This window comes from Pollachius pollachius, assembly GCF_949987615.1.
Source record: "Pollachius pollachius genome assembly, chromosome: 12".
Lineage (NCBI taxonomy): Eukaryota > Metazoa > Chordata > Actinopteri > Gadiformes > Gadidae > Pollachius > Pollachius pollachius.
Genome location: NC_136945.1, coordinates 2,758,887 through 2,873,605, shown reverse-complemented (window position 1 = coordinate 2,873,605; position 114,719 = coordinate 2,758,887). Strand labels below are relative to the sequence as shown.

The 114,719-nt window shown below is 44.4% G+C and overlaps 3 protein-coding genes across 5 annotated transcripts; 2 read left to right on the top strand and 1 right to left on the bottom strand.

Annotated features, from left to right (window-relative positions):
* Positions 1-1,041: 1,041 nt before the first annotated feature.
* rad54l2 (RAD54 like 2) lies at positions 1,042-21,550 on the bottom strand. Of its 2 annotated transcripts, none has more exons than XM_079748497.1 (22): positions 21,412-21,550; positions 20,662-20,863; positions 19,961-20,321; positions 19,746-19,882; positions 19,457-19,615; positions 19,047-19,282; positions 18,627-18,809; positions 18,368-18,501; positions 17,781-17,977; positions 16,523-16,865; positions 11,766-11,943; positions 10,776-10,970; positions 9,818-9,936; positions 9,484-9,593; positions 8,939-9,038; positions 7,793-7,998; positions 7,220-7,392; positions 6,556-6,752; positions 5,839-6,023; positions 5,587-5,676; positions 5,403-5,495; positions 1,042-1,990 (listed from the first exon to the last, which is right to left on the bottom strand). In XM_079748497.1, exons 2-22 carry the CDS (start codon positions 20,807-20,809, stop codon positions 1,050-1,052), a joined length of 4,485 nt encoding a protein of 1,494 aa, XP_079604623.1. In that variant the 5' UTR covers positions 20,810-20,863; positions 21,412-21,550; the 3' UTR covers positions 1,042-1,049. The 2 variants fall into 2 exon arrangements, with proteins under 2 accessions (XP_079604623.1, XP_079604624.1); XM_079748498.1 differs by having other exon boundaries at positions 19,457-19,612.
* Positions 21,551-22,583: 1,033 nt separating this feature from the next.
* Positions 22,584-29,949, top strand: bap1 (BRCA1 associated deubiquitinase 1). Of its 2 annotated transcripts, none has more exons than XM_079747818.1 (17): positions 22,584-22,730; positions 23,117-23,146; positions 23,262-23,316; positions 23,589-23,721; positions 24,443-24,562; positions 24,941-25,002; positions 25,130-25,272; positions 25,399-25,477; positions 25,560-25,683; positions 26,492-26,615; positions 27,147-27,301; positions 27,382-27,515; positions 27,699-28,162; positions 28,276-28,502; positions 28,649-28,741; positions 28,860-28,932; positions 29,183-29,949. In XM_079747818.1, exons 1-17 carry the CDS (start codon positions 22,694-22,696, stop codon positions 29,314-29,316), a joined length of 2,187 nt encoding a protein of 728 aa, XP_079603944.1. In that variant the 5' UTR covers positions 22,584-22,693; the 3' UTR covers positions 29,317-29,949. The 2 variants fall into 2 exon arrangements, with proteins under 2 accessions (XP_079603944.1, XP_079603943.1); XM_079747817.1 differs by having other exon boundaries at positions 27,382-27,524.
* Positions 29,950-30,446: 497 nt separating this feature from the next.
* On the top strand, positions 30,447-95,744 carry bsnb (bassoon (presynaptic cytomatrix protein) b; the record flags this gene model as incomplete). Its single annotated transcript, XM_079748039.1, has 10 exons — positions 30,447-30,625; positions 39,137-39,524; positions 53,367-54,236; positions 81,098-81,880; positions 82,938-89,129; positions 91,337-93,422; positions 93,838-94,847; positions 95,085-95,187; positions 95,282-95,425; positions 95,704-95,744. The coding sequence occupies 10 exons, from the start codon at positions 30,447-30,449 to the stop codon at positions 95,742-95,744; spliced, it is 11,796 nt and encodes a 3,931-aa protein (XP_079604165.1).
* Between the last annotated feature and the right edge of the window lie 18,975 nt (positions 95,745-114,719).

The following is a 114,719-nucleotide window of genomic DNA, read 5'->3' as shown; positions in this document are numbered from 1 at the left end:
TCAACAATTCCATTTATAGTAGGTTAAACAAAAACATCCAGACCGCATATCCTTTCAGACAAGGGGGTTGGGGGGATCTATAATGAGGCAGAACTAGAAACGAAAGTATCTGACCATGGTTAGAGGCTCAGAGCTATTGATTCAGCTCAGGTGTTCTGCTCCTTTTAGGCCCCTCTCGCTTCTACACAACGGTAGCTTTCCAGCGCACTTAAAAAGACTCCTACACTCAACTTTTATTGACTTTTATTAGACTTATTTTATGGCCTTATATTTCACAACAAATTTCGCAGCTACTCATTGAGAAAGATTAATTTTAAAATCAAATTGCCCCATTGAAAAAAATGAAATTATTCACACTGGAAAACCTGGCTTGAAGATAAAGTCCAAGAAGAGGGTTTGTTTGGGGAAAAATATAATCTGTTAACCGAACAAACAAACACATGATCCGATATAGTGGCGTCCTGCACTAATGATGTCTGAGATATTTGTCATTTTATTTAAGTAAATATGTCTTTGAATTCTGAACTAGTACGTACTAGTATTAGAGTTGACCATAAACCTCCATGAAATAAAGGCAAAGAGGTGCAACAACACAACAAAATGGAATGTGGAACATTTTTAGATCCTGTGAAATCGAATGGATGCATTTCTGCACAACACTACACTGAGCAGTCTCTCTTCCTGGGGTGAAAAGGTGAGCTGGGAAACCTTATTCATGGTGAATTTGTTGATAACCTAGCCTAGAAGAAAAACATGATTGGGAGTAGTTTTACAAGATTTATCAAAAGACTGATGCACATGTTATTCCAATAATAAAAAATAAAAAAACATGTCTGACTCCAATACTACGATCGTATGCCCAAAGACCCATGTGGCAGGCAGAACCATCTAAACTACTAGTGTCTTTCACAACTCCCCCACAACTGTTCATGTAAACTGGTAGTGAAAGGTCTTGTCCCTTACATGGTGATTCACGATTAATGACATGGGGGTGTGGAAGGAAGGGGCTGGGGCTGAGGAGCCAACCACGTGCCAGGTGTTATAATGGTCTATTGGCCCATCACCTCGATGACGTCATCGTCAGAGCTACTGTGGTCGGTATCCCCGGCGAGCGGGCCGTCGGCCTGGCTCAGTGCCATGCCGAGCAGGCTGGAGCGGGGGCCGCTGTAGGAGCCGGGGCCTGACGACGGGATCCCCCCGGGCGGGTTGGAGTACATTCTGGGCTCGGACCCACCGTAGTTGAGGGAGTAGCCCGGGGACAGCAGGCCGGCCATACTGGGGTTCATCAGATAGGGCGGCAGGGAGCCCTGCGCCAGCGAGGAGGAGGATGAGGAGGAGGCGGAGGCTGCCGACACGGCCGGCCCGGTTGACGAGTAGACGGAGGAGAGTGAGGAGCACGACGGAACCGTGGAGGGCAGGTGTCCGTTCCCCTGGCCCAGCAGGTCGGACGCGGCCGACGGGAACATTGCCTGCAGGTCGCCCAGCGCCTGCCCTGCGTTCTGGAGGAAGGAGGAGCCCCCGCCGCTGCCCATGTGGTACGGATTTGTCATGTGACCCATGTTCCCCATCATGGAAGAGGACGAGGTGAGGCCGGCCTGTGGGTAGGAGCCTCCGCTGCCCAGGGACATGCCCTGGTAGCGCCCTGCCGCAGAAGCACGCTTGCTACTGAACTGCTTGTTGCTGCTGTTAGTGCTCAGCTTGCGCTTGTTGCCACGGACGTCGGAGGCGGAGGCAGCGGGGAGGTCGTCTCTGAGGTCACTGGACTGGTAGTGCTGGGAGTCGCTCGCGGCGCCGGACGACATGTCCAGCGGTGAGGGCAGGCCGCCAGGCGCCCCGGCCATGTCCTCGTCGGCGGAGGCTGCGTAGCGCCGGAGTTCTCGCAGGATCTCAGGGCTCTCAGGAGTGGAGGGCCGTGGGGGTCCGTCCGGGCTGCTCTGGGTGGGGGAGGAGCAGCCGTTGCTGATGGCGCGAGCCTGGGAACCCTGCAGGTCTGGATGAACAAGGACGGACATCAGTGCCGTGAGTTGGTGGCAGGAAAAGACATTGCTTTTCTGTCCTCTATGGCAATTCACTTATTTTAAATGCAAACTGAAATATTGCTTTACAGATTTACATATGCTTCTACAGGCAAAAACAACATGTGCAAGAAGATCCTAATGAAACATTTTCTACACGCATGATGAAAACATTTAGTATAGCTAGGATTCATTTTATCACCATAAAACATGGATGTTTATAAAATGTAGCTTAAGTCGAAAATAATCCAGCCTATGGTTTGACCTAGCAGAATACTATTGGGATCTTAATTTCAAACCAAGTTTCCTCTAAAAAGGCCTTTCATGTCAGTCATGGTGATGAGCCCTGTCCAATACACAACTCCACTCAGTTCTGCTAGCCTGCGTAGTGCACAGGGTATTATCAAACACCAGGGGCCTCTACGAATTCTCTTTTTTGCATAGGAAATTTCCTTTCCTATGGAGATGACCCGGAAGTGCTTGGAGGAAAGGTGGTTCGAATTCTCAAAATCCTTGGGAAAGGAGCCTTGATGCTTCCACTGATGAAGTTTACCGACTCTACGCGAATACGCATGAGAGACGCGGTAAAGCAGAAGAATAGAAGGGAAGAAAGTACAATTGATAATAATGGATACCAATTCTAGAAACATAATTATTTGAATATAAATGAAATAATTTATTGCGGGTTAGTAAGCACATAAAATACACCAAGAAAAGAAAATGCCAACTTCACATTTAAGAAAGACTACTGGGGGCAGTTAATTTCAACATCAACATAAGTTTAGCCTCTTTTTTTTCACATGTGAATTGGAATTCAAGTGGCCGAAAATATTCCCGTTGGCCAAGTCCGACCTTAGTGATTCTTACTGTTGGCGATATCCTGATTGAAATCATTACGACAAGAACGCATGGATCAAAGAGCGCTTGTTTTAGTCAATCTTCGGAAAATTGTAGTTTCACACTAGAGACGCTAGAGGTCGGCAATACCCACCGTCGCGCAATGACGTCGGTGGAGTCGAATTCATTTTAAACAGTGCTGTCTTTTCCTATGTTCGAAAGTAAGCACCTTTTCATCTCTCCATGACCCGATGACGTTTTCCACAAAGGTTAAGGAAAGGAGGCATAAAGGCTAGGAGATTTGACTATTCGTAGAGGCCCCAGGTGTTTTGCCCTGTAGATGGCGCTACTGTCTAGCGAATACAGAGGCTGGCTCCTTGAGCTAGGGATGAGGTAGGGGACGTTTCCCAGACAGCACAGTTCAGGGGTTGACACTTAGGCTTCAAAAGCACTTGCCCATCGGGCAAGTACAGGTCATGTTCAACTTGCCCGAATGTGATGTTCACTTGCCCAAATTATAATCAGAATCGTGAACAGGCCTCTTTTTGCCAGGCACCCGGCCTGGTTTTGGGGGGCTCAGAAAACTCATCCTAGCTCAGACTGAAGCTGAATGTTAGCTTCCACACATGTTGTGTTTAAAAAATAAAAAACTTCTCTTTGTTTAATTATTTATCGAACGGTCACATCGTGCCATGAAGTGATTTCAGTCCACCGTTGCAACCTATTAAAGCTATTGCCCAGTTATCTGTAGACCTGCAGGATTTTATGCAAATGTACATAACTAAATGTCAGAGCTAGTAGCAAAGATATGTATTTTTTAACTTTCACCTTTCTTGTAGCTCTAACTAAATAATCACAATCGCGTTTCTAGTAGTGTTGTCAGTCACGATACTGGATTTTCTAACTTCAAAACTATACCTGGAAAAATATCGATATTCTATACCATTTTCGATATCAGTTTTTTTTTCGATAAAGTTTTTTTCAGGAAAGAACGTACCTAAAGTAAATAGAGTATATCTCCACAACTGCAAGGGCGATAATGTCATCTTTGTGCCAAAAGAAAGATTGTTGTGCAAGTGAAATATTCAATGGGGATAATACTTGGTTAAAGTGAATAAAGCCATGGAACACAGCATAAGTGGAAGATAACATTTCCACCGGAAATAATTATCAGTTGGTCGGGAGGTAGATAGCTTTCAATTTGGCACTTGACACCTCTATTTAAAGTTCAGGGCAAATATAATCGAATGCACCAAGCCAAACACTCGCAAATACACATATGGCCACTAGATTGCACTGAAGAACATGTTTTCTGATTGAAGGCAATTTACCTTTTTCCTAAGAAACCTTCTCTTAGTCATTGATTGTAAACACCATGTTTAATTGCAAAATTTGGCCCAGACACTGGATTATCTGTTTATGGTGGTTTTATGCGATCAGAATCAACTTTGTGGACAAAAATCACAAAGGTAAAACTTAATTTGGTTGTTAAAAGAAAAGGGGACGTTTCTTCTTAAGTTGTTATTTGCGAGTTTTAGTCACAGAATGATATGGTTTGGACTGTTGGAATAAGTGGAGGCTTAGCCTTAATATAATATATAGTTTGTGAGGGTCCAATTTCGTGAAAAAGAATGCTATTGCTGTGCATGTGCACAGTTATGAAACCCAAAACCGTGTTCTTACATATGACTTTCCTTGGTAATTTGCCTCAATCCAAAGTACTTCCAAACTGCACTCCTCCATCACTACTCCATTTTCCTTCTACCTAAACCGATGAGATGCTGGCTGTGTTGGCTAACCTTTAGCTAACACCTTCGAATCACTGCCAGAGACCGCACTGCGAGTGAGTGACAGAAGGCGGGGCTATATTGCCGCTGAAGCGATGCATGTCTGTTCACTCGCTGTCCGAGAGAAGAGAAGACAGCGCGCTGATCAATTGCAAATACTTCTATTTTGTGTGATTTTGCGGAACAAAAGGTTGTTCTGCAGTTTCTAAATACACTTGAATCAATAGCCTTTATATTAACATCCACCCAAAATCCACTTGCCCGGCAACCAGAAATCAATCTCAACTTGCTCAAATATTACTTTTAGTTGCCCCGGGCAAGCGGGCAACTGTTAATGTCGAGGCCTGCAGTTGCTATGATATTTAAGCAAACGTTTACCAAAACAAAATAAGGGTTAGGGTTAGAAAGTCTTAGTTTAATCCACAGATAAATAATTAGGTAATTTATTAGTCATTTCCATCAAGACCCCATCAAGGATTGCCTCAAACATAGTTCAGAAAATAAATAAATGGGACAGTTATTGGAAGGACTTGATCACTAGAAGAGGACCTGAATGAGTACACTACTTTTATATGACTTCACTGCTACAAGAGGACTTGACCACTACAAGAGGACTTGACCGCTAATATATACTGAGGACTTCACTACTATGAGTAAGGACCTGAATACTAAATGAGGACTTCAATACTATAAGAGGACTTGACTTCTACAAGATGACCTGACTGCGTTAAGAGGACTTCACTGCTTTAAGTATATACTATACCTCTTGATGATGAGGAGCCTCCTGTTGCTTGCCGGCTGATCTTTCCAGATCGAATGGCAAAGATTCGACCATCATTTGTCCTAATGTAGGTACCTGGGGTAAAAAAAAAAAAACAGAGTTCATGTATTCCATCACATGAGCTATCACAACACGTGAAAGTGCTGTGCAATGGGAGTGTTCCTACCTTTAGAACCCTTGATGACATGGATGCTTTCTCCTGCTCCTATTCTGGCCTGGGCCTCTGAACTACTGTTGGCTCCTGGAATTACAATGTCTGGAAAAATACATACATTTGGTATTAATTACAGAGCAATTTTGGTCATTAAGCGGCCAATAAGTAAATAACATCTTTAGATAGCTACGGATTCGGGAGTGTTTACTGGAGGATGTCACTAGTGATTGGAGAGTGTAACGGAGGATGACACTAGATGATTACCAGTTGTTGTTACGATCCTCTGGACATAAACTCCCGCCTTCTGCAGGAAGTTGACAGGAAAGCCGCCGCCCCCTCCAGAGCTGGACCCGGCCATGCTGGCCTGTCGGGGCATCATGGGGATGGGAGTGGACTGGATGGGCCGGACACTAGCCACGGGCTTGTCCTCTGGCCTGCCACCGGGACACCTGAAACATACAAAAGACCATACAAATTAAAAACACATACAAATGTTATCTGATAAGTCTTTTATTAATTAGTATTTTGAGCTGAAGCAAAGGCATTTAACCTAAGCAACTACCGATACAGCTCATTAACGTCTTCATCCCTAAATGGCCTTTATCCGGGCAAGCCCCTGCCCCCCAATTGTAAGTAGAAATTCTCAGGCATTAAACCCATAAGAAAGCGGTCAAACCCCTAGAAAGATTAGATTCTCAACCTTTAGTGCATCATATACATTGTTAGCTAAACAAGGAAAATCCAACTTCAAACTAAATAAGAGGCTTATAACTAAAGTTGCGTAACTGCACATGCACAGCAATAGTGACCTTCTCCCATCACCGGGGCTTCACAAACTGAACATCAAATAAAAGCTTAGAATCCAGATGGTCAAGGAGCTGGTCAAGGATTATTTATTTCAGTCGAGGATGGCCAGTGGTAGGCTACAGACATGGGGGGTCAGAAAACCGTTGTAATCCCCTTTTCTAAGAAGGAACTGACCAGTTGCGCTGGCTGAACGCTGGTATGTTGGCGAGGGTTTGGTCGCTGGTGGGGTAGTAGTGAGCGTAGGACGGACGCGAGTACGGGACACAGGCTCTCTTCTCGTCCTCGTAGCTCTTCTTGGCGGCTCTCTTCTCTGCCTTGGTCAACTTGGACTCCTTCCGGTCCATAAGCAGGGACTCGTGATGGAAGGGGATCTATGGACAGAAGATAACAGTTGGCACCTGCACAGAAAAGGTAAGGAGCCAGAGGGAAACGGGGAAAACATGCTTGGTTGATTAACTAAGTAAATGTCCAAATCGATTCACATTGACTTACCTAAATAATCAGTGGAAATTTAACAGAAGAAATCAAGTGCATTACACTCCTACACCACACACACACACACACACACACACACTAACAAATAGGTGTTGACCACATAGATATTTCACCAAGCTGATATTGTTATTTGCATGAGGAGCAGTTCCATGTAACATTCAGAAGTGCCCATAAACGGTGTTATTCCTGAGTGGGTCCATGCAGCAGCAGCAGCAGCAGCAGCAGCAGCAGCAGCAGCAGCAGCAGCAGCAGCAGCAGCAGCAGCAGAAACAGCAGCAGCAGCAGCAGCAGCAGCAGCAGAAACAGCAGCAGCAGCAGCAAGCTGGGAGCTGGGAGCCGGTACCTTGGTGATGAGGTGAGGGTAGAGCAGGCAGGCCTGGCTCATGACCGACTCCATGTCCTCGTGGGGCTTCAGGGAGTACTTCCGGTCGGGCTCCTCCTCCACAAAGTGCAGCAGAGACTCCACCTCCTTCCGCGTGAAGTTCAGCACGGGGTTGAGGTCGTCCACCACACGATCTACACATGGTATCGTTAAGTTTGGAGCCCAGTAAAGGTTCAGTAAATTATTCCTAGCAGTATCCATGAGGTTGGGCAAGCTCAAAGTTGTGAAAACAGGGATGTTTTGACTTCATGTCTTAGAAGTATTATAGCCTAATAAACAACATGTATTATATAATAATAATATATTAATATTAAAACAAGTAAAACATCATAATGTTATTTTCAGTCATAATCAATGTAGTTTCTTGCACAATATAGAGTGAGAATTTGGTCTGACGAGCAGATGGACGACCCTATCGGCTGGCCGTAGGGGTTTGCCCTGCTCAGCATACCACATGCGTGGATTTTAGTGCTCATGTTTGAGACGTCTTCATTGCATTTCACCAGCCAACCCTTGAGCCGACCCGTCTCTTACCCGACATGCCCTGCTTGGAGACCTGCCGGTCGTAGATCTTCTTCTCCAGGGTGAAGTCGCACACCAGCCGGTAGATATGGCAGGGCTTCCTCTGGCCGTAGCGGTACACCCGGCACACGGCCTGGGCGTCGTGGCACGGGTTCCAGGAGGCGTCGAACACCACCACGCGGTTGGCCCCGATCAGGTTCACGCCCAGGCAGCCCGCCCTGCAGCAGCACAGCCACATGAAGACCCGAGTGTGTGTCTGTGTGTGAGTGGGTTTAGTGTGTGTGTTTGATTGTGTGTGTGTTTGAGTGTGTGTGTTTGATTGTGTGTGTGTGTTTGAGTGTGTGTGTGTGTGTTTGAGTGTGTGTGTGTTTGAGTGTGTGTGAGTGTTTGAGTGTGTGTGAGTGTTTGAGTGTGTTTGAGTGTGTGCTTTAGTGTGCTTGAGTGTGTGTTTGTTTGTGTGTTTGAGTGTGCGTGTGTGCGTGCGTGTGTGTGTTTGAGTGAGCGTGACTGTTTAAGTGTAAAGGGCTCTTTAAGGTTCCTCGACGCAACGCAAGGCGGTTTCTGACACGTTACATCCTTGCGGACTCTCTTTGCGTCAACCGCAAGGGCCTGACATGCGCCCCCCAAAAATCGTAACCTGGCGTCAAGGCGACGCAGCCACAAGGGCTGTGATTGCACCGCTAACTATATCATTTCCGGCAAAGCGCTTTGTATGTAAAAATTCAAAGGCCAAACATGTAACTCTTTCCTTCATGGCCGAAACCTTTTTTTTTTTACCCACTAGTAATCTATGAAAAAGTGGAGACGTTTTGACCAGCATGGACACAGACGACCGACTAGCAGCCTATCTTCTGTTTTTTGTAAACATAGTTGGGGTCGTATTCAGCTTTCAAGTTGCCAGAATCCATACCATAATAAAAACTTCTAGTAGTAGACCAATTGTAAAGTAATAGCATGCACAGACAAAGACAAACTATTTTTTCTCTCTTTACCACAGACCTGAATAGCGACACGTTAACCCGACGCAGAACCAAAAGGTTCACGACTACGACAAAGCGACTGCTAGGTATCACCATAATCAGCCCTTTAGTGTGTGTCTGAGTGGGTGTGAGTGTGTGTGTGTGTGTGTGTGCGCGTGTGTCCGAGTCTGTGTGTTACCTTGTAGACAGTAGGAACACCCATGCAGCGGTGTTCTGCGGGTCATTGAACTGGTTGATGAGTCTCTCTCTCTCTGAGGAGGATGTACTTCCATCCAGCCCTACGGAGAATAGGGAGGACCATTATTACATCAAATTCATCTCTACCGCATCACTAATAAAACTGATCTGTGATTGACAGACAAGTTGACTAAAAACAGATACTCATTTCACTCACCAATAGCAGATGGTTCGATCTTAAATCGAGCCTAGAGCCACTTTAAGTAAAGGACTCACCCATACTGAAAGCTGTGTTATTCATTGCCATATTTCATGAACGTGTGTATAATGTGGAGACTTATTTATTCAGAATAATCAAAAGATAGATCGGAAAGTTTAATCAATCATCAGTTAAAATGTATTTGTCTGCAGCGTAGGCCAATGAGGTACTTATGAGGTAAATGACAGCTATGATAACTGATCATCTACGACATGGATACTTGGGTAGGTGGTCTAAAAACAGGGAAGTGGTCTCTATGAGAACCGGGCAGAGCATGGAGGACTTACTGTAGTAGTTGATGTTGCGGACCCAGGGCTGGCTGGGCATGTCACCATGTACCGGTATGGGCCGCTTCGCCAAGAAGTCCTCGATCACCGTTAGGGTAGACAAGCTCTGGCTGAACGGTTGAAGAACAATCCACATTACAACATCTGTCTTACACATGGAGAGAGGAGTTCTGCTGTTATTGACCACTGATGATTACAATGCATACAAGGCCAAATCTGCTCCATTATGGAAAGTATAAAATCAATCCATTAGAATGGAGTAAAGTACAAGTCCTAATAAATGAGCAAGTCTCATTTAAAAGGTAGTGTAGTCCAAAGGACAGGAAGGACAGACCTGAACACCAGGATCTTGTCACCGGTCCGCACGCTCTCTTCGATCAGATGGAAGAGCAGAACCATCTTGGCAGAGTTCTCCAGCACCCCGGTCCTGTACCTGGACATGATGTCTTTAGCCTGAAGAAACAAAGGTAATACCTCAACTTGATGACTTCTGTACACTTAAAGTGACCTGGTCTTCAGAACCATTGAAGTTACCTGCATTATAATACCCGAACACAACATGATGTAGAGGCTAACGATAGAGAAATTCCTTTACATATTAATCACGGAAAAGAGAAAATAATGATTACAGGATAACTAATGCTTCACAGGGTTCACACTCTTATCTTATGTAAGATATTGTGAAGGTGACACCAGTGAAAAAAACATCTGGACTATTATTCTCAAAAATCTTGTGAGAGCTGTACTACAATAACTCAGTCGACAACACAACTACAAGTCAAGAACTATGGATTGATCCATCGCGTATTGATCTTGTCAACCTCAGTTTAAGACATTGGATATTCAGTAATAAATGTATCCTAAGGAGGGATCTAACAGGACATTCTGCTCAGGGTGTGTGGATGTTCAATGAAACAATGTCGTGAGCGGGGTGGACAGAGGAGACGATTTCATTACCGCAATGCCATGTAAAACTAGAAAAAGCATTTCTAGTTATTTTTTAAAAACACAAATAGCCAAATAATCGATTGAACCAGAGAATCGTTTTCGTTTTAGAGAAGTATGAGTGGGGTACAGCCCCATTTAAAGAAAGGCAAAATGTCTCTTCCAGGCCAGGAAGACCAAAATAACAATCTGGCAGGCTAGCGATCCAACAGACTGGAACGTTTCCGAATTCTGCTGTCTATTAGTGCCCAAATAAATGAAAAGCACAACTTAATGAAAATGAAACATGAGAAACTTGAATGTGATCCATTTTCTAGGCTGCGAACAGAGTCGTAGTGGTGCCGCACCCATTCGTAGGTGATGACTTGATTGGCTCGTTCCTGACTATGGTTGATGGGAGGCAGAGCGGCATTGGCCTTGCCCTTGAGGCCGGCAGGGGGGCCCCTGGGGTTAGAGGCAAGGTCGTCCAGGTCCAGGTCCTGCTCGTTGGCCAGGTTCTCTTTCTGCAGCGTCTCAAACAGCACGTCGGGGTGGTTCCAGATCTTCACACAAAACACAACCACACTTATTTGTTAAGACCCAAATGGACAGAAAGGGTTAGAAAGTAGGTTTGGGCCGATGTCACATTTTTCAAACCAGTTGCACGGTCGAACTTAAGGAGAAATCCGGTGTAAAATGGATTTGGGATATGTTTGGTATGATAACAAGTTGGAATGTTCGTTTGGGAGCAAAAAAGCGCATAGACGCATTCTTAAGATGGCTGTTTTTAGCAGATTCTATCAAAACGCCATCTTATTTTTAAGACTGGATAGGTAGATTGACGAACACAGAGCTGGTGACATCCGTCAACAACACGCAAGCTCTGTGTTCGCCAATCTACTTATCGAGTCTTAAAACCAAGATGGCGTCGACAGGTAAACTACTGATGGTATTGTGTGTATAAGATGTCCTTTTTAATAAACAATCTGTACACTTACAAAGTTATCAATGCCTCGTTTTATATGTTAAGACCCTTATTATACTACCAAAGAAGTGTCGGGCTACTTCTAGCCTTGTAAGTGGTTTAAAATGGCGATTTAGTTTTTACCATGAGACATGCCCCTATCGCTCCCAGTTTATAGCTTTTTGATAGAATCGGCTAAAAACAGCCAACTTAAGAATGCGTCTATACAAGCTTTTTTGCTCCCAAACGACCATTCCAACTCGTTATCATACTAAACATATCCCAGATCCATTTCACACCGGATTTCTCCTTTAACGAGTGACGCCTGCACGGCACGCACCCAACCATGTTTCTCATTTAGAAAGAGAGCTAAAGCAAATAGAAATAGTCCCACCTTGCAGCACACGCAGAAGGCCTTCAGGGGGTTGAGGCCCAGCCAGCCACTGTTGCCGGCCTCTCGGAAGCGGTTCATGAACTCTGTGTAGAGCGCTCTCTGGATGGGCGACAGGCGCACCAGCATCACATGCTCCTCCTTGGAGGGGAGCTGGTCTCGCAGCACGTCATGGCCTCGCCTGCAACCCAGAAATACAGAAAGAGAGACGGTTACCATGACAGGGAAACAGGGAAAACATGATGATGTACAGACTCAGTAGAGATAGGAATAATGGAAGGATATCTAGATTTTGGCATTAGATTTTTGCAGACAAAATAGCTATGACTATCTATAAAATAACTATGTCACTACTCCCTTCTTACTATCCAGGGAGTTCTTTGAGCTCTAGATGGGGAGCTCTTGGTGAAATGAAGGAACTACTCGGGTGTGTGTTACGTCATTGCATAATTAGACGTGCCAGATCAACTTCGGCTAGCGCTGGGGGAACAACAATTATAACAAGAAAATGCATTTCCTGCAGAAAATGCGGTTAGTGCTGTAGCACAAGAAACGTTAAATGGCTTAAATCAAGTGAAGGGATTTGTAGCAAAGTTCAAAAGTCTAAATGGAGTAAACAATGTAAACATGCACACCATTTAAGAAAATGTAAATGGTTGGAAGCAAATAAAGTGACAGCTGAATGAAAAGCGCAAAGCAATGCTAAAAATGCAGAAATGTAAAATTAATTTAACTGAAGAATCTGAAAGGTCAAATGTATTGCCCTACACTGCTGCAGAGTGTGTGTGTGTGTGTGTGTGTGTGTGTGTGTGTGTGTGTGTGTGTGTGTGTGTGTGTGTGTGTGTGTGTGTCTTTAAGAGAATAGCGAGCCGGTGCGTGATTGAAAGTAGCCCAATAGAGCATGAAAAACAGGCCATTCTGGCAACACTGCCTGAACTTCCTCCAAAATTAGCCCAATCCGATAGGAAAAACCGCCCAATGTGGCAACACTGCTGAACGTCCTCATGCTCCAGCGTCAACGTGAATCAATGAGACCAACTGAAAACGAAGCCTGTATGAAACTAAAACTGTGATTCTGAATAAAGTTTAAATTACATCAAAATTCTGTTTAAATATTATTGAAGATACAAGTGTGTAGATTTGTTAAATGGTTTGAACGAAGGTAAACGGTAGAAAAATTATTGAGTTACGATTTCTTAAAAAGAAGGACTGTCAGAATGGGCAGACGTCTTCAATGAAAACAGCTGAAAACAGTGCCGGTATGAAACTAAAACTGTGATTCTGAAGAAAGTTTAAATGATATCGAAATTCCATTTCGATATTAGTGAAGATACAAGTGTGTAGATTACTTAAATGGTTTGAACGAAGATAAGGGTGGAAAATTGATTTAGTTACGTCTTAAACAGTACAAGGGGTCGGCTCCACTGTCCTCCTATCGACTCCCATGTTAAAAAAAGATGGTATTTTAAAAGTAGAATATCTTGAAAAGTATAAAATATTTAAAAAATCTATTCTGAACATTTTATAATTTGAATTGAGAAAAATTGAGGAAGGAGAGAGGTCCCAAAGTTTGTAGAGAATAAGAAAGAAAGAAAGAAAGAATAAAACTTGCAGCGCTCAACATTAGTTGAGCGCTGCATGCAGCAATCACCTAATAAACACAGTCACGCATTTGTAAGATATATAAATAAGCATATTTCCCAACCCAAAACCTATTTTACTCCATTGAAAATACTTAGTAATAATACTCATTCACAGATTCATTTATTCCCATCTCTGTGATAATGCTTCCCAGAGCTAGAACTACTAGACTGAGAGAACTGATATGTGCTGCGCATGCTAAACTAGCAGAACTTAAGAAAAATGTAAGAGAGAATATGATGATTCTAGACCTTTACATGTGTATTTAAAATGGCTATATAAATACAGCATTTCTAAATGATACTGTGCTCTCCTCTTATCCGTCTTTCAGCACAATGCATGGTGGTAAAAATAAATAAATATATATATGCCTGGTTACTGAGAATTGGTTGTACAATACTTTCTCTATGCATTGTGGGATATGATGTACAGTATAATAATTATATAATAATACATTTGGACCGCACTACAAAAAGGGTTAGATCTCACTATATAGTGGTCTAGTGCGTGATCTCAGACACTGAGCCATTAACGCACATTTTTAACCTATCCATTACTACTGGAGTTGTTCCCGGGCTCTGGAAAGCTGCCCATGTTACCCCTCTGCATAAGGGAGGTGATAAAACTGACCCTAATAATTATCGTCCAATATCTAAACTGTCCTGTCTGTCTAAAATTCTAGAGTCCTTGGTGATCGCTCAATTGAAGACATATCTTAACATTAATTATATTCTAAGCCCTCAGCAATCTGGCTTCAGGCCCAACCATAGCACAGTGTCTGCTACTACACTGGTGGTAAATGATATTGTCAATGGGATCGACAAAAGTAAAAACACTGTGCTGCTATCTTTGTTGACCTCTAAAGCTTTTGACACCGTTGACCATTCCTTGCTCCTGCTTACACTGTCAGTGGGATTGACTCCAGGTGCCTGTGCATGGTTTAAAAGTTATTTAGATGGTAGACACCAATCTGTAAAAATTGGAATGAATCAGTCTGAGTCGATATTAATAACAAAGGGAGGGCTCGGCCTTAGGCCCAGTTCTTTCACAATTTTTATTAATACCATTGTCCCTCTGCTTAATTGTCAGGTGCATCTTTATGCGGATGAAACTATTCTATATTGTATTGCTGACTCTGTAAAGATAGCCATGGAACAGCTTCAGGTTTCGTTTAACATCCTTCAAAATATTTTAACTGATCTTAAACTCGTGATGAATGCTCAGAAAACCAAATTTATGCTGTTCTCCAGAACTAGGAGTAACTTGCATCATGACATGTGCATAACCACCATAGGCTTTTTATTTAGGAACAGATGTAATTTCCCAAATCCCTGTAGGAAAAGGATTATAGAGACAGTTGCACTGGATTATGGAGATGTATGCATCTGCCATGTCTCTCAAGGCCCTGGATGTACTCTACCATTCAGCCCATAGATTCATAACGGAGGAAGCCTACTATACCCACCATTGAAAAAGTTGGATGGATTTCTCCATCCGCAAGGCGCCACCGCGATTTGCATTTATTTTTATTTATTTATAAAGCATTATTAGGGAAACTTCCTGCCTATATCGCATCATTGGTTGAGTGGTATTCAAGCCCCTACCAGACACGGGCTGGCAGGTTGGCATTAAAGACCCCTCAAGTCCGTACTGAGCTAGGGAAAACTGCTTTTAGTCTTTATGCCCTATGAGCCTGGAATACCCTGCAGCATGAGCTAGGTATTAACACTTTGGTTCTGTAGCCCATGCTTTTTCACAGTATCTGGTAATATATGAATGTATATATAATGTGTATATATGAATATATATATTATAATAATATATATAATACAGTGTGTATGGTGTATATCTATAGTGTATATATATCTTTCCCAGTATATATTGCCGACGGCCCCTAACTGAAACGGTTCACTGGAGGCCGTGTTTTGTTGACGCTCCCTAAAAGAACAACATGAAAAACATGCGACAGGTGATCGCATCGCAGCGCGACAGAATCGGCGAACGCGGGAGAAGTGGTTCTCTGCTGAACGTGTAAAAGAGAGACCGAGAGATAAGACATGAGAAAATAGACTTGGAAAAGCGAACAAATAGACTTGAAAGATTGAACATAGACTTGAAGAGCGAACATAGACTTGAAGATTGAACATAGACTGGAAAAGTGAACATAGAGACTTGGAAGATTTGACGATACTTAGAACAAGAGGAATTCGCATTGGAGGTGAACACTGGAAAGAGGACCACTCACTACGTGCATGAGAGAGGAAGAGTCCTTACTGTTTTTTGTACACCCCGTGTTCTGAGAGAGCCCGGATCCACGCTGAAGCAGCCTGTCATCGACTGGCCCTGCTCAAGAACGTTTGGCCGTAGCGGTAGCGGTAGGAACAGAACGCCTCCTTTCATTGAATTGATTGCCCTCAAAGACTTGCTGGGTACCCATTTTATTTAGTTTGTTATTTTTCTTGTGGACCTCTTTTGGGTTCAGCGTTTTGAGTTCAGTGTTTTAGGTTCAGTGTTGTTATTATTATTGTGTGAATAATCTTTGATTGATTCTGATTGATCGGTAGATGAAAGGTCAAACGTACCTCACTGTGTCTGTGTGTTATTCCTTTTATCAGAGTTCTTTAAAGAATACAAGCCAGTCTCCTTACAACCTGGAATTGATGCAACACTGCATTGTGTTATATTACCTTTAACATTACAGTTGGTTACAGTTCCATTTAACCTTTTTAAGACATTGCTCAAAGACCACATGTCTCATTCATGTAATTGTTTTATTTAATTGTGTTTGTTATTATTTATATGTTTAATTGTCTGTTTGTTTTCTTTTTCTGCTCTTAACATTTTTATCCTGCTATTTCTGTTAAATTCCTAAATATATGTATCCTTTGTATTTCACTCAACATCATTGCAAATGAGGGCTTTGCCCTCAATGAATTTTTGGGTTAAATCAAAATAAAATCAAATAGTAATGTGGTCAATATGAAATAGAGGCATTCATTTTACTCCAGCCCAAAACGAGTCAGCTCACGGATAAATAACCTTGTGCACAAGAAACGCATAAGCTCATCCAACACCACATCTACACGTCACATAACGCCTTCCAGAGGCGGGGGGCTCACCTCTGTACGAAGCCCTCCAGCAGGCTGTGCAGCACGTGGCTGCGGTAGCGCATGAGCCGTCCGTCCTGCGGCGTGCTGTCCACACACTGCCCGTTCAGGATGGGCCGCTCGAACATGTTGCTGAACTCCTGCCGCGTGCCCAGGAAGTCGGGCCGGACGAAGTCCACCATGCACCAGTACTCGATGAGGTTGTTCTGCAGCGGGTAGCCGGTCAGCACCACGCGCCGCCGCGAGCGGATGCTCTTCAGGGCCTGCGACGTGTTGGCGTGGCAGTTCTTGATGCGGTGGCCCTCGTCACAGATCACCACGTCGGGGCCGGGCCGGGCGATGGACCGCTCTATACCTGGGGTAAACATGGGAGATACAGTCTCTATGCCCGAGGTAAACACAGGAGATACAGTCTCTACACCTGAAGTAAGCACAGGAGATACAGTCTCTATACCTGAGGTTAGGGCTGCTTGATTATGGAAAAAATCATAATCACGATTATTTTGGTAAATATTGAAATCACGATTATTCAAACGATTATTTTTGAGTTTGAAAACATGATGTATTTATTCAGATTGTCTCTCCCAAACACTTTGAAATTTTGCTCAGCAAGAAAAAAAAAGTACACAAAAAGGTCCAAAGGAAAATGTTCAAATCTAAAATAATGTACACATATGTATCCAGCTGGTCCAGCTGCACTTTCTATCTAAAAATAAAAAATAATTGAAAAATAGATCATATTATTTTTGTGATCTTTTGACGTTAAAATCAAAATCAAGATCGAAATTCGACTAATCGCCCAGCCCTACCTGAGGTGGAAAGTGGAGATACAGTCTCTACACCTGAGGTAAACACAGAAAATACAGTCCCTACACCTGAGATAAACACAGGAGATAGTTTCTTTACCTGAGGTAAACATGGGAGATACAGTCTCTATACCTGAGGTAAACACAGGAGATACAGTCTCTTGACCTGAGGTAAAGAATGGAGATACAGTATCTCTAAACCTGGGGTAAACAAAGGAGATACAGTACCTCTATACCGGAAGTAAACACAGGAGATAAAGTATCTCTATACCTGAAGTAAACAAAGCCTTAACCTGTTGTAAAGAATGGAGATACAATAGTTCTGATACTTAATGCCTGTGAAGTCTTGGGATAGGTAGTGAAGAAATCGAAATTGAAAAATCTGGTGGAACAATTTCAAAGCAAAGCCATTTTAAGATCCCATGCTCATTTCAGCGTCTTTGTGACTGATGACCTTCACTGACCTTTCATGAGTTCCTGCTGTCGGTCCTCCTCGTCAAGGTCGATGATGATGGGCCCGGCAGGCTTTTTAGACTTCCTCTTGCGGCCCATGACGAAGGTCTTCTTCATAGACAGCAGGCGGTACATCTCATAGCCCATGAGGAGCACTCCTCCGTCTCTGGACCAGTCCTCCACCACCTTCGCCCTGGCCACCGTCGTTCTGCAAGGACACACACGTTGAAATCCGACCTCCCGGGACAAAAACCAGGCCTGACACTAGTCAATAGTTATTTTCAAAGTTGATAAATCAACCAATTAATCATTCAATCAATAACTTCTATAAAATCATAAATAGATAAAGGCAGCACAAGTTACCGAGACCCAACTGATATCTTAAATGGGCTGCTTTATCTGACAAACAGCCCAAAAACAACAATAACAATCACAATCATTAACAATTACTTTATAATGATCCACGAACCAAATATTTGTATTAAACTGCAACATTAAGCAGCCATCGTTTTTGGCGATGGACTTGTCCATTCGTTGATTACTGGTGGCAGTTTTAACGCTTTAACTCCTCCACACAGAGGGGCTTAATTCTACATACTTGTGCTCGTCGTTGAGAATGTGAACTCTGAATGTGCGGCCCGTGGCAAAGGCAGGGTCGGTGTCGGGTGGCAGGGCTTCTTGGGGAGGAAGCCAGAGGTTGAACTCGGTTAGCCAGTTCTGAAGGGTGTTCACCTGGGGTGAAGAAATACGAGCGCTTACAATTGATTCGGTTCAATCGCTTCAATTAAAGTGAAGCAGACATACGTTAGTGTACAGAGCAATAGCATGGAAATGATTCATGGGATCAGTATACTCACAGGGACAATGGCCAACACGGTATGGGCCCCAGTGTGCCTTAGCAGGATGTCTACGAAGGAGATGACCTGCAGGGTTTTCCCCAGCCCCATGCTGTGAGCCAGGATGCAGCCAAAACCACTGCTACTCTTGTACCTCTCCAGGGACTCCACAAGGTTATCATACAAAAAGCGGATTCCTCCAACCTTACAGATGAGGGAGACAAGATAAGATGGATTAATCAATAATAAATGCACCCAAAAGCTGCCCTTAAAAGCCCACGTTTAAAGTTAAGTTTAAGAGTGGTTCAAGATAAGTGAGCCATAGAGAGAGAGGGATGGAGGAAGACCAAGAGCGAGAGAGCAAGAGAGCGAGAGAGCGAGAGAGCGAGAGAGCGAGAGAGCGAGAGAGCGAGAGAGAAAGAGCATGGTAAGAGTGCAGACCTGGTGAGGTTTAACAGCCCTGGCTAACTGCGGGGCGAGGTAGAGGTCTTCCTCGTCGGCTGGGTGGTTGATGTTGACCAGCACTCGCCCCTGGGTGTCGGGCTGGTTCAGCGCATCGTTGACATGGGCACCGCTGCTCTCCTGCGTGCCTCCACCCTCCGCCTCCTCGTCGGCGGACTCACTACTGATTTGTAGGGCGTCCTCGTCCCCAGAACTCAGCTCAATTACATCAGAGTCTACATCGGAGCAAATGAGCCGCACTGTTAACACGTGTCGATCGATGAGGAGTGAAAGACTACAAGGTGTGGATGCAGGAAAGATCTCTTCACATATTGTGCAGTCATATTCATTTAACCAATATATCTCAACTAGAATATGTTTTTAAAGCAGTATCATTTTCAACTTCTTACCAGGGAGCTTGGAGGCTTCTTCCTTGTCGTCTTCCTCCTCCTCCTCCTCCTCTTCCTCCTCCTCCTCACCACCACTACTATCCAGACAGATGATTTCCTGCTTGCTGAGCAAAGTGGGAACCAACTGGGCTACTTCCCCTGCCCTTATTGCAGTGTCTGCTAGTGTAGAAGAGGCCATGGGAGAAAGGAACAGAAACAAGACAATTAAGATGAAGAAAATTATTCAAAAACAGAAATTGAGTTAACTGGATAGCCACGGTAAGTTAACAGGTTAGCTAACAGGGGTAACCTGGTTGAGGTTCAGCAACCGGTGGGGCTGTGGTGGGAAAGTCCTTTCTCTGCTGCTCTAGGCGCTTCCGCCGCTCCATCTCCTCCTGCTGGGCCGCTTTGGTCCCTGCCTCCAGCTGATGCTCCTTCAGCAGCTTTCTGTAACAACACAGAGTTACAGAGGGCAAAGAAAACACGAGATGGGATGCAGATATTTAACAACTGAGGGCAGTGTACCTGATGTTCTTCCTCATGTGTGTAGGTTTCGATGTCTTTGATAGTCTGGAACCTTTGGAGGACTTTGAGGACTTTGCGGATTTTGAGGACTTTGCGGATTTGGAGGATTTGGATGATTTAGTCTTTGGGGTTTTAGTTTTGAGCACAGGTGGCTTGCTCTGGCTGGAGTCCTCTGGACAGGCTTGAGGCTGGGAGCAAGAAGCAGGTCTCGACGGAGGTCGAGATGGAGGTCTGGATGGAGTTCGGGAGGGGGGGCGAGATGGGGGCTGGGACGAAGGCTCAGAAGAGGGCTCCCCGGAGTTGACGGACTCCTCGCCATCCCGAGATGTTTCTGCGTTGTCCTGGGGACTGCCAGTTTGCTCTGTCAGGACAAGAGGACATTGGTCATCTAATTGCTAAGAAATCATTCTAGTTGTCTGGGAGGTACACAATGAAGCAAATCGACTCCAAAAACAAAGACAACCATCGATCATAATGTTAACTTAACACATTGTCAACTACAGAACCCAATGTTAAGTCAATATTAATATATCATCCTCCAAATGTTCATGAAGCTATGAACGTAAAATAAATCTGCATATATACCATATTCTCCCTCCTAGATTAAAGTTACACCTCTAACGGTAGTACAGTTGTTTACATGTATATACACTCCTTTCCATGTATCAAATTAATGCAGGGACAAATTTCTCATCACTCACCAACTGCATCATCTTCATCATCTTCATCATCTCCATCCCCATCATCCTCTTCTTCTTCTTCTTCTTCTTCTTCTTCATTTTCCAAATCCTCTTCTTCACTGTTAAGGCTTTGCTCCAGTTCACTTTCTGATACCGCCTCTTCAGACATGGTGTCTTATGGGACTCTTGAGTATTACCTATACAACCTCATTTCATTTCGATCCTAAAAAAAACACAATAACAATATAGTGTTGAACGATTTCATAGCATTTAATACCAAGTTAAACATTTGTTTTCACTTGATCTCTAAAACAAAGTGCTTTCATAAACAAATAGTCCCAGCATATTAAGACAATTTGGTGATTCGGCATGATACCTAATGGCATATCAGCCAACATTTGATCTGTAGTATTGTGAAGTGTTCTTACGGTGTTATGTTAGCAGAAGCATTTCAAGATGTGTGGCTAGTAATAAAAGATGAAGTTTTACTGTAGCGTTACTATGGCCAAAGCAGTAGGTTACACAACAAAGACCGCGTCACCAAACAGGTACAGACAACCTTTACTATTTATTCTTGCCTACAAAGGAGTGTGACTGGTTTGCGAGCTAGAAGGCGAACGTTTGCTCTCGATCTGCTCTGCTGTCTGATGTTCAACGATAGCGTTACTCCGCTAACAGGAGCTAAGTTGAGGCTATCGCGCTCGGCTAGCTAAGATGCAGCAACGAGATATAAATCTCGAAGAACCCGCAATAGCTTTGTTGAAACCTTACCTCTCATACGTTAACGTTACTCTTTCGTGAAGTAGAGCTCTGTGGTTACGATGATGATTAATCAATTTACATTTATATATTTGAATAAATGGACTGTCAAAGGTTGCTAATTTGCCATTTTTTTTGCTGTGTGCCCGTTATGTCCGTCCCCTGACGACGGGAGGCGGTGAGTCTAATCAAAGGTTCCGCTGGGGAATAAACTCCGGTAACACTCTGGTGGTACAACCTTTAATATGTCCATGGGTACAACATACACACTGGTCCATATCATGTGCGTTATTACCACTTGTCTAATACTAATCTTTAATCTATATAGCCATATGAGTGCATAAGTATACACAGTGAATATATATATATATATATATATATATATATATATATATATATAGAGAGAGAGAGAGAGAGAGAGAGAGAGAGAGAGAGAGAGAGAGAGAGAGAGAGAGAGAGAGAGAGAGAGAGATTCACGCTCCACGCTCCGCAATAACGCCCTTAGCCACAATGACTTACATTCAGGAATTAAGTCCTGTGAGCCCGGACTAGGTCCACCGATTCGCAACCACCACCACGATTAAGCACCACCAAATTATAAGGAAACAGCAAACTTGGCATGCTTCTTGTCCCTGAACAGAGAATACGCAGTGCAGAATACCTGACCATCATGACTGACCCAAAACTAAGGAAATCCTTGACCAAGCCTTAGTGGACACAGCCTGGCCATCAAGAGGGCAGGCCACCGACAGACCTTGCTCCCAAGAGAAGACAGACTGCACACAAAACCCATTGGAAACTGCTCTGCACTTCCTAACTTCCTGCCAGTGACACCAAGACATCAGGAACAAACTTACCACAGATTTCACAGACATGCAAAGACTTTGAATATCTACGAGGCTAACAAACTGCCATAGCAACCTGCCCTTTTTCTGTCTTTTCACAATAATTGTACTACTGTACATATCCTGCACACTGTAAATACCACCTGTTTATATGAGATATTATATGCAGGATTTCTTATATGTATTCCATATTTGACTTTTTATATTTTTTGTATTTAATATTACACCGTTTTTTATATTACACTAAGAGAGAGAGAGAGAGAGAGAGAGAGATACTGTTATTACCATGGCACCGTCGTCGGCCTTCCAGTGATGACGTAGAATGTAGTCGCCCACGGTCTCTTTTGTGTTTATTTTTCAGTTCTCACCAGCTTATGATAACATTACCGATTCACATGCATGGCTTTGCATAGATCGTTTTTTTAGCTTTAGTGTGCAAGAATGCAAAGATGAACAAAGGCTGGCTGGAACTCGAGAGCGACCCGGGTAAGACGTGTTACGGGACATTATCAGGGGGATGGCTAAGTACGGCTAGCCTCCAGCTAGCTTCAGAGACCACTCGGGTTTATCAAAAATCATAATCCACCGCTATTACTTAACTTAAACAGAACTCCGAGGAGGCTTATACGTCTGTTTACATGTAGTAATATACAAATAACAGCCATCGCAAAAACAGTTTTATGTGGATGGTTATTGTCTTGCTGGCTATCAATGCACAGCCACTAAAGACAGGTTAAACACAGTGATGCTAGATTGATGTGGAAATGTATGGGGCCCATACGGAGTGATACTAATGAGCACATATTGTTCATTTTATTAAGGAAAGGAAAGATTACAATTAAAATGTTTGTATATTATTTGCTGTACTACAGGACTGTTTACTCTGCTGGTGGAAGACTTTGGTGAGTGTCAGATTTCTAATGTTTAAGCATACATACCGTTGCATATAATGATTAAATATTTATGGATCATTAAGTGGAGAGCAATACGATAATGAACCACTGTAATCTTATGCAGGGGTCAAAGGTGTCCAAGTAGAAGAAATATATGACCTACAAAGCAAGTGTCAAAGGTAACGTTGTGTTGTTTTGCTTGATCAAATGATTATATTATATATATTTTTTACATCTTTATTTGATATTAAAATGTTGTATATGTAAATGTACTGATTTGCTGCTGAAGGAAAAGGCTAAAGTTAGAATACAATTACAAGTAAGGAAAAAGCAGTGCATTGGATAGTAGTTTGACAGCTGCATACTTGCAAATCATAGTTGTTCTACTGCTATTGCTTTATTATATGATTTCATATAAGTCGTCAGCTCAGATTGTCTCCATTTCTTTCAGTCCTGTTTATGGCTTCATCTTCCTGTTTAAATGGATCGAGGAACGTCGATCCCGGAGGAAAGTTTCCACCTTAGTTGACGAAACCTCTGTCATTGATGAGGAAATTGTTAACGACATGTTTTTTGCACATCAGGTAAGAAAGCGCAGATAGATAACAACAAATAGTAGACAATTAACAGAAAAGTATGATTATATTTGAATGGCTGCTATAATACCGTAATACTGTAAGTGTGACTATATAGTACTATTGTATTACTTAGAATATCTTAAATATTGGTGTGATAGCCCTGGTTAATCTGAGAGCAAGGGTTAAACTGTTGGGGTTCTGTCTATAAATTGTCTCCAGGGATGGACCGGCCCTCAAAAAACGCCCTAGGAGGCAGTTTGATTGACTGCTAATGTTTGTGTGCCAAGCGCTCAATACCAAAATAAATTGTCTATTTCCTTCAGTATGAGTTCACTTACAGTTAATTTGTAATGGCTTCAGAACAGGCAGAATCTGGCGGCAGATGGTCCTCCTGGAATTACCTGCCGTTTGATTATTCTCCAGAACTAATAGATGGGCAGTCCGCCCCTGGTTGCATCAATTCATGTATTGCCCCTAAATGGAGCACAGTGCATATAATAATGGCAGACAATCTGTAGACTTTCAGTTGGATTAGCTGTATTTGTTTTGTATTGAAAACTAGGCAGTGTAAGGAGTGGTGGGAATGTTTTCAATGTCTACAAACAGAAGAATGAAAATGCTTGAGTTGTTGGCTCATTGTTTCCTGCCTCAGCCAACATGGCACCATGCTTCAGTTGTTTGTAAAGAATTTGGAACGGCCTGGTGTTTATGTTGTTTATTTGTTCAGCTGATACCAAACTCCTGCGCCACCCATGCATTGCTGAGCGTGCTTCTCAACTGCAGTGGTGTTGAGCTGGGCATCACACTCAGTCGGATGAAGGCTTTCACAAAGGGCTTTGGTCCAGAGGTAAGGCATGATCTCCTCCTAGCACACGTTCTTACTTATGTCGGTGGACAGATTCACATCCATTCTGATGAGATCCTGTTAAAGATAATTTGGCTCTAGGAAGTGGTCCGTTACCCTACAGCACTTGGACATAAAGAAATATATATAATTTCATTCAACATTCTTATCTATCCAAATGCTCTTATAGTTTACAGCTGATTGGGGTGAAAATGGACTTTAAACTGAAATGTAATTTGGACATTGATACAAGTTGTACTGAACATCCAACTGCTAAAGCCTTTCAACATGCTCCCTCGTCTGCTAACGAACAAGGCACATAAAGGATAACTGGTGTAATACAATGAGTTAAATTCATTAATACGATTTTCTTTACTTTAGAGTAAGGGCTATGCCATAGGAAATGCTCCAGAGCTCGCCAAAGCACACAACAGCCATGCAAGGTAGGTAGCAGTTAGTGCCTGCAAAGTTATGTGATAAAGCTGCAAGAAAAAAACGATTATTTAGCCCAGGCCCTAAGCACTGTAGAGGCAGCTCTTTGACAGATCTTGTTATCTTGTGTCTATGGAGACCGGAGCCAAGGCACTTGCCAGAGAAGCAGAATGGAATCAGCGCTGTGAGAACCATGGAGGCCTTCCACTTCGTGAGCTATGTTCCCATCAAGGACCGCCTCTTTGAGCTGGACGGACTCAAAGCCTACCCCATTGACCATGGTGAGACTCTACACCCGTCAATCAATGCAATAACTAAGCTGTCACACAACATAATGTTCAGTCAATTAAAGGAATGTCAGTTTGTACAAAGAGCCTCTGAGACGTTTTGTAAACCATCTAACGCAGGGCCTTGGGGCGAGGAGGAGGAATGGACGGACAAGGCTCGGAGGGTCATCATGGAGAGGATCGGCCTGGCAACTGCTGGGTAAGAACTGTTACTGTCCACTATTATTGTAAAAAATGCGGACTCCCATGTTTACATTGATAACCATTTGGTTCCATTCCAGTGAACCATACCACGACATCCGCTTCAACCTGATGGCTGTGGTACCGGACCGCAGGATCAAGTATGAATCAAAACTGGAAATCCTCAAGAGAAATCGACAGACCGTCCTGGAAGGACTCCAACAGGTTGGAAAACAATCACGACTGCCGCCATGAGTGTTAGCCATAGTAATATATTCAGATACTCAGTGTTTCTGATGCCCTGTGGAGTGTTGTTGCCTTTTAAATAAGGACAAATTAATGCAATCCTCCAGGCTCCAAACAGGCTGTTAAGGCCCTAACACACCAGATATCTAGCCGCCGTGAAGGCCGACTGTTGTGTGATGTTTTGACCAAAGATCTGCACTAAATACAGCGCAACTAGACTGCAGCCAACTAGCACGTACGTTCTGTGTCTGCCTGAGGGGAGTTTACTCACACTACCAGCAGGTGGCAGTAGTCTATTTGTCTTTCAAAAAGGGACACCGGAAGCCCTCGGACTCTGGATGTATTCAAACATGAAACAAAGCAGCGTTTGCCAACCATTTTACACCACACCCACTCAGACGGTTTTGTCATATAGCTATTTCTATCTATACTATTCTTCACAATATTCAACGCAACATTCAACACCTGATTCGAGGTTGGCAGGAAGACATTTCAAGCCTCTCTTCCATTGTATAGTTTCAATATTTCCTTTGGCTGAGATTTGGCATCTCAGCCAAATAACAATAAAAACACTTGGAATGGAAGTAAAGGCAGGAAGCAGCAACTTTATTAATTATACCAGCACGCAAGTGAAGGTGTAGCCCACAGGACATGCTGTTTGATTAAATTAAACAATGATGAGGGGAAGTACAATTCTCCATGTAAACTGATTCAATTGACATATCTTCACACTGGAGATGACTATTGTGTCCCGTGGATCCCTTAACGAGGGCTTCTTCTTCTGCAGTTAATACGGCTTACCCAGCCCGAGCTGGTCCAGGACAAGAAGCAGCAGGAGTCCTCTGCTGATGAAATCAAGAAGGAGGTGGACGCCGAGCCCGGGACCCCCCAGGGAGCCACGCAGACCCCAGGTGCGGCCGTCCTTGAGAGGGAGGAATAAGATCCATTTTAAGAGCAAATTAATTTAAATTTAAAATCTTGTTATGACATGTTGCTATGACCTTGCTATAAAGTTAAATGCACTTAATCTGCATAACCAAAAGTGTGGGACTATTTATTATTGATCAGGTTTATTTTGGTTAATGTCAGTGTAAGGATAATTAAGGTCAGTTTCAGGACAATCAAGGTCAGTGTAAGGATGATCAAGGTCAGGATAGAGATCATTAGGATTGTTAAAGTAAGGGTAATGATTTAGGCAGCCTATCGTTGCTTATTTGAATGCAACTTTAGAGCAACTGATCTAAATGCCTTTGTCCAACAAAACGCTTCTCATGGCATCCTGTTGATGTATTGGACATACGACTTTGTTTATGTCAAATGATAATTTGATCCCAAGCACACACCTTGAAAAGGGCTTGTTTACCAGAGCCCTTATCAATTGACGATGTGGTCACCTGTACATATCTATTTACATACATATCATGTCGTACCTCATGTTGCAGGCGATCAATCCCAGGCTACCTCCAATCCCTTAGGCAGTGCTAAATCTCTGGGTAAACCAGGAGGAGGTACCCGGGTAGTCACCAGTCCCACCCCCATCGTCCAACGCCTGCCTGCATTCCTTGATAACCACAACTACGCCAAGTCCCCCCTACAGGTATGGATATGGAGAATAGTGTCTCTAACGGGTGCACTCTTTGGTTCTTGTTCTAACATGTGAATTCCTGTGGTGGACAGGAAGAGGAGGACCTGGCTGCGGGAGTGGGTCGCACCAGGGTAGCCGCCGCACCACCGAAGCCTACGTACTCTGATGATGAGGACTATGAGGACGAAGAAGAAGAGGTTACTGGTGCTGCGGGAAAACCCAGCAGGTTAGCTGTGTAAGATTTGATTTGGTCAAAGTCTTCTACTGTACTTGGAAATAACTTGTCAATTTGTTTTTATGTATGGAGTACCCCAACAAATCACAGCGCAGCACTGGTTTTGAGTAGTGATTCTATTATAAGGGCTCCTACTGTAATCAGGTTGATTCTAGCGTTTGCTCTCCACTGAAGGTTCAGAAGGAAGGCCAGCCTGCGGACGCGGTCGGGCCGCGTGGGAGGGGGCCTGGAGAGCCAGATCGCGCTCAGCGTCCTGGCAGAGAAGCTGAAGAAGGAGGTCCAGCGGAAGGATGCCCTGAGCACGCCGCTGTCGGTGCGCACCGAGGGCCGCAACGGCGGCGTCAGCATCACGGCGGCGTCACAGCCGTCGCCCACGCCCAGCAATGAGAGCACGGACACGGCCTCGGAGATCGGCAGCGCCTTCAACTCGCCGCTGCGCTCGCCGGCGCGCTCCCAGGCGGCCACGCGGCCGTCCAGCCCGGTGGCGTCTCACCTCTCCCGCGTGCTGTTCGGGGAGGACGACCTGCTGCGGCTGGACCCCCGACACAACCGCGCCGTGCGCGAGCTCGGCCCCTCCATCTGCGTGGCGCTGCTCCACCTTCAGGAGGACGGGGTCATCTGTTCCCTCCCACCGTCGGGTGAGAGCGTAGAGCCCACCAGCTCATTAGCAACATGAGACGGTTTAAGAAGTCATGATGACACATCAATCTGTCCTCTTGTTCAACAGCTGATCTAGTGTGTGTCTTTACAGTGGACTCCTCTGCCAAAGGGCCCAAGCGGCCCTTCACACCCAAGAAGAAGATTAAAGAAGAGGAACAAGGAGAGGAGGCTGAAGGCAGTGCTGAGGGCCCGTCTGTACAGGTGAAGGAGGAGGAGGACTGCAAAGAAGGAATTGTGGGCAAGCCTAGCAAGGAAAAGATGAACCCTGCGGATGTGGTCGGAGTCCAGAAGCCACCTGGAGATAAATATTCTCCCAAGGTACTTTGCAGGGCTTCATGTTCCTCTGGGGGTCTGCCGGTCAACATTGTTTTTTGCACTTTTACACACTATTGGTCTATCATCATTGTTCTGGTATTATTGTTGTTGAGAAATGATGAACACAGGGCTACTGTCCTCTTGTACAGGAGCTGCTGGCTCTACTGAAGTGCGTGGAAGCTGATATTGCTAATTACGAAGTCTTCCTAAAGGAGGAAGTGGAAAAACGGAAGAAATACAAGGCAAGAATCCTTTTTCAGCAGCGGCCTTAAAAGCATTTATTTTGTAGACTTTTCTTCCTGAACGATCAAAATGCCAATCTTCGACGATCTAAACGCTTTACTTAATTTATTAACTTAGATTGATGACCAGAGGAGGACCCACAATTATGACGAGTTCATATGCACCTTCATATCAATGTTGGCACAAGAAGGTAAGTCCTAATAAACCGAGTTGATTCTACATCTCCTGTATCCATGTTCTCTGTGACTTGAGGTAACCCCACATCACTGACAGTAAGAACCCTAGCTGAAGACAGCAGCCGTTTGTGGAAATTATAGATCTCCTTTCGTGCGTGGGTTTCTTTTCCACCCACAAGCCATTACTTAGTATTACACAACGGCTGTACTGTTCAGTGAAGGTGTGAGAATGTATCAAGGTTTTAAAACGGCTGCGTTCCACAGGCATGCTGGCCAGCCTGGTGGAGCAGAACATCTCGGTGCGCCGCCGGCAGGGCGTGAGCATCGGCCGGCTGCACAAACAGAGGAAGCCGGACCGCAGGAAACGCTCACGACCGTACAAGGCTAAGCGGCAGTAATATATATATATAGATAACCACACACACACACACACACACACACACACTGTGGTGATCATCTCCTATAGATCATGAAGCATCAAGCAATCACAGCAGAGAAGAAGGAGGAAAAGAAATGTGTGCACTTCTGTAAAGGCTGTTTGTTGTATTTTAAGATGGCTTCCTATTCGTTACAAAACAGAATCATGCCGCCATTTATTTTATATGTATGTGTACATAATGCGTTACAATTTTAGGCCTCATGTCATACCTTTTGAGATCTGCCACTTCAGTTGAGAGGCCGGTAATTGTACCAGGCGAACATTGAATTGCAGAAATGCCTTCGATATTTCCTTTACAGAGGGAAGAGAGCGAATTCATTTTCCTTAAGGTCATTTGGTATTTTGTAATCATTGTCTCACAGTATAATTTATAAGGTATTGGAACCTCAGATCTGAACCGGCTCTTTTTGACTAGAAGGTGTATATTTCCCACTTGGGTCCTGTAAATGAATGATGAACTATCATCTTATTTTTGTACCTGACAGCGCTCCCCATGAGCGGTGGTTTATTGTGTGCATCTGTGTGTTTTGTACATATGTATCTGTCTGCCAGCTCAGCATCACTTGCACAGTGGGCCAGGTGGCTTTTGTCCTTACCAATTCATACTACAATAAACTGAAAGAAAATTTGCTCATTGTTCCTTTTTAATTATTATTAATATCGTTTTTATTTTTGCGGATTTTTTTATTTTTCTGTAGTTCCAGAACATTAAATTTGGTTAGGTATACTATATGTTCATAGGGTCTTTATTGAACATGTTTAAACTACCTAAATATTCAATATAATGTAGAATCATTAACTCGTTACATGAACAGGCAAAAATCCAATTGAGTGAAATGTGTGCTTGTGAACGCGCGCGTAATCAGGCGTGCTCCCGCCTCTTGCGTCAGCGCTCTCCCCCCCCCCCCCTCCGTTAACGCGCTCATGGCCCGTCAGCGCGCTCCCGCTCCGTCAGCGCGCCTGCTCCGTACGGGGTGCTGAATTGTAGGTGATGATGGCGGAAGGGGAACAGCGTCGAGTTTGATCGAGTTCTCTTCGCGGCTGAAGAACCATCCACACCCGCGCTTCACCGAGACGGACCGCTGAGCGATGGGGAACGAGGGCAGCGTGGAGGGCGAGGGGCCGGCGGTGCAGGGCGGCACGGCGGCCCCTGCACCGGGGGCTCCGGCTTCCGTTTCAGCACCACCGGCCCCTGGACAGCTCACCAAGCCCAGCAATGGTGCGCCAGCCGGAGGGACCGGGGCCGGACCCGGGCCGGGGATTAACAGGTAGTCACCGTGTAGGACGAGCACCGAGAAAAGAGCCGGTGTCACGTTACGGTCATAGTTAACGATTCGCGATGGAGCACATCGGGAAATTCGGTGGACGAGAAGACTTCAATGTGCGCTTAATTATTTATTTCAATATCCTTGTCAACACAATTCACTATCCGGTTGAACACCGATTTCTCGATCAAACGTCAGTGCCGTCGTGCCATGAGCAAGATATTGAATTAACATTTTTCGTAGCCTACGAAATGTAGCCTACAAGTTAGAGTCAACAATGCGTGAATATGGCCTTAAAGCGGTTAAATAGGCCAGGACGGAATCACACGCCCGCTCCTGGGGCTCTGGTGAGGCTGATGCATACATGTTGCCGGGAATAACATGGATATCGGATCACATGTCCAATAACATTTCCGTACGCGAGCTACCGTAGGTCGCTGCTCTACAAAGGGCTGAGCCTATGTAACATTTAGGATGGGACAGCCTAGCGCTTCACCTTGGATGCGTGTGGTGGCGATACTACGTGGTGTCCATTTTACGAGAATGGTGATAGCACCGTCTCATAATCGGCCCGATAATAACACAACCCAACGCAGTGACGAGCATTGTGATTCACCATCGTTCCCATCATGAAGCACTTGTAACCGGATGGGAGTGTTCCTCTTCCAGGATGACACCACGTCCCTGGAAGAGGAACACAGTCGTTACAGCTTTTGATGAACGACCGTACCTGTCGGTCTCATCCGATCAGAGACTAAACGGGCTATCTTTAGCCCCTAAACTTGTAGCAGGTCCCATCGATCCACACACCTTGAGGTGGTGACGCGATGTGGCCCATATCTCCCTCTCATATGTGGCCAGCCTGTTTGTCCACAATGTCTTTCTGCATTGTAAGCATGGATCCTTTGTATAGTAGTGTTGCTTACAATAATGGCCTAATAATAATACTAGTAATTACAATTACTATTAATATTATTATTATAATTACAGTTAGATGATAATAATTATTGTTATGAAGCTATATTTGAGGGGTTTCTAAAGCAAGGTTGCTATGAAAGGACCATTATAGAGTCTAGATGTTGTAGCTGATCTTCATAAATAATGGTGTAGTCTGTATTTGTCTCTGTAAGTTAAACCACAACCCATGGGAGTGGCTGAAATGTGTCACATTAGCGATGCAATTTATTGCAGTATTGGTAAGGGAAGGCTAGCAATTATTAAATTGGGACATTCAATTAAGTCTAGTCTAGGTCCCTAAATATAATTATAACATACATATACCTAATAACATGTTACAACAAGGGTACATTAATGAATACTTCATTAAGATTGGTTAATGCAGTAAAAAGCATTTACTAACAGTTAATTAACAGTAAATTTATGTCCGAGACAACATCTATTACTGTTAATTTAAACTAAGGTATTAATTTCTACATTATGAAAGGGTAAGGGTTAAAGTTGCAGTGTGAAGAATTTGGTTGCATCTTGCGGAACCGCTTTGCAGAAATCTTCATTCTTGCAGAGATTGGTTCCTCTGTACAAGTAAATGATGAAAGTGTCTTCTGCACTGCTGGTTTGTTTATGATAGAGAGCAGGTTGACAGAGCGGACACCGAGCAGGTCCTCATCAGTACCGGACACAACATGTGCACTGGTGCTGTCATTAATAACACTGAACTACACTGAATAACATGAACTAACACTACAAACTTTGGCCCATAATGAACATAGCGGGACACTCCCAAATGATCTACATCCCTTCACTTTAGTTTGCTTCTTGAAGCAACATAGCGATAGTGTTGACAATTTCTTTCTTACTATGTTGTTCTATGATTATTCAGTAAACAACCCTATAATCGTAATCTGAATAATCGTAGACTATGCAACGGCAATCTTAGTGAATAACCCTTTAACATGTAGGCAGATTCACAATACTATCACCCTAAGTGCATAAGTGAGAGTACTTGCAACATGCAAATATCCAGTAGACATTATATCCTGATATTGTGGTAGCTACTTACTCAAACCACGTTCAACACACATTGAAACCCCATTGTCGTTCCCTTTGAGGGTCTGCATTTGGACCACTAGTCCCTCCGGGTGTCAGAGCAGGCCTGGACCTGTCCCAGTCGGCCTACAGAGAGAGACGGTTGTTGAGGAGTTGGAATTGATTTGCTGGGCGTTCTTTGGGTTGGGTTCCAACAGTTTGGTGCTCACAGGAATGGCTGCATGTGTCTACCCTTCCAGAATACCATTAGACTGATAGGAATCAGGAATGCTGGTGACATCCAATTGTTTACAAAGTCCTTGAAACCATGCTATGTAGCATTGTCAGAGATGAGGGTGTGTGGTGTGCATTGGACTGTGAAGTATCTCTTTCATTATGTGATCACAGCAGGTGAAGTCATGTCTCGGAGAAGGTCGATTTCAAACCATCTGGAATATGAGTCCACAAGCACTTGGTAATGTTTGCTGTGCCAGTTGAAAATGTCTGCAGCCACGGTAGGCCATCAGAGGTCTGGAACGGGATGGAGCTGGAGAGGTTACGGTTGCTGATGAGATCTGGTGCTTTTGCACTCTGCACATGAGAGAAACTCCCCTGTGATGTCGTTTGACATTGTTGGCCAAAAGATGATGGTTGCTTGAGCAACTGAATGGCCTTTGTGATGGTGTACTTTCTGTGCAGAGACTGCACAGAAAGTGATGTGATGACTGAATGATGACTGTTTTGTGGCCTTTCATGATGATCCCATCCTCCATTGTCCGTTTGTCTCTGTAGGAAAAGACGAGACCGACCGCATGCTTGAGGAGGCTCTCAGTGATGGGCTTCCCTGGTTTAATAAGTGCACCGGGGGTTTGTAGAGTCTCTGCCTTCTGAGGTCCTCCAGGTGGGCGCTGGAGATTTTACCCTCCGACATGACTTTGAAAGCGTCATTTTCAGCAAGGCTATGGGATGCGTGTGTGTTTGGAGCTTGTGAGAGAGTGTCCACCAGAGACATGTATTTGGCCTTTTGTTAAACGATGTGATGTCACAACTTTGCAGCTGGAGGCGAGGTGTCAATGGGCTTCTTTGAGATTGCAACCAGAGGTTAGTTGTCAGTTTCTACCATTGTGGACTTTCAGAGACGTAGTCCTTCAATTTTGTGCAGGCAGGCACAACAGCCAGTATCTCCTTCTCTATTTGTGCATATCGTGTTTCCGTGTCGGTGAGACGAAAACGCTACTGGTCTGCAGTCTTGCATGCATGCAGCTCAAAGTCCATTACATGATGTATCAAAGGTAAGCGTGACCGGCCTTTTGACATTATAGTATGACCAAACTGGTGGGCTTGTCAAGCATGACTTGAGATGGTTGAATGCCTCCTGGTGCCGCTGGAACCAGCATCATGGAGTCTCCTTGTAGGTCAGTTATTTCAGTGGTGCTGCAATGTTACTGAAGTTCAGGAAGAACTTGCCAAGGTAGTTAAACCATGCCAAGGAAGCGCTGTGGTTAGGGGATGTCTGTGGGGACCCGCATGTCAGTGCTGCAGTTTTATAAGGGTCACTTTTTAGCCCCTGGCTTGTGAAGATGTAGCCTACATAGTTTACTTGGTCCAAGCAAAATCAGCATTTAGCTGGATTTAGTCTGACGTTTACTTCTCTAGCTCGTTCGAGCATTCTCTTCAAGTTGGCATCGTGCTCGGCTACTGCATGGCCCCCGATGATGATGTCACAGACGAAACATGGATAATCTACGTTCAGCTGTTCCACAGAGCGCTGAAACACCTCTCTCGCAGAGTTAATGCCCAATTTGTAGGGTGTTTGAAGCTGTCCATACTGCCACAACACAGGTAGATTTAGTGGCTAGCTTCTTGCAAATTTCCTACATCATTTTATCAATGCGACTTCTCTTGTGATGCCATACACTATCCAGTCACAGATAAGCTTGTCAGTCAAATCTCCAGATCTTCACATTTTAGCTTTGACCCTCAAATCACTGATGAGTGACTTAACACTCTCAATTATTTCAGATTTCTTGAATGTAACTTGTGTCATTCCATCGTTCTGTTGTTTTGGGGATTGCAGATATCTCTAAACTTTCTTTCCAGTCCGGGTCCTCTGTGGACTCTGCTGGGACGATCACTGCTCCGTTGTCACCGGGCGCACGCACATCAGCTGCCTTATACAAATGAATGCTCTTATCCAATGGCTTCTGGTCCAGCGAGATTAAGGAGGATATAAGCCTTTGTCCTAGCAGGCTTGTCGAAGTGTGGTGTGGTGATCAAATTGTTGTAATCCGCCTATCCTCTGAAACATTTCAGTCAAAAACAACAGGGTCGGGCCTGCAAAATCCATCCGCCTTCCTCTGCTAGCGTTAGCAAGCTAGATAGCAGAGTTTGTCGATAATAAATTACTCACAGGCAAAAAGTTTGTACGCTCCTCATTCACCATGCAGAAATTGGTTCCTCTGTACAAGTAAATGCTGAAAGTGTCTTCTGCACTGCTGGTTTGTTTATGACAGAGAGCAGGTTGACAGAGCGGACACAGAGCAGGTCCTCAACAGTGCGGGACACAAAACATATAAGTCATAAGTTTGTCATGTTTCTACAATAACCCAGAACGGTTATCCGATTGTCTATTAATGGTTCATTAATGTACCCTAATTGTAAAGAGTAACCTATTTCATAAAAACATACAACAATAGTGGTTATGGCACTTTTGAAATTCAGACTCTCAAATGAGTGTCACGTCATAGATCATACATCATATTGTAAAGCCCATGGTATGCTGCTGTTTAACTTCAACCAAGACACTATCGCTGTATCACTGTTGATAACCACTTTGTTCAGTGCTTCACTCTACTTGAGGAACTATACGTACACACAATACTTCAATACAGCACGTACACACGCATTGCATACAGATATTCTATCTATACTTTATAAGGGGAAGATTAAATGCTGTTGGGTTAAGTATTTTTTAGGCCACAATCATTATGAGTGGTCTAACCACAATAGGATTTGAATGACTTCACTATTTTCAGCCATTTCATGTTTCCTTGTAATAATGTGAATCACATTAAGGATCACTGTGCCTATCTAGTGACTGCTGCATGACAGATAGTTACATCCACAAAAGACTGCTTGTGTTTAGAGCTTGCTATAGGCCCAAATTAGGAAAAAAAAATTAAAATGTATTTCCATTTTTGTAATCATTCTTTAAAGGGGACATATTATGAACACTTTTCCTGGGATTTGGGGTGTTGTTTTGGGTCTCTGGTGCTCCTAAACGCATACAAACTTTAAAATAAGTCTGTACATGATTTTTTGAGTGAGCATTTCTGAAAGTACCCCACCTACAGTCACCGAATGAGCGAGTCAGTTTCGGCGCCCCCTTCTACGTAGGAAGGGGGCACATTTGAATATCACCACCCACTTCCCCACTCCCTCCAATCAGAGCATAGATACGATTTTTGTGACCAGCGGACGAGCACTGGGCGGAGATATTCGTGCATTTCAGAAGCAGGGAGATTTTTTTTTGCCATGTGACTGCCTGGCAGGGGGTCCGGCGGAGCTGCCGGACTGCCGCCAAAGCTCCGGTGGGGGGGAGCTTGGCGGCACTCCGGCAGCTCAGCTCCAGGAGAACAATCCCTTTCTCCTCAATGTCGGGGTTCAATCTGGACATCAGAGAGTCAAAGCAAGGGCATAGATTTCGGTGGTGACCAGGCGACGTGTCCCCACCAATGTCAAATGATGCCTGAAATGTCCCCACAAATATTCAGGTTGAAACAAAAAAAAGGGCCTCATGCGGTACACAAAGGGTTAAATTTCCACTTCGGTACCGCCTCCCAACATACGTCTTTCTTTTACACTGCCCAGCCGGTTCGGTCGTGGCTTCTCGTAAGGAAAGTTATATCGCTGCGTTGTCTCTGGCAACAATGCAGCAACACCTCTACCCAAACCCCTACCCCCCACCGCAGAGCGTCTAATCGCATTTTCATTCAAATGAAACCGCCAATGTATGTAGGGTCCGGGAGGGTAAATTGGGGTGCTAGCTCAAGTCTGCAATTTACCTCTGGCAGTGTAAACGCGCAGACCATGCCGGGAAAAAGGCGTGCATAAGACGGGCATATTTGGCAGTGTAAAAACGTATTTTGAGACAGATCTGTTTTATAATTTAATAGGTGGATGGAATCTTTGTCTTTGCTTACCAAGCAAATGTGTACAATTGAAATGTTGCTATAGTAAATGGTTTGCTGCATATGCATCAGCAGATAATGCATCAAACAAAGTTAAAGTCAGGCATGCATCATACGTTATTTCATTTAGTGTGTGTGTGTGTGTGTGTGTGTGTGTGGGGGGGGTGGTGTCTGGGTAGTGTCCCCACCAAAGCTCAGATCAAACCTACGCCCTTGAGTCAAAGCCAAAGTTCCTTTCCCCCAATTCTTCTCAACTATGGCCGGGATAACCCCAGCTACGAATCTTTACTTGTTGTGGAAGTACAAGAGACGTCAGACGCAGTCTTTATGATTCATAATATCATCCGAGGCGCACAAAGCTTTTGGCCGTGATATAAGATATTATATTATATAGATACCTATATATTATTATTATTATATAAAATAACATTATATAGATATAGAGCTCCAGGAGTCCGCAAACGGCAACAATCACTTCTCCTCCATGCTTTGCTTAACTCTGACAGCTCATTGGTCAATGGGCAGCAGCTCATTTGCATTAAAGCTACAGACAGCAGAAACAGCACATTCTGAAGGGACTGAAACAGAGAGGAATTTTTTTTCCTATTAGCTATTTCCAGCAAACAGCTTCAAAAACATGTTTTCTGGAACTCATATACTATGTTTACTTGTTGGGAAAACACCATAATATGTCTCATTTAATGTTGTCCTTTCCTTTCTGAATAGCATAGTAACACAAATCTTTTGTTCACAAGGAACAATAGAAAAGTTTTCTTATCAAAAGATGCCAGGGGAATATTATGTAAGCCATGTTTTGAGCAAGTAGATATTTTCAAAGCTCAACTAAAGGTATGTGGTCAGCCTTCATGGGGTGGTACGGAGGCAGGAAGATCAGTTGCATGTTTAGGGTGTTCATCTTCTAACCAAAAGGAAGAGGGTTTGATCCCCAATGTCCTCAAGTCTAGAAGCCTAACTCCTATCTGCTCTCTAGTCAACATATAAACCTCTGTTGCATTACTTAAACAGTAAATTGTAATAGTAAATGGACATTAGAACATCTATTGTACAAATGTAACTTTTGCTAAGGTATACTGGGCTGCAGTGTTTCTAAATCTTCTAGGTTAGGAATACTATTATTATAACAGTAGTTGTAAACTGGATTATTAGCATTGTTTTAAATGGATGTTTTTCTGTATTTTGCTGTGAATGCCAGAGGCAAACCTGACCTAGAATTAATCCAACCTTCTGGATCCCAGACTGTGTAATTTACTGTTGAAATTTAAACAAAATCCTGAGAGAGGAAAGTTCCTTTAAATAATGCTATGTTTAAATATAACTCTACATAGTATTATGAGGATTAGTCATTTAGATTTTAGTTCTTGGATGGCATAGACATATTCTTCTATGGCCATTAGGTGGATGGTATTCTGCTGGTGGAACTGTAGCGTCCAGCCTTCAGGTTTTGTGAAGAGTGTGACCCTGATGGCCTGAAGGAAGAGCCATTCCTGGTGAGAGCAGAAGACTGATTCAGCCTGACCCGTTAGCAGTGACTCAGTGCTGCTAACGCGCTCTACATTTAGTTCTGCTCTCAGCTTGGCTCTTCCTTTAAGGGTTTGCTACGGCTGCCTTTGAGGACAATGGGCACAGTATGGCGCCATCTCATTTGTTGTCATGAGGAATGAACAAAAAATTGCTTTATGTAAATGCCACGCTAAATGCCAAACGCCGTCTGGCCAGAAGTTCACAATGCCGTTTAGTGTCTGGCCCGGTTCTGTAAGCTGTGGAGAAGCTACACACAGGGCACTGCTGCAGGAAATACAAAGAACCGGGAGGACAAAGTATACCAACACAGGTAGTGGGATGTTAGAACATCGACTTCAACAGTAATTATGGAGACCTGACTAAAGAAGGCCTCTGTACAGTGCATGTTGTAGGACCTGGCTCCAGCCTGTAGAAGGGGTTTAATAGTGCAATGTGTGATGAGTGTGTTTATTATCTCTTTCTGGCAGTGAGACTGCAGGAGCATAGAGCAATGGGCCAGATACAAGTAACATATACAGTATATGTTAGTATACTGTATATGCAATATAGAGATTGCATATATACTGTGTGTTCTAGAGTGAGAGATAATGTTTGAGAGAGATTGATAGTGTGAGTATGTGTAGTATTAGTAGTGATAGTAAAGTAGTAGTAGTAGTAGGACACAATCAATGAAAAAGCTCAGCTGGTAGTTACAGTTGATGACATATTGATGTTAAAATAATCATTCCAGAATTCCCCGACCACTCATTGGTCTGTGTTCATTCTCAAGCCTCATCCTTCTCTCCTCTTCCTCCAGACCCCCCCAAGCAGACCCCGGGCCCAAAGCCGGGGTCCAGAGTGGCCCCGGGACGGGGGACCGCTTGGCCTCCCAACAGAGCCACCAGCCCGCAGGCCCCCAGGGAGGGGAGCAGGGCAAAGGCCACGCCTCCAGGATGAGCCTGCAGGTGGAGGCTGGCGGCAGGGGCGGCCGGTCCCCGTCGGCATCTCCGGACCGCAGCGCCCCCTCCTCCCCCTACTCAGTGCCTCAGATAGCACCCATGCCTAGCAGCAAGCTCTGTCCCGTCTGCAACACCGCCGACCTCATGGGCTCCACGGACGGCCAGCCAAACCACAACACCTGCACGCAGTGTCGCTCCATGGTGTGCAACCAGTGTGGCTTCAATCCCAACCCTCACCTCACACAGGTAGGCCTCAGCACCTCCTCCCCGTCTCCCCCCTCTCCCCCTCCCCCTCTCTCTCCTCACCTCACACAGGTAGGCCTCAGCACCTCCTCCCCGTCTCCCCCCTCTCCCCCTCCCCCTCTCTCTCCTCACCTCACACAGGTAGGCCTCAGCACCTCCTCCCGTCTCCCCCCTCTCCCCCTCCCCCTCTCTCTCCTCACCTCACACAGGTAGGGCTCAGCACCTACCTTGTAGCAATGACAGTTGTAGTAATGTCAAAAATTAAAAATGTCCCTTTAAAAAAAGAGAAATTGGTTTCATAAACAACATGTCTCCCGATGATGACAAAGCATTTCCTTATGAATTACTAAACAACGACCAAATGCTTGTTCCAACCTCTAACCTCCCTGTTCTCAAGCCCTTCCTGAGCGGAGGTGAACATTGTGATGTGCCCTCACCATGCACAAGCCCTACATCAGGGGAGGAGATAAAGGGAGGTTTGGGGTCGGGCCAGCCTGGTTCTGTCAGATGTCATGTTGTTGTGTGACATTGTGATCTTTATTGTAACTCTAGGGGACACTTCATGAAAGGCAGCTGTTCTCTGTGAGAATGTGACCTCCAGGTTAATGTGATACAAGTGATGCGTGTAGCAGGAATACCGTTCTGTGCCATTGGCTCTCCATTATGTCAAAGAGGGGGTTTTAAACCATATAAGGGCTATGGATGGTGAGGGCCGTGCGTGTGTGTGTGTTTATGTGTGTGTGTATGTGCGTGCTGCATCTTGATCTGCTCTACTTGAGTGAACCAGGCCCTTTTATGATCATCTACACACAAACATTTTGGGATGAAAGGAGAAATCAGCTCCTGATTGGCCTTCATTGTATAAAAGATTCATGCATTGTGAAATATGAAGGGTGGTGAGTAAACCTTTTGTTTGTGGAGTTGTAGCAAGGACCTCCTGACTCAGTAATATCTGATTGGGTGATAGGTCAGCGGCCTCTTGTAAATCTGCCCCAAAGAGTAAAAGAAAATGGATAATAAATGTGTCTCTCATGTCTGTCCATGTAATTTATATGAAAATATGGCTACTGCTGTTAGCAAGTACCACAGAGTGCCTGCTCCCATTCCCTCTAGCTTGGATCACATTATGCTTTATGGTCCTGAAGACGAAGGCTCGCTGGAGACTCCCACCAGGGCTACTGAGAAGACATGATGCCATTTGCAGCACAACTACGATATGCCTCTATTTATAGGCAATGAGTGCCACCATAGACTAAATAATGTATGGAGGGACCAACTGTGAGTCACTAAGTACCAGTTGATTCTGTATATACCGTATACATCTGTCTTTGTGTGCGTGTTTGTGTGTGTGTGTGGGGGGGGGGGGGATAGGTCTGTGTGTGAGTGTACATGAGTGTCTGATGTATGGCAATCCAAAAGGGTAACAACAACGCGTTATTGTAGATGTTTATAGTTTCAATTTGACGTTTAGGCTTTCATAAAGTTGCATTTGATGCCGTGTTGGAGTTGAGTCAAAAGATGGTAGAATAGGATGTTTTTGTCCACTGAAACAGCACATTTGATGCCGACATAACCTCCTCCAATTCTGCATTTTCGTACAGGGAAATGAGCAGTCGGTAGTTGCCAACTTTCCCCCCCAAACCGATGGTAACTAAAGTCCGACCCACCAGTCATCCTTCAGCAGGGTACCTTCCTTCATCAAACTTTATAGGCTATATCGGCCATTTAATCCATGCTCAATTCAGTAATAAACTGTAAACTAAACATTATTTTCACTTAGATCACAACGTTTTTCTCCCTTCAGTTCTCAGAAGTACCATTTAGATTCATGTTTCAGCCATCGATGACTGTGTTCAGTGTGTATTTAATATTGCACTTCTATTATTCTTAAAGATCACTGTGGCTGCTTTAAGATTAAGATTAATTTACCTCATAAAATCAATACCAATGATTGTTAAAGAAGGTTTTGTTCACATGAATACGGTCTCGGTCTACTACTATAGGACCGCCCGAACGTAAACCTGTCCAATTGGTGACGTCTAAATCTATGGTTTCAATATTGGTCTCATGGTGACGCGCAGGTATTCAGCTTATATGGTTAATGTAACGGCATGTTCCTGTAGCCATATGTAGCCAAAAATGAACAGTAGCCTGCAGTTTTATGATTTATTAATGCTTTATTTCCATTATGACACCATACAGATCCATGGTTAAGCTCACCATTTTTTGCGATGTCGTAAAAATATTAAAGAGTATGCCTAGGCAAGAATGCTTTAATTTTGTTCATTACATTTTGTCGCTGGACTCGACCATCGAATCTGAATCGTATTACTTCTTACTCGCGATATTAACAAAACGACGTAGCACTGTCAGAGTAGGCTTACAGTATAAATGTCATATATAGGGAATACATTGTCAGTTCTCTATAGAGAAAACAAACTACTATATATATATATATATATATATATATATATACAGTTTATCTATAGATTATACTATATATATATATATAAAAAATATATATATATATTTATATAGGCTATATTGGATTTCTGCTGTCACTTCTGTATCAACCTCTTTGATATCAACAAATGTCTGGGGGTTCACACACAAGCCAGGGTGGTAAGGGTCACCCGGTACACTAACCCTCTTGAGCCTGGAGGGTTCAAGAGGGTTACCCCTTACCCTAAGGGTTACCCCCTTAGGGTAAGGGGTGACCCTTACCCTAACCCTAACCCTATGGAGCCTGGAGGGTTAAGGTTAGGGTAAGGGGTGACCCTTACCCTAAGGGGTGACCCTTACCATAACCCTAACCCTAAACCTATGGAGCCTGGAGGGGCGCAGGTGCCTTGTTTTTCAAACGTTGCCTTACCTGTTTGCGGTGAGCTGAAGCGATAACTTTGTTACATATTGAAGCATTAAATATACCGTAACCTAGAATATGGAAGTCTTTTAATTACCTAACAATGACGAGCATAATAAGTAGCATTCCATTGCTCCTATGCTTCCAACATGGCAGTAGTCTCTGCGATGTGCTGTCGCGATGTACATGCCCCATAAGAAAACGCTGAAGCATAAAAAGCATTGTACCAATGGTTCAGAACTCAGCCTTTTATGCCAGCATATAGTTGAGGAAAAATGTTTTTAACCACTAAAATGGGCGCATTTTATGCACTGTTATGAAAGCTTAAACATCACATTGTAGACATTGATCGAGACATGTCTATAGTGAGGCATGGCTGTGACCCTTTTGGCCTTCAATATGTTCATGCTGGTGTGTGTGTGTGTGTGTGTGTATGTGTGTGTGTTTGCCTGCTGGTGTGTGTGTGTGTGTGTTTGTGTGTGTGTGTGTGTGTGTGCATCTGTCTGTGTGTGTGTGTGTTTGTTCGTGCCTGTGAGTGACAACAGTGGAAGTGGATGTTATGGGTATTTAATGTCTGAGCCTTGAGCTTGTCACATACTGGCAGGAAGAGAGAGAGCGACAGAGAGTAAGAGAGACATAGACAGTAGACAGTCCCCAGAGAACATCCATCCAGACCTGGTATCGACTCGGCTCACGCCCTCCGTTCTCCTCCGGCCGTCAGAAGCTGATGGACATAATGAAGATGGGTGCAGTAAAGAGGAAAAAGCTACGGAGGACATAGTGGAAGTTGGTTATTCTGGTTGGGAAACGACCTGCGGTAGCTTGTGAGCGAGTGCTTTTGGTGAGGAGGGCGGCTACCACTTTTGTGGACCTCATTGGCAATTGCCCATATGCCGTTAATAATAAAACACATTGATAAATTCCAAGCCCAGATTTTTTCTCTGTTCAAGTGGTAATGCATTTTGAGCCAAGGGAAGATGGCTTGTTAACTTTATCCCAGTTTAAACATTGTGTAATCCCCCTGTGAGCAGGCAATCACATATAGATTCTGACAGTGTTCATTGAAGCAGAAGTTAAACTTCAGAGAGTAGAAGTGATTCACTGTATTTGACATGGAAATCCAAAACATGGAACAGGACTTCTACTTTGTGAACCTGGAGTAGTTCCCCTCACCTTAATGTCCACAGCATTGGTTCACTTATTCCTGCTGCTCAATAGCTCAAGTCAAGTAATCAGTCTGTAAAAGATCCACACATTATCGGTGCTCATAACACCCAGTTCACTGATCCCACAAACAAGCGTCCAGGTTGTAATCTGTTTAAGCCATGCAAACAGAGAGTAGCACGTCTTGTTGTTGGATCCTGTTGACATTTGGAGGGGGGGATAGCCCTGCTGCCACACCCGCTGCGAATGCTACACATGTTGTTCTTAAATTTCAATGTTGACAACCAATAATGATGACACTTACCTCCATTTTAAAATGTGAAGCTGGTACACATCACTCCTTATCCCTGACAGCATACTTACATTAGAGCAGCAGTTTAGAATACGAATCATGATTTTATATATTTTTCTTAATTACATCATAATAATCATATTACTTTTCGACTTTAACTGGCATGCCCTCCAGATAAACATTAACTGAAAATCGTTAGGGACTAGTCCCCTTTGAGGTGCTTTTTAACCTACATTTAAGCATCAGTATAATGTTAAAGGACACAGAAGACCAGTGAGGGTTTTTCCCTGTTATATCATCGTTTGGATATGAAGTGAGGCCGTGAAAAAAAAAGATATATAAATGGGCAAGGCGAGAATTGTCTCCCTCCAACACAGTGTCTGCTTTATTTGTATATATATTTATGAGTTTCTCTGTTCTCTCTCTTTAATAATTGATCTCTTCTCTCTCGGTAATAATTGCCTAGTTCACAGTTGGAAGTCAAAGTTTAAAAAAAGAGAGTGGGAGAATCAGACGTCGAACATTTAAATGACAGTGGGGCTGAATGAAGAGGGAGACAATTCACTCTGAATGAAATGTCCTCATCAGTCTAGAATACTGCTAGCATCATTATACTGATGATAACCTAAGCTGCTCTAATACACATTCAGGCGCTCATTGTAAGCGATACATAATTAAATTTGCATACAGCTCACAACGGACAGCGTAATTACTCCGGAGTTACTGTGTAATCCTTTGTAAAAATGTACCAGTACAGTATGTACCAATGCTCAGATGAATGCACTGGGGGAAAAGATTGGAAGATGTGGATCAACATGGTCACAATTCTGGATATTACAAATAACATATATATAACATATATATAAATATATATATATAACTGTAGATATGTTTTACCTACTCTGCACCTATTTTATGAGTACATGATATGTACACTGAGATAAAAATCCAACATTTGTAAGGAATTTAGAGAGAAGTTATAAAGTAATAGTAAAGTTATTATTACATTTCTATGACATGATAGCCTCAAATATGATCATAAAACTGAGCACAAATCAGGGAAGAGTTAGTTTTATAAAAATGACAGTACTACCAAAAAACTGGCAAACTCAATTGTTCCTTTATCATTGTGCAGTTCTTAAAATAGGTATGTGCTACATTCGGGCCTTAAAGGTCAGGGGACAGTGTATCGTCATGGATACCGTCTGCAACTGAAAACTGTCTCTGCTGTCATGCTTGTCTGTAGCCGCATGGCTCCGCCCCCCTTTGGAGGAAAGAATCCACACACCATAGATATAAGTCACACCCTAACCCTAACTTCAGTGTGACCACATGACCACATGATCATTTTTAAGTTGTTGAAATGTTCGAAGTCTTCTCCCTAACCCTGGCCATTGTGTTCGTCCAGCATACAGCACCTTGAGATGCAAGCTTGCCATTTCCAGCATCAACCATCTCCCAGGAAATGATACAAATATAGCAGGATAAAATTAATTATTCAACCCATATTCACGGTTACTACATTCCTCTGACAGCACACTATGTGGTACATTTAGTTAGTTTTTTCATGTATTGGGGCATTGGAACAAACATATCATTCTCTGTAGTAACAGAGTCAGTTAGATATATTTGCAGTGGTAGTTCCCCCCTTGTTACATTAGTTACAGCGTAGTAAAAGGGTAGTAACAGGGTAGTTACAGGATAGTTACAGGGTAGTTACAGGGTAGTTACAGGGTAGTAACAAGGTAGTTACAGGGTAGTAACAGGGTAGTTACATGGTAGTAACAGGGTAGTTACAGGATAGTTGCAGGGTAGTTACAGGGTAGTAACAGGGTAGTAACAGGGTAGCTACAGGATAGTTACAGGGTAGTTAAGGGGTATAAAGGCTGTAATCTAAAGCAGTTTGTTACAATACCATCAAATAAACTCCTCATATGCGAACAGCAGGCACACTAGGTATAACAAAACAGTTATTTCAGTATTTTTTTTATAGTAAATTTTCTTCCTGTGTATTGCAGTCGGAGGAGCCCAATAAAGCCGCATACGAGGGGTGTGAAAGTCACCGAGGTGGCATGTGGCTGGGTCACCTGCCAGAACATGTGAAAATCCCAGAAACCCTGTTAATATGGGATAAGCATTATTTTTAACACTTCATCAAGGAGGCTCTGATGAGAAGTTTGCCCTCCCTGTTAGTATGATTCATATGCACTGAGGGGAAAATAATTCCTGTTATATATTTTTTTTATTTAATTGAAAAGTTACAAAAATGAAATGAATGATCATTTACAAAATAATATAATAAGCAAACAATCAGAGCTGATGTTTTGCATGAATTCATTAATGTGGTCTAAGTATTTCTTAAAATACTTATCATAATGATTATATTTTATTAGGTCCATATAATATCATATCATAGATTATATAACATAGTATAAAAATATCATTTTATGTCATACATCATATTACTCACGTCAAATTAAATTTGAAAGAATCCTATTCTCTCTACAGGATGCTTATGAACAAGCAGTGGCTTATTTTCCATTCTTTGTCACAACCCCCAGGAATGAGAGCTATAGCCTGATCACCTTCAATCGTTGATCGGTGTTAGAAATGAGTCCCTCGTTCTCCTCCATGTTTACCAAACTGAATGCATCCCAGCAGCCTGTCTAAATGTACAGGGTTCTTCAGCGGTGATGCACTGAGAATGTGGATGTCTGGGCTTCTTTGACTGTCCGTCTCAATTGAGCTAGTGCAAGAGCAATAGTGTCGAGAAATAGAGAGAGAAGAGGGAAAGAAAGACATAGTGAGAGGAGTATCGGAAAACTGGATGAACAGTGCTTTCTAAGCCTCCTCATTGACAAACTCCGGTAGTCAGCACCCTTATAGACTGCATGGTGTTTAGCAGTCTGCTGTGGTGTTTTTTATTCATTCACTCGGTTGTTCTGTGTCTCTGTGTTTTTTCTCAGCTGTATGTTTATTTAATTGAGGAGGCTGACAGAAACACTCCCTGTAACATTTGAAATAGTTAATGTGCTAGTACAAAGGCGTAGAGAGAGAGACAGATGAAAGTATTTTAAGGGTCTTTATTACCAAACTGGCAACATGCCAAAGTAATAAGCACTAGAAGCTTCAAGGTTCATAACCCAACTTATAAGATAATGATAACTACTGATATCATAAATACAAAGAGACAAAAGCCTAACCGAAAGCCTTCTCTATTTGCGAAATTATCAGTTCTGAAGCACGGCAGTAGCAGGTCCATTTGTAGTAAGAAGAATCAGCAACTGGTGAGAAGCAGAGGGGTTATTTATATGGCACGGAAGTGCCAACAGCGGTTTAATAATTAATCTTAGAGTTCTCACATGATAAGGGCGTGGTAATGTGCTGATTGACGGAGGGAACAAAAAGAGAAAGTCTCTTTGAGCCCCGGCAGTGTGATCATGCTTCCTGGCACTGGGAAAGGCCAAGGGAACAGTGGGTGGCCGACATTGAGCCTTCCCCCCCAGCCCCTCGTCTACGAGGGGGTCCTGACGTTCCTGGAACCCGGTCTGGATGGAGACGCTTTAAGTCCCCCGGGATCCAGGATCTTCCTGACTGGTACCTTGGACCTCTTCTCTGGGCCATAACCCTGCCATTCAACCAGGTACTGGATCCAACCATGCACCCTTTCGGAGGTGAGAATCCGGTGGACTGTGTAGATCGGTTGCCATCCAGCAGTTGTGGTGGCGATGGAACCTGGACAGTGGGAGACAGCAGGCTGGTAGATACAGGTCTCAGCTGAGGTGCATGACCCACTGGATGAATACACATTGAGAATGGTATACTTAACTTGAATGAAAAAGGATTTGCTGAGGCAGCTCAAAATGAGTCAATGGAGAGATTGGACTAAGGGCATAGTGTTACAGGCGGGGACTCAGAAGACCTGAGGGCTGTTGCCTGGGGTCCTTATTCTGGGCACAAGTCAGGCAAGCAGCAACAAAATCATGAGTGTCCACAAGACCAGCTGCTAGAACCGCCTCCTGAGGAATATGAGCCCACCTAGCTTGTCGTGAGGTAAGCCGCTTTATGCTCTGAATGTAGTTTGTTCTTGTGGTCTGTCCAGACCACAAATGGATGTTTGGCCCCTCCAACCCATGCGGCCATTCATCTAGCGCGTCACTACCATGCATTGTGTCCATCTGGATTTGGGGGCTGACCAGGTTGTTGGCCACTGGTGTTTTAGGAGCTACTTCAGGACCTGGCTCACATGTTGAATAGTTCCTCCCTAGTGTGGGAGATGATGAAAATATCATCAAGGTACACAAAAACAAATCAATTTAGCTTCTCACAAAGCATGTCTTTGACCAGAGCTTGGAAAATTACTGGAGCATTTGCAAAGCAAAAGGGCAATTCCAGATATTCCCAGCTGCCTTTAGGGCTGTTAAAGGCTGTTTTACACTCATCATCCTCATGGATACGAACCAGGTTATTGGCGTTTCTGAGATCTATCTTAGTGAAGCCAAGTGGATATTGATTCTTAAAAGTGATGTAATTCAGAGATGAATAGTCTCTACAAGGCCGGAGGGTCCCATGCATGTTCCCATCAAAGAAGACTGGCACTTCGGCAGGAGAAGTAGATGGGCGGATGAAGCACCTCACTAAAGCCTCATTCATTTCTCCATGTCTGCAGTTTCAGGAAGGGACAGGTAGTATAGACGACCCCGGGGAGGACAAGAACTGGGTAGGAGGTTAATTGTATGGGCGCTGGGGTGGCAGAGTGATGGCCCTTCTCTTACTGGGGATGGAGGAGATGGGCTTGGACCGGCAGGTGAATAGGCTCCCGGCAGGAGTTGCTGAACCGTTGAGGTTAATGCTGCTACCTGATCCCCCACTGATTAGCCGTTGCAAGCGGGCCGTTGCTACCCCGTTTGTAACTGCTGGATGGAGCTGGTAAGGCAGTGACTTGTTGCTCAAATCTCTGGGAGGCTACGATCAGCTACCAGTTCTTGGGTAGCTGGACTTAATGCAGCCATTCTCTTATGCTGGGAGAGTTTTTTTGGGATCCCACCAAGAATGCTATGCTATCATTCTTCGAATGCAGAAAGGAACTGTTCTTTCTCTGCTGGGTCTATTTCTGGCAGATTCTCCTGTTACGTTTGAAATTGTTGATGTGCCAGGACCCACACGTAGAGAGAAAGTATTTTATTACCAATCAGCAATAGGCCAAAGTAATAAACACCCGAAGCTTTAAGGTTCATAACCTAACTTAAAGTGAAAGATAACTCAGAATCTCATAAATACAAAGAGTCAAAGTCGAATGGACAAACATTCTCAATTGAGAAATGATCACAGAGTTGGGAAGCAGAGCAGTAGCACGTCCGTTTGTCGTAAGAAGAATCAGCAACTGGTGCGAGGCAGGGGGTTATTTATAGCGATTACATAACGGATCTTGGAGTTCTCAGATGAGGCTTGTATAGATGAGCATCCATACTACGGAGCGTGGAGCTCATCGACCCAGGGAAAGGGATTGGGAGTGGGCCAGAGTGGGACTTTTAGTGTTGGCAGTGTGATCACGTATTCCTGGCCGTGGCCTCAGGTGAGGCCTCGGACGCCACGGTGGCGTTCCCTTTGTTGACATCCTGGCGAAGGGAGGAGGATGAAGTAAAACCAAAGGCTGTTTGCTTGATTGCAAATTAAACTTACGATAAATTCATGTACAATTTGTTTGTATATGTACAATTTGGATTTGGACAGACCTTGCCTGTGATGCATTGCACGTGTGTGTTCGTGTGTGTGTGTGTGTGTTTGTGTATGTGTGTATGTGTTTCTGTGTGTTTGAATAAATGTGTGATTGTGTGTTCTCTAAAGGTTATATTTCGGGCTCTCAGCCTGTGTTTTCTCACCAGTCTGCTGTTTGGCCCTCAATTGCCCCAGCAGTGTGATTTGCTTGTGTCTGTGAGGCCTGGGACCGTTTTCACCTTTCTTGTTATATTTCTCGCATAATTTCTCTCACCCATAAAGGCAGATGACCTATTTAAGCATAAATGGAACAATATAGACTATATATGTCAAGCTGTGGGACAAACAAACAAACAAACAAACAAACACACACACACACACACACACACACACACACACACACACACACACACACACACACACAAACACACACACACTCACACACACACACGCACACAGCTTACAAATGCACAAAAACAAACAGACGCATACACATACACATACTCACAACATCATGTTGTTAATGCTGTCGGTCCGCTCAGAATGGAATTCAATCTGCAGTCGAGTGGAGAGAGGAGAGCATGGTTGAGGAGGCTGAGGAGGCTAAAAAGGAAAGAAGCACATCTACAGATGTCATCAATACATCTCCAGATGACATTTGATGGCAACCCTAATCATCAACAGATAAGACGTGATATATCAATATATCTTGTTGAGGAAGAGGAGGAAGGCTGAAAAGGGGGAAATAAAGACAGAAAATAAACTAAAATGGTGGGCGTGAAAGAGAGGGAGAAAGCGAGAGCACGAGAGAGAGAGAGCACGAGAGAGAGAGAGAGAGAGAGAGAGAGAGAGAGAGAGAGAGAGAGAGAGAGAGACCAAGGCCATTGACCAGGTCCACAATGCAACCACCACCCAATCAGGCAACATAAATACAACTATATGGCCAGGGCCGTTGCTGGCCGTTTCGGTGCCCTACGGGAGCGGGGGGTGGGGAGAGCCTCTTTTTATATATTAGGTAAAAACATCTAATTTGCCGAAATTGAGTGATAGGTTATACAATTAACAAAAAACAACGGTGGGCCTCTTCATAACTAATTTATATATTTTGTAATTCAAAAATTTAATATATATATATATATATATTTTTTTTTTTACAAACCTTAATTTTTGGTGCCCCCACAGGTACTTGGTGTCCTACGCACTCTGCTTACTGTGCGTATAGGGAGCGGCGGGCCTGTATATGGCACAAATTAACCAGAAATCAAAGCAAATTGGCATGCTCCTACTACCTGACCAATGTGACCCAACTTCGTTGACCAAGTACAGACTCCTAAGGGAACACAGCCATTGAGTAGGATGCCTCAGAAACAGAGGGAGAGGGAGAGAGAGAGACAGAGAGAGAGAGTGGGAGGGGAAGCGGGGGGGCGGGGGGGGGAGATGGTAGAGATGGGAGCGCAGATCAGATTTCATAGGCCACATGATTGTCTCATAACAAGGGCAGGGCCCAGAGAGATTAGATGAAGAGAGAGAGGAGTACAGCGAAAACAGTGGAGATGGCTAAGTAAGCAACTTCTGCCGACCAGCTGCTATTTTGGCTGTCAGATGACCAATGGCTTACAAACCTGAAGAAAATACTCAACATGAACTAATACCACATTTATTCTGTAAAAAGATATTTATGTTTTTACATAAACAGCATTTTTTTACATAAAGGGGTGATATCATGCCACCAGGTGTGAGTGTGATTAGCCATTATAAGCTGTTTGAAAATATGCCTTTCCCTGTGCACTAGTGACATCAGTAGTGGGCGTGTACACCTAGATGTGTGATGGAAAGATGAGCAACATTTTCCACAATCCACTGGGTAGGCTGGTGGACTGATCTATCAAGCACACATCTAGGTGGACACACCCAATAGTGATATCACTAGTAGTGATACTCGACTGCAGATTTTTATGTGGATGTATGTCCTGTCTCTCAACATCAGGGACCATGATGCAAATAAGTGCTTGCACTTTGTCATGTTTTTTTCTTTCCCTTGGAGTTGTCTGTATTCTAAATTAAAACAAAATCTGATCACTATCATCCTACTGTCTCTGACCACTAGCATCCTACAGTGCTGATCATTAGCATCCCAAATTCTATGATCCCTTACATCCAAAAGTCTCTGATCCCTAGCATCCTACAGTATCGTTCATGTAACATTATATAGTCTCTGAACCCAGCAACAGATGAGGGAGAAGTGATACAGCCTGCAAAGTCTAATGGAGACAACAGCCCATGGAGATAGGAGGTGATGTTTGATATGAAGGTCCTCCTGTCAGCCTCCATGCTCCCTTGATGGACAACGCAGGCCGAAGCCTGGTCACTGCTGATCACTGGCCGGCTGAGAGACATCTGAGTGTCTACTGACTGTTTGCAAGTCTGACGAGAACATGACAGAATCTCACAGAATCACTGACACATTGACTGATCTCAAAGATCAGAGCTGTATAATGTGTGTGCTATAAGATGTTTTGTGTGTGTGTGTGTGTGTGTGTGTGTGTGTGTGTGTGTGTGTGTGTGTGTGTGTGTGTGTGTGTGTGTGTGTGTGTTTTTAAGCAAACACTGGCTGTGTGGAGCTTTTCATGTGTGATTCCTCTGGGTACTCTGATTTACTTCCATCGCCAAGTATATGTAGGTTAGACTAATAAGACATATGCAGATACCTAGCATGTGTGAATTTTGTGTGTGTGAATAAATTGCATAATTTTCTAACGTAATACAACATTGCAAATAAGACAATTTATTCATCAATCAAATGCACTCACTATATATGCAAATAGTAGGGACATAAGCCTGTCTCCATCTCACCAACCTCTTGCCCTCTGGGTTTGTTAGTGCATGACTTACTCAACGCTGGCTTGACAGCATGCTTTTGTTTCAATTTAAGATCGCCACTGGGACGCAGACCAGCTCAAATGAAAGGCATAATGCAGATTCAGCCCCCCCTTGAATCAATCAGCTGTTATCTCGACCCGATACCAGGCGTTTAGCATCAGGCCACATGATGCATTCCATCCTGTATGTTAATGAATCCTCCACAGCTCTCAACCACACAGCCTGGGAAGGCCACGGGAAAGAAAGGGGCTTCTGCAATCTCTTCAATCCGTATTTGCCTTGCATCTATGATCCTCAATCCTTAAGAAAACCCCCACATGCAATCTACAACAGTAGTTATTTATAGACTTATCTAATGGCCTATAGACTCAGGCAGCCTTGGCAATGTGGCAGCTGTCACCGCACTGGGAGTCCAATTACTACATATGGCTGAGGACCACCACTGGGCCTTCATCTCCTTCCCACCTTCTTATGTGTTCGCAAAGGAAAGACACAGCCAATGACAAGGGACTAGGGAAACAAGGGAGGAAGGTAGGGAGGGAGAGGAGGGAGGGAGGGAAGGAGGGAGAGAGAGGAGGGAGGGAGGGAGGGAGGGAGGGAGGAGAGCTAGGGAACAGCGAACCGCAGAAAGAGTGAAACGTGTTTATTAGGAGGAGAGTGTGGGAGCAAAGGGGGCATGGCAGGACAGAGCAGTGACCACTGCATGAAGAATGCAGGCCTAATGTACATGTTGAACATTGTTTCTTCACACAAATATATATCATCATGCTGTGTCTAGTATGTTTCATACTATATTTTTATGTTTCATACTATATGGTTATGTTTCTTCCTAATAACATCTTAATTGTTTGATGAAACTAGTTTGTTATAGGTTATAGTCGGTACAGGCGCTCCTCGTAATCTTTGTGTTTGTGTCTATCAACTGCAGGTCCAGGAGTGGCTGTGTCTCAACTGTCAGATGCAGAGAGCATTGGGGATGGACATGACAACACCTCGATCCAAGAGTCAGCAGCAGATCCCTTCTCCTTCCCAGCCAGCCAAACCCCAGCTGACCTTGGACGCCCCTCCTCAGCCTGCGGCCCAGCCTGCACAGGCCCCAACCCAACCTCCCACCCCTACTCCTGCTCAGCCACAACCCTCCCCCCAAGCCCCTCAGACCGCGGGCCCCAACAGACAGCCAGGTCCGGCTGCGCCCGGCCAACAGCAGCAGCCTAAGGTGAAACTGCCACCAGGGGCAGTCCCTCTCCCCGGCATGGCCAAGGCCCCGTCCCAGCCGGACCTGGCCCGTCAGCCCCCAGCACACCTGGGCAATAACCCTCGGCAGGACCAGACCCGCAGTGCTGGGAGCTCCCCGTCCCGACAGCCCCCGCCTCCAGAGCAGACTTTTGGCAAGCTGTTTGGCTTCGGCGCCTCCCTGCTCAACCAGGCCAGTACGCTCATCACAGAGACCACCCAGCCCCCGCAACCACCGCCAAAAACAGCTCCTAAACCCGTTGGACCACAAGGCCTGGCTCCTGAAGCTGGCAAACCCCCGGGGCCCCCCCATGCTCAGCAAGGGCCCCATGCTCCCCCGCAACCACAACAACAACAACAACAACAACCACAGCAGCAGCAGCGGCAAACACCGCAACAGACGCACCAGGACCCTCCCTCTAAACCCAAAGCATGTTGCCCTCTCTGTAAGACCAGCCTCAACGTTGGCAACACCGCACAACAACCCAACTACAACGATTGCACCCAGTGCCATTCCCAGGTGTGCAACAAGTGTGGATTCAACCCCACCCCACACCTTGTCGAGGTAAGATTACATCTGCAATGTGTCACATCTATTTCCACAGGGACATGTCACACACTCACCCAGGAAGGTGACATCCTGATTGTCTCTATTCTATGCAGGGCTCTCAGATCAGAGCTCTACACCAGTGCTTGTTGAGTGAGTTTGATTCGATTTGTTGCTGAAATCCTGTGTCAGAGGGCCATCTGTGTGCTGTGAAACCCAGGTTTTACCTGGGTTAATGGTGAATAGATGTGTTGAAAGGAGTTTGGTTGTGTGATTTGATTTGAACAGTAGTAGAGCAGAGTGCAGCAGTATTTCAGCACCATGGACAGCAGTGCCATTCAGTCATTTATGAATAGCAATGTTCGTTGTTGAGATTAAAGCTTGTTATTATGTCAGTTGCTTTACTTGTGATATATATTAGGTTATTCACTTTTCGAGAGTAAAGTGACTCCATTTATATAGCATATAAAAAAATGAAGACGGACAAGATGCATGTAGCCTATTATAGTGGTATTTGGCTCACTGACTCATGCCATAACAATCCCTCAGCCTTGGCAACTGTACATGAAGATTTAAACTCTTGATATTTTTTTCTGTAGAAATCTTGCAATGTGTGACTTCTGGAGATTGGAGATTGGAAATTCTGTAACTCACCTCACTTGGCTAGTGTGTCTTGCAACATGCAGCAATTCTTTAAAGGAGGATTTTGTTTAGATTTAAAAGTCATGTGGTGTGAGCTTGGCATTGCTTTAGCTTTTGTGGTTACCTTTAGTAAATGCAGGCTCTGATCTTGCTAGCTTGACATGGTCATCTACACTGTGTTTACATAAAAGCCTGTATGTGTAAGACGTGTTTCCTGGCTCTCCTGGTGCTCCTTGTGGAGTGTCTGCATGGCTCTTTGGTTCCAGGGCTCTGCAGGCTGCTCATTGTGAGTACTAGTCCACTTTATGCATCACACCTTGACCATATAAACTAAAAAAGTTGTATGGAGTCAACGGAACTGAATTTGAAACATTTTGATTTCATTCTGAATCTCTGTGTTTGTTTTATGCAATGGGTACAACTATGTACAGAAAGATAAAGAGACTGAAAGTGATTATGGAAGGCCTGGACTCTCAAACACTCGCTCACTGTCATCAAAGTAACAAAGTCTGCTTCTTTTTTCTCGTTCTCTGAGCCAAACTTGACTGCAGTTAACTTATGATGACTGGCGTTTTTTCAGGAATTTTTTTCACGAAATTATACATTTCTTGATATTACATTTTAATTAGATGTTAACAGATGTAAATATACCCTTTTAAATGTTGCTTTGTTGACTGCCATACAACATATTCAGTATCCATGGTCTAGGTGTTTCACTTGAGTTGGCCATGAGGTGGTGTGACACTCTATAGCCCCTTTTACACAGAGATCCCGCAATTTTCGCCATAGAGTAGAGCCGTCATTCTTCTTTGCTTATTGACAAAGAAACAAACAAAGCCGGCGTTATTCCCTGTGTACTTTGACATAGCATGCCAGCGCTCACGAATCGGATGCGTGACATCTAATCCAATTATATTGTGGCGTATAACATACGCATCAAGCAGCAACAATGCTCTCCAAACAATAATGTGTACAGAGGTGCTTTTGCTAGCGGTCCACATTTATACCGCTAATTAATTCACTCAAAGTTGCTGTGCATCATAAAAAAGATGTTAATGCGTCACGTTACAACGATGGATTTGTGCAAGCAACGTGTTTGTGTGATCAGAAATACGTTGGCGGAAAAATTGAAGAGAAAAAATTGAAAAAAATTGAGGCAGAAAGGTTTGCAGACCTTAGACACCATAGACTTTTCTAGGTCTACCTCAGAGATGTTTAAATCCCCCGGTTGCTGGTCGCACATATAGTAAAACATCACACAGGCAAGGCCTTTCAACGCTGACATCAGATCTGTTAGTACCTCAGCCGCTTGGAGGAGAAACAACAATGCCCCCCATTATGGGATTTTACGTTCTATACAGAAGAAGCAACCAACACAGCAACACATCCCTAGCAGCCCCTCTATTGGCTGGAAGGAAAAGATTAGGGGATCTTACCAAATTCTGATGTAACGGATGGTCTTTGCTATAAATGGGTGATGCTGTGATCGTCTTGTGTCATCCACAGCTCAGCAGAACACATCTTAGTCATCTCCCCTCCCTCGGGCCCCTGCCCTCCCTACCCTTCCCTTCCTAATTGGGGTACAGCTGGTCGGCAGGGGGGGCTTGTTGTGCTCTCAACACTCAAGGCAATCACAGCGATTACGCACGCAAGTAAGGCCAAATAATGACGGCTGTGAAGACAGACTTTCCATGGTTTAGGGATAGGCTTTATTGTTGCTAGGAAAACAGAGGCATGTTTCTTTGATCATGCTTGTACGGGTAAACCAAGATTTTCAGACATTTCTCTCGTCTTTTAAGGCAGACCCTTTGTCAATCACGAATCAACCCCACTTGGTTTGAACCGGATTCACGGCCAGGTGTTTCCATATATGTGACAATTACGTGTTCAGTTCACGAGAGCAAGCAGGTGAGTTGTAAGAGAGTGGGAGGGGAATCATTGAGATATTATATGCGTGTGTGTGTTTGTGTAGTCATGTGCACATGTCCATGCAGGGGCGTGTGTGTTGTTCCATATTTATCGATGTGCCTCAGCTTGATACCTACTCAGTTTACCAATCCTCCCACTCACCCTCTTCTAATCTCTTCAACCAAAAGATCCCAAATGCTCTTTTTCCACTATGGTCTCCATGCAGTCCTGTTACAGCAGCAGGCCTGCTACCCTCGCTCTGTGGTTTAGTGTGGGCACATTGATGGCGATGCCTGTCAGGTTACGCCTTCAGGGGGAACATTTGTCATCCTCCTCAGAGACTGAACATTCGGTGTGTTGTAAAATCATGGAGTAGATTTGTTAACTGTCAAGCCTGTGTGAATATTAGCTGATGGATTGAGATACATAAAAGATGAGTTTATATGCAGACTGATGAATTTTCTCTACCCCACACATCTGACCGCTTGACATGTACCTCGTCTTCCACCTGACAACTAACTAATCCAACCAAAACAACATTCCATCTGTGTTTTGGACAGTCTTTGTTGCAGTTGAATATCAATTTAATGATGGCAAATGTCTGTTTATTAAGCTTTGATCGTATCTCCATGCAGCTATTGAGATATCCCTATAACAAAACCAAATGGAATAGACAATTTGCCATCAGAAGGAGAGTAAACAGAATGCCTCAATGATGGAGACATTTTTTGTTGGATCAGGAGTGACATAATGTTTTATTTATTAGGAGAAAATTCAACGGTTATGTATTATATTCCAAGCCTCTCATTTCTCACCAGAAACCCAACCTGAAATAGAGCGAAGCGATGCTGGTGTGTTGGAGGAGTGCAAGAAAGAGAGTGCCTTTGAAAGGGTGTGATAGATGGCAATGCAGTGTGTATGTGTTTCTGTGTGCGACGACAGAGGAAAGGATGGGGGAGAGGGTGGTTGGTCAGCCACAACTGAGATGAAGGCTTGTACCATGACTATTCCTACGCATATTCTTGAGGGAATTAACGGCCTAAATCCATGTGTAAATACCGCTAATAAGAACTCCACTCTCCTGCTATCTCAGGGAGATTAAAGTGAAATGGGTGGCACTGTTGTTTCTGTGGAGTTTGCATGGAAATAGAAACAACAAGCACGGTCTTCACCGCAATGCTTCCTTTCAGTCTCATTAACACTACTGTAAAGTTCTGAAACCACACATCTCTTCCTTCCCTTCTCACTCTTTCAAGAAAGAGCAAAGTCTTTCCATTCTAATAACTTTCAGTTTCTCTTTCCGGAGATTCTTAAGAGCTTTTCCTTTACTCTGGTTTACGAACAGTTTTACCTCTAGCTATAACAGGCTTAACCGTAGTAGCTAATACAACTTGACTTTAACTACAACAGGCATAACTCAAGCTACTAAAGCCTATCCCTAGCTACCACAGACCTAACTCTTGAAAATGTTTTGCAAGGTCAAGCCTTAGGGATATTTCCTGGGATTTCTGCATATTGGCGTGATTAATCACGTTATCAAATTGAGTGACAGTACGAACACAACAATAGGAGTTTTTCCCCAAACACACATATCATTTGTCACTATTATCGGCGTATCCCTTTAAGTCTAGATAGTACAAGCTTAACTCTAGCTACCACAGGCTTCACTCTAGCTACTACAGGCTATATTCAAGCTAGCACAGGTTCACTCTAGCTAGTACAGTCTTCACTCAAGTTAGTACAGCTTAACTCTAGCTACAGGCCTAACTCAAGCTAGAACAACTAAAATATACCTAATACAGGCCTTATTCTAGCTACTCTTGATACTTCACTTTAGATACTAAAGGCTTCACCCTAGGTAATGAATTCCATCCAGTCTCATATAACTATAAAAAGTGCAATGAAAAAAAAAATAGATATGGCATATCAATAATTCAGCAAGCGAACAGTATTAATACTTCATGCAATGGAGAACAGGGAGGGAGAGCACTGTGCAGGATTTCTAATGTCACAAAGGGTCTGTGTGCATTTCTCTGCACATGTTGTGTGTGTATTCCTCTGTAATTTGCACTTTGAATTGGCCTATCAGTGCATGTAGTTGTTTGAGTGATGCACATCTATTTAAGAGGTGGTGAAGCATGTTCAATGAAGGCTATTTAAAGTGCAGACTGTCAATATAGTGTAAAATGTAGTGCTTGAAATAATTGCATTGAATATTACTCTTTCAGCTCATGCATCCTTTATAAATGAGTTTTTTGATCAATGTTTTTCCATTCTAGCTGAGTCTGAATAGTAGTTTAGTAGTATTGATGCAGATAGCTGGGCTCTAGGTTACCACAGGGCAGCAGAGGAGGCCTATTCATGGGCCGCCCCCCCTCCCCAGAGGGGCTTTGCTCCCTGGCCCGGACACGTGGGCTCGGGGCTGCCAGGAACAGTAACCGGCCAAGTGGGTCAAAATGACCTCACTACTTGTGGCTCAAAGTACACAGCTGAAATACAGCTGACGGCTATCATTATCAGCCTTCTTCTGGTTGAGACATACATTTCAAACCCCTGTGTTTGGTCATTTAAGATATAAGCTAGGTTTAGGGCTAGGTCTATTTGGTAAATATACCATGGATTGGATTTTTCAGAACAGCTCTTACACACACAACTTCACGTGTATATATTAAATTGTACATAAAACCTTTGACATCAACATCCCAATGTGTCATGCATTTTTCATTGTGACGCATGACTCATTATATGGAAGACTCGAGCTTTCGAAATGCATTTATGTATTTGACATTTGTACCATGTCATGAGCAAATGCCCGTAAGCTAGGCTTCAACTGTGATAAAAAGAAAGGCTTGTCTTTTAGAAACAGAATCAAAGAAACAATTTTCCATCATTAATATACCCTGTGAATGTATCATGTTCAAACTAGACTAAAACATTAACACTGTGGCCTTTTAATGCTATTTTATATAAAAGAGACAAGTGCACAGAACATATGCTGTGTATATGTGCAAACATTTGTGATGTGTGACGTGTGTCATCAACGGATGCCATTAAGACACCCAGGCTCCATATATCATCTATATTATTACACAATGATATAAATATACAGCTATATACTGGGTACTGATGAACATGTCTGAACAACCCGGATCTGGGGAGTGTACCACGCGCTTGGCACCAGTCAGCCACTCCCTCGAGAGCTCCTCATCCACAGCCAGATGGCTCCCAGCCTCCTCTTCCTCCTCCTCCTCCGGTCCTGTAGGGCCCGGCCACTCCCAGCCTCCCCCTCCTCCGGTCCTGTATGGCCCGGCCACTCCCAGCCTCCTCCTTCGGTCCTGTAGGGCCCGGCCACTCCCAGCCTCCTCCTCCTCCGGTCCTGTAGGGCCTGGCCAATCCCAGCCTCCGCCTGCTCCAGGCCTGCAGCGATCGGCCCGGCCATGCCCACTGCGCTGGAGGAGGGTGCCTGTCAACAGGCAGCTCTCCTCCGTTTCATCTCAGAATACCGAGCCTCAAACGACAAAGCCGTCTCTTGACTTGCAATGTGACGATCACATATTCATACACTCACTCGGCTAGAACCCAACTTTGTATACACGTAGAGGGATAGGATCCAGTGTATTCGATGGGACAATGACCATAGGATTCAGAGCAGAACCTGTTGCAAGTAACAACTCTTATTCCAAACAACCAGATTATTTATCCAGTTTATAAGAATTTCATTCACCGGTTCTTGATTCATGAGTCATGGTATTGATTTATTATCCGCTGCAATGCGGGAACAAGCACTAACTGCACTTTAAACTGCAATTAAAGTTCCTTGGCTCACAGAGAAGACAATATGCATTTGTGCGAAGTGTTAAATCATTAGCTTTATCTGTTTCCATCCCTGAGCTTTTATCATGACCTAGTGGTGCAGAACACGCTGTCAGAGATGGTCAGGTCAGCCATTCCTTCGGCTCTCTCTGTCTCATCATCCTCCAAGTTCTACAAATTAAGATTCCTTGTGAATCAATGTCTCTCGTTCACTTAGCACCGTTAACTCTTGGTTTCATCCTACTTGCATGGTCCAATGAACCGTTTCTTTCTCTCCATTTTTCTCTCTCCCTTTCTTTCTAAACGTTTCATTGCTCTTCTCTCTACCTTCCACAGTCCTCTCCCGTCGTACTCACACGTCTGCTGGCCACTGACACCTTGATTGTCACTGAGTCCACTTTGGATTGAAGGCCACCTTCCAATAAAAACCAGAGAGTTATGGCCCATTCTGAGTCTCTTAATTCTTCGACACTAGGTCTGAGGAAATACTTTACAACTTAAAAGAGGCATGGTGTAGGTATGCTGTTGAGTGGGCTGGTAGAGAGGAGAGGGTGTATCTAAGGGGCGATATAAAGTGAGCTGATAGTGAGTGGAAGGTGTTTCTGGGGGTGGGTGTTTGTGAGCTGGTAGTGAGGGGAGGGTGTTTCTGGGGGGTAGGTGTTTGTGAGCTTGTAGTGAGGGGAGGGTGGCTCTGGGGGGTGGGTGTTTACTGAGCTGCTAGTGATGGAAAGGTGTTCCTTGGGACCTATAATCCCCTTCTAGTGTGCCTCAGAAAAAAGACCCCGTCCACCGACTTGAAATTGATACCAGTGACCCTTGAGTATGAGTGACCTGTGTAAGAGTATCCTTAAGCTACTTGACACCGCTATCCCCTACTGTAAGTAGGGGATAGTGAAGGAATGACAAAGCTGGAATGTCATCGGCCAAGACCAATGGAAGCAAAGGAAAGCCTGTGGATGACATCATGCGAGCACTGGCATAGAGTCCTCTAGGAAACCCGGAAGGGACGTGGAGTTGTTTTGACTGTTTTCTGTCTACATTTCTGTCCTGCCCAGAGCAGATGTTGCGTGTTTTATAGGGCCTAAACCCTACTCTATCAGCTTCTCGGCCCTGCTCGGGGTCTTTGTGTCTCGTAGCATGCCGTTCAGAGTCAGCTTATCCTCCACTGCAGTTAAACACATTATGGCCATGTCCCAATACACCCTCACCCCGACCCATCCTCACTGCCCCTCCGTTTAGCATGCTCCTGCCTAGAGTAGGGTGTCCTATTTCCAAAATAAGTGTGCTTTTAGTGCAGTTGTTGCCCTCCAGAGAGCTAGAGAGTCTCTAGCTATAGTGAGTGTAACAAATCTCTCTCAGCTAAGTGTACCGTCCTCTCTCTAGCTATAGTGTACCTTTCTCTCTCTCTAACTTGAGTGAGTGAACCTTTCTCTCTCTCTAACTATAGTGAGTGTACCTTTCTCTCTCTCTAACTATAGTGAGTGTACCTTTCTCTCTCTCTAGCTATGAGTGTACCTTCCTCTCTCTAGCTATAGTGAGTGTACCTTCCTCTCTCCAGCTATAGCAAGTGTACCTTCCTCTCTCTAGCTATAGTGAGAGTACATTCCTTCCTCTCTAGCTTTCGTGAGTGTACCTTCCTCTCTCTGGCTATAGTAAGTGTACCTTCCTCTCTCTAGCTATAGTGAGTGTACCCTCCTCTCTCTAGTTATAGAGTACCTTCCTCTCTCTAGCTATAGTGAGTGTACCTTTCTCTCTCTCTAAATATAGTGAGTGTGCCTTCCTCTCTCACAATCTATGGTAAGTGCACCTTCCTCTCTCTCTAGCCATGGTAAGTGTGCCTTGCACCGTAACGCAGACCTCAGACTAATCACCTATTCACAATGCATCATCGTCACGCCTGATGCTGTTTTTCTATCTTGCTTTTCTCATTTGCCAAAGAGCGGCAGCATGGCTCCGGGGGATGCTGGGGACGATGACTGAATCCCCCCCCCTGCCCACCCAGACAGATCCACGGCTGGCTGAAACCTCTAATAGAGATCGGACCTGCTTGTCTCAACTCATCATTTCAGTAGCTTGCTTCTAGGGTCTAGCATCTAGGGCTGCTCTTTCTCCTGCACCTCTGAGGGGAGACCACTAACACACGAGTCAAGATGAATGGGGGACACCTTTACTTCCCAGTCATTGACAGCACACATTGAAGACTACAGTGAGGTGGCTGTATCTGCAGAGCTCAAACACAGAGAGATGGAGGGTAAGAGAGAGAGAGAGAGAGAGAGAGAGAGAGAGGGGGGGGGGGGGGGGGGGGCGAAGAGTGAGTCAGTTTGGGAAACAAAAAAATAAACAAAAATTAAAAAGATGCAAAACCAGTGTGCCTGAATACAAGTCATGTATAGCTGAGTAGCAGTTTCAATAGCAAAAGCAAAGCACTCAAGCTGCAATCCCAATCCTCTGGTCAGGAAAAATGAAATGCGTCCTAAAGCCAGGGGTGCATGGAGCCGCCCTGAAGAGCCCTCCTGGGGACCATGATGGAGGCTCCTTCGCTAATGATCAATCAGTGTTTAGCCAAAAGTCCAGTAAACATAAAACCTATATGCATGTTTCAGGAGTATCATCTTTTTGGGCTATTAAATACTTTATTTTTTAAAGGTTGGGTCTGAAAGATCGTTTGTTGGATGAGCTCATGATGTTTCAGTTAAAGAAATATTAGTCAGGATGACGCAGAGATTCTAAACATTGCTTCCTTGCACCTACAATTTTAACAGTAACAGTATCATATCATATTGTCAAGTTTTTGTTCTAGTAGCCTGGTTGGCTATGTGCTGCATACATTTAGTACACAAATAAAGTTTTTATCAATTGAAAATATGATTTGAGTTATTATTTAGGTACACACAAGATGTGTGCACCTACTGTACATCCTAAGCAAACACCGTAACCTGAGATATTTTGAATTCGTCCAGATGATTAAGTTACTTGTATTGTGTGCAATGAGTTAACTATTTTGGGATTCAGATAATCTTCAGCCACAATTTGCTGATCTTTAGAATCAGCAGGTTGAGAGAATGAGCAGAATGAGCAGAATTCACGCGATGCCAGCCGGGTTTGGGTACAACACCAGGTTGTGCTCAGAGGGCCTGAACAGTCTGTTTCATTCAGAATATCGAAATTCCTGGTGTGCAAGACGCACTCCTGTTGTCAGCACTCCCTGACAGAGAGAGCAGATGACCAGTGAGGTCTGATCTGTGCTGCTGTAGTGAGGCAAGCTGTTTGTTTGTTTCTGCAAGCTCCAACTAAAGCATATTAGGAAACAAATTGATCTTCCTGCTCCTCTCTTCCAAACCATTATTTAGCACACAAATATCAAAACAGGGGGTTAATAATTAATAAAGCGTTCATTGATTGTCTCTCAGCATGAGCCTTTCTCTGATTCACAATGGAAGAAAAGAGCTGGTTGTAACACGGATGTCTCTCTGCTGATGTGCAACAGAGAACCAACAGAGAGAGCTGTTTATCAGCAGAAAATGTGTGCTAATACATCGTAGACTGTAAAACACATGGTCGCAGTGTCCGAGACATAACACAATGCTTTACACACAACCGTTTGATTAGCACTCGATGGAGGACTACATTCCTAAGATTTGGGCTGCCATCAGCAGAAACAGTTGTGGCTGTTGACCGTGGAGTTGGGGGTTGTGGGTAGGGACCTGGTAGTGGAGGGTTGTGGAAAGTGACCGGGAATTGGGAGTTGTGTATGGAGTTAACACAACACACTTAACATCATCCTGCTTCTGCTGTTGCTTGTCTCTAAATAGCTCTGGCTGATTTGGATATTTTCAATAGAAACGTCTCCAGCAGTTTGTATCCTTCAGATGAGATCGCCAAATGTGCAAAAGCAGATCTCAGAAAGAAGTTTTTACTGTTGTAAGACATGCATTTATGAATGCGCATTTGTGGATATATATTCACAGATGCAATTAGGATTTTCTGTTTACAAACCTTAACTTACAATTGTATAGTTTATATTTTCACCTAAGAAAACTTTGTTGTTGTGGGTAGTTACTGGGGAGTGGGGGATTATTGGAGCTATCGGTTTACAAACTGAAGATTTGTGCAACATGTTTTTTTTGTCTGTGCAATAAGATATTGTTCACCTTTGATAACTTGTCTTGTTTGACTATTTCAGCTTTTGGGACAGTGTCTCTGTTCCATACACCACTCATATCGCTACATCATGCTCCGTCACAACAGGGAGCATTATGTCTATCCGATACAATTAAGATATGGCTACTTGCATGGTTTATATGCATTCTAATGTGGTATTTATATTATAATGGGGTTGATCTTTAAAATAACATTAAATTACCACAGTATTTTCCTTGTTCATATGTGTAGTTCAATGACAACAATTGTGCAATGTGCAAAATGTACAATGTCATACTCAGAGCTTTGGGTGGGCCACCAGATCTGTTCTTCCCTGAGAGGTGTGTTAGCGGTCGGCTGTGTGGTGCTGCGATCCAATGACTTCAGGCTGACTGAGCCCTGCCTGCACAGCGCAGATGATCCTTCAGTTCCTGTGCTAATCCTGAACTACGTGTACGCCATTGAAGGAGTACTGGGGGATTGACCCACATACCTGCTGGGGAGGGGGGAGGGGGAGGAGAGTGTGACATGCGCTCCCTTCGCGCCCTGCACATCAGCTCATTTAGCGCTGGCTCAGCAGGAGGAACACAAAAACAAGAGGCCGGCGTGGCTCTACACAGAGAATAATGAGGACTATTAGTAACCTGGCCTATCTAAGACTTGACCTCGGAATCTACTTGGGAATCAAAGTGCAGTGAAAGTGGAATCTGACTTGTGTGGTTTATCTTACCTTTGGTTCTGCCGTTTGCCAGCTGATTCAGGCTATCGAGCCAGTATAGCAGAATAGTGATTTCTGATGCAAGGCAAGCTAATGACCCCCCCCCCCATTTTAATCCACGCATTTCAGTGAGATTCATAGAGAGATCAAAACCCTGTGCACGAGTCTACACATTGACTATGACTTCAATACAAATGCGGTTGTCTTACAAAACTCCTGGTCATGCACCGCATTCACAGATTATATGGACAGCTTGCCACTGATATTGATTTTTATCAATCTGTATGCACTGTGTTCCTTTTGAGTTATTTACGTTTGTTTGGTTGTGTGCACATTTTTTTTTTTACCTTTGTATTGTGTGCGACACATCTCCCCTCTCATGTCGAGCTGACCTCACCTGTTCTACAGTTGGCCAGGGGGCCTGGAATAGTTAAATTGGCAAGCTCCCTCTAGCTTGCATCACAGTTATCCAGTTAGAGTGGGCAGAATACTGTTATTTAAATTTTTTAATTCTGAAAGTCTGAGAGAGTCTCAATCTTACATATTGCCACTTAATAAGGCTTCTCTTACTGTAGTGGGTTCAATGAATATGCGGAGGCAGAATTGTCGTCCCTCAGCGGGAGCTCGTTTATTGTCCTTAGAAGTGAGAACTCGCCGTGGATCTCTCTAGTCCGCTCGCTCCTGGTTCTCCTACTACAACACAAAGCAGGCACATAAGTACCCACTCCCTGATTGGCCTGATTGCGAGCAGGTGTCCGCACTCAGGTCCAATCCCCCCAGCCGATCCGGTGTGCTCCCAACCTGCCCATACTCCCCCTGCAGGCCAGACGTCGCACGTCCCCCCACACTTAGCTTCTCTGCCTAAAAATGAATTATACAAACCTTGTTCCCCTCATTCATCTGCGACCCAGACATGAAGAGGTGTATGAAACCAGATACATTTCATGGTTTATTAGAAGAACATCTCAGTCTTTATTAATCAACCACACTAGTTTAACCTGTGTGTGGTTGACTAGCGTAAACCACTCAGAGACAGGGCTTATTGGGGTTCAAAAAAAATTAACTCAAGGAATGACACATTTGCCTCAACAAAGAGCTGGTGGTCATGGAGGACATTTGGACCAATGTGAGTTCTCTTGTCAGGGGAGAAGATGAGAATATCACCCAAATAGACGAACACGTAAAGGGCCTGAAAGACAGCTGGAGGATTGGTGAGACTAAAGGGCATCACAAGATATTCATAATGCCCACTGGAAGTGTTAAGTGCAGTCCTCCACTCATTCCCGTCCCTTATTCCAACTGTGATAAACAATTCACAGATCTGACTTGGTGAACATCTTTGCATCCTGAGAAAATGAGATGAGAGGGTACCTGATCTTGAAGGTTATGACCTTCAGTCCCCAGTACTCAATGCAGTGGCCAAGGGACTTATATTCTTGTCCACAGAGAAGATCCAGGGCCTGAAGGGGGAAGATGAAGGCCAAATTATGCCGGCAGCCTGCATCTCAGGAGCGCACAGGGGTAGAGGTAACGCGGTGGGATCATGGGAGGGTCAGTAATATCTAAATCCGGGGATTTAGGGGCTGTCAGAGGGAGACCTAGACCAAGACCCACCAATGCTCGGGCAACCTCATGTCCCAGAGTGGTGGAAGAACTTTGTCTGGGTGTTTCTGAGAAGAGCTCTGAGGATTCAAAGATGGGAGATCTTCTGTTCCTCGGTGGCCAAGGCCTCCGCTCAGCTGCTGAGACGGAAGACAATGTACGCCACCATAGCTCCGTCCATCGGGTCGTAGGCTGCCTGGAAAACAGCTCCGGCCTCCAAGGTGTTGAGACAGAGGAGAGGCTGGCAGGGCAAAGTAGCGGGAACAAAGTAGCGGGAACAAAGTAGTCGGAAATGGCAATGGATCAGTGGTCGGAGTGCGTAAGGGAGGAGTTGGAGGAGGAGCAGGAGAACCTTCTGGTCTCTTTGTTGTTTCCCTCATCTCCTCATCTCAATTGAAGCTCAGTTGTCCATCCTGTTGATGAGTGTTCTTCCCATGGGCTTGGAGTGCTGCCTGGGTCAGAGACTGCTGAGTCCATGTTGGCCAGTTGGTACTGACACTGCTACCAGCAGACAGTGACTTAAACACAGGGCAGGTAGAGTAACAAAAGGTGTTGAAGGAAGTAGATCACAAGGAAAGAACAGCTGGAATGCTAGACACATAGATACTGAGAAAGGAGAGGAGGGGACACAGGTGGAACGACTCGGGCCAGGGCAGGGGGTCACAAAGGAGGAAGTCAACATGAGTGCAGTTAGTGAGGGATTCTGACATGAGACAAAGGTGTGAAACAGAAGATAGACTAGAAACCAAAGGCTGAAGGCTGGGATGAAACAGAAGGGGATTTTAATAAATGTATCTGCACTTGAAGGCACTTTAGGAACGCTGGTGACCGGACAGGATGTATTAGCTTGTCTTATGTCTAGATAAACAGCCACGCAGCCCCAACTCTAATGGCTCTAATGACAGCTGACATTTCCTGCTCCCAGTGTGTGCTCTGCCTCCTGCTCGCTCACCACGTGGGACACGCTGTGACCCTGGTCACGGGGGAGGGGACGCTGGGGTCGTATTTATATAAAAAATGTAAAAATATCTATCTGTGTATGTGTAGCATTGTGTGTGTGTGTCTGGGGGGAGGGGAATCTGCAAATGCTTTCTGTCAGACGGGTAGATGTTGTTCTGCTCGCTGGTGGGTGAGTAACCTCCCATGGGGGATATCTCCTGATACTTTCCCTCTCTCTGGCTCCCTCCATGGGTGTGTCAGGTGAACATCTGCCTTTAATCATCCCATTTACGATCAAGGGTCTTGATCTGATCCATCATCACCCTCTGCTGTTGAATCTGTCAGAGGTTGACCGCTACTCTGTTATTGATTTTTAGATCTCAAATCACGTTAGAGAGAGAGACACAGACACACAAACACATACACACACACACACACACACACTCACACACTTTGAAAAATGGACAAATGGACAACCTATCGTCTACAGCATTAGAGCATTAAAGCTCTACAGAATGAATTGTGTACAGATTCCGTAGTTGGTTGCATCATTATATGTAATCACATCTGTGATTTCCGATATAATATCTAACATAATATTCTGTATACATCCAGCTATAACAATTGAGTAGCTAAGAGTAATAATCAATAGCCTGGGAATCAGACTTATATGAAGCTCATGTTTTATTTGCTGTGGCATATGGGTCTGACACAGTTCAGACGGCTCTCCAGCAGACCTGTCCCGGCTAGCCACAACCGTTTCTCTGATATCTGTCAACCGTTTCTCTGATATATGACTAAACAGCGGCCTATGGGAGTGCTGTTGAGCCATTTTCATAAACAGCCAAGATTGCTGCCACTGAGTTGTCACACTTTTCGTTGCTCTGATTATTTGTAGGGTTTATCCAATTGCGTCAATAGGCAATTTCCTCTATGCCTGTTGTTAACTTCCCTTGGAAGCGTTTAGGCCGTGTCCTGAAAGGTACACAGGGTTTTTCAATGTGTCATATACAGGGGAATTACACGGTTCATGATTTGAATGTCTGGCATAACTATATCAAGTTGAAACATATAGGGCCCTATTTTAACGGTCTGAAACGCAAGTGAGAAGCGCCAAGCGTAAGTAGCTTTGTGGGCGGTTCTATGGCGATGTCGCTAGTTTACCGGCGCAAAAATGACTCCTGCGTCCGGAGCAGATCTAAAAAGGGTTGGTCTGAAGTAGCCTAATTACCCGTAGGTGTGGTTTGGGCGTAACGTGCAATAAACCAGAGTGCCAGCTTCCATCCCCTTTAAGAGCCATGAGCGCATTTGAATCTGACGAGTTGATATTTTGACAGAGCGTCTGCAGTCTCCGATGAGACAGATGCACATGAATTTCAAACTTCAAATGGCTTAATTTATGGCCAAATAATATGGCCTAATTCACACATGGAATAAGGTTTCCTTCCATATCTTCAGAAATACTGAGTCCTCAAATAAATTTTGGCAAAGAAAACTTAACACACATATGATATGCGGTAACTGTGGTTCTATTTAATGATATACGCAATACATTATAAACATAGTTTCTTATCAGTATTGTATGCATTATCGTTATCGACTTGTTTTCCTAATATGCATGTGTCCCCCCGTTAATATACATTGCCATGGATTGTATTATGCGTTACGTGTTTAGTTTGCCTGTTTTTAAACAGATGGACGCACACACGCGCCTGCATTCATTAATTCTTTTACACATACACACACGCGCACCCGCATTCATTCATTCTTTTTAACACTCACTCGCGGTAAAACAATGTTTTCTCACGATCAAATACTCATCAATCCTAAAAGTTATGGGCATGTACACGATGTCTCTGTTAAGAAAATATGTGTTTGCTATATGGTATGTCAAGAATTGCTCCTGAGGCGTTTATCGTGGAAAGGCTTTTACTTCGAACTCGTTGCGGTACATACAACCAGTGTCTCTGGTGGCATTCCTATCACTGCTGTCTTAACGTATATGCCACAGTATATGCGCAGGCACATTTCAATTACCGTACATGACATCTCCCCCTTTAAAGTGGGTTATTTATGAACACAAATCTCTTTACGTTTTATGTAAATCAGACAAACAAATAAACTTTCTTGTTATGAACGTAAATCAGCATCGCCAACATTAATGCCATTTCAGTACAACTTTGTCTTTTTTTAAAAAAATGTTTTGCATCTCACTTTTCCCCCTTTTTTTTGTGTGTGTACCCCCCCCCCCCCAAAGGCCATATGTTCAATCTACAGGTCAAGCCTGTTGGTCGGTTTGCACACCCGTCCAGATCTGGTCACAGTCTGACCGGGCATAGGGCTTGCAGGTGTAGCCACACTCTGACTGCTGGGGACAGTCTCTAACGTGTCAGAGTGGGTGTCTGTCCCTGTGTTCTCGCTGGTTGCTGATGATGAAGACTGGGGAACCGGTTCAGGTTGAAGGTGGCGATGGTTTCGCCGAAGCTCAGCTCCCTGCTGCGTCTTGATGATGTAAGATCTTGGAGTAATGCTTTCACTTGAGATCACCGCTGGCGGTGACCATGATTTCTCATGGTCCAACTTGGACCTAACCGCATCACCTGGCTGCAGGACAGGTAAGAGTCGGGCTCCGTGGCGGCGATTGTAGTAATAGGCCTGTCTAGCCTTCTCTTGCTCATCCCTCTCCTTCACCGCTGCTCTGCTGGGCCACTTAGGTTGAAGATTCTTCTCCAATGTAGGGAGTGTTGTTCTAATCTTCCTTCCCATTAACAGCTCTGCAGGGCTGTAGCCGGTGGAGGAGCACGGGGTGGACCTGTAAATCATCAGGGCCATCACTGGATCTGCTTGTTTGAGGATCTTCTTGGCCGTTTGGACAGCTCTTTCTGCATGACCATTTCCCTGCAGATGATGGGGGCTGGACGTCCAGTGTCTGAAGTCAAGCTGTTTCGCAAACTCCTGAAACTCAGAGCTAGAAAACTGCGGCCCATTATCAGACACCACCTCGTCTGGAACACCAAACCTGGCGAAGATGGCCTTCAACTTCAGTATGACCTGTGTACTGGTTGTGGAGGGCATGTGCAGTATTTCTATAAATCTGGAGTAATAGTCCGAGATAATCAGGTAGTTTTGGTGATTGTACTCACATAGATCCATCGCAATTCTCTTCCACGGACGATCTGGAAGTGGTGTAGCGATGAGAGGTTCTTTTTGTTGTGTTCTCTTCAGTTCATGGCACACCTGGCATGATGTAACAAGGCTGCTTATCTCTGTAGAGAGCCCGGGCCACCACACTGATGAGCACGCCCTCTCCCTACATTTAGCCAGGCCTTGGTGGCCTTGGTGGATTTTCTGGAGAATCTCTTTTCTCATCGGCTGTGGCACGACGATCCTGCATCCTCTGAGGACAAGGCCATTGTGCTCTGACAGCTCTGCTTTGACCTGAATGTATTCTCTTATACTCACAGGCACTTTGCTGATGTGTTCTGGCCATCCAGCGTGTATGAACTTGATGACTGACTGCAGATTGGCATCCGATGCAGTTGCCATTTTGATCATATCCATTTTGCTTTGGCTAGCCGGGATTCCCCCACTACACCAGCAACATAGCATGCCACATCGCTCTGAGTGTCCATCTCAGCACACGTGCTGGACAGCGGACTACGCGACAGGGTGTCTGCGACTACCAGAGTTTTCCCAGGAGCGTACTCTGCCACGGGGTTGAATCTCATTAGCCTCATGAGAAGACGCTGACACCGCAATGGTACGTTGTCCAGGCTACGGCTGTTGATGAGCGGCACTAGTGGCTTGTGGTCCGTTACTAGTTTAAACTGCTCCAGCCCGGTGAGATACCTGTAGAACTTCTCACACGCCAACACGCCAGCCAGACATTCCTTTTCGATCTGGGCGTAGCGTGTTTCCGCTTCTGTGAGGCGTCTGGAGCAATATGCGATGGGTTTCCATTGCTGCCCATGGAGCTGAAGGAGCACCCCCCCCAGTCCATAGCTGCTGGCGTCAGCAGACACAGACGTAGGCTTGCCCACGTCATAGTAAGCAAGAGCTGGCGCCGTCGTCAGTAGCTCTTTGGTTTGGTCGAAAGCAGCTTGTTGTGCGTGACCCCAAGTCCACATGTCCTTGCTTTTCAGGAGCTCATACAGCGGCTGTCCCACCGTGGACAGGTTGGGGATGTATCTTCCCAGATAATTCACCATTCCCAAAATCCTTTTCAGCTCCTGTACGTTTGCTGGTGGTGGTAGCTGCTGTATAGCTTTGACTTTGCCCGGATCGGGCCGTATTCCATCCTTGTCGATGATGTGCCCTAGGAACCGCAGCTGGCTCTGCCTAATGGAGCACTTTTCTCGGTTGAGCTTCAATCCAGCCATCTCAATGGGCTGCATGGCTTTCTCTAACCGCTGGTCATGTTCGTTCACTGTGGCGCCATAGACGAGCACGTCGTCCATAAATATCTCTACCCCTTCTAGCCCCTGCATTGTGTCCATCATCTTTCTCTGGAAAATTTCCGGAGCGCTCGTTATTCCGAAAGGGAGCCTCTTGAAGTGAAATCTGCCAAATGGCGTGATAAAGGTAGTGAGCTTGCAACTGTCTGGATGCAGTGGAATCTGGAAAAAACCACTAGCTGTATCGAGTGACGAGAAGACAGTGGCACCACTTAGTTTTGCTATAATCTCATCTGTGACAGGCAGGGTGTACTGTTCTCTCTTAACAGCCACATTCAGTCTTTTGCGATCTACACAGATGCAAGCTTTACCTGTGCTCTTCTTCAAGACTGGCACCATGGGTGCGCACCAATCAGTGGGCTGTGTCACCTTCTCAATGATGCCATTTCTCTCCATTCTCTGGAGTTCCTCTCTGACTTTTTCTAACATGGGAAGTGGCACACGCCTAGCTGTGTGGACAGCGTACGGCTGAGCATTGTCTTTCAGTTGTATTCTTACAGGTTCAGTCTTTAGTGTTCCATGCTCACCGTATGCCTGTAGGTGCCCTGTGCTGCACACCGTTTCCTCCACTCTCCTCACTAGGTTCATCTTCACAGACAGTGGCCTGCTGAGAAGATTGGTTACTGTGTGTCCACGAATAACATAAGCTGTGAGCGGGTGTCTCTTTCCTTTGTAGGCTACAGTGCTCTGGAACTGCCCTATGCACTGTAGCTCCCCACCTGGGCTATCCAATAGGATGTCTGCAGGCCCCAGTGGTGTTTTAGGTCACCTAAAACAGTGATAGGTTTCCTCTCTGATGATGTTCACATCGGCCCCTGTGTCGATTTTGAATTCAACCGGAGTGGAGCCTACTAGCAGCTTGACGGCCCATTGCTCTGATGACCCATCAGTGGCTTTGCTCACTGCCCCTAGGAAATACGACTGTTGATGCTCCTGTACCTCACTCACTGCCTTCTTATTATTCCTGCACACTCTGCTCCAATGCCCAACTTTGTTGCATGTGTTGCCTGTGGTTTCACGCGCAGGGCAATTTTCATCCCTGCTATGACGCACTTTCCCGCATTTTCCACATTCGCCATTTCCATTATTTCCCCCTCTTTGCTTACCGCCATATTTTACGTTCTTGTTGAACTTCTTGAACTTGTGACTAACTTCGTGCACTGCTCCTGTTGCCTCTCCTTGCATGCTAATTTGGGAAGCGACCTCCTCAGACTGCCTGACGGTTTGTACGGTTACGGCCAGTGTCAGGTCCTTCATTAGCTGAAGTTTTCGCGAGACGTCTTTGTCAAGTATTCCAACAACGATTCGGTCGCGAATATTCTCCTCCCTACTCGCACCGAAATCACAATGAGAGTTCATACAAAGCCCTGATAAAAGTCTCTGCTTTTTCTCCCGGTCTTTGCAGACATTGGTGGAAACATGCCCACTCATGAATCACGTTCCTTCGCGGTACAAAGTACTCATCAAACTTCGCTAGCACGACACCAAAGTTATCCTCCTCGTCTCCTTCCTCGGCAAACGTGAATGAACGAAACACATTCTCTGACTCGCTGCCCATTGCATAAATGAGGCTGCTCACCTGCACCGCGCCATCTTCCTTGTCAAGTTTGGTAGCAGTTCTGAACCTCACAAAACGCTGCTTCCAATCAGGCCACTCGGCAGGCTTGTCGAATGAAAAGTTCGTCGGGGGATTAAATTTAGCCATGACTCTCCTAGTCTTGCGCTTCTGACACCATGTCAAGAATTGCTCCTGAGGCGTTTATCGTGGAAAGGCTTTTACTTCGAACTCGTTGCGGTACATACATCCAGTGTCTCTGGTGGCATTCCTATCACTGCTGTCTTAACGTATATGCCACAGTATATGCGCAGGCACATTTCAATTACCGTACATGACACGGCGTTTGCAGATGCATTGATTTAAAAGGACAACTTATTACCGCTGTATCAGCTGTATTTTCCCAAGAATGTGTGCCTAGGTAGATGAGAGAAGCAAAGTGTATGCGCAAGGTGCACAAGCAACATTATGCATGCGCCCTTAAAATAGCATCTGAACAACGCGCCACTGACTTTAAACAAGGTATTTCCTGGTTTGTACCGCAAGTCGTTTCTGAAACTGCAAAATAGCACCAGGGAACGTTTGCGCCAGAACACGCCTCCTCCTTTCGCCGAACCGCCCCTTGGGGCGCAAGATCATTCCCTAATTTACCGACGCGTGGCGCAGGAGGGAAAAGAACGCTCTGCGCCAGTTGCAAACTAGCAACGACACATGCGCCAGTGATTAAGTCAATTGCGCCGGATGCAAGATAGGGCCCATTGTATGTTTTGAATATTTATTACACTTTTTACGAGCTTTGGCAGTTTAAAGGTCCCATGGCATGCTACTTTATGGATGTTTTTATGTGTTAGTGGGCCCCTAATACAGTACTTGAAGACGTCTAAGAAATTCAGCCTTGGTGCAGAATTACAGCCACTACGAGCCAGTCCCACAATGAGCTTTCCACAAACGTGCCATTTTTTAGAGCCGGGTCAGGTGGAGGCTGGGGGTGTGGCCCTGAGGAGCTTGCGGCCACGGTACCATGCGCTAGTGTGTTTACAGTGGATGTATCGCAATGGCGAGGCGTGGAAGTCCTGGAGCTCTATATCTAAATAATATCATATTATACATAGATATCTATATCATATAATATATATTAGCACGGCCAAAAGCTGTGTGCGCCTCCAGAAGATATTATGAATCTCAAACGACTGCATCGGGTTCTCTGACGTCTCTGGTTCTTCTACTTCCACATCATCTGAAGTAGACTGAACCGCGACATGGAGGAGAAATGGAATGTTTCCCACGATTGTTGACCGCGATTGTCTACCGCCGGAGCCCCACGCCACCGCCTCGGCAGCAGGCAGCGCCGAGGCACCACCGCCCCGGCAGCGGGCAGCTTCGAGGCACCACCGCCCCGGCAGCGGGCAGCGGGGCTCCGGCAGGAGACAATCACGGGCAACAATCCCTTTCTCCTTTATGTCGTGGTCCATGTACTTCAGGGAGTCGAAGCCAAAGTTCCTTTCCCCCAATTCCTTCTCAACCATGGCTGAGATAACCCCCACAACGAGTCTCGTTGTGGAAATACCAGAGACGTCAGAGAACCTGAGGTTATCCAAATAACAAAGAAGTGTACAACACTTGTGTTACAGTGTATGTATTCACACACACACACACACACATGTGGCGCTCAAACAGTCGTAGCTCATTGTCTCATTGGCGGGCCAAATTCTCTGGGCGGGCAAGGCAGAGAAAGGGGAGGTAACTTGACGCCTTATGATGACATATGGGGCCAAATTCGAAATCGGAGCGTCTGAGCTTTCATTTTTCAAAGGCGGAGCAGGACACCTAGTGCTCATTTTACACCTAACGCAATTTCTAGCTACTGGGGGACCATAGGCAGGCTAGGGGAACTCATATTAATGTTAGAAAACCTCATGAAGTGACATTTTTATGCCATGGGACCTTTAAGCTTAGCATTCATTCATTTATTAATATGGTTTAGCTGATGGGTGGAGTGAACCAAAGGGGCAGACCTATTAAGCGTTAGTTTCATCGTTCAGAGGAATGTTTGACTCCGGACACGAGTCATGGCCGTAAAGCCAGTGTTGCGACAGGCTTGTTAAAAGCCAGGTCAGACATTTGGGTTATATTTGAGTCTTTTTTCATTGTTTGTGTTATTGTCAGTGCTGCAGTATTTTATATAAAAAACTTTAACGCAAATTCAACGCCTGGCAATAGCCTAAATTAATCCTAAAGATCACGGTACTCTACGACAAACACACACGCACACACACAAACACACACGCACGCACACACACAAACACACACGCACGCACACACACGCTCACACACGCACACACACACACACACACACACACACACACACACACACACACACACCACTCACACCACTCACACATACTCACACACACACACAGTGAAAGTGGTATCAATCTCTCCGACCTTTCTCTTTGGTGGTAACCTGCAGTGGCTCATTGTTTTCACAGTCATCCTGAAGAAGTCCTCCCAGTATCTACCTCTGCTACTGTCAAATACATCTAGTTCTTTATCATTACTATTATTGTATTAGAGAGAATGATTCTGGAAGGAAAACATCCAGATTCTGCCAACGAAGAAAGGTTCAAGGAGGTATTTTATATGGCTTTGAGAAAGCATACTGAATGTTGAATGAATGAAACAGATCCCAGTTCTATGTATGTTTGGAAACTTAACATTCTCATTAATTTGTCAAAAAAGTGCAGATCCAGTGAGTTGTTCTCTTCAGTCAGGTGTGTTTGAACGACGTTAGTGTTAAGTATACCTAGAGTTGAATGGAGCTGTTGGACCTTCCTGCTGCTTAATAAGGTTACAGGATAATCCCACAGACACCTTGCGGCCACACACACACACACACACACACACACACACACACACACACACACACACACACACACACACACACATACACATACACGTATGCGTATACACATGCACACAAACATGCGCAGCACATATACGTTCTCCTGGTCAGATACTTAGAACAGCAGGTCTGTGTTCTCCTGGTCAGGGACTAAGGACAGTGACGTTATCCTGATCAGGGACTAAGGACAGTGATGTTCTCCTGGTCAGGATTGTGGCTCTTTGGCATTGGAACAAAAAAAGATGCTTCTGAGCATCTCTGATCCGATATCTCCATAATATGTCAAAGGCCTCAGATAGGCTGTGTTGCTGGTTTCTATCCACTGGAGCAAATTAAGAATTGTTTAGGGATCAAAAATCTAATTTTCTCTGCCATGTTCTGGATGGATTTGTGTGTGTGCATGTGTGTCTGTTTGTGCGTATGTGTGTGCCTATTTATTTGTACATGTGTGCTAAATGGGAGACAATCAACCTGTCAAAACCTAGCCATATACTGTAGCATTGATAGATTCATAATGCATGTCCGCTCCCCACCCACATTTCAACAAAAGAGTTTTTTTGCTGTTAAATCAGTTAAAAGTTTTTGTTTGAATGAAGCAGCACAGATGGTGTATTCTGACTGATAGGCCCCTGTCTATATTTAGCCTCTCAATAGAGAACTTGAGGTGTACCAAAATCAAAGCATGTGTCTGTTTAGAACGCCAATGACTCCCATGTGTCCTGCAGGATCCAAAAGCAATTAAAATATTGTGCTGAAGGAAAGCCAGTTACTAAAGTGTATTTTATTTGAATACATGCAGGTTTATTTCACCATTCTCACTCGGCTATGGTAAATACAAATAAAAATGCCAGTGAACCCAAAATCGTAGAATGTCTTCTATAATCCTAAACATTGTACTCTATATTATCCTGTTACTGTGAAAGCAACTAAACCAAGTTACTAACTAAATATAAAATAATATAATAAAAATAATAAAATAAAATAATAACAGTAAAGATGTTCATAGAACCAAGTGCAAGTACTAAGAATCGCAAGGTTAACCCATTACACACAGCAGTGATAGCAGCTACTGCAGATGCTACACAATTAAGTACTATGAATAAGTACAACGTAGATTAAGTGCATACAATAAGTATGTACATTAAGTGCCAGGACGTACAACATACAATGGTGGCCGTAAGGGACTGGATGGCTATGCAGGGCCTAGATGAACTCTTTAGAACTCTTTTCCATTGGATTGAAAAATGACAAGGGCCCTCTCAAGGCAGACGCTGTGGACTGTGTTTCTATGAGTCAGGGAGGGTAGAAGAAAGGGTTTGCCTCTGCTTTAATGGGGTTGGCATGGGAGATTTAATGTTGAATAGATCATCCTGAATAGATTTGTGAATGAGACCATACTTTAATAGTAGGAGCCTTTGTGGAAAATGCTAAATATTTCAGCTGGTTCAGGTTATAATCATAAAATAAAAAAATAAAATATAACCGCAAGCGGTGATTAACAGGGTCCGAGCGAAATTAAAAGTCAAGAACACACTAATGGAAATATATAAATATAACATATAATTTTCATATTTAAGGAAAGATGTTCCACTTTTAAACCTGAACTGAAGCCTCATTGACATGGTCAAAATGTCTATTGATAAGCACACATCATCCAGAAAACTCAAAGCACACATTTCTCAAGTGAATTAAGGACTTTCTTCAAAGCATATACCTGAAAAATCTTTGAAATTCTGGGGAAATTAAACATTTGTAGTCAAGAACACTAACGGAAGAAATATAAATATGACTAAAGAGCTAATTATGAAAGAAAAATGGTTAATGAAGAAGTTAATGCCATACTGTGTCTTGGCAGTCCGATTCTTGGAAACTAATGAGCCGGAATGTTGATTGCCTGATGAACTTCAGGTGCTGTTCAATGTTGTGTTTCTTAAATGAATGGCAATGACAGAATGTCATGTTCAGCTTGTTCATAATTCTCTGATCAGGATTCAAACTCTCAACCTAAGCATCACCAGTACATGGCATTATCCCGTTGAGCCACTGACTTTCCTGAACTGCATGAATCTTCATTCACATGGTAAAAAGGTTGATTGATAAGAATACAACGTCAAGAAAACTCCGAGCACACATTTCACAAGAGAATTAAGGGCTTTCTTAAAAGAGTACAGATCTGAAAATGTGCACTGTTAATGGTATCCACCTAATGATAGCCGTAAGGTAGTTATACAATAACAAAATGGTCATATAGGCAAAATGGGTTGAGACTGTTGACGTTTGGCTTTTGTATGAAATTGTGGGAAAAGTAAACATTTTTAGAGCAGACCAGGGTGAAAAAGATGCATCTGATTTAAAGGATTAATATGATGAAAGGATTTTGAGTCCAGGTCAATCTGGTGAGGAGAAATAAGCCTAATTCATGATTTTCTACAATAGCGCTACGTTTGGGTTCAGTACCACAAATTTGGGTTTATGGGTAGTGGGGGGTAATTGGTAAATATACCTGAACATTTCAAGAGTTTTCGACTTACGGTATAGGCTGCAGTATGACTTTTACAGAATTTGAGGGAAAAAAAAAACGTTACAGAAACAATAGGGGACCAAGCAGCTTCGCTGCTCGGACCCCTAATTATATATCATAATATCTAGCTGATAAGTTGTATATGCTTTCACTACTCCCATAATCTTATCTTGTGTTTTTAAATATTCAACAAACCTGAACAATTTAAATTTGTTGAAAATTAAAGACACAAACTGGATGGGTAACACAAGCCTAAATATACATTATTAAATACAGTATTTTGTAACAGTCAATATTCCACATTTCATGGAGAGCATATAGTTGGAGGGCGGATATTTTAACAGAAGATCGCAAACATTTTTAATTAAATGACACTCAATTTCTAATACTTGAATACAGAAACTGCAGTATCTGCCCTGTTAATTTTAAGGGCTTGCCCTTAACATTATTCATAATCATATCCTCTGTTATGTTTATATGTGTATCCTCTTCATATTCATGGTTTTGAAATTTGTACAAAAATAAACGTAATGATTTTTCACACATATGGGTTAGGGTTAAGGTGTTAATGAAGTCATTTCGTTATTTCATATGGACGCTTGAGACAATAAGTATCAGAAAAAACGGTTGAAAACACAACTTCCTCTTCGCTCTTTTCGGCCTTCTTAAATTGTGAAAGAAACATTATTTTGTCATTGAGCTGTCCTATTGATCCAACACACATTTATTCTGTAATGGCTATTGGATTTTGAATATTGCCCTAGGTTTATAGAGTTGGTTGTTTCATCCTGCTCAAACTGATAAATAAGGGTAAACAAAACTCCATGACCTTTCCGAGCGTAATTGCACTTGGTAGACTGGGTCTCCATCTTAACCAGCGATATGTTTATTTGTATTCTCACAGCACAACTGTGCTCTTTCAAAGCGCTTACCTTTGACAGATGTTATAGTCTTCTTGAGAGGATAAAAGGCTTGGTTCTGACAGGCTTTTAAAATATTAACCTTCTCAGGGGCATTCTACTGTTTCCTTGTCCTTCAATGACCGTTGCATCCCTAGAAACATACTTTTTTGCTTTTAATTAGAATGTTTCTGTCATACTGTTATACTTTAAAGATGCTATAGGTAAGATTCAAGAGCTATTATTTGTGTGTAATTAGTTAGAAATGACAAAGCTATCCATCACCTATTAGTGAGTTAAATGAGCTGTGGGAATATCTGTTTCGAGTGGACTGTGCCTGCCTCTGTATGAACCATTTAGATTTTAGACCGTTACACACTAATTTCAGACCAATCAGGGCATCTCTTCCCTGATTGGTTTTTCAGGAATCCATCTTCCTGCCATTCTCATATGCATTAAATGCAACCATTCTCACTTGCGGGAAAAGGTAGAAAGGCAGGGAGCACACAGGGAGGGGAAGTTCCTTTGGTTGTTTAGTTTCAAAATCGTTCTCTCTTCTGCTCTTTTGTGCTCTCTCTCTTTACAACTCTCAAATCTAAACTACAGCAGCTTTAAGTTCTGTTTGCTGTACAGAATAAGGTCAAGTTCAGTCGATAATTGCATGCAATGAGTGAGTTTAGAAAGGCATGAATGAATCCATTTGAACAAAAAAGGCCAATAGTGGAAGCTTTAAGTATAATTAAAATTCCCTCTTCCTAATTGTACGATTTTGTCTTGTTTTTACAGAAGAACGAATGGCTCTGTTTGAACTGTCAGACTCAGCGGGCTCTGTCAGGAAGCTTGGGAGATATTCCTTCTCCTGCTCCACAGCCAACGGGATCACCCCGGACAGCCGTTCAAGCCACTCAACAGTCACCTCATCAGAAAACACCCAATCAACTTCCAGGGCATAGGCCCACAGGTCCTCAACAGCAACAGAAACCACCAGGTGCCCAAGTAAGTGGCCCTATCTCCTCTGTCAAAAAGGCAGGGCCTACCCCCCAACCCTCTTCTCAAACCAAAGGTGTAGCCCAACCTGACCTTCAACCCAAATCTTCTACCCAATCTTCTCCTCAGAGTAAAGTTCCTTCCCAAACCTCATCACCAAGTATGGTAAGCTCTCCTCAAACGAGAACCTCTAACCAATCTAGTGCACAAAATAAAAGCTCTGCCGTGTCTGCTAACCAAGGCAGGGGCCCTAGCCAGGGTAAAGGGCCTAGTCAGGCCAAGGCTCAGATATCTGCTCAAAATAAGGGTCCACATTTGTCTGGAGCCAAGCCTTCAGCCACTGCTGGCAAAGCAGGGCCCAGTTCCACCAAGTCCGGCGCTGCCCCTGCAAAAGCAGGTCCCAATCCACCTAAACCCACAGGTAATGTCCAGAAGAAACAAGGCCCGGAGAAGACCAAAGTCACAGCTAAGTCTCAGAAAGACGAAGTGAAGCCCTCATCCAAGAAAGCTGTGTCAGTAGCGATCAGCTCCACAAAAGATCAGAGGATAACGGAAACCTCTCAGAAGTCAAGACACCATGAAGTGAGCTACCTGCAACTTCTTCGTCTTCACCTGTTACCCTTGAATCATAATGTGTTTTTTTTATTAATTAATGTCACTTCTCATCCATACATACCATTAATATATTTTTGTTTCCTTATTTTTATCCAACTTCATAATATTTTTTTTTCTTATTTCTGTCTGTTTTAATGATTACGATTCATGATATATTCACATGTTTTCATCATGTTTTTTGTTCGTGCATTTTATTTGTCGACTCATTTATGTATTTATCGATTCATTAATTAATTTAAATTTCTTCAAAGATTCATCGCCACGTGACTACATCATCATCCATTTTCCTGATCCACTTTGCATTATGTTCCTTTTTAACCATTTATTTTGTGTGATTATCCGTGATGGAATCATTTGAGACATTTTGAGCATGGCCATGAATTCTCATTATTCTTCAACGGTTTCGAAGAATACGCTGGAGAATGCATCAAAAATGAAAAACAAGCATGTAACCGAAAAACATTTGTCCGTAGATGTCCTTCTGTTTATCTGTCTGTGATATTCACCCTGTATGTCAATTTATTTACTTATTTGTATGTGTGTTATTTGAAAGGAAAATTCAACCCAAACAGCAGAAAACATATTACAATTGAAGTCTAAATTTTCCACCAGACCAAACATATATGTATATTTATAAATTATAGATTACTAAATCGATAATCTGATTTGAAAGTAACCTGATTTTGGGTTGATTTTACCTTTTTTAATTGTATTAAAAGTTGTTGTTTTTGCTATGAAATGTTTACATAAGTATTTGTGGAGTGTGTGTGGTTGATGGCTGGTTAAAGCAACCATCAACCACACACATTCCACAGTATTGTTATAATATATTGTCCAATGTTACTAGAAAATCACAATATTTAGCACTATATTGTATCTTTATGAGCTTGGTGGTTAAGGCTATTCAATCCTACTTGTCGTTGCTAAACAATAGCTTTGTAAGAAACCATATCAGGAATTGTTTCATGGCATAATAATCTGAGTAATACTGCTTTCACTGAACCATGTTCTCTTGTTTCCCCAGGACTCCAACAAGTCGAGCACACAGAGCTTGAGCGACACTGGCTATTCCTCTGATGGGATATCCAGCTCCCAGGGGGAGATCGTAGGCCAAATCTGGGAGGAGGGAATCAAGCTCAATGAAAAGGGCACCTCGAGGCACCCCGAGATCAACAAGCTAGAGAGCTCCATGAGGCCTCTTCTAGAGGCCAAGACCGCAGACAAGAAGCAGAGACCACATTCACTGTCCGTCGGACATGAGCCAGAATACAACTCTGACGAAGAAGCGGCGAGAGAAGAGTCAGAAGATGAACTAAGCTGTAAACTACGACATGACTATGTGGAAGACAGCAGCGAGAGCGGCCTCTCGCCATTACCTGTCAGGCAGAAGAAGACACATAAAGAAATGACGGATGAAGATATCATGAGAAGGCAAATCATGGAGATGAGTGCTGACGAGGAAGAAATAGATGAATATGGAAACCAGAAACCCATAACTGCCCATAAAAGTGGTGGGGAATCAGGAAAAGAGAGGCGACGGCTCACTCAACAATCAAACAGTTTTGAGGATGACACAAAAGGAGCAGATGGGGAGGATGCCGAGGGCATGCTCTCCTCTCAAGGAGGCCTCAGGCGGTTCAAAACTATCGAGCTGAACAACACAAACAGCTACCCTGAGCAGGACCTACGAGAACCAGAGCTGGAGATGGAGAGCCTGACAGGATCCCCGGAGGAGCGATCCAGGGGAGAGTACTCCTCCACCCTACCTGCTACCACCCCAAGCTACACGTCTGGAACATCACCCACGTCTGTGTCCTCCATGGAGGACGACAGTGACAGTAGCCCTAGTCGCCGGGCAAAACTAGAAGAGGCCAAGCAGCAGAGGAAGGCCCGCCACCGGTCCCATGGTCCGCTCCTGCCAACCATCGAGGACTCTTCAGAGGAGGATGAGCTGAGAGAGGAGGAAGAGCTGCTCAGAGAGCAGGAGGAAATGAGAGATCTGGAGCAGCAGAGGATCCGTAGTACAGCCAGGAAGACAAAAAGGGATAAAGAGGAGCTACGGGCACAAAGACGTAGAGAAAGATCTAAAACTCCCCCCAGCAACCTCTCTCCAATCGAGGATGCATCACCAACAGAAGAGCTAAGGCAAGCGGCCGAGATGGAGGAGCTTCACAGATCCTCCTGTTCTGAATACTCCCCCTCCATGGACTCAGAGGCAGAAGGATTCGAGATGATTGGTGGAAAATTGTACAAATCAGGAAGTGAATACAACCTTCCAACGTTTACATCCCTCTACTCTCCTACTGAAAAATCATCTGGAACATCACCCCCTGACAAAACATTGAAAAGTGCAGAAGAGGTCTACGAAGAGATGATGAGGAAAGCACAGATGATGCAGAAGCAAGGTCAACCTGTAAACAGTACCAATCAGCCTGTAAATAAACAGCATTTAGATAATTCAGCTGAATTAACTCCAGGCTCAAGCCCCACCCAGTTAAATTCACCTATGTCCACCTCATCCACTGGGAATGATCCGAGAATCACAGGAATACAGGGAGCACAGCATTTGTCAAAAGAAACCCAAAACCGAATGATGTCTCAGACTGCCAAAATTGGAGGGGTGGTTGGGAAAGGCCAAGGCCATCAGAGCGCCCAAACTGTTCGCCAGGCAGGCAGTAATTCTGTCATTCACAGCGCAGGTCCTCAGGGGCCAACACAGGCCACATCCTCTGAAACTGGAGCGTCCCTCTCCTCCAAGGTCTTTTCATATTTCAAAGGTCCAAGTCCGCCAGTTTCTCCCGCAACTTCACCTTCACAGAGTCCTACTAATTCACCATCACTGCGGTCCTCTGGTCGACAGCTCCCCTCTCTGCCCGCTGGTTCTACAGCTCCAGCTGCACCCCGTGGAAACCAGTCTCCTCAAAAAACCAGTCCACCCCGTCTTTTACGACAACAGTCCTCCCAAGAAACCCCAGTAATGGTGATAACGTTGGGCTCTGAAACAACAAATGCTCCCAAGCCCATTACGGTAAATTCGTCAACATCGCCGTTGTCATCACCAACAGATGTTAGCGGTAAGCCTATGTGTCGCTCTCAGCCGCCCTCGACTACTTCTCCCACTTCCCCACAACAATCCCCCAGACATTCTTCCCAAAATGTTAATATTAGTACAGTGAACAATGCATCCAGCTATAGCCGGGGATCAATGTCAATGGAGAATATATCTCATAATACAGGCTCATCAATGGTTGGAGGACAAGGCCAAGTGCATCCAAGAGGAAGCGTAGTCGACCTAAGTGCCCCGATGAGACCTGCACCAATTATAATGACGGACCAAGGGATGGATCTAACGTCCCTGGCCTCTGACACCAGACGATACTCCATAGGAGCAGAGCAGCCATCCATCCGACACACAGCAGTGCAATCACTTGTCATGAATCTGAATTCCCAAGAACAACCACATGTAGCGGTTTCAACTGCGACCACTGTGAGCGTCACAATGGCAGGCTCTATGTTTATGACCCAGCCGAAGCAGCAGGTGGTGTATGGAGATCCTCTGCTGAACCGTGTGGATCTTGGGCAGGGTGTTGGATCAGCCATGTGTTTAGCACAGATGAAGCTCACCGATCCGTCTATTCCAAAGATCGATGCCTGCCTGGAGGACCTTGGCATCCAGCAGCAGCAGCTGCAGCTACAGCAGCAGAAGCTTCTGCATCAGCAGCAACTTCTGGAGCAACAGCTCCAGCAGCATCAGCAGCAATCCTCATTTGCACGTTACAATTTAGCGAATCAGGTACAACCAATGCTGCTGAAGAAAGATGTTGTAGTTAGCCAGACGAGTAGTGCCCAGCCTGTGGTGAGTGTAAGTGCCATTCCTAGAGTAACCCCTCTACCGCCTCAGCCTGCAACTGGGGCCCCTGCTTCTAACCAGTCACATGACATGTATAGTGGTGTTGCATTAGAGTTGAAAAATAAGCCCACTGTAATGAACTTGTCAACTGGAAAGCCCCATGTTATGATGGTGCAGCTGGATGAGAGTAACACATCACAAGGGGGCACAATATCTCAGCTGGTAAAGAAAGAAGAGCCGGCACCTCCTCCGCAGGTCCTCGACCTGACAGGACAGTTCAAACCAGAGAGCCAGGCGGCTTGCTGTGATGTGGTTTACAAAATGCCTTTTGCTAGTAGCTGCACAGGTTCTCTCACTCAGAGACAGACGGCAGCGACATCAGATGAAAACTCCGCCTCTGATCCATCTCAAGTTGCCCGCCCTCCTCCTGCCCCGCACTATAACACCAGCCAGCAGCAACAGCAGCAAGCTCCAGCTGTGCAGGGTTTAGCAGAGGAACGTAAACTCTATCAACCACAACCCCCGGGAGGCTCACAGCCATCCATGTCTGACAACATGCTGCCATCTATGACAGATGTTGGCCCTCAACAGTATAAGAGGAATCACCAGGGTGCAGTTGATCTGAGTACCGTGAATCAGTCTTATGACGGTTACCAAGGCATGGGTGCCCAGTATGGATCCTACACAGATTTGCGCCAAGTAGAGGTGAGTGGGTCTCCATTACCTCTGCGTCGTTATGGCTCCATGTCAAATATCAATTCAGATTATGGCTATGGACCAGGGGTAACTGATGCAAATCTAGCACAATACAGTGCAACTACTGCTCGAGAAATCAGTCGCATGTGTGCAGCTCTCAACTCAATGGACCAATATGGAAGTCGCTTTGCAAATCCTGAACTAATGCAGTATGGAGGCAGAGGTGGGCCTGTGGGTAGACTCAATCTAAGTCAAAGCTTAGCATCAATCAGAGCCAACCTTCTCTATGGTCCGGATGGAAGACCAACTGCACATGGCCAATCATTAACCAACCTTATTAATGCTAGGCAAGCAAGTATTCGGGCTTTGTACCCTGCAGCTATGAGAGGAACAGACGGAATGACATATTCAACCATAAACACACCGATAGCTTCTACCTTACCAATAACCACCCAGCCTTCCTCTGTCCTGCGTCCCATGTCAAGAGGTGTATACAGACCTTACCCTACAGGTGTGACTCCAGTTCCACTAGCTAGTCTAACCAGGCTGCCTCAAGTGACTCCTAGAATGCCTCTGTCTACACAGGGACCCTACTGTTATCCTACTTCAAATCAGTATCCTACTTCAATCCCTGGCCCAGGTCTCCCTACTTCCAGTACCACTTCTGACCAGGAAACTCCAGTCTACTTAGGGAAGCCCCCAACCATCACCTCAACATTACCACCAACCCAAACTGTTGCTCATTTAGGGGCAAAGAATGTGTCTGCATCGGGTATTCAGACTAACATGATAGCATTTCAGCAAATAAACCAGCAAGTTCAAATCCCAATCCAGAATGTTACGTCACTCTCTCAAGCTCAATTACCTAATGAGCAAAACCAAATGCAGGAACAATTACAAACTCTTCAGATGCCACCTCAAACACAAGCATTATCCCTGACTCAAACCCAATCACCAAGTCATATTGTAACACACCCCCAACCTCAGGCATTAGTGCAACCCCAAGCCCAAATCCTAGTGACTGCACCAGTTACTGCTTCAGAAGCAACCTGCTCAATACTTTCTCCACCGATGGACGCACGCAAAGACAAGGAAGAGGAGCGATTAAGTCAACAACAAGAGCATATGCTGCAGTTAGAGCGGGAGCATGTGGAGCTGGAGAAGGTGCGGCAACTGCGCCTACATGAGGAGCTTGAAAGAGACCGAATGGAGCTCCAGCGACACAGAGAGAAAGAACAAATGCTGGTCCAGCGGGAGATCCAGGAACTACAGACAATCAAACACCAAGTCCTTCAGCAACAGCAAGCCGAGCGAGAGACCCAGCTCATCATGCAAAGGGAGCAGCTCGCCCAACAGAGAATGCAGCTTGACCAGATTCAGACTTTGCAGCAGCAGCTGCAGCAGCAGTTGGAGGACCAGAAGAGGCAGAAGACGGCAGCGGTTGAGGCCGCAGCAGCATCAGCAGCAGCAGAGGCAGCTGCCGGCGCTGCAGCTGCAGCGGCTGCAGCAACCTCTGCACAGGGGGCCATGCAAGGGGTGGTGGTTGGAGGAGGACCACCTCAAGGGTTCATTATTTGTGACCAGAGTGGTCGAGTGATCCAGCAGGATGGCCAGAGTGTGCAGTTCTGGCAGGACGGACAGGTTGTACAAGCAGTAATGGCAGGCAGGCCTATTCATAGTTCTTCCTCAGAGGTATCACTGAGAAACACTGAGGACCCTGCTAGCTCCAGGGTCATGAAGAAACAGAATTCAATGCCAAGACTGAGAGATGGCTCTGAAGAGGAGAAGAGGATTGCAGACAGCTGTGTGCAAACCGATGATGAAGATGGAGAGGACAGATTCTTGAACAGGCGCAGAAGAACTCGGCGGATTGCAGACTGCAGTGTGCAGACTGATGAAGAGGACCAGGGAGAATGGGACCAGCAGCCAGTGAGGCGCAGAAGATCCCGCATATCTAAGCACTCTGATGCAAATGTTGAGAAATCAGAAGCCAAAGTGTCTTCCTCAAGCATTGCTATCCAAACCACCTTCGATTCCTCCTGCCAGACAGAGCCAGAACAGCTGGGAAGGGTCTCTCCTGCAATTCACATCACTATGGCAGAGACCTCAAAGGTTGACCTGTTGCATTACATTGCCTCCCCTGAAAGGACCCAGAAAGGAGAGAGTCTCGCCTGTCAAACGGAACCAGAGACCCAGTCTCAGGGTGTCGTCGCCCCTCAGCTTAGCGTGCCGACCACTATCAGTCCCTACTCAACCAGCCTCCATATGGTGGGCGCCAACCCGTCTGAGCCAGCCTCTCCACGCCTCCAGGGGGTGGCCAAGTTTGAGAGGAGGAAGCCGGATCCTCTGGAGATTGGCTATCAGCAACAGCACGAGTCTCGCCAGCCTCCCAAATCTCCCCAGGTGTTGTACTCCCCCGTGTCCCCGCTTTCCCCACATCGTATGTTGGAGACCACGTTCGCCTCGCAGGAGAAGCTCAACAAGGCCCACGTCACGCCCCAGCAGAAGGCCTTCACCGCCGAGTCACCGCAGCGGCACCAGAGCCTGCCCCGACCCATCAAGAGTGTGCAGCGCTCCATGTCCGACCCCAAGCCGCTCAGCCCCACTTCTGAGGACCCCGGGAAGAACCGCTTCTCCCCGTACCACCAGCAGGCGCTCTCCAACAGCCAGGTAGGCAATCAGAATCCGTTCTTGGAAGGGTTTCAAATACATGGCTTGTTGTTCTTTCAATGTAACTTTGTTTTTATATATATATAAAATGTTCACATTTGATAGACTCAATTACCCCTACCAAAGTTATCAGAAAATGTTTTATACTTTAACAATGAAACATTGAAGTAGTATAACAAATTATTCGTATGTGAATAGTCCAATAATAGATTTGATGGTTTAGGGCAAAGTTATTTATCGTCAGTTATTTATTTTTAATTATAAGATAATAGACTAATGAATATTATGCCAATAAGCATTTTTTAAATTATAGGCGTGGTATGATAGGCGCGGTAACTCTGACAGTATATATTAAAATATTACAAATGTGTTTGACATGAATCACTAAATAATATAAAAGAAGACAATTTTTTGGAGGAAAACACAACATCGTCAACATCATCTACTTAACCTGATAATCTTTTAGATTGCCATTAACTCTGTTCATGCTTTTGTTATCCCAGGCTCAAATAAAAAAGTGTAAGTGAACCCCCTGTTTCAGCTCAAATTCAAACCCACGATTATGAACCGAGCCAGCTTTGTGATACTTATTGATGGTGCTAGCACACATAGTACACACCGTTGAGTATGAACGCTAAAATGGCCGACCTTGTAAATGCATCATACTGGTGTTATGTGTTGTTTGAATTTGCAGTCATCAAATCAAACAGATTGTGTTTTTTATATATTATAAATATAAACGTTATGTGTGAGTTACCCAAATATGACGTTGCAGTATCCAACAAAGCATTGGAAAACCTACAAATAATAACTCAAATATTCCAATAATATAAGCTTATTTCATAGTGTGGACTAAAGACTGAAGTGTTGCAGAGCACTACCTTGTGAACAGAAGATGCAACACACAGGGCTTGGCATCACAGGAAGTGACAGAATGTCCTCCGGAGAGCAGCTGGTCATGCCAGAACGGCTTTGCCCATTATTTAATTCATATTTTTCTCCTCTCTTTTCATTTTATTCTGTCCGTCGCTCCTTTCTGCACTCCTCTTTCTATGTTTCCCTGGCTGGATCTCCCTCTGCTTCCTCTGTCATTCTCTTTCTTCCTTTCTTCCCTTTAGTCTCTGTTAGCCACTCTCAGGGTGAGGTGCTCTCTTCTATATCTGGCACAGCCCTAAGAGCTGCCACAGGGATACACAATGTGAAAGCATCCTGCCTTTGCCCTGCTGTCTTCCTGCTAGTTAGCAGCTGGTCAACATATATTCATATTCCTTTGCAGTCGCTGCAAAATCCGTCCGAGGAACAAACACGCACATATCAGATGAGGATTATAGCAGTTTTTAAGAGCTCTTATTTTTGGCTTCTTGGTCTGTGATTTATATCTGTGTGTGGGAAATACATTTCCCTTTCTGGATAATTCGTTACCTCACTAAATGTCTTCATGGGTCTACACAAAACCGCTAATTTGTAAGTAAGAAATGTAATTCTCTTTTCGTAATTATATAAATGCTTTGATACATTGTCTGATCATCGCATGCCAGGGAGGGCATTTTGAATTCTGACAACGTTGGAATACTTTGATATTTTTGAAATAGCTGAGAAGAATGTTCCTTTTACAATTTATGTTTAATAATGCTCTCAACAGATTTTGTTTTTTTATATTCAATAAACTCTATTATCACCATAGCTGTTGACAAAATGAGGAGCAGACATTGACATTCATACTTTATATTTATAATTCATAAAAAGTTTTAAAAATGTAAAAGAAATCACACTTTTCATATATACTAATCATTGTACAATATTTGCATTTTGAGGAACTGAGACAATGATGATCATCATGAACAAAACTGAATTCCTGAGCAGTAGGTTAAATAATTAAATAACAATACAATTTAATTAAATCACTATGATCCTCTAATATCAAGACCTTCTCGGACTACATAACAGCAAATATTTGTTAATTTAATATCAAATCAAATGAATTCATTTTAATATAAGGAGGCAACATTTTCTCAATGCCAAAGTCTTTATTAGACTTTATTGTACAGATGATCACCTCTCAGGGCCCTTAGTCCTACATCTATGAGTTAGGAGAGGCATGTTTAGACCCAGTGAGTCCACAGTACACTAATGAGTGGGATTTGCATAAGTGCATTCTGTTTATAGCTCAGTGTTTGCTCACGATGTTCCTCTTCCTCTCCGAACAGATGGCCTCCCTGCAGCAGCAGCAGCAGAACTCTCTGATGAGAAAGGTAAAGAGGACCCTCCCCAGCCCTCCGCCAGAGGAGATTCCCCTCCCCATTGTCACTCCGGCTCAAATGTACAGCTCCCCCGGGATGCCCCAGAGGGTACTGCCCAGACCGGCCCAGGGTGTCACCAAGGCTGGCTTGCTAAGTGAGCTGAAGATGGTGGAGCAGGAGTCCTCCAAGCTCAGGAAACAGCAGGCTGAGCTGGAGGAGGAGGAGAAGGAGATTGACGCAAAGCTGCGCTACTTAGAGCTAGGCATCACTCAGCGGAAGGAGACCATGGTGAAAGACAGAGAGAGGCGAGACCTTGCCTACCTGCGCTGTATGGGCGATGCCCGGGACTATATGTCAGACAGCGAGCTGAATAACCTCAGGATTGCAGCTGCCACTGGAAACTTTGATACTAATGGTGTATTATCAAGGCCAAGCACTGCACCGATGAGCCACTTTGCTAATGACCTCAATGCAACTCAACAGTATCCCTCGACCTCTACCTATATGTCCTACCCATACCCTCAAACCCAATCCTCGGTACAGCCGCCAGGCTCTGCATATCAACAGATAGGTTTTCAACCTCCTCAATACCCCTCATCTTCTGCCCCACAGCCAGGAACCTTTCAGCCCCACCCGCCACCAGGCCCTGCCTACCAGACTCCAGGGTCCTACTCCGCGCACATGTATGCTCAATCCACCTATCAGCCAGATCTTGGCATGCCCCAGCATGGCCATCAGGGCTTCCAGCCTCCTTGCCAGCCTATGCCAGGCCAGAGTCTACCCTACCCCAGCCATAGCTCCTATCAGCCCGTCCTCCCTTTCCAGTCCCAGGCAGATATCCTTACAGTCCACCAAAGACCCAGGCAGACCTCTCTGGCTGACCTTGAGCAGAAATTGCCCACCAACTATGAGGTCATTAGCAACCCGGCAGTGTCAGTGGCTACCTCAGCTCCAGACACTGGCTTCAGCGCAGTCTACAGTAATACCTATGGTCAGTACCGCCCCCCTGAGCCTGGCCTTACTCAACCGGTGGAGAGCCCCACCTCTGCATATGCCCACGATGGGCTGTACACCACTAACCTAGAGCAGAATATACCAAGGAACTATGTCATGATTGATGACATCAGTGAATTGACAAAAGAGAATGCAGGCCAAGCCACAGACGCTCAAGGTCATCCTGCAGGAGGGCGCTATGGAGGAGAGAACGGGTCTTCAAGAGGTTACGGAAGGCCTGAGGATGACTCTGTGGATGCTTATGGCCGACCAGCAGGCACCGCGGGCTACCAGGGTGTGGACGGCCACGCTGGCTCCTCAGTGAGCGGAGGCTCCTCGTACTATTATGACGATTACAAGCATCCCAACACACGCTGCAGCTCTGGCACCCAGAAAGCCTCCTCAAAGAACCTTGCCCCGGCCGTGGTCTCTTCTAAACGTAGCAAGCACAGAAAACAGGGAATGGAGCAAAAGATTTCAAAGTTTTCGCCAATCGAGGAGGCGCGGGACGTAGAGTCGGACCTGGCGTCCTACACCATGACCACTTCAACGGGGGGCAGCTGCACCGTTGTGTCAAGATCAAAAAAACAAGATGACGGCTATGGCCCGAAAAAGAACACGTACGATCAGCAGAAGTATTACGGCACCAGCCGAGAAGGCCTTGAGGAAGAGGACCGCATGTATGGCTCTGGAAGGTCCAGATCCACCGGCTACGGCATGGACAAGATCTCCTCCCGGGACAGCACCGGTTACAGGAGTAAGTCCTACGAGAGGGATGCTATGGAGAGGTCCCAGAGAACGGGCCGCGGAGGCAGACCTCCGATGCGTAGCCAAAACTCAGAGGAGGAGAGCCCGCTCAGCCCTGTGGGGAAGCCCGTGGGCATCGGTAGAGGCTCTGGTGCTCCTGATGCCAACGATGTTAGAAACCAGTATGGCTCCAGCCATTCCTTGCCAGACGTGCAGGACCACCACATGAAGGACCAGCCCAGAAGTCATGTCTACAAACCGGATGACCCCTACCTCGTAGATGACATGCATTGTGCCGTTTCGGACAGCGAAGGTAACTGGTGTTGAGCGATCACCGCCTGGGGCTTGCGTTTGCGCTCTGAAATGCCTGCTGAGAAGAGACTGCATGAGCATGTGCAAAATTATTTTATGCATTACTGTTTTTATTTTGTTCTGATTTTGTTTTTTTTAAATCACAACTTGTATAGTTCCCTAATCCCCATTGCCAACTATGCCTCATTTTATATCTGTATTTTTAGATATCTTCATTCTTCCTTTTTTGTTTTTTGTTTTGGTTTTTACTGTTGGGTTATACTTTTCGTTTTTTTCTTTTCTGTGGACTCTGCATGTTTTTTTGTTGCATGCGGGGGGGTTCTTCTCAGTTATCGTGCATGACTTCGATCCGCATGCTACTCCCTGATCTCAATCTCATAACAATTGACGATTCTTCATTCTGATTCTCAAAAAAGCATATCATTTGGGCCAAGAAGAGACTGACTGGTTTGAGAAGCCGAGGGAGGCCCGCTCAGACCGGTCGAGGCACCATGGAGGTGGTGGCCACTCGTCCACAGGTAGGCGTGGTAACGTAAAGCACACCTACCACGATTACGATGAGCCACCTGAGGAGGACTGGCCACAGGACGAGTACAACCAGCAACGCCACGGATCATCCACGTCCTCCCGGGAACACCGTCACCATGGCAGCAGCAGCACCAGCAGGCACGGCTCTTCCCGCCATGCCTCAGAAGATCCCAGAGCCTCCCGCTCTTCTCGGACACACGCCAAAGACCCGGCTGCCCGCACGGAGGGCAGAACCTCTTCCTCTGCCCAGCGAAGGGGCGGTCCCGAAGCTCGCTCAACCCAAGGCAGCCATCGGGACTCAGGAGAATTCTCTCGGGACCCGACTGCTGGCCATAACCATGGCTCGGGAGGTAGAGGCCAGAGGCCCCCGGGAGACAGGGCTAATTCCAGGAGGCCAGATCCATCTACAGGTCACAAGCAGACACAACCTCAACAGCAGCAGCAGCCTCAACAGCAGCAGCAGCAAGCTCAACAGCAGCAGCAGCCTCAACCGCAGCAGCAGCCCGGACATCAGCAGCAGCAGCCTCAACAGCCGCAGCAGCAAGCTCAACAGCAGCAGCAGCAGCAGCCTCAACATCAGCAGCAGCCACAACATCAGCAGCCGCCTCAGCAGCAGCAGCAGCGTCCAGGAGGCCCGGCCCAAACTGGGAGACAGTCCAGCAATGAGACACCAGATGGTCAACAACAAGGTCAACAACAGCGTCATCAGCCCCAGCAGCAGGCAATGCAGCAGGGCCAGCCTCCTCACCCCACTGCTGGTGGACCACAGCCTACTCCAGCCTCTGCTGGGGCAGGGCAGCAGCAGCAGCAGCTACAGCAGCCAAGACCTGGCCAGACCCCTCCACTGGGACGCCAACCAGTGGCAGGGCCTGCGGCAGGACCACCAGCACCGACAGCTGTCAGTACTGCATACTTTACATTTTTAATATTTTCAGAATGTTAACCTCCGTAAACCTTTATTTGTAAAGTACTTTTAATATATATATACACTCAACTCTTTGAGTGTATAATATCACTAACATAATAGAAAAAACAATAGCTCAGAAAAACATTCTGAACTATATATATATCCCATAAAGGAATTACAAGAAATATAGCAAGATTGCAGGTCCCCAATGTTTTCCCTTTCCAACAGGTAAAAATGGACCATGCACCTGCAGCCGCAGCAGGAATGAGGGCCTCCCCGCCCGCCGCCACCATGCCCCCTAAAACAGCCACGCCTCCACTGACAGGCATCGGTAACGCCTCACACCCTGTGCCCCCCACCCAATAACAAAGAGGTGTCCCTCTGTGAATGGTCTCCTGACGGGGGTGTGTGTCCGTCCCTGACAGGATCCAAGGCTCCGGTGGGGATCGGGAGTAAGGCCGGAGGCATCGGCAGCGCCGCGCCCCCCCAGGCCCCCGCCGATGGGGAGAACGTCCTCACCAAGATGCTGCCTGGAGCGGCCGCAGAGCAGGCCGGGAAGCTGGGAGATGGTGAGCTCCTCCGTCCACACAATGCATACACACAGGATACTCACAGCATAGCTAACCCTAACCCCAACAGACCGCTCATAAATCTGCATATTAATAAATAGACATGTCCTAGAATTTCTGTTGTGACTTTTTACTGGGGAAACGCGTAATGGGGTACAGTAAAATGATGATGATGATGATGATGATGATGATGATGATGATGATGATGATTATGTGATTTGTGTCTGTAATGTATTGCCAGTGGTTTGGTTTAATATATGTTCTCTTTTCTGTCTTAGCTTTGTCTGGCCTCGGTAAAAAGTTCACTTCATTTTGGTGAACAACATTACAAAGGGTAAGAACATTTTATAATATTAATAATAAAACACATAAAAAAAACATTTGTTCTTACTGTAAACTAGACATTTAAGAATGTGTCTTTTCTTTTTAGAGTGAATGAAGAGAAATTGGGGGCTCTGTACTTGTAAAACCTATGAAACTGCAGGAATTAATACATTTCACCATCTAGAAGATATGAAACAAGGATAAGCGAGGCGGCCGGAGCGCATCAGTGAGTTTCTATATGCCCTTTCTTGACTCCATCCTCAAGTAAATACAATAAATAAAGCAATCAAAAAAATATGTTCTTTAGGAATATGCCACAGCATATACACATACATATGTGTCCAGTTTCCCATCAACTTTTCTGGAAGGAAATCTGAAAAAGGAATTGATTGATTGATTACCCTTATTAATTAAGTTATTAATATCATAATATTGAGTGTTGTAAGTGTTAATTGAAGGCTCTTGATTGATTGTGTAGTGTCCAGTTCTAAATCAAACTGACTCTGTGTTTCCTTGGTGACCAAACAGAAGTGGAATCAAAGTTTGTCAGTAACGGACTCCCCAGACACCTGAACCCAACCTGCTGACGCTCAGTTGTTTTAATGGAGGCATGATGAAGCCTTGGGGTCACTTGACCTCAGAGACCAGCGTCCCCCGTTGACCCTCAGTGAGTACGGACCATGTGATCAGTAATATGTGGGTGTGTGTGCATGAGTGTGTATGTGGGTGCGTTTTATTCTAATGGGCAGTGATCGGCTGGATTATGAACCATTGACAGACGCAGGACTTTTGTCAATGCTGCATAATAAAACAAGGTCAACAAATAAGGTAATAAGTCACTGCTTAAAGCCACAGCGAGATCAGAGTGTAAAATTACACATAATGACAGTTATTACAACTACACACTTGAGCAATATAACGCAAGGGGGTTATGTTGTTAGTGCTATTGGTATTCTACCACGGTTACCAACAAAATAAAATATAGAATCAATTGTAATCATATTGTGGGGCAATTTTCCATGGAGAGATTTAACTACTGGTTTCACAGATTTCACACGTATTTTTGAGCTAGGAACTGCATGTTATGGGTCTAATCAATAAGTCATATATATATAATTTATATCATAGTGATCAGGCATGTTTTCATTGTAGCACGGTGTACTGTTATGCTACGTGTGCTGTTATGCCAGGTGTGCTGTTATGCCAGGTGTGCTGTTATGCTATGTATGGTGTGGTGCTCATGTGATTCCTAATAACGAGTCGACCTGTCCGGTTGCTGGTTTGAACTCCTTGTGAACTGCCAGGGGTTCAATCAGTCTCCCTGATCCCACACACGTCCCACTGGACCACCACAATCAGGAGGAGGCTAATTGTGGCTCTAATGTCAGCCACATGCATGTCCTAAGTATAATTTTCCCTTTCCTCCACCTCACACAAACGTGCTTTCAACCCCCTCCCATCTGTCCCCCCCACACGCACTCACACACCGCCACCATGAGTCACAGTGACGTAGCGCTGATTACTGGAATGAACTAATAATTAATCCCACTCAATGGGGCGCCATTAAAGAAGAGAATGGATCTGAGGATCCGGGAAAGCGTGCACTGTGCAAAAAGTCACATCCCACACACCGTCCAGTTACACACGCAGACGCACACACACACACACACACACACACACACACGCACACTGTACCTGGGTTTCAGAGGTGTTGATGACCTCTGAGTCAAACCCCCCCCCCCCCCCCTCCCCTCTCTCTCTCAGTGGTCTCCATTAGAGTCCAGAGATAAACCCTGCTCTGAGCTGCAGGCAGACCTGCTCAGATTTACAGATTACCACCAGCCCTAGCCTCTCTGTGATTGGTGGGGCGAGGGAAGCCCAGCGTGGGATCATGTTGTCATCGTTTGGGTGGGAGGGAGGTGGGGGTCAGTGAACAGAGAGTGACGTGAGGGGATCATGGTGTTTGACCTGGGATTTAAACTACTGGAAGAAAAGATGCTTGGCTGCAAAATAGTACTGGGTATGGGAGTATTATTATAGCACTTAATTGCCTTTCCATCCTGTTCTGGTGAAAGCAGAACTAATGCTTGCTTAATTTCCCCTCTGCAGGATTAACTGAGAGCTGCTGTTGTCTGGGGAGTTCACGTCTGGCTGGGACCCTTGATTCTCCGTTGATGAATTTAAATCCTTTTCTTCTCATAACTTCAACGTAAAGATGTCAACTAGTGAATTTCATAGGTTTTCCTTGTACCAAAGAGGCGTACCATAGCCAACAATGACACCACCGAGTCTAAGAGACAAGACACACCACAGAAACAACAAACTCACCCTACTTTGATCCTTGAATGCTTGTTTTTCTAAGATCTCTCTCTCTACATTCCAGTATTGGGAATTTGACCCTTTCTTTGAATGTTTTCTTATTTTGTTCCTCTTTTTTTAAATGTATTTTTGTTCTGGGGTTCTGTTGTGTAAATGTGGAAATGAAGATTGCACGCACAAAGGTTGAAAATACAAAAAAGAAAAGAAAAAAAAAGTCAATCAAATTGAAAATCAAAAGCCCATATCAAAACGTTGTTTTCTTGGGGAGAGTTTAGGGGAGGGAAGACCTGCCAGTGTGCCCACAGAGTGTGAGCTGACACCAAGCAGGGCCTGGGCTATCGGGTAACCACTGCAAAGCCATTGTTATAATCTGTCCACTGGGACTTTGATTTTGTTACTAACTCTCCACTGGGGACTTACATTTTGTATCGATTTGTTCTCATCTTTTAGTTTCTTCAAATGTTTTTTGCCTGATACTCAAGGAATGGAACAGCCTTATTCATTACATATTTTTGAATTGTATACCTCATGTGTTTTTAAAACATCCATCCATATGTTCGATTTCTTTTTTTGCACAACTGTAAACTAATATATGTTAATTTAAATCAGAGTACATATTATGTAAATTACTTGCATTTTCATACAATATTTTTTCGTGACTTGTTCTGTGTTTCTCTTTGGTATATGTTTATATTTTCATTTTTCCATGTATTTTATGGTTGAGTTACCTAGCATTTCAATATTTTGCTCGTTGATTTAAAAAGCAATAGCATGCAAATGGTGTATAGCACAATGGTTTCAATGTCATTTAAATTATCGGTAAAGCGTGAAACATCTCCGTTGATGAATGTCCATGAATAACTCTTTTGTCAGAGCGTTTACAGTACCACGTCAACACATTTTATGCTCATGCACATAGCATCGAGGCAGGTATAAACACAAAAACACACACACACACACACCCACACACACATTGTGCATCCCAGTTACAGTTGTGTGACAGGATTTTGTTAGCTCTCCATTCAGCAGACCTGAGGGGCGTGATTGTATGTATTTATTTGAACTTTATTCATAAGGTTAGCCTCATCGAGACGAGGTAATAAGGTTACTAACCCACCAACGACATCATCCCACTAACGAGCTGGGCCCACTGCCTCCCTTCACACACAACCACACACACATGCACAACCAGACCCACACACATAAACTCATGTACACAGAAAAAAACACACTTATCTCACACACTTGTCACGTACCCCCCCCCCCCCCAACACACACACACACACACACACACACACACACACAATGTGGTTTAAAGCAATTGTCAATTAAAATGTTCTATGCAATGATTCATTTTAAACTTGGAAAGTTAGTTAATCTACCACCATTTACTATCCTTGTAATTCAGAAGAAAACAACGAAATTATGAAAAGAAAAGGCTATGAAAGTGTTTTTACCTAGCAACTTGTGTGTATGGTTTGAAACATTGAATATGAACTAGATTTTTATTATTTTTTCGTTTTTGTTTATTTCTTTCGTAGCATGTTTAGACATCCCTCTCTCCCTGTCCGGGGATTTGTTGCCAAAGGGTTAATTGTGCAGACTTGTCCCGTTCTCAATGTTAACCATCATGTCGCTAGTAAGCATGGGGTTTTTTGCTTGGCTTTGTCCGGCTGTTTGTAAGCCCTCATTCAGTCTCAGTGTGTTACGGCTGAGCAGGGTTCCTCCGTGTTTGGCTTCCAGTTCCTGTCTGTGCCGCTATGAACATGTGACGCAGATGGTCAGCACTTCTCATCAATACGTGTCAATGTACATATTGGGTGTCGGTGTATAATCTGTTGGGGAGAAAGGAATGGTGTCATTGTGTTGATCAGAGCATTCGATGGCAAAGCCATCGGGGAAGGTGCATGATTCGATTATTATTATCTTTCAGAGTTGAACAAGAACGAACACAAAACAAGGCATGTCTTCACTTTGGTTTGACGACCAGCCCTTGAATTTCACAGGCCAACATAGCGAATGTTGATTAGTAAAATATTTATCATCTTAACAAAACATTTTCAATAACAAAAGAAGAAAAAAACAACCAACTCGCCAGTCATTCACCAAATCAGGGCATGTCACAATGTACCTTTGTATCGCAGGAAGTACGGTAAGATCAACTTCCTGTGGGAGATCTGAGGAGGAGAATGGACCGTAGTGACCACAATGGATAGAGAGACGTTGTGGTTTGTAGTAGATGCATGACCCAGCCCTAACCCTTATCCACAGGAGGTTAGAAAGACACAATCTTACTGTAAATACACGTTGAATCTAATGTACATATTTTAAGTTCTGAATACGGATATCATGTGCATCCCCATGCCGTATTTGCTGCCAACCTTTGTGTATTAAAATATATATATATATATATATATATATATATTTATTATCACTATTATATGAATGATGAAGATGATATGGTGATAATGATGAAGATAATGATGACATTTATTATGATTATTATTATTATGAATAAATAATAAAAGTGTATGTGGCTGACTTGTATTGACAGTGGACAACAGTGGAAAAAACTTGTATTCAGAAGCATATCCAGTCTGTGTATAGTTTCTATGCATATTGTGTCAATTAAAAACGAGATGTAAAAAACCCTCAAAGTGCAGTGTGGACGAGCGCCTTCCTCAGACCACTGGGGGGTCTGGTTCAACACGGCGGATATGACCTATAAGGTGGTGAGAGTCAGAGGGGGCAATGAAAAAATGAATAATGTCCGGAGAATTTCATTCACTGTTGTAAGTGCAAAGGGCGAAGCATCAGTCGTCAGTTGTGAAACCTTGTGTTCTATTCATTGTATTCCTGTAAACAGATTAAGAGTAAATTTTGGTGCATCATGTCAAGTAATGTGATCAATGAAAAAATATTGACCTTGAAATTTCCAATCAGAAAATAAAAAAAAAATGGATACGTGTGGTAGTTATCAATTTGTTACTGTGCAGCTTTGTGTGTGTGTGTGTGTGTGTGTGCGCGCGCGTGCATGTGCGCGTGTGTGTGTTGCAATTCATCAACGTTGCGTACAAAGAAATCTGTGCATAAACCATACCTTCGCAGTTTGTGGACAAATGTGTTTTTGGACAAAATATGTTCTCTGCTTGAAAAGGAGACGCACAGAGTTGACCATTATGATACAACAGGAACACAATGCTTTGGACCAACTCATACAAGTAAAAATTTCCCCTTGGCAGTGACATGATTTTTAATGATGCAATTAATGTTATCCGCCTAAAGTAGGTCTTCACAATAATTGTATCAAAATAGATTGATATTTGCCAATTAATCAGATAATAAGACTCATTTGCGTATTACTAATTCAATTTATTTATGTCATCTAATAATAAAAATTGGTTTCAAATTGGTGAACTCTCAAAACTAGATTGATCCGAAGGATTGACGTCTACCTTAGGGGCTGATGATCTTAGCTCTGCCTTTTGTTGCAAGGCTATTGATTGGCTAGCCAAGTATACTGCGGGGGCGGGGCCATCCATAGTCAATGCGTTGCTGTCGGTGCCCCCGGGTTATGGCAGCTTCCCAGCACATGATCACTACTTCTCTGGTAAGTAAAGTAAACCTTTAGATCTTCCACTACGTATTCCCTTCCTGGTCCCTACCATCTGGAACTGGTGAGAAGATCACCATTGCCTCCAAAGAAACCCAGCCCCTCATTCTGCTGGGTCCGGGGGACGGAGCAGACAGTATCGCCATAGTGGTGATTTGTACCACTCAGAGATGAGCGTCCAGGTTCCAGGAGTAGACGCAGGCTGGTGTGGAGCAGGAGACCAGGACCAGGGGGAGGTCCACCCGAGATGGTCTGGAGGAAGCGCCACACATCTTCAAGCACATCATCTACCCTACCTGGTGGCTCTGAACGTTAGACCGCTTGCCAGGTGGACAAGAGGTTCAGACATTGGCATGCATAACTGCACTCACTGTCAGTGCTCGGCTTGTGGACTCCCAGCTGCTTCTGGGACGATCCCCGACCGACCCTTCCTCTACAGGTCCTGATCATCCTATTACCTCTCATTCTCTCCCCTATCACATTTATTGATATATCGATTGCCCCGATCTCCCCCTCCTCCATTATTTTCTATCCACAGATCCTAATGTCCTTGGTCACCATGGATACCAACCTCCCGCCTCGTCCCAGCTGGGACGTCAGGCAGCCTGTAGGTAGGACTGTTTCCGTACAGTCCTCTATAAATAGCAGAGCAGACCAATGCATTTCTCAACCCCAACAGTCCACTCGCCAGGATCTACTGGAAATACTTTAAGGGCAACGATTGCAAGGTAGTGACCTCACCGAACATCTGATTCCCCAACAAAGCTCCCAGTTTGGAAGCCCTTCAGAAGGAATGGCCCCAGTAAAACAGTGTGCGGAGCCCTACTGCCCATCCACAGCACACTGCAACATCTGAATTGATTCATTCTATTTAACATTGATCATGTTTATCTTATTCAATATTATGTACTAACTTATGTTCATATATTTTATTCAACTTGAATCAATCACATTATTACATCCTATTTTATGTGTCGTATTTCCCATAAAGAAATAGCACCAAACTCAGTTGCCTTTCATGAAACTTTCCACAATTTTTTAATTTCCCCTGGGGATCAATAAAGTATTAATGAATCTATCAATGATAGAGGGGGACTTAGATGAGATTCAAACGGATTGGACAAATGGGAGCCCTACAGAAATCAGGGGCTGAGCTATAGGATTTTCTTTTCCGGAATAGTAATCATAATTCCCAAACCCCACTTTAACAATAGGTATCGACAGATCAGTGAATACCTAATAACGTCCCACATGGGACAAAACAAAGTAGGCCTACGGTGCCCTGAGACAAACAGCGCTAATATTTGAAGGCTCAGGGAAAAGGAGAGCGTAACAGTGCCCCCCAGTGGCCAATCTTGGACCAATAACTTACATAGCCATGGGGATAACACGCCCCCTCTCTTTCCTAAAAGGCATTTATTTAAATCACAAATATGTAAATGCGAATTCCACCTGAAAAGTGGGTTCACTGAAACTTTAAAAGCTAATTACACATAGATGGTTTATTTCCAGCAGAATCGAAATGTTTTATTTTCAATTTCATTCATTCAATTAAGTAATAAAGAAAGGGATACATTAATTCATCCCATCTGCACCACAGTTAAGTTTAACTGCTACAAATATAAGGAATGTTGACCCTAATGTTACTAATATGCCCTATGCCTTACTATAGCACCATCCTATCATACTACATCATTATGTTGGCTATTGAAGTCATAGGTGAAGGAGCTGAATAATGCTTATCTGCTTAACTATGTGGAGTGCTTGAATGACCTATAAAACCGGAATCCAGCTTTATTTTTGTAAAGTAGATGGTCAAAACTGAAGTCCTTGGCTGCCCTCAACTGGTTATGTACCGAATTGGAAGGAATTAGTCCTTGAATTATATTTCAATATGCAAAGACAAAGCATAACCTCCGCAGTCCAATTCGCAAAGGCCTATTAATCGGGAATCTCTCAATTCATTTATATTTCCAAGGGGCAGAGCACATTGCCCCCTACATCCAACCAATCAGACTAACGGAACATGTGACTATTCGGCGTTAGCCATATGTGTTGTTAATGAATGGTCGTCAGCGGCGATCCCATTGGGCGCGCCTCTTTGCAGTCCTCCAATCAAACCGGCCTGTATTAGATGATGGGTTGTGATTTTCCGGACCAGGCCTGTCGGAGCGGGAGGGGGTCCAGACGTTTTTATAGGGCCTTCAAAACAGTCGGAGTTTCTGGGAATTTCGGAGGTTGGGAACTTACGATCGGAGGAAATCGCCTTGAACACTCTGTTAGGTCGGGGATTTCCCTCGGAACTTCGTGCGGAAGTAGAGCAACCCGAGCCTCCTAGATGACGTCACAACAATGGCTGCCCATTTCATTGATAGACTAAAGTGAAATTGCAGCAAGCACTAAGGGGCGAACTTAACACCCATTCTAACGTTTGCATTACGATACATTATAGATCACAATTATAAATATATATCACCTGATAAATTATCGCTCATGTTCAACCATCGCAACCAGTTAATAACTGATTCATCTGATTCAGCAAAGAAGCGCAACGAGGTCCCATGCGGGCATCCATACTTGTTATGAAGTCTAGTCTCCCGAACAATCTGTTTTTCCGGTTTTATGTCATAGCCTACGAACGTTTCCTGAATACTCTTATTTCGGAAGAAGGGAAGGTTTACGTAAAGACACGTAAGAGCTTTCGAACCTCAGATCTGCTTTGAAAGCGGCATTAATAGGTCCATGTTCCAGACGCATATGTCAGGAAAAAAAATAAGCATGTGTAACCGATGTCTATCTGCGTTGTGTCCTGTATCTTTGAGTGAGGCACACACACAGGAGTCGAGTGATGGAGGTTTATTCTTTCAAAAGGAGACAAAACAACACAGGCGTCACACACAATCCGGGATATCTCTCTCCACTCAGCTCCGTGCATCAGCGCTCACTGACCTTAGCTTAATATATCCTGTGACTTTCAATGAATACATGTAGGGGATAAATTATAAAAATGTAAACAAAGCATACAATGATCTTAAATAAAAAGACAGTATATAAAATATATACACTGATAAAGGAAATAAAATATAATAAAGAATTGTCATTTTCCTCTCACACTCATTTTACATATTATACCATAAACAAAAACACATAACAGGCATACCTTTCAAAAGGAGACAAAACAACACAGGCGTCACACACAATCCGGGATATCTCTCTCCACTCTACAAAATAAAGGAAGCAAACAATTGACCACACATACTGGATCACACAACTGCATTTGTAATATCAACGCGGGAAATACAGCGATCTTCCTCCCATGCCGAATCTCACGCGGCCGGGAAACCCCGTAGAAAGCTAACACCAGCTCAAGCTAGTTCACGAGTTAAAAGTTAAAAAGTCCACCCTTCCAACAATTCAATGACTAAAAAATTGTCTACGAACCAGGGAGTTTCTCCCGCGTGCCTAAAAGCATGTCGCAAAGCAGTGTGAACCACCACAACCGTTCAAGGGCAACCAACAAGGGGTTAACATAAAAATCTAACGGAGAGAGACACAAACGCAACTCACCAGCACCGTGCATCAGCGCTCACTGACGCTAGACACACAGGTGCAACGCCAAACCACTCCCCAGGGAAACAAAAGGCATGCCATAGGAAACAACAAAACCAACTTACTTAGGAACCAATATTTGGTGGAGTTCACAATAAAAAAAAAGGTATGAACAATGACAAAAAAAATGACAAAATCAAATTAAATTTAGCTCGGTTACATACTCCCCTCTGAACTTCACCAAAATACCTCAAGACTTTAGCAGAACACTCCAATACATTCACGTCATGCAACTTATTAGTTACTCATATTACTGAGAAAATGGCCGAGGAGGGCGGCGCAACCCTCCAGGGTACACTTGCAAAAAAAAAGTGTGCCCTTTACACCACCTTACACATTACTTCATAAAGGTAATACTTAAATATACCTTTCACAAAACAAGGAGTACCTAATATTTATCACTGCTCCTGTAACACATGTTCAATCCAAACACTGGATTAAAGAATTGTCTTAAGGTACTTGATGGCTTACAGAGGTTCATCATTCAAGCTAGTATTTTCCTCTGGGTCATGTTCTGAATGAGTCTATCTACAGGTTTCACCAGCCTGCCCACCCTTGTTCTAATACGGGTGACAACACTGATCACAGTGCTTGGGGGGTCGTTGCTACAGCCTGTTTCATCGGCCACACTTGACAAACTCATTGACCTCCGGCTAACACTTCATCGTCAAGACATGTTGGGACAACAGAAGCACTATCCAGAACCCAACTGGATGTCCTGTCTTCTGTGACATCACCTGTCGCCACAGCTGACACGCGGCTTTGTGTCTCGTCATGGCTCGACTCAGACGACTCAGTGAATGATGCGTCAACATCCTCCTCATCTTCCAACTCAAGTGGAAGAAAGTTTGCGCACAGGAGGCGATTGCGATGCACAACCTTTTCACGGCCACTGCTTGTATTCCTTATCCGATAGGTATGACACCTAGGATCTCTTGAGATCACCATGTACGGGACAGACTCCCATTTGTCCGACAATTTCTTGCGTCCCCTTTCACATTTGTTTGACAAGAGCACTTGGTCTCCCTCAGCGATGTCATGACCTTTGGTCCTCTTGTTGTACAGTTCAGTTTGGTGCTGCTGACTGGTGACAGCATTGGCCTGAGCAGATGATAATGCTTCTTTTAACTCCTCCCTCAGTTTAAGGACATATTTATCATAGTCAGCGATGTCACAGTCCCTCTCCACATTGTGGAACATCACGTCAACTGGGAGTCTGGGGATCCTCCCGTACATTAGATAGAACGGGGCGTAGCCTGTTGACTCGTGGGCAGTGCAGTTGTAGGCGAAAGTCAACGTCTGCAACATCTGGGGCCATTTTTGCTTAGCTCTTGGAGGGAGAGCTCTGATCATGCTTCCCAATGTCCGGTTGAAGCATTCAACTACACCGTTTCCCATGGGATGATAAGCCGTTGTCCTCGACTTCTTTACACCAGAAATCAGCAGTATCTCTCGGATCAACTGGCTCTCGAAGTTGGCTCCTTGGTCGGAGTGAATTCTCTCTGGGAAGCCATAGACACAGAAGTATCGATCCCAGAGCTGACGGGCAACCTGCTTTGCTGACTGATCATGACATGGAAAAGCGTGAGCCATTATTGTGAAATGGTCAGTGATGACCAGGACATCCACAGTTTTTCCATTTGGGATTTCGGCTGACTAAAAGTCAATGCAGACCATCTCGAGAGGGCTTGTTGTTTTGATGCTCTCGAGAGGCGCTCTCCCTTCAGGTTCGGGTGTCTTGCTTACAACACAGCGCTTGCATGTCTTGACATATTCACAGACATCTCGTTCCATGTCAATCCAGAAGAACCTCTGCCCCGCAAGATATAGAGTCCTGTGCTGTCCCTGGTGCCCAGCCTCATCATGGACACCCTGCAGAGCCTGCTTGGTCAGTGATGCAGCCACGACATACTGGTAACGCCTTCTCCCACTTAGTGAGTCTTTCATCACTCTATACAGGATGCCATCCAACATCTTGAGCTTTTCCCACTGCTTTAGAGTTTTCTGGACTTTGAGAGCCTCTTTGACTCTTTCTCTCCTCGATGGTCTACTACCACGTGACACGTAGTGTATGACTCTTGCCAGTATAGTGTCTTCCTGTTGCTTGTCTTGGAGCTCTTTAAGGGAGAAGACAGGTAAGGCCCTTTCACCTGGTGGAACGAGCTTATGCACATTGTTTGCCAGCCAGGAGATCACTCGTCCTTTGGGTCCCTCACCCCACTCAACCTGACCATCCAAGACGGCTGTCACTTCTTCACTGCTCATTGAACTGCATGCCACTTCAGATCCACCCATTTTGACCTCTTGGCAGTTGGTGCTCAGCCGAAACACATCCTGTATCCTGTCATCTCGGATCTGCTGCGCTTCTTCCAGCAGAGCTCCATACGGCTCTGCTATAAGTCTCTCGCTGACCCGTGGCTTGACAAAGGGTTGTCTACTCAAGGCATCTGCGACGATGTTCTTGCTGCCTGGGATATATTGGATACTGAAGTCCTATGGAGCCAGCTTTGACACCCACCGCTGTTCACAAGCATCAAACTTTGGCTTTGTGAGGATGTAGGTTAACGGGTTATTGTCGGTCCAGACGGTGAAGGAATGTCCCTTTAACCAATGGCTGAATTTATCACACACAGACCATTTGAGAGCGAGGAACTCCAACCGATGAGCTGGATACTTCATTTGAGGGCGAGTCAGGGCCTTGCTTGCGAAGGCTATGGGACGTGCCTTGCTCCCTCCTTCGGGGACTTGAGAAAGTACAGCGCCCAATCCATCCAATGAAGCGTCGGTTGAGAGAATGAAAGGGCGACCAAAGTCTGGATGAGCCAACACAACTGAGTTCAGTAAAGCAGCCTTTAGTTGGTTGAATGAGTTGCTCTGTTCTTGAGTCCAATCACCTGGGCTGAGCCTTTTGAAGTGAGAAGCCCGTTTTGCGTTGGCCTTTCCAGTGGCAGCGGCGGTCAGGGAGAACAGGGGCTTTGCCATACTGGAACAGTTTTGTATGAATCTCTGGTAATACATTATCATACCGAGGAAAGACTTGATCCTTTTTGCTGAAGGTGTGACTCCATCCTCCATCATCAAATCCGCTTCACTCATGTCTGTGATGACTTGTATCTTTTCAGAATCTGTGGCAACTCCGTTCTCGTTAATGATGTGGCCCAAGAACCTGACGCTTCGCCTAAAGAAATGGCACTTCTTCGGTGCCAACTTAAGCCCATGTCCTCTCAACCGCTTAAAGACCATTTCGAGTCTGTTCAGGGCTTCCTCTTCATTTGGGGCAAAGACCAAAACATCGTCAAGGTAGCACAACAGGGTCAAGAAGTTTTGGTCTCCAAAGACACTCATCATGAGGCGCATGAAACTCGCCGGGCTGTTGCACAGGCCTTGGGGTAGTCGGTTGAACTCATGGAGGCTTACTGGTGTAGTGAAAGCAGTAAACTTCTTGTCCTGTTCATGCATGGGGACATTGTAGAACCCCGATGTCAAGTCCATGGCGCTGAATACGGCATTTCCCCCCAATATCAGCTTGGGATATCAGATGGATCCGATGGACAAAGTCTTTGGCCAGGCCACAGTCCAGCTTGTCCTTGGAGAACACATCTCCATGCCGCTGTATGAGTTCCACGAGCTGGTTCTTCCAATACAGGGACACTTCACAAGAGTTGATGTCGATATCGTTCAATCCAAGACCAGCAAGCTTGTCCTGAAGGGTGGGAGTTACAGAGGTATCAGGGACATGGTCAGTGCTTACTCTTACGCTTTGGCCTTGTGCTTTTAGCTCTGTGTCGGCGACATGGTCCACTCCGAGCTCGAGGTCTTCCAGTGCCACACATGGTGAAACATCAGCTAACTTCATGTTCCTCCTCAGTGTTACAGGCTTGTCACTTGGGTTCACGACCTTCACAGGAACCCACCTGTCTCCACTCATTGATGCCACAGTTCTCCCTACCATGATGCTTTTCCGGTTTGAGTGGGACTTTGAAGGTTCCACCAGTATGGTACTTCCCTCTGAGATAGGAGCCTTTCCAGGAAGCTTTCCCCACACTATGTGCTCCTGTTTGGGCATCAGCGTCACAGCATTGGTAAGTTTCACAGTCCCAATGACGTCTGGGATAGTGTCACACATGGACGTTTGCTGTTGTTGATAAATTGGCATTTTCTTAGAAAATGCCAAGAAATTTAAATTGCTTATCATCTTAATGCGTTATTTTTCAAAATGAGTCTTTTGATGGGCCAATTAGTAGACATTTATCAATATTTCCCGTGGCACCCTTCTGCCGCCTTCAAATCGGTCTGAGTTTCTGGGAGGTTCGGAGGGTCGGACCTTATGGTGCCTTCAAAGCAGTCGGAGTTTCCGGGAAGTTCAGAAGCTCTTACGTGTCTGGACGTAAACCTTCCTTTCTTCCGAAATAAGAGCATTCAGGAAACGCCCCTCAGAATTGCGTAGGGTATGACATAAAACCTGAAAAACAGATCGTTCGTGAGACTAGACTTCATAACAACTACAATTATGGATGCCCGCAGGGACCTCTTTGCGCTTCTTTGCTTAATCAGATAAATCAGAATTTTAAAACTGCTTGCGATGGTTGAACATGGGCGAGAATTTATCAGGTGATGTTGATAATTGTAATCTATAATGTATCGTAATGCAAATGTTAGAATTATGGCAAGAATAGCAGTAATGGAATGGAAATAATAATTTAAATTGAGTTTTTATTCTGTCTGGCTCCCTCCGTAGGTCAGTTCTATTATTGCATTCATTCAGCTAATGAAGGGATTTAATTCACCTGTGGGAATGTGACAAAAACAAGAGTGAGACGGCGAAGCGGGACAGTTTTTTAACCGCAAATGTATGTTGAAAAGTATAGTTTTAAGACAAATCATTTTTGTTTGAAGCTTTATTTAATAAAGCATTTTTGTTTAAACTTCGAATCAGATTGCTTTACTTTGGTTTTGGATTGCACGTCGTCTACCCCGCTCCTATAGTGACTTCTAATCTTGGCAAAAAAGCCACTATAGGGTGTCAAGTTCGCCTCTTAGTGCTTGCTGCAAGTTCACTTTAGTCTATCAATGAAATGGGCAGACATTTTTGTGACATGAACTTGGAGGACTCGGGTAGCTCTACTTCCGCAGGAAACTCAGAGCGAAAAATCCAACCCGACATGGTGTTCAAAGCACTTTCCCCCGAGCTGTAAGGTCCGAACCTCAAAACCTCCTGGAAACTGACCGTTTTGAAGGCGGCCTTCGTTCTCCCTAGCGGCGTTTTCGGTGACGTCACTGCTCAGTCAGACAAGTCAAAATGAATGACAGATAGAACTATGGAAAATGGTGAGTGCTTGTATCCAGTGGCGGTTGAGATGTCCCCTTTAAGCAAGGGCGAACCGGGCAGCCGCCCGGGGCGCCATATTCGTGGGGGGCGCAATGTTACGTTGGAGTGCCACGAGCAGTTAAAAAAAATGCAGTAATTTTATTTATTTATATATATACAAACAATAAAATGAAGGGAAAGTGGTATAAAAATAGACAAGGAAAATAATGATCGAAAGGGATTATTTAAACGTCATTTCAAAACAGTATTATAAACGGCATCATGAATTGACTCAAATGGATTTTAAAAGCTTTTGGTTTTGTAAATCCAACTATTAATGATGATTTACTGTTAAGTGTTTTAGTTAATGCTCCATAAAAAAAAATGTTTGATAATTGTTTTACATGTTCTTTATTGAAACAGTCTTTAAAAAGGTTAATTATTAAACATTCATGATGTTTCCTCCATAATCAGATACCCATGACAATCTTCATTTCCACAATTGTAATTTCTGGAGGATATGTCATCTATGTATCAAACCAAGTTCGTGGGGTGTGTTTCATTTCTACTTTTGATACTTTTGATTTTCTTATATCATTTAGTTTAACATCAGTGTTGCATGGTTCACAGGTAGTGAGAATTTCAAATGTAAAATTTAATTTTCTCAGTAAGATGACATGTATATATGATATATGTGAACAAGCGAAATATTGTGTGGTTATGGAATTAAGTAGAAATTTCACCATTTAGGTAGTTGTGATCTAAAAGTTTCCAGATTGTTCAGTTAAAGCTGCAGTAGCAGCTATAGCTTGGAGACAACTTGCAGATGTCTATCTTTTTGAGATGCCTATGTTGAATGATCATCAGCATCATCAAAGAGGAAGACATGGAAATTACAAGCTGTCTAGCCATCCCAGAGCAGGGTGGGGCTCAGAGCTCGAGAGCTTTACCATATGCATGTGTTATACTCGTGCTATACTGGTGATATGTGTCGTTCTGCTGAATTGGGGTGAAAAAAGAAGACTGGTTTTGAGAGATACAACAGCTGCACAGCCAGCCAAACCAACATATATCTTTGTTAGGAACTTTGATGTGTAATGGATTTAGATACTTTCTCTAAAAATGTCTTACAGTTAAAGAACTGTTAAACAATTCATCTTAAAATGAAACCAAAATTCTATGCATCATCTGACATACACTATTAGTAATTATTAAGGAAATTGTGTAGCTAACTCAGAATAATCAAAACAATTTGAATCAAATATAAACATAAAATTTGTGCAACTTCGTTACTCTCATCATTTTAGTGGCCTGGACCGGCTTTTGCTCAGTTATTTGTATACTCGGGCCATCTGGAGTACAATGGATTACTGCATCTTGTGTGCACCTCTGCAGATTGTCCTGCTGTTGCATAACACAAGAGAAGACACGATTAGTGAGCACAGCCCTTCTTATCAGCAAACTGAGACCCTTACAAGATAATGGTTTGGAAAGAGGTAACTATATGTGTGTTTTAGCCCTTTATCATTTATTGAACCATCTGTGATTCTAAAATATATTGCAGTAACCACAGCAAAAATATATATCTTCTGGACATGGTTAAGTAAATGTAGTGTAAAAGAAGATGCTCTTGTGAGAGCATGCTCAAAACAGCTTCCTGCTCTAACCAGGTTACCCAGTGAGGGTCTGGAGAGGATACAAGAGGAGGGCAGGGTGGAGCAGGGACAGTTATCAGGGCGTAGTCCGCTGTGTAGTGGAGCGACCTGTTAATTGCTATAAAGACCAGTCTGGGTTGGCGGAGAAGAGAGAAAGGAGGGTGTAGCTCTAACTATGTGTAAAGTTACTTAGCATTAAGCCTTCAAGCTAACACCTCACCTCGGCTGAAATGGTTAACTTCCTGGTGATACGGTAAGAATTGCCCTTCTGTTGTATCCGACACCCATAGACTGTAAGATATTTATCTGTGGTGTCCGCAACGTCACCTGTTGTTTTTAATATGGATAGAGCTTATCCTCCAAAGTCAGTGATGCATGTGCATCACTGACTTTGGACAGAAACCCATATGGGGACCATAACAAAGCATCAAAGGTTTGTGCACTAGTGTTATCAGCTTCTATTAGCAGGACAGTATCGGGTTCTACTTCTAGTGGTATCATCAGTTGCTTCTTCTAGGGTTCTACTTCTAGTGGTATCAGCAGTAGCTTCTAATAGCAAGACGCTATAGGGTTCTACTTCTATTGGTATCAGCTTCTAGTAGCAGGACAGTATAGGGTTCTACTTCTAGTGGTATCAGCTTCTAGTCGCAGGAACGTAGGGTTCTACTTCTAGTGCGCACAACAGCCATGTTTTATCATAACATTATGAGTGAAAGAGATACTCAGATTTCTCAATTGCAAGAAATTCGAGATGTGACTGACTTTAGCCCACTAATTCCTTTTAGAGTAGGCCTATTGCTCTATCCCAGGTGGGTGCCGTCCACATGGGCAGGTGGGGTGGCGAACCTACTTGCAAAAGCATGCTCCCAATTTATTTTTTGTAAATCATTGCTCCGAGCAGGGACGTGGGAATTGGGGGTGCTTAGGGTGCTGCAGCAGCCCCCGGCTGTAACTGCAAGTGAGAAAGTTTTCTGAACAAATCAATACTTTTTTTTTAGTATAATTTTATCATACAACATGATTTTTCATTAAATTATTGACATCCACCCTTTTTATGATATTTATCATATTATCATTTCATTTCATTTAGAACATTGTCTGTGTAGGCTGACGTAGGCTATGGCACACAACGCAGAACAATGCTATGTGCGGCGGGAAAATTCAAAAAGTCAAGCTTGTTACAAGTGAAGAAAAGAGGTATTTCATATTTTTTTGGCCCGAAGAAGGCAAAACTTCATCAAAACACCAGCCGGTCATCCGATTCCCTGTCAGCAGCCCGCTGTCTCCCCAGCACCCCTGAGGAAGAGAGTTCATGTTCACAGACGCTATTGCTGCAAGACGGCGCCGGTAACAATAGTGCTATTGCTAGCCCCCGCCCTCCGGTCGAGCCTATTATCGACTGCGCCGGCAACAATGAGGCTAACCCCCCTGCGGTCTGTAATATTCTTATGTTGTAGCTGTTAAATGACGGGACCGATTTAACATGACGGGTACTTACATACCTTAACATGACGGGTACAACGATACATCTCGCGCCTCGCCCATCACATATGCAAATGAGGTGTCATCCGACCAATCACAGTAACCCATCTATCTGTAGGATATTACATCTCCCTTCTTTTGTAATAAACAATGAACATAACTAACACGCCTAACAGTGGCTCATAAACAAATACCAGAGGTAATAACAGGTAAGTCCAGTAACTGTAATAACTGCTTTTCAGACATATCCTATAAGTAAAAGGTAGGTTATCAAGGTTATTGTTTTGTAATAAACAATGAACATAACTAACACGCATAACAGTGGCTCCATAACAAATACCAGAGGTAATAACAGGTAAGTAAGCTTTTCAGACATATCCTATAAGTAAAAGGTAGGTTATCAACAGGTAGGTTATCAACAGGTAACTTCAGTGTTCACTTTACATACATGTTTCCTTTTTTTTTTTTTTTTTTTTTAACGCTACACTTTAATATCACAGGTCCATCACTTGTCTCGGCTTCACCAGACGCCCAGACCTAGTGTGGGCATATGGCGCTGGCCCATCACTGGCAAGGCCCCCAGTGTTAGTGGTGTCCGTAGGTAGGTTCTCAGACACCGGAGTGTCTGGCCTGTCATTCATTACAGCTGTGTGTTCTGGCGCAGGAGTATCAGACCTGTCACTCACTTCAGCGGTGTGTTCTGGTGTAGGTTCCTTGGTCGGTAGGAGGTGGCGGCGGTTGCGGCGGTAGGTCTGACCCTCACTAGTGCTGATGTGGTACGATCTGTCAGTATGTGCCGGTTGCATGATGGTTGCAGGTCTCCACAGTCCATTATCCTGCCGGTAACGTATATTGTCCCCAGCCTGCAGAGTCGACAGCGGCCTGGCGCTCCGGTTGTAGTACCGGCGTTGCTGGTGTTGCATGTGTTCCCACCTCCTTCTGGCGGCGGTTGGGCTGATGACCTGGGGTTGTAGTTGCGCTGCT

Bases quoted from the DNA above. Each gene is read 5' to 3' on its own strand.
- bap1 (XM_079747817.1), top strand. From the start codon at position 22,694: ATGAACAAAGGCTGGCTGGAACTCGAGAGCGACCCGG. The intron at 25,273-25,398 runs GTGAGACTCTAC...CATCTAACGCAG, and splicing joins AGCCTACCCCATTGACCATG to GGCCTTGGGGCGAGGAGGAG. The intron at 27,525-27,698 runs GTAAGATTTGAT...TCTCCACTGAAG, and splicing joins AAACCCAGCAGGTTAGCTGT to GTTCAGAAGGAAGGCCAGCC.
- rad54l2 (XM_079748497.1), bottom strand. From the start codon at position 20,809: ATGTCTGAAGAGGCGGTATCAGAAAGTGAACTGGAGCAAAGCCTTAAC. The intron at 17,978-18,367 runs GTATGTAGAATT...GTGTCCTTGCAG, and splicing joins ATTCTCAACGACGAGCACAA to AACGACGGTGGCCAGGGCGA. The intron at 9,039-9,483 runs GTAAGTCCTCCA...TATTCTCCGTAG, and splicing joins CCGCAACATCAACTACTACA to GGCTGGATGGAAGTACATCC.